Source organism: Miscanthus floridulus, chromosome 13 (genome assembly GCF_019320115.1).
Source record: "Miscanthus floridulus cultivar M001 chromosome 13, ASM1932011v1, whole genome shotgun sequence".
Classification (NCBI taxonomy): domain Eukaryota; kingdom Viridiplantae; phylum Streptophyta; class Magnoliopsida; order Poales; family Poaceae; genus Miscanthus; species Miscanthus floridulus.
The window spans coordinates 14,986,426-15,130,604 of NC_089592.1; the positions used below are offsets into that span (position 1 = coordinate 14,986,426).

At 45.2% G+C, this 144,179-nt stretch overlaps 5 protein-coding genes and 3 pseudogenes across 11 annotated transcripts; 3 read left to right on the forward strand and 5 right to left on the reverse strand.

Annotated features, from left to right (window-relative positions):
• Nucleotides 1–46,462: 46,462 nt before the first annotated feature.
• On the reverse strand, nucleotides 46,463–47,230 carry LOC136499082 (uncharacterized). The gene has a single exon (XM_066494780.1). It carries the CDS (start codon nucleotides 47,228–47,230, stop codon nucleotides 46,463–46,465), a length of 768 nt encoding a protein of 255 aa, XP_066350877.1.
• Nucleotides 47,231–48,237: 1,007 nt separating this feature from the next.
• On the reverse strand, nucleotides 48,238–49,437 carry LOC136502151 (uncharacterized; annotated as a pseudogene).
• A 2,751-nt stretch (nucleotides 49,438–52,188) lies between these two features.
• LOC136502153 (RNA-binding protein BRN2-like) lies at nucleotides 52,189–56,350 on the reverse strand. 4 transcript variants are annotated; one of them, XM_066497626.1, is made up of 10 exons: nucleotides 55,894–56,350; nucleotides 55,655–55,784; nucleotides 55,403–55,514; nucleotides 54,963–55,038; nucleotides 54,766–54,817; nucleotides 54,506–54,631; nucleotides 54,332–54,414; nucleotides 53,571–53,753; nucleotides 52,719–52,845; nucleotides 52,189–52,640 (listed from the first exon to the last, which is right to left on the reverse strand). In XM_066497626.1, the coding sequence occupies exons 6-10, from the start codon at nucleotides 54,609–54,611 to the stop codon at nucleotides 52,510–52,512; spliced, it is 630 nt and encodes a 209-aa protein (XP_066353723.1). In that variant the 5' UTR covers nucleotides 54,612–54,631; nucleotides 54,766–54,817; nucleotides 54,963–55,038; nucleotides 55,403–55,514; nucleotides 55,655–55,784; nucleotides 55,894–56,350; the 3' UTR covers nucleotides 52,189–52,509. The 4 variants fall into 4 exon arrangements, 3 of the variants coding, with proteins under 3 accessions (XP_066353723.1, XP_066353722.1, XP_066353721.1); XM_066497625.1 differs by having other exon boundaries at nucleotides 55,403–55,784; XM_066497624.1 differs by lacking the exons at nucleotides 54,963–55,038; nucleotides 55,403–55,514; nucleotides 55,655–55,784; nucleotides 55,894–56,350 and having other exon boundaries at nucleotides 54,766–54,945.
• A 21,539-nt stretch (nucleotides 56,351–77,889) lies between these two features.
• On the forward strand, nucleotides 77,890–81,539 carry LOC136502152 (uncharacterized; annotated as a pseudogene).
• A 684-nt stretch (nucleotides 81,540–82,223) lies between these two features.
• Nucleotides 82,224–87,197, reverse strand: LOC136502156 (monocopper oxidase-like protein SKU5; annotated as a pseudogene).
• A 2,154-nt stretch (nucleotides 87,198–89,351) lies between these two features.
• Nucleotides 89,352–100,672, reverse strand: LOC136502150 (uncharacterized). The gene is made up of 13 exons (XM_066497623.1): nucleotides 100,549–100,672; nucleotides 100,297–100,405; nucleotides 100,126–100,204; nucleotides 99,947–100,022; nucleotides 99,756–99,839; nucleotides 99,550–99,654; nucleotides 92,281–92,361; nucleotides 92,133–92,197; nucleotides 91,710–91,779; nucleotides 91,557–91,634; nucleotides 90,645–90,742; nucleotides 90,418–90,553; nucleotides 89,352–89,718 (listed from the first exon to the last, which is right to left on the reverse strand). The coding sequence occupies exons 1-13, from the start codon at nucleotides 100,603–100,605 to the stop codon at nucleotides 89,572–89,574; spliced, it is 1,185 nt and encodes a 394-aa protein (XP_066353720.1). The 5' UTR covers nucleotides 100,606–100,672; the 3' UTR covers nucleotides 89,352–89,571.
• Nucleotides 100,673–105,287: 4,615 nt separating this feature from the next.
• On the forward strand, nucleotides 105,288–111,445 carry LOC136502149 (DNA topoisomerase 1 beta-like). Of its 3 annotated transcripts, none has more exons than XM_066497619.1 (16): nucleotides 105,288–105,587; nucleotides 106,111–107,408; nucleotides 107,656–107,850; nucleotides 107,944–108,024; nucleotides 108,359–108,418; nucleotides 108,507–108,601; nucleotides 108,684–108,840; nucleotides 108,926–109,051; nucleotides 109,475–109,555; nucleotides 109,639–109,729; nucleotides 109,817–109,950; nucleotides 110,279–110,347; nucleotides 110,433–110,522; nucleotides 110,616–110,719; nucleotides 110,810–110,978; nucleotides 111,072–111,445. In XM_066497619.1, exons 2-16 carry the CDS (start codon nucleotides 106,170–106,172, stop codon nucleotides 111,138–111,140), a joined length of 2,760 nt encoding a protein of 919 aa, XP_066353716.1. In that variant the 5' UTR covers nucleotides 105,288–105,587; nucleotides 106,111–106,169; the 3' UTR covers nucleotides 111,141–111,445. The 3 variants fall into 3 exon arrangements, with proteins under 3 accessions (XP_066353716.1, XP_066353718.1, XP_066353719.1); XM_066497621.1 differs by having other exon boundaries at nucleotides 105,288–105,583; XM_066497622.1 differs by having other exon boundaries at nucleotides 105,291–105,427.
• Nucleotides 111,446–131,777: 20,332 nt separating this feature from the next.
• Nucleotides 131,778–136,137, forward strand: LOC136502155 (sm-like protein LSM2). 2 transcript variants are annotated; one of them, XM_066497627.1, is made up of 4 exons: nucleotides 131,778–131,910; nucleotides 132,001–132,064; nucleotides 132,181–132,339; nucleotides 135,737–136,137. In XM_066497627.1, the coding sequence occupies exons 2-4, from the start codon at nucleotides 132,062–132,064 to the stop codon at nucleotides 135,854–135,856; spliced, it is 282 nt and encodes a 93-aa protein (XP_066353724.1). In that variant the 5' UTR covers nucleotides 131,778–131,910; nucleotides 132,001–132,061; the 3' UTR covers nucleotides 135,857–136,137. The 2 variants fall into 2 exon arrangements, with proteins under 2 accessions (XP_066353724.1, XP_066353725.1); XM_066497628.1 differs by having other exon boundaries at nucleotides 131,856–131,910; nucleotides 131,981–132,064.
• Nucleotides 136,138–144,179: the final 8,042 nt, after the last annotated feature.

Genomic DNA, 144,179 nt, shown 5'->3' on the forward strand with positions numbered 1-144,179 from the left:
CATCCGATGTGTGACACTTCCTAAACTTTAATCCCTAGATAACACCATCTCAATCGCGAACTATCAATGCCCAGCCATCATGCAAGGCCTTGTGGACATAGCGGCCCCAGGCAGAGGACCCACGCCGGTGTGACGGGCTCAGGGGCGCGACCCGATGTCCTCAACTCTCTCATCCTGGCTTCACTGTCTCTCCATCTCCGTGATCAAGCAAGCTGCAAGCCAGATGGATAGTGGAGGTCTGGAGGCCAGCGCCCAGGTGTAGGTCACAAGGGGTAAATTCTAATTCCTAAAGACCTGAACTCGTGGAAGGTAATTATCTAATTTACTAATTATCTTATATTTATCGATACAAATATTTCTTTATGTTAATGAATAATTACTCGTTGCTATAAGTAGACGCAGAACTGTTGTATTGCGCAAAACGGTCGATGGTGCATACACTCACATCCGATAAAAAAACAAATTACTACTCTCTCTTTTTGCGAGGATCACAAATTACTACTCAACAAGTGAAAACAAGTCTTTTTTATTTCAATTCTGTTAAATAATTTAAAGAACACTAAGAGAATGATATTGTGTTCAAATAAAAATTATGCAATCACAAAATAAATAGGTATGATTTTTTATTTACCGCATTGCTATGTATGCATATATCATTTTATTTTTTTATGGCTAGTAGGGCCTCTTTTAGAGTTTGGAACATGGCCTCGATTTTTGATGGCACGACCCTGTCTGTCTCCAAGATCAATTTGGACCGCACAAAGCAATTGTTGAATAAACTTCCAAGCCGCAGTTCGTCCAAGTGACTCCGCATGTTATACTTCCCGTTGCAACACACGGACATATTTGCTAGTTGATTAAAAGAGGATTAAAATATAAAAATTCTCCGCAATTCTGCAGCAATTCTTCTACCTCTACGTGATGTTTGCTTTCCTTCGATCTGCAGCGTGGTCGCTCTATTGCGTAATTTTCATCTACGTACACGGTGTACTAATCTGCTGGCTCTGGCTGTTCTTGCATTCTTCTTAGTCTCTTCTTGCATCTCGACATCACCTTTCTTCCAACAATACACACGAGTAGTAGTCGATGCATCCGTGGGAAACAACAAGGGGGGACGACTAGAGTCCAACCGGGTGGCGTCTCTGTTCCGCGGCCTGGCCCAGCTAGCGCGACGCGCACCACGGAAGCTTCTCGCACGCGACCGCCTGCTCACGTCGCCCCGTGTCAAGCCCAGCTCGTGCGGGCGACACATTCTGAGGACTTACCGCGCGCCGTGCTCATGTTGCCGTGGATTCCTAGGTGAACATGGTATAGATAATCCTCGCCCGAATTCAAAATTTAAGGATACGAACAAGTGTTTTTAATATCCGCGTGGATATGGATAATCTGAATCCGATTATACGTGGATACCGTGTAAGATATGTGATCGATAAAATCCGGCGAATATGGATTATCTGATAATTCAACGCGGATTATCCGGTGCTTATAATATGATATCCTAATATTTTAAGGAGCCCAAGCGGAAAGTGTACACAGATCAGCCCATCCCATGACATAAGTATTATTATATTGTAGCCCTACAAGCAAACCTCGTCAACTATATATACTAATTTAAGTATCTTTAGATAGCCGATTGTAATTATAGACTCGAGGGGGCCAGCTCCTAATCGGCTAAAGAAAATGGACGAGGATGCAGAGAAAGATCAATTTTGGAGTTATCAAGATCAAGAAGAAGATGGAGCCGATGCAGCTTTCAGTGATTGCGATTGGTTGTCATCGACTCAAGGAAAGAAGACCATCGGATCGAAATACCTTCAGGACTCTTATCCGCCCGGGGTATAAATATAAACCTCCGGCCATTGTAATAGGGATCTCTCAATCAATCAATACCGATCACTTTTTTAAGCTTCACGCCAATCCTTAGGAGTAGGAGTACTGTAGATCTCGGCGAGTTCTTCAACAAGCAGGGTTGCATCGATCCGATCGACCTCCGGCTTGTCTGTAAGTACCATCATGGCTTATACTTCTGTTTGTAAGGCTGCATCGGTTCGGCCGACCTCTTACGAGCTCTAGTATAAGTTAGTTATCGATCCTTATCTGGTTCAAGTACGGCTGCATCGGTTAAGTTCTACCTCCACTGCTCGAATTATATTAAGGTCAAGTTATCGGCTCTACCCAAGGGTGGCATCCTTCGGGTAGAATCATTAAGTTACCGATCTTGCTGATGTTCTTGTTGTCATTAGTTTCAGCAATATCAACCTGCCCGATCGAGATCGATCTAGATCGGCCTCACATCATTTTAGTCCGTCGTTTATTTCGTCACATTGCGATGGTTCTTACTTTAAACGACGGATTATGTTTTATCGGCCGTTCTACTTCGATCTTGATCGTGCATAGTACGCGGCTAACGCATGTCCGATCTTAAGAAGGTTTACTAGCTAGTTGAATCCGGTCTATAGTTTGCTATTATGGTTGTAACGATCCGATCGATCCCCACTGTTAGCACTTTAAATCGGAGTATGCTAATTGGTAGATTTGCTTTCGACCAGACATGACTTTGGCTGTTTACTATGCATGCTTCGGCTAAATTGCCGATTGCATGTACTTTAACGCTTATAGTGTGTCTTCATGGTTATGTTAAATGTGAATAGATCTGTTTATTTTAAAGGTTTGATCTGTTATATTTATCATGGTTGCCATCGATCTGGTCGAACCCCACTGTTAAAGATAACAGGTTAGATTTGATGAGTTTATAGATATGTCCATATTAAACAGTCGATTGTTCACATGCTGTAATCCATTTTCTACTCGAATCGGGTATTTTAGCTGATTCGCCTATGCTTTCACAAGATATGGCACGCTTTCATGAATCTGTTGACGTATAGTCGGTTTTATGGATTTTCTGGCTTTAGATTATTGTCATCATCATAGCTGCATCGATCTGGTCGAACCTCACTGTTGATGATAATGACTTAGATTTAGACAGTTCGTATATCCCTTTATATTCAACAGTCGATTGTTTACATGGTATATCCCTCTTTACCGAATTCATTGGCTTTACACCATATATTTGATAAAATCTGATTTAGCCAGTGATGTATCTTTGACGCATACATGTTAATAGCTTAAGGGAAATGACGGTTAAAACTAGGTGCATTGTATTCATTACTATAAATCAATCATGACCCGCGAACGTTACAGTCCATAACAGTTGATTTATTCTCGTATCGGCTATTTAGTCGATTTTCCTGTTTAGCTGCTCCTGAAGCGGCACACTTGGAACTGTCTGGGTAAAACTGGCATGTTCCGCCTTAAATTACTGATAAACTTTCTCTTCTTGTCAATTGCAGGTCAAATTGACTACCACGCCTTTGGGAATTCGCATGATCGGCTGGTCCTGCGTTGAAGCCAGGTAGATCTCCAGATCATTCTGGCTTGCTGCGTGTCCACCCAGCGTGGCTACCACATTTTCACGCGGACACGCATTCTGGCACGCTCGGTGGGACTTTGCAGGATCGACTGGTCCTACGTTGAAGTCAGGCATATCTCCAGATCGTTCCAGCTTGCTGCATGTCCACCCGGTGCGGCTACCACGTTTTTGTGTCGACACGCGTTCTGGCACGCTCGATGGGACCACAATTGTTAGATTGAAAGCTGGATGAATTCATTGGCTACCTGGAAGTCAAATTACAACAAGACAAAATAAGAGCCGATGCATTGAATATGTCACAGCCAACCTACTAGTACTGGTGTTCACGATGGTCGTCGACAAATAGCTTATCCCGACGTAATATTAGATCAAATCAAAGGGAAGCACATACACGTATGCAAGGTGATGACCTGGTGTGAAGTATATACTTATGAATATGTGTTCGGAATCTAGCCGTGTCTGTACAGACCACGTTTGGGAGTCTAGTGCCGGATTTACGACTTCAAGTCTGGCAACTGCACATTGATATCAAAAGAGGCATTCAATTCAATATAGAATCGGCTGATGTTGACCCTCCAACCATCAGCGTCAGCCATCAGATGTTTATTTATTGAATTCGGCGATCAATCCCACCCAGAGAGATGACGCAAAGCAAAGTCCCAAAGGAGCCGGATTATAGGCAAGATCGTTTGCTGGAAGCGCACATTGGAAAGATATGCCAATACGTGCACTTACCCTTTTAGAAAACTAAGACAGTGACACGCTACTCCATCGGCTACTTCATGATCGGTACCGGCCAATAGCCAATGCAGTCGCAATCGACTGATACGACCACAGTCCCCTGATTAGAAATTAGAAGGATTAATTAATTCAGTTTATTGTTTGAGCTGAGCCTTTAGATCTATTCTGAGAACATCATCCATATTGTCAAGATTTGCCACCATACGAAGCTTGTAAGCCAATCTTGCTATACGTGTCATCTGCATAGGGCTGGTTGTGGCATGAGTCAACACATTGACACTCCAAGTAATAAGCTCAAGAAGATCAAAAGCTGCTGCTCCTGTACTCCACCGCTCAAAGAAATATTTGGTTGAGCGCACACAGAGATATTCACTTGGCTTGGTCAGACTACTAGTTTAAAGAAGACTTATACCGTACATTGATTTGGATCGGAGAAGATGGAAAGGGATTATATTGGTCATATATATCAAATCAGATATGGAGTGCTCAGCCACTTGTTGGAGAAACTCCTAGATGGATTTTTTCATTGGGCAAGCAGTATAAAAAGTGATATTTATGGAAGCTTGTCGATGGAGATCGGCTATCTGAAAGTCGAATCAGCTTGGGTCCAAAGCCTTGCTCGCTAAGCCAATGCCGCCTCAAAGAGACGATTTCCATGTTGCAATTAGATTAGATATAAAAAAGAAGCCTGACAGCCGATGACAATTGTTGACTCAGTTGGAACAGGCGACGAGTATGTGAAGATAGCCGATCAAGTTGATCAAGTTGATCAGCTCGCTCGGAGAAGACTCGTCGGAAGGAGTCCACGTGCGGCCCCATCCCGACGAAAGCCTCGCAGACGGTGACGAAGCCGACGACATACGGTACCTCCAGTGCACCACCTCCTTCGGCGGAACTAACCCCTTCTTAGCGAAGGCCTCCAGCACAGACTCCCTCATGACGGATGACCTCCAGCCCGACATTTCGCTCCAGGTTCGTGAATGGATCTGTGAGTTTTCTCCTCTCCCTCGCTCTCCCCTTTTTTTCTCTCCTAGGAACCACCGCGGCACTCGGACGCTCTTGGCAAGAAGGAAGAAAGAGAAGAGACGGCAGATGAGGAATACGCGAAGGAACGGGGCGAAAGCCCTCTCCCTTCTCCTACTTAAAGAAAAGGGCACAACAGTTGGGAAAAGCGCGCCGATCGAGGAAAGGCAAAATGACGGGGGCAAAACCCCCTCTCCCTTCCCCCATTCAATGTGGATGGGATACGATAGGACGCACCCTGACCAATGGGACGCACCCTGCCCGACGGAACGGTGCCTGGTTAGACGGGCCGTGGCCTGGGTATGGCCCACCACTACCGCACACCGGGCGTGAGAACCATAGCGCCACCACGCGCAGGCGGCTCTCCACCTTCCCAGACGGGATTTGGAAAAACCCAAACAACAGGATCTCCGTCAGGAGAGACCAACAGGCTTCCTGAGTCTAATCGGACAGCTCAGGCGAATGCTGAGAGACAAGTAAGGAGCAAAGGGACGCCCCATGTTGGCCATGCCGACTCCGTCACAAACGACGAGCACGGATCCTGGTCGGACATTTTCGATTGGAGCTCTTCAAACCCCGTCACTCGAGTCATCAAGGTAACATTACCAAACCCCACTATTTCTTTATATAATCATTCATACATCCATATACGCATTCATTCCATACGCCCGCGCCCCCGGATGATTCCTTTTCCTGCCCTGCGTCGGAATTACTGTGTTCTAGATAGAAGGAAGAAAAATAAATAGTAAAGGTAAAGGAAATAGGAACAAAAATAAATGTTTTCCCCGTAAAAAAGCAACAAAAACAAATGTGTAGAATGTGTTGAGCACAAGACCTATATGACCTAATAAAGTCATTCTCCACCACCACGTCAGATAAATATTTTGTCTAGGTTATAAAATTTATTTTATTAAATCGTATCAAACTATTAAGTCAAAGGAAAAAGCATTCTACCCTCACAAGAATAATGTTGTAGAGCAAAATATACCATAGAAAATCTCAATATGAAAAAATATTTATTACAGAAAACAAAATAGAAGTAAAGAAGTAAAAGAAAAAACAAAATAGAGAAAAATATTTATTACAAAAAACATATTATATAGAACATGTGACGAGTACCGTGTGAAATACTGAAAGATAATCGAAGAACATCATATTTATTGTAACAGAACATTAAAGAATACATAATAGAACACCGCCGATGCATTACGCAAATATCACATGTATATCATGGTGTATAAGAAATAAAAGAAAAAATAAATAATTGATGAGAATAAAATAAATAAGATGAAAATAAAAAATGAATAATAAAAGTTATGAAATATATAGAAATAAACAAATAAGTTAAATAGAAAATAAGTTAATAAACCTTTGAGCAAAACATAAGTGGAAACAAAAGGTGAAAAAAGAAAAGAATCCATGCAATAAAGGGAAATAAAAGAGAACATCATATGGATACTACTTGAACAATCTAAATGTACCATAGATGTTGCGAGTACTATGTGAATACTTGAAGATAGTCATGAAACACCCCACTTATACTACATGAACATCTCGGAACACATCAAAGAACATCACAAGGATAACATGTGAACATTATAACAAGGCATAGGAGAACATGAAAATAATAAAACAAAAAAAAACATGTAATATAGGAAAATTAAAAAGGACATTACATAGAAGGCAATTGAAAAACTTAAAATATACCACAGAACATCTCACGAGTACTATGTAAATACCTAAAGATAATAATAGAACTTTTCATTTATACTATTGAACATCCAAAAAGGCAAAGAGCAATTACTGTGAGAAAGAAACAAAAGATAAAGTTTCAATGCCCTGGCATGGAATTGATACTAATATAGTACAACTACACTGTACTGTGTTAATTTATATGTATCAACAGAATAAAATTTCTTTGGAGTTGCAATAATTATATCGCTAATAGCTCAATTCATGCAATTTAAGCAACAAGGAAAATGTGGAGCCGGACGCCTCCATAACCATAATAACAAGGTTAACCTTGTATAGTAAGAACTGAACCTTTAGATCTAAATATAGAAATAAATAAATAAGCTACTAATGTTTTCAGTCTGGTTTCAGGTGATCTTTAGTGTTCCATTATATCCTATCTAATGGATGATACAGCAAAAGCAGTTACACTTTCAAAACCGTTTTTGTCAGCCTTTGTCCTTTATACTTGAAAAAAATCCAAATCTTGACGATCAGTGGGTTCCATTCTTGAAAAACATGATGAGCAATCATCCATATCTTCTTTCTTGATGATTTTTTTTCAAAATGTGAGTAAAGATTTGAAAAAAAATGGCTTTAAGACCTCAAGACCAAACATTCCAAGAACTTCTCATTGGAGCTTTATTTCAGAGCAAGGGGTAACCTTCCAGATATTGTCTTCCATCTTTACAAATATTTCAGAGCTGACGTTGCACCAGTGTGTTATTGATGCTCCAGATATGGTTAGCTTTCCATCTTTAGACAAACTGAGCCTAAAATATTGTGTTTTTCATGAAAAAGCCAGAATGATCTGCAGTGCATTATTTCAGGATGTCCAAATTGTACAGAAGTTGAACTAGTGAAGAATACTCTTCTAGAAACAACAGCTTACTAGCGAGTTGATGTCAGTTAGTTGTTCTTGCAATATCTGTCCATTAAACTTGAGGAGAGCTATACTACCATAGGGAACTTTTTAGTTATAACACAGAGTAAACATTTAGGGCCTCAGGCCAAATCAATAGGAAATGCTTGTAAAATTCTATTATTTAAATAATAGGAAGGAGAAGCATGAGGGTATTAAAAAGACACTGGACTAGTGTTGTTGGTGTAGCACACCAATGTAAGAGGGGAGAGAGCGAGAAAGAGAGAGTCAAATGAATCAAGGGCCAAGTGAGTCCCCTCCAACTCCCAACTCCCACCTCCCTCCTCTCCCCCTTTTTATACGGGAGGTGGGAAGGGAGGTTTTCATTGTTTCTCCTAGTGGGGCTTGTATTTACACAAGAACCATAGGGGTTACAATTGGGCCCTAACCATTATCTTACAAGCCCATTGGGCCCTATAAACACTAATGGGTCCCTAACATATAATACACCCCTAACAGTAGTTCCTCAGCCAGGGGCAAAGCCACGTTGAGTTTGGGTGGTGCATCGGCACCACGCAAGAAAAAATATTTAATATTAAGTAGCTTATTTTGACCATATAAATAAGTTGAAAGAAGACATATTTGTACACTGCTGTTAACGTTGTGCACCACCATGAAAGCCCTAGTTTGGTTTTGGTTAATTGATGAAACCTAAGTACTAACCTTTGTCATGAGTGTCATATGAGCAAGGTTGGTACATACCAAGTGATGGAGCATGGTGATGAAGTCCATGGAGCATGGTGATGAAGTCCATGGAGATGGAGATGGACATGTGTTGATAATGATCAAGCTCAACTTGGAAAAGAAGAAAGAGAAAAACAAAAACCAAGATGATCAAGGCAAAGGTATAAGATAAGTTTTTATTTTGCACTCAAGACACCATAGAGGGTGTGAGTGACTTAGGATCTATAGCCATACTATAAAGAGGGAAAATGTTTGGCTAAGCAGTTATCGAGTGCCACTAGGTGACATGACTTTTGCATATGCATTTAGGAACCTAGTGTGCTAACCTTGACTCTTGTAAAATGCTTTGAAAAATGCTAGCACACGTGCACACAAGTTCTACACTTTGTGGTTAGCAAGTTTGGAAGTAAGGGCGAAGTGGTTGCGGACTTAGAAAAAAGCAAAGGAGAAGCTGCTCAGTGAACGGCCGCTGGCCGCGCCCTGACCGAACGCTGGCTGGCCTAGTCCAGTCAATTTTAAACTTGGCGTGAAGCTGGCCAAAGGTGCAGTGTTGCGATCGGACGTTGGCCTAGCTTGACCGGCGTGTCCGGTCACAATTTGAGAAGTGGCGGTTTCGCGCAATCGGACGCACAGGGTGCGCGTCAGGTGAAGGATGAAGTATGCTGACGTCAGCTCGGCAGGCGCGCGCATAGTAGCGAAGCATTGACCGAACGCACGGGCGCGTCAGGTCATCTCTGACCTGACACGTCTGGTCAGCTTTAAGTGGCTCGGGAACCTCTCTAAAAATGATTTGACGTTATGTGATTCTAGTCTGGTCATTCGAGCAGCGAGTCTGATCGTCACTTAACTGCGTGAGCGCTCTAGAGTTAGCCATCGGAGATCATCGAGCGACGTTTAAAGAAGGTGACATGTGGCGGCAATTTGTCGACCGGACACAGGAGGCGTGCGTCCAGTCACTCCTGACCGGCGCGTCCGATCGCCTAGTGGAGTGCTGAAGTGAGAGCCTAACGGCTTTATTCATTTGGGGACGTCTATAAATAGTGTTTGGCCAGCTCCAAGGCATTTCTCTTGACCATTTGACATCTTTGACATCCTTATGAGCTGAGCATGCTCTCTTCCACTCATCTCTCTTGCTTGATTGCTAATTCAAAGTGAGACTGAGTGATTCCAAGTGCATTTGCTTGAGTGATTGCATCTAGTGGCACTTGGGGATCGTTGTGGCTGTGGATTTCTTATTTCTCTTGGTGGTTGTCGCCACCTAGATGGCTAGGAGCAGCGGAGGTGCTTCGACATGTGTTGGTGATTGTTCATGGCCGGCTCCGGTGATTGTGAGGGGTCTTGTACCTTCCCCGGCGGAGAGCCGAAAGGTAACTCTAGTAGATTGCTCGTGTCATTGAGTTACCTCACTTGTGGATAGGTTCTTGCGGTGTCCAATTGTGTGGATGAGGTTCGTGCAACACCTCTTAGCCGCCGAACCACCAAGTGTTGGTCGACACAACGGGGACTAGCGTGTCGGCAAGCACGTGAACCTCGGGAGAAAAATTGGTTGTCTCTTGCCCTTTGGTATTCTCCCTATGATTGAATTGGTATTCATCTTGTGATTGGTTCACTCCTCTATGCGGCTGTAAGGTCGAGATGGCGGACTAGAGGGGGGTGAATAGTCCTTTCTAAAATTTAATCGCGTCGGCTAACCAAAACAAGTGTGGAATTAAAACTATCGGTCTAGCCAAGACTACACCCATCTATCTATGTTCTCTAGCACCTTGCAAAAATACTAAATAAGCAACTAAGGTGCTAAGCTAGCTAGAGCTCACCTATCCAATTCTAGGAGCAAGTTCACACAAACCTATGCCACTAGTACTTCAAGCAACGAGGGAGCTCCTACACATGCTAGTAAGCAAAAGCACAAAGCCACCTAAGCTCACTAGCAATGCTCAATAACAAGGCTACTCAAGCCAAATGATAGAGCTCAAATTTCTCAGCTACACAAACTAAGCAATGTGACTAACAATGTTACTCAAACCGAATTAGTCACGCAAGGGAGCTACTTCTATGCTACACAAGCAAGAGGTAACTAGCAAGCTACACAAGCTAACTAATTACAAGAGCAACTACACAAGCACAATGTAAATAAAGTAAATACAAGCTTGTGTAACAAGGATGCAAACCAACAGGAATACAAGGATGACACGATGATTTTTATCCCGAGGTTCACGTGCTTGCCAACACGCTAGTCCCCGTTGAGACAAGCTCCAAGGTTGCCACCGTTCCTCTTGCTAGTGGTGACCCACAAGTCACACTCTCCCATGTGGAGTGCTTCCCACAAGCTCTAGCACTTGACCTGGCTGGACCACTTGTCACCATTCGCGTCTTGCTCTACTAGAGTTGCTCTTCACGGCTATCACGGGGCGAGCACAATGCCCCTCACAAAGCTCTTCTCCAGAGCACCGCACAAGCTTCTTGCGGGCTTCGACGGAGACCACCACCAAGCCATCTAGGAGGTGGCAACCTCCAAGAGTAACAAGCACCACCGGATTGCAAGACGACCACCTAGTGCCACTCAATGCAACCTCACGATGCAATCGCACTAGAATTGCTTACTCACTTGATCGGATGAACACTATCAAGCTCAGGTGAGTTAGAGGGCTCCCAAGCACCACCACATACGCCACCAAGGCTCTAGTGTGCTCTCCCACCGGCCAAAGGCCGGTCAACACTTCTATTTATAGCCCCACGGACTAAAATAGCCGTTACCCCTTCACTAGGCATTTTTCGGGATGACCGGACGCGCCAGGCCCTACGTTCGATCACTCCTGGCCGTCCACATGGCGCCCACTTTCAACGTTGCACATTGATCTCCAACAGTCAGCTACCATGCGCTAATGGTCAAGTGATGACCGGACGCACCTCTACGCCAAGACCGAACGTGCCACTGCCTGAGTCCGGTCGTTTGTAGAGAGCTCCCTGAGCCTCTATTTTGCAACCGAACACGTTCGTTCCTACACGACCGGACGTAGACCAGCCAGAGTCCAGTCATTTCCAGAGAGCTCCCCGAGCCTCTGTTTTGCAACCAGACATGTCAGGTTGGTCGCGATCGGACGTAGCACCTGAGTCCGATCCTTCATCGCCTGCCACGTGTCACTGCTGCTCCTCGCACCAAGACGTCAGCGTATGTCACGACCGATCGGACGTAGCCTCAGCGCATCAGGTCACCTCTTCGCGTAGTGTCCGGTCACATGACCGAGACCGCGCACTCAACTACTGCCACTGACCAGACGTGTCGGTCCTACCGAGGCCAGCGTCTGGTCACTCATAGTGACACCTTCTCGCCTCCGTTTCTTCACCGAGTTGGTCCTCATCAACTCCAACTTCTCCTTTGCAAATGTGCCAACACCACCAAGTGTACACCACCATGTGTATGTGTGTTAGTATTTTCACAATCATTTTTCAAAGGAGTTAGCCACTCAACTTGCCACGCCACTCGATCCTAGCAACGATGCAAAGTTAGATCACTTGAGTGGCACTAGATGACTGATATGCAAACAAGTTTGCCCCTCTTGATTGTACGGCCATCTATCCTAAACCCGGTCATCAACTTCTCTACACACCTATGACCGGTGAAATGAAATGCCCTAGGTTATACCTTTGCCTTGCGCATTCCATTCTATCTTCTCCAATGTCGATGCAACATATGCACCAACATGATCAACAATTATATGATCCACTTCATATCATCACGTGATCATATTGGTTCATCGATCTTGACTTCACTTGCTCTTCACCGTTGCCTTGGCTCATCAGCGCCAAGTCATCACTCAACTTGCCCTTCACACTTGCAACCGGTCCGTCGAACCAAGTCATGTCTTGATCTTCTCCACCTTGATCACATGACTCAATGTCATGTCTCATGTGCAATGAGCTCCTTCATCATCACATGTGTGAGCTTTGCAACATCTTCGAGCCATTTCCACCTTCATGGCATATGTTGCTCACACACATGTACCTATGGACTAATCACCTGTGTATCTCACATAAACACAATTAGTCCACCTAGGGTTGTCACTCAATTACCAAAACCACACAAGGACCTTTCAGCAGCGGTATAATCACCCTACTCACTCATTTACATTCCCGCAAACTAGTTGTAGCAAGCTCTTTAGTGTAGCTAGAATTGAGAGCTTGCTTTCTAGTTTAAGTTCATCTAGTGGAGATCTTTAGTGTAGCATATTTGAGAGCTCTTAGTGAGTAGCAACATAGCCTCTTGTGTGCCTAGTGATCATAGCAACTAGAATTGTTGGATAGGTGGCTTGCAACTGAAAGCATCTAGGCCCCTAGTTTGGTTTCGATGATTAATGACGACACAAGATTACTGTGACTAATGTGTGTTTTGCAGAGGCAACTTGAGTTAGGTCATGGTAATGGTGATTGATTGGACAATTATAGTTTTTATGCCCCTGTCGATGGAAATTGTTTAGGTTTTCAAAGGATGGACGACAAGGTTAAGGACAGGCTAGTTCTAAGTGTCGTTTGATGTTGGAGAGACACTTAGAGTAGTTTAGGACTTTGTTTTTCCTTTGGCCGTACTATTAAGGGGGTATGAACTAGTAGCTTGACCTAGGTGAATCTAATGGTTTAGGTGTAGTGCACACTTGTCAAACTCAGCACTAGGTAGCTAAAGGATAGCCCATAGATCAGTTGAAGTCGATGCCATTCACAAAGTTGGTAGAATTTGAGGTGAATGGAGACTTGGATGATGACTAGACGCTGGACTGGACGCACAGGTGCCGCGTTCGGTCAGCGTTAGCTCGCGCAGCTAGGGCTTGCTCATCGACCGGACGCTGGCTCCTAGTTAGGATCGGACTCATAGGTGTGCGCAAATATAGAGCAAGCAGCACTCACGAAGGATCGAACACTGTGACCTGACACACTAGAGGCCGCGTTCGGTCAACAACAGTAAGCATCCAGAGAAGGAAATTGCTGACCGGACGCATTAGATGAGTGGTGATCGGATGCTGGTCAGAGTCCTGTCTCTGATAACTGTGCTAGCATCATGTAGCCATTGGCTACTGACTGGACGCGTCCGGTCACTTTGACCTGAGCGTCCGATCACCTCGAAATGTGCTGAGTTGGACCCCAACGGGTATGTTTTGAAGTGGGGAGTATAAATACTTCCCCCGCTCATCGAACTTAGCTCCCTTGCCCATTTGTTCAGTGGAGAAACACCTTTGGAGTGCAAGGGAGAGCAAGAGTCTAGTGGGGTGATTGAGATTTGATAATCCAAGATTAAGGACCTCATTAGTGCATAGAGAGTAGCAAGTGTGCATCCACCTTTCTCATTAGGCTTGTCTTGGTCAAGTGAGAGTTTGTGCTTGTTACTCTTGGTGATCGCCATCACCTAGATGGCTCGGTGGTGATTGGAAGCTTGGTGATCATCCGGCAGAGCTTGTGGATGACCCAAGTTATGTTGTGAGCGGTTGTGGGCGATTCACCACGATGGAGTGTTGAAGAATCAGCCCGTAGAGAGCACTTGATCCGAGCTACACCCATGCGCGGGTGCTCCAACGAGGACTAGTGGGGAGTGGCGACTTTCTGATACCTCAAAAAAATATGGCCGCATTCCTCTCCTTCTCTTTACTTTGAGCAATTCAATTCATGTCTTTACAATCTTAGAATTACCAAGCTAGAGTAGGATTGAAACCTAGTGTGTAAAAACTTTTGTACGGTAGAACAATAGAAACACTTCTAGGCACAAGAGGGTGAAATGGGCTAAGTGTAGGGCTTAATTATTGCAAGAAATTTAGAATAAGCCCAATTCACCCCCCTCTTGGGCATCTTGATCCTTTCAGCAACCCTTGTAGAGCTAGAACAAGTTTGTATTTCGCTATTTGTCATACTAATCAAATTGCTCTAGTGATCTTGTAGATTTTAAACAACCTATTCACCCCCTATAAGGTCGAGATGGTGGACTAGAGGGGGGGTGAATAGTCCTTTCTAAAATGTCATGTCTCATTTGCAATGAGCTCCTTCATGGCATATGTCTTGATCTCCTTCATCATCACATGTGTGAGTTTTGCAACATCTCTAAGCCATTTTCACCTTCATGGCATATGTTGCTCACACACATGTACCTGTGGACTAATCACCTGTGTATCTCACATAAACACAATTAGTACACCTAGGTTGTCACTCAATTACCAAAACCACACAAGGACCTTTCAATCTCCCCCTTTTTGGTAATTGATGACAACTCTACAAAGATATGGAAATTAAGCTCTTTTGGATTCATGTTGCTTGCCCAAGCAATTTTACCATGTGAAAATGATTTTGGACAAGTACCACAAACCCGAAATGGTAGTATTAGCTCCCCCTACATATGTGCTAGAGTGTTTGTTTTGAAGCTCGCACATATGCATAGATTGAAATTGTGGGAGAGTAATTACTACTAAATGATGCTAAGGTGTATAGAGTAAACCTTTGAAGCATGATACCAATCGGAGTTGCATCTTTAAGTTCATCCTTAGCACCATGGTTAGCTAGATATCACTTGGAAATAAAATCACTAGATACCTCGTGAGATCAACATTAAAACCAAGGTACTAGCATTACTTGAAAAGCATACCAAGTGTCTAGCTATCATCCTATGCATGCTAGTTTTCATTTCATCAATCAAATTCTACAACTAGCATACTTCACACAAGCATGCATATTGAATTTAACAACTTATGCAATCCAAGCAAGCACATGAATATGCACATATCAAATGCAATCAATCAAAGTTCATGAGCTTGGTCCCCCTATTTGTGTACTTCTCTTGTCCAAGAATTTTGATCCATCTCTTTTCTTCAATGTTGCTCCCTCTTTGTCCATGTCCATGTCCAACCTCTACTTCTTTGTTTCAATTTCTCCCAAAGCTTTCATATCTACAATCTCAATCTTAAAGCTTTCATATCTTTGTACAATCTCTCCCCCTTTGTCATCAATTTCCATAAAAGGTGTGCTTCTCATTGATGCAAAGGTATGCATTTGGGGTAGATGGTTAAGGCTTGAATCTTGTGTTTTTTATGGACATCACTTGATTGTTGGAATGACACCACTTGAAGATACCACTTTTAACTTGTACCACCTGTATCTTGTGTAGGGCTTCTTGAGAAACCACACATAGGATCTTTGATCTTGATATCAATTTGTGTGACACCTCCCCCTATGTGATAGCATGGGTCATCCATTTGATACAATTGAGCTCTTGTGGGTGAGGGATGCATTCTTCATTTGATGATCACTTAAAGTTGAGGATCACTTATGGAACCATCGTCTTGCATGATTGATGCCATGTGTAGATGTGATACCACTTGAAAGAATCTTCTAGTATGGAACCACTTGTTGGATTTATCAATAAAAACCATTTCTTGAACATTTGCTATCTTCATGAGTACCACTTATAGGATATCACTTGTGAGTTGATCTAGACATCACTTGTAGATTCTTGATGAAATACTTGAGTCTAGATACAATTTGTAACAAACAAACTAGATATCTATTTGCATTGTTGTCTTGTGCTTGTACTCTTATCACTATCATGAGCTTCTATGGTTGACTTAAACTAAATTGATTTTCTTAAGTTTCCAAGTCCGGTTTGAACCAATGACAAGCTTCTTCACACCTCTTGCAAGGATTATCTTGCCAATGTTGTACTTGTCACTTGTTAGCAATCCAAATTAAGTCAAGTAATTGGTTTTACTAGCTCATGAACAAATTCATATACTAACCACTAGATCAATTTATCATTCAAGCAATAGTGGTAGGCTATGAATTTAAACATTTCATTTGTTATGCATGATCCTATGAAGCATGTACTATATGCACTAACCACATACTAGTAAGGGATAAAATGATCATGCACATTACAATGATATCTTTGCTATGTTGGAGTAGAGGATAGTCACATAGATTCCAATTCATTACTCCAATAGCAATGTGAAGTCCAATTATAAGCTTGGTGAAGACTAATAGACACCATTTTGAATTTCACTCTTCACCCATATGAAATGAATACCACTTATGATCAAGTGCACTTTCTTGTTGTGGGTGGCTTGCTTCTTCTTTTCATCTTTACTTGCGTGAGAGCATCAATTTGAGAATACTACTTGAAATATCATGACTAGCTCTCTTTTGGGTGTTGCTTGCTTTTCTTGATCAACCCTTTTGATTGCTTCAACTAAGCATCTCAAATGTTCTTGAATCACCACTTCCATGTTAGCCTTCTAAGTACCACACTTGGTTCACCTACACATAGGCGGCAAGCCCCTACACTAGGGAAAAGTGACCTCTCTCCAAGAACCATTCTTGACACTCACTTGAAATAACTTGATTGATTGATCCAAGTGATGGACTTAACTTGATGAGTAACCTTGATTCCTTTTTTAAGTCCTTTTCTTTCTAATTGTTTAAGTCCTTTTCTTTCTACCAAATGATCTCCAATCATCACTTGAATTTAAACTTCATCTTCAACTCGAGTTTGATCTTGATTTTCATCTTGAGTAGCAAAAGTGTGCAAAGTACACTCCACAATCAAATAGCCTTGTACTCATATCTTGTCATGCTTTTAGATCATCTCAAAACCAACTTAGGTACCTCAATTACTCTTAAACATGTTTTCAATTTGAGGACCTTTCAATCAAAGTGACTCTAGATCAATCCAACATTTGTCACTTTTCTGGCAGATTCTTTACCCTTCAAAGAAATAAGCATATCTCCCAAATTACAAATCTAAATACCACGAAATTTGGTGGAGATGTGCTTCACTTAGTTATCTAACAGATGTAAAAGTTTAAACTTCATTTGACTTCTAGATTTCAATTATTCCACCACTGCTACATGCTGAAAACTACTGCACTATAGCTGACAAGTTTCACTCCAAAACTGAGGCATCTCTTATCCAATTCTCATGAAATTTCTACAGCATCTCATAACATAAGTCTAGAGCATGTACACCAATTTTCATGCCAATCCAATAAGTTTTGATCACTAAAACATGGCTAAGATCACAGCTAGCTCAGATTTTCAATATAGGACAGATTTCAATCACTTGAGCTATACTTCATCAAATTTGAATCGAACTTGAAACTAACTTGTTTGAATACTTTCACAAGACATAAATCCATTCAATCCACTTACTAAATGTCATCTTATGAACTTATCCAACACAAATCAATCCAAACTTGACTACTAATCAATTATCCATTCAATCATTTCATATCAAGCAACATTGCATATTTATCCAATTCAATCAACGCATATGCACCCAAATGAAATGATCAACAAGAGATATACCTTGGTTAGCTCATGATCATCCAACTTGCAAGCTTCAACTCAATTATTTGCAAGTCATCAAATATATCCAATGAATCACCAACAACTTGAATTATAGCACTTGTATGTTGATAGCACTTGGACTTCACTCAATTTTCTCTTGGCATTGGGTTTGGATGTGCACTAAGCTTCATAACTTGATTCAATATATGATGAACAATGTGAGATAAATTGAATCAAGTCTCCAATGCCGATGGTACCTACAAACAATCATCCACTTTTTGATGGTACCCAAACAAGTTTGGGTCATCTCAAGTTAGGAGCAATATACTTAGGCAACGCCTTAGTATGAATAGCGGGATGTTTTGCAATAGCAACCATAGAGGTACCATTACCATCCTTTCTAAGCACATTATTATCAACAATTGAAATAGGCTTAGAAATGTCACCTAGGGGACATGAATGTGCCATGTGTCCCCTTTCCCGGCATGAGTAGCACTTTCTCTTTGCTTGATCCTTCTCTTCTTTGCTCATGTGGTGCTTCTCATTGCCTTGCCTCTCATGGATTGCTTGAGCCTTCTTCTCAATCTTGGAAGGACACTTAGAGGCAAAGTGTTCAATACTTCCACACTTGAAGCACTTGATGTGAGCATAATCTATCTTCTCATCTTCATTCTTGCGCATTATCTTGGCATCTTGAGTTTGCATTGGATGCCTTGCCTTTCCACCTCTTCTTGTTTTCTTCTTCTTCATCATCAAGTCACCACCATCTTCATGATTGATCTTGGTTTGCTCTTGGGGTGTCTTCTCTTGCTCAACTTGTGACTTTGGTTGAGGCTCTTCTAGTTGCTTCACCAATTGCTTGGTTGGGCACATAGAGGTGAGTTGACCCCATGTACGGCACTTGAAGCACTTAACATGCCTTAGCCTCTCTTCTTCTTTCTTTAACTTGAGTTTTTCTTCATTGGGGCAACCATTTGCAAGATGTCCCACTTCATGGCACTTGAAGCACATGAAATGAGAGAGCTTCTCTTGTTCTTGCTTCTTCATCTCTCTTTCATATCTTCTCTTGCCCCATCTTTTGCCATTGATCTTGCTCTTGTTGAAGCCAATGCCACTTATGTCATTGCGGCTTTCTTGATGATTGACTTTGCTAGTCTTGAAGCCGACGCCACTCTTGTCACCAAAGTTTCTTTGAGTCTTCAACATATGCTCAAAGGTGACTTGAGAGTTGTAGCACATTTCTAACTTGTTGCTCAATTTCTTCACTTGTTCATTTAGCTCATTGTTCTCCTTCAAAAGGTTAGTCTCACAAGACATAGAAGTAGAACAAGCATCTATATGTGAAGAGCATGGCATATCTAATAAATCATCACAAGAGGTGGATACATGCTTCTTGCCTACATCACAAGGGTTAGCAACAATATGTGATTGATCAATTGACCCATGTGATGAGCTCTCATTATTTTTAAGTTTCTTTGTAAACAATTTAATGAGAGAGGCATGTTGTTCTAATAATTCATCATGAGATGCAAGAAGTGTATCATGATTCAATTTTAGCTCATCATGTGAAGATTTAAAAGCATCAAGTAATTTCTTATGTTCTTCACAAGAGTTCTTTAGAAATGAGTTTTCATTTTCCAATTTCAATGTTTTAGCTTTCTCATTTTCTAGAGACATGGTCATGCTAGCAAGTCTACTAACAAGCTCATCATATGAATCAACATGATCAACCACATTATCATTTGATACCTTGGTGTCACCTTGTGACATGAGACAATGTGGTGTAGTTTGAGAGCTTGTAGTAGCATCATCATCATAGCTTGAGCATGAACCAACATCACCATCAAGTGTGCATGGGATAGCATCATCATTTGCAATACTTGTGGCATTCTCATCACCCTTGTCAAGTGATCTTGCGGTGTGATCATCATCATCATCACTTGACCATGAGGTGGATCAATCTTCCACAATTACCGAATTGTGGCTATGCTCAACACACTCATGCGCCTCCTTCTTGGGCTCATCCTCCTTCTTGAATTTGCCATCATCCCACATGGAGGAATCACCATAGGTGTGCTTGATTGACTCCCATATCTCGTGCGCGGTTCCCACATAGTTTATCCTTTTCATTAAATCAAAGCTCAAAGCATCTGTTAGATAAGAACAAGCATGTGCATCAAGTTCATAGAGAACTCTTTGAGCTTTGGTGAGATTTCTATGGTCCAAGACATGAGTGAGACCACTAGTGACAATCCACCAAAACTTAGGTCCCTTTGCAAGAAAATGATCAAGCATGTGATTTTTCCAAAGTGCAAAGTTTGTGCCATAAAAAATGTGTGTCTCACAAACATCTAGCCCACTAGACGCCATCCTCTTGGGTCGGTGAAGACCACAAATGAGAGACCCGGCTCCGATACCACTTGTAAGGTCGAGATGGCGGACTAGAGGGGGGTGAATAGTCCTTTCTAAAATTAATCACGTCGGCTGACAGAAACAAGTGTGGAATTAAAACTATCGGTCTACCCAAGACTACACCCCTCTATTTATGTTCTCTAGCACCTTCCAAAGATACTAATTAAGCAACAATGGTGCCAGGCTAGCTAGAGCTCACCTAACCAATTCTAAAAGCAAGGTCACACAAACCTATGCCACTAGTACTTTAAGCTACAAGGGAGCTCCTACACATGCTAGTAAGCAAAAGCACAAAGCCAACTAAGCTCACTAGCAATGCTCAATAGCAAGGCAACCAAAGCCAAATTAGAGAGCGCAAATACTTAGCTACACAAACTAAGCAATGTGACTAAGCATCAAGTTCGTAGAGAACTCTTTGAGCTTTGGTGAGATTTCTATGGTCCAAGACATGAGTGAGACCACTAGTGACAATCCACCAAAACTTAGGTCCCTTTGCACGAAAATGATCAAGCATGTGATTTTTCCAAAGTGCAAAGTTTGTGCCATCAAAAATGTGTGTCTCACAAACATCTAGCCCACTAGACGCCATCCTCTCGGGTCGGTGAAGACCACAAATGAGAGACCCGGCTCTGATACCACTTGTAAGGTCGAGATGGCGGACTAGAGGGGGATGAATAGTCCTTTCTAAAATTAATCATGTAGGCTGACCGAAACAAGTGCGGAATTAAAACTATCGGTCTACCCAAGACTACACCCCTCTATTTATGTTCTCTAGAACCTTCCAAAGATACTAATTAAGCAACAAAGGTGTCAGGCTAGCTAGAGCTCACCTAACCAATTCTAGAAGCAAGGTCACACAAACCTATGCCACTAGTACTTTAAGCTACAAGGGAGCTCCTACACATGCTAGTAAGCAAAAGCACAAAGCCAACTAAGCTCACTAGCAATGCTCAATAGCAAGGCAACCAAAGCCAAATTAGAGAGCGCAAATACTTAGCTACACAAACTAAGCAATGTGACTAAGCATCAAGTTCATAGAGAACTCTTTGAGCTTTGGTGAGATTTCTATGGTCCAAGACATGAGTGAGACCACTAGTGACAATCCACCAAAACTTAGGTCCCTTTGCACGAAAATGATCAAGCATGTGATTTTTCCAAAGTGCAAAGTTTGTGCCATAAAAATGTGTGTCTCACAAACATCTAGCCCACTAGACGCCATCCTCTCGGGTCGATGAAGACCACAAATGAGAGACCCGGCTCCAATACCACTTGTAAGGTCGAGATGGCGGACTAGAGGGGGGTGAATAGTCCTTTCTAAAATTAATCATGTCAACTGACCGAAACAAGTGCGGAATTAAAACTATCGGTCTACCCAAGACTACACCCCTCTATTTATGTTCTCTAGCACCTTCCAAAGATACTAATTAAGCAACAAAGGTGCCAGGCTAGCTAGAGCTCACCTAACCAATTCTAGAAGCAAGGTCACACAAACCTATGCCACTAGTACTTTAAGCTACAAGGGAGCTCCTACACATGCTAGTAAGCAAAAGCACAAAGCTAACTAAGCTCACTAGCAATGCTCAATAGCAAGGCAACCAAAGCCAAATTAGAGAGCGCAAATACTTAGCTACACAAACTAAGCAATGTGACTAAGCATCAAGTTCATAGAGAACTCTTTGAGCTTTGGTGAGATTTCTATGGTCCAAGACATGAGTGAGACCACTAGTGACAATCCACCAAAACTTAGGTCCCTTTGCACGAAAATGATCAAGCATGTGATTTTTCCAAAGTGCAAAGTTTGTGCCATCAAAAATGTGTGTCTCACAAACATCTAGCCCACTAGACGCCATCCTCTCGGGTTAGTGAAGACCACAAATGAGAGACCCGGCTTTGATACCACTTGTAAGGTCGAGATGGCAGACTAGAGGGGGGTGAATAGTCCTTTCTAAAATTAATCACGTCGGCTGACTGAAACAAGTGCGGAATTAAAACTATCGGTCTACCCAAGACTACACCCCTCTATTTATGTTCTCTAGCACCTTCCAAAGATACTAATTAAGCAACAAAGGTGCCAGGCTAGCTAGAGCTCACCTAACCAATTCTAGAAGCAAGGTCACACAAACCTATGCCACTAGTACTTTAAGCTACAAGGGAGCTCCTACACATGCTAGTAAGCAAAAGCACAAAGCCATCTAAGCTCACTAGCAATGCTCAATAGCAAGGCAACCAAAGCCAAATTAGAGAGCGCAAATACTTAGCTACACAAACTAAGCAATGTGACTAACAAGGTTACACAAACCAAATTAGCCACGCAAGGGAGCTATTTCTATGCTATAAAAGCAAGAAGGTAACTAGTGAGCTACACAAGCTAACTAATTACAAGAGAAACTACACAAGCACAATGTATATAAAAGTAATCACAAGCTTGTGTAAAGGGATTCCAAACCAACGGGAAGAACAAGGTTAACACGGTGATTTTCTCCCGAGGTTCACGTGCTTGCCAACACGCTAGTCCCCATTGTGTCGACCGCTCACTTGGTGGTTCGGTGGCTAATTTGCATCACTCGCCAAGCCCGCATGTCGGGCACCACAAGAACCTTCCCCAAAAGTGAGGGTAGCTCAATGAGATGCTCAACTAGAGTTGCTCTTCGTGGCTCCCGTCGGGCGAGCACAATGCCCCTCACAAAGCTCTTCTCCGGAGCACCGCACAAGCTTCTTGTGGGCTTCGACGGAGACCACCACCAAGCCATCTAGGAGGTGGCAACCTCCAAGAGTAACAAGCACCACCGGCTTGCAACTCAATCACCTAGTGCCAATCGATGCAACCTCACGATGCAATCACACTAGAATCGCTCTCTCACACAATCGAATGATCACTATCAAGCATATGTGAGATGGAGGGCTCCCAAGCACTCTCAAGCATGGACACAAAGTCCCCCGAGGTGCTCAACTCAGGCCATGGCCGAGACACCCTTCTATTTATAGCATGTCGACAAAAGATGCTCGGCAGTCCACCGAGGGGTATCCATGATGGTAGATTTGTCATAGAGGTGAGTGAGATCAGGAGCGAGATGGTAATACAAGCACCAAGATACAAGATTTAGACAGGTTCGGCCATCAGTATGACGTAATACCTACAACCTATGTTCTGATGTATTGCATTGAGATGTATGGATCGTTGTGTCCACTAGGGGACCCCTGCCTCTCCTAATATACTCTGGAGGGGTAGGGTTACAAGGAAAGTAGTCTATTTGGTACTATACAATATCTTGCGGTGCACACCGAGCAGCGTCGTGCAGGCCTTGATCTTGTGGGCTGGGCCACCTCTGATGGTGCGGCCCGTGTCTTGTCTTGTGGATACCGGGGGCCATACCCCCATAGCTAGTCCCCGAGCCTAATAGTAGGTGACGTAGTCATGTGTTGCTAGGGTCCGAAAGTAGAAGACCAGCCGAGCAGGCAGCCAGTCCCCGGGCATTGCCTTGAGATGAGAACAAGCACATTCACCGCAAGGTGAAGTGTGCCCACTTAGTCCCTGAGCCTGCTGGAAGATGAAGAATGAATCTTGCAGCAGTGTCAAAGAAAAAGAAGTTTGAAAGCCTACCGATGTCGTCTGACATGCGCGTATCAAGACCCCAGACGTGCTACCCAAGATCAGCACCCTAATTCGAACAGCATGGAGCAGCTTGATAGCACACCGACGAGACGTAGCAAGATCCGACCACCAAGGGAGCACCGAGGAGTCCCCGGCGTCGCTGGCGATATCCGAGCACCAAGGGGCAAGGAGTCCCTGACGCCGCTAGCGATATCCGACCACCGAGGAGCGAGGAGTCCCCGATGTCGCTGGTGATGTCCGAGCACCGAGGAGCGAGGAGTCCCCGGCATCGCTGGCGATGACCGAGCACCGAGGAGCGAGGAGTCCCCGGTGTCGCTGGCGATGTCCGAGCACCGAGGAGCGAGGAGTCCCCGGTGTCGCTGGCGATGACCGAGCACCGAGGAGCGAGGAGTCCCCAGCGTTGCTGGCGATGACCGAGCACCGAGGAGCGAGGAGTCCCCGGCGTCGCTGGCGAGGTCCGAGCACCGAGGAGTCTTTAGCGCAGCTGGCGACGTCCGAGCACCGAGGAGTTCCCGGCGTAGCTGGCGATGTTCGAGCACCGAGGAGTGAGGAGTCCCCGACGTCACTGGCAATGACCGAGCTCCGAGGAGCGAGGAGTGCCCGACGTCGCTGGCGATGACCGAGCATCGAGGAGTGAGGAGTCCCCGGCGTCGCTGGCGATGACCGAGCACCAAGGAGCGAGGAGTCCCCGGAGTCGCTGGCGATGACCGAGCACCGAGGAGCGAGGAGTCCCTGGCATCGCTGGCAATGTCCCAGCACCGAGGAGCGAGGAGTCCCCAGCGTCGCTGGCGATGTCCGAGCACCGAGGAGCGAGGAGTCCCCGGCGTCGCTGGCGATGTCCGAGCACCGAGGAGCGAGGAGTCCCCGGCATCGATGGCGATGTTCGAGTACCGAGGAGTTCATGGCAAAGCTGGCGAGGTCCGAGCAACAGTGTAGCTGGCGACATCCGTGCGGTGAAGTGTGCCCACTTAGTCCTCGACGACAAAGAAACCGAGCGCCGAGGAGTCTTCGACGTAGCTGGCGACGTCCGAGCAGCGAGGAGTTCCCAGCGTAGCAGGCGACGTCCGAGCACTGAGGAGTCCCCGACATAGCTGCCGATGTCCGAGCACCGAGGAGTTCCCGGCGAATCTAGCGAGGTCCGAGCACTGGTGTAGCTAGCGACGTCCGTGCAGTGAAGTGTGCCCACTTAGTCCTCGAGCATGAAGAAATCGAGCGTCGAGGAGTACCCGACGTCGCTGGCAATGTCCGAGCACCGAGGAGTCCCCGGCATAGCTGGCGATGTCCGAGCACCGAGGAGTTCCTGGTGAAGCTAGCGAGGTCCGAGCACCGGTGTAGCTAGCGACATCCGTGCGGTGAAGTGTGCCCACTTAGTCCTCGAGCACAAAGAAACCGAGCGTCGAGGAGTACCCAGCATAGCTGATGATGAAGCACGAGCGACGAACAGTCTGGTCAACTGGTCGGCGGCGAAGTGAGCATTGAGCAGAAGCGATCGGCGAACAGTTCGATCAACTGGTCGGCAACAAAGTCCATGAACCAAGCGGTCCGACCAATTTATCGGTGGAGAAGTCCGAGCACCAGGTGATCCGATCACCTAGACGATGATCCTACAATACAAATATGTAGAACGGGTAGTACATGATGTAAAAATATATGAACTACAGAGAAAAAAATAGCATATGTAGCTCGGCGATCAGTTGAAGCGAAGATGTATTTATATTTAATATAAACCGCTCGACTAGTTAGTGTGTAGCTGAGTCTCCAGCATTAGCTAGCCCGTTAACCATAACGCGGAGCGCAGAGCCCGTGCATGTGTAGGAGGAACAGGCGTGACCAAGGAGCCGCTGCCGACCACCCATAACGCAGAGCATGGAGCCCGTAACACATGTAGGGAGGAGCCAGAGACTGGGCCGTCTCTGGAGGCGTCCGAGCATCAACATGACTGTTCGGGGGTTCAGAAAAACATTTAGAGAGCAAACATGGAGAAAATAGCTCGGAGAAACATCATGGCGATATACGGAGATTGGAGAATATTTAGGAAAATATTAAAGCATGACTTAGCTTTAGACAGAACGTCTGGTTGGCGACGTATGTCGTTATCTAGTTGGCGTTGACGGCGAGCACCTGGCGGGCGGTGAGTTGTTGGTGACGGCGACCTCGGAGGTGGTTCTGAGATCGGATCTGCTGTCACGGGGCTGGTGTAGCCAGCGATGAATCATCGTCGTGGACTAGCATGGATCTCCATGAGATTGATGACGAGAACGCGTTGTTGATTTAAGGTCCATCTGGCTCACCAAGGGATCAAGCGCACACCCCTACCTGGTGTGCCAACTATCGACAAAAGATGCTCGGCCGTCCACCGAGAGGTATCCCACGATGGTAGATTTGTCGTAGAGGTGAGCGAGATCCGGAGCAAGATGGTAATACAAGCACCAAGACACGATATTTAGACAGGTTCGGCTGTCAGTATGACGTAATACCTACATCCCATGTTCTGATGTATTGCATTAAGATGTATGGATCATTGTGTCCACTAGGGGACCCCTGCCTCTCCTAATATACTCTGGAGGGGCAGGGTTACAAGGAAAGTTGTCTATTTGGTACTATACAATATCTTGCGGTGCACGCCGAGCAGCGCCGTGCACGCCTTGATCTTGTGGGCTGGGCCACCTTTGATGGTGCGGCCCGTGTCTTGTCTTGTGGATACCGGAGGCCATACCCCCACATAGCCCCATAGGCTAAACTAGTTGTTACCCCTTCACTGGGCAAAACTCAGGGTGACAGGATGCGTCGGTCGAAATGACCGGACGCAGGACCTTAGCGTCCGGTCAACGGATGCTCGCCACGTGTTGCCTTCGTTCAACCTCAGTCACTTGATCTCAATGGTCAAGTGATGACTAGAGGCGTCCGGTCATTTCCAGTAAGGTTCCAGTCGCAACCGGACGCGTCCGGTCGGTCACGATCGGACGTAGCATCAGCGTCCGGTCCTTCTCCAACTTCTCTGTGTCGCCTACGTCACCGTACGTTAGCCTAACCGGATGCACCGTGCCAGCGTCCGATCACTTTTAGTGCCAGCGTCCGGTTGAAGACTGACGCCTACGCGCTCTCTGCTGCCACTGATCGGACACAAGACCCTAGCGTCCGATCACCACATGACTAGCGTTCGGTCCACTCTGTGAGACCCTGTATTTTCTGTATAGGGCGCCGGTGGTACCGTCAGACTGTTACAAACCCTTGCCTCTGTTCCTTCACCGAGTTGATCCACATCAACTCCAACTTCATCTCCTTTATAAATGTGCCAACACCACCATGTGTATGTGTGTTAGCATTTTCACAATCATTTTCCAAAGGATTAGCCACTCAACTTGTCATTTTCACAATACCTTTGCCTTGCGCATTCCATTCCATCTCCTCCAATGTCGATGCAACACATGCACCAACACAATCAACAATGATATGAGCCACTTCATATCATCACGTGATCATATTGGTTCATCGATCTTGACTTCACTTGCTTTTCACCGTTGCCTTCGTCCATCGGCGCCAAGTCTTGCTTAAGCTTCACCGCCACGCGGTCCATCGCTCCAAAGCCTCCAACTTGCCCTTCACGCTTGCAACCGGTCCATCAAGCCAAGTCTTGTCTTGATCTTCTCCACCTTGATCACATGACTCAATGTCATGTCTCATTTGCAATGAGCTCCTTCATCATCACATGTGTGAGCTTTGCAACATCTCTAAGCCATTTTCACCTTCATGGCATATGTTGCTCACACACATGTACCTATGGACTAATCACCTGTGTATCTCACATAAAAACAATTAGTACACCTAGGTTGTCACTCAATTACCAAAACCACATAAGGACCTTACAATCTCCCCCTTTTTGGTAATTGATGACAACTCTACAAAGATATGGAAATTAAGCTCTTTTGAATTCATGTTGCTTGCCCAAGCAATTTTACCATGTGAAAATGATTTTGGACAAGTACCACAAACCCAAAATGGTAGTATTAGCTTCCCCTACATATGTGCTAGAGTGTTTGTTTTGAAGCTCGCACATATGCATAGATTGAAATTGTGGGAGAGTAATTACTACTAAATGATGCTAAGGTGTATAGAGTAAACCTTTGAAGCGTGATACCAATCGGAGTTGCATCTTTAAGTTCATCCTTAGCACCATGGTTAGCTAGATATCACTTGGAAATAAAATCACTAGATACCTCATGAGATCAACATTAAAACCAAGGTACTAGCATTACTTGAAAAGCATACCAAGTGTCTAGCTATCATCCTATGCATGCTAGTTTTCATTTCATCAATCAAATTCTACAACTAGCAGACTTCACACAAGCACGCATATTGAATTTAAGAACTTATGCAATGCAAGCAAGCACATGAATATGCACATATCAAATGCAATCAATCAAAGTTCATGAGCTTGGTCCCCCTATTTGTGTGCTTCTCTTGTCCAAGAATTTTGATCCATCTCTTTTCTTCAATGTTGCTCCCTCTTTGTCCATGTCCATGTCCAACCTCTACTTCTTTGTTTCAATTTCTCCCAAAGCTTTCATATCTACAATCTCAATCTTAAAGCTTTCATATCTTTGTACAATCTCTCCCCCTTTGTCATCAATTTCCATAAAAGGTGTGCTTCTCATTGATGCAAAGGTATGCATTTGGGGTAGATGGTTAAGGCTTGAATCTTGTGTTTTTTATGGACATCACTTGATTGTTGGAATGACACCACTTGACATCACTTGGTTAAGGTTTGAACCAATGACAAGCTTCTTCACACCTCTTGCAAGGGTTATCTTGCCAATATTGTACTTGTCACTTGTTAGCAATCCAAATTAAGTCAATTAATTGGTTTTACTAGCTCATGAACAAATTCATATACTAACCACTAGATCAATTTATCATTCAAGCAATAGTGGTAGGCTATGAATTTAAACATTTCATTTGTTATGCATGATCCTATGAAGCATGTACTATATGCACTAACCGCATACTACTAAGGGATGAAATGATCATGCACATTACAATGATACCTTTGCTTTGTTAGAGTAGAGGATAGTCACTTAGATTCTAATTCATTACTCCAATAGCAATGTGAAGTCCAATTATAAGCTTGGTGAAGACCAATAGACACCATTTTGAATTTCACTCTTCACCCATATGAAATGAATACCACTTATGATCAAGTGCACTTTCTTGTTGTGGTTGGCTTGCTTCTTCTTTTCATCTTTACTTGCGTGAGAGCATCAATTTGAGAATACTACTTGAAATATCATGACTAGCTCTCTTTTGGGTGTTGCTTGCTTTTCTTGATCAACCCTTTTGATTGCTTCAACTAAGCATCTCAAATGTTCCTGGGATCATCACTTTCATGTTAGCCTTCCAAGTACCATAGATAATGGTTTGTGTGTGAGTGTATGTGATTATCACCCAATCGATTACTTAATGGATCTGGCTGATGGTTCTTTTGCTTAGCTACCTGTAATGTAATAATACAACTGCAATGCAAAGTGTGGATCTGCTTTCTTCCTCACTGTTTGGCTTGCCTGATCACGAATCGCTGCTATGATCTGCCACGGTCTATGTATTCATGCTGCTTTAGTGCTGCTTTTTGTTTGGGCCATACATACCATACTTTTCTTTTGGTCATCAATAGTAGTATTGGAATCTGGAAAATTCATGGGCTTGCTGTAGTAGACTTATAATGTTGCCTACTTATGTTGATTGCCACTCTTTCAATTTCATGTAATGGGATTGTCCAAAACATTTTCTTACATGTGAGGTCACTTGCTCACCTATGAAGATAGCGATTTCGACGAGTGCTGGACAAGCTCATGAGGAAGGTTGTGGCGCTGCCAGCAGCATCCACGCGTCCCCGTACATAGACAACCTCCGTGACATGGTGGTCCGTATCTGGCTAGACATTGTTGCGGCCTTCGGCGGAGTGAGCGTGTAGTTCCAAAAAATTTATGTCCCTGGTGCAACGCACGGCCATATCTCCTACAGCTAAAAAGAATAAAACATGAATATTTTTTGGTGCGACATTCCAACGTGGGTCAATCGTCCTGCCTGCTGCGATCCCGCGAGGGGAAGTCGCGCTGCCGGGTGGGCCCTTATCTCCACGCGTTGATCGTGGATCCTCCGAGAAGGAAACAACACCGCGGGGCACCACGTTGATCGCGGCGCCTGCTCCCTTCCTCGTGCGATCCGTGGCCCTGCTCCCTTCAGCGGGGGCTCTCGGTCTCTTCCTCCTTCAGATCTCGCGCCCTCTCCATCCCATGCCCACTCCCCCTCCTCGGATCTAACCACTCCGCCCCTCCTCCTGTCTCCGCGGCCGGAGCTGAGATCCACGGCCATGGCGGGCGCCGCGGGCGGGTTCGTCACGCGGGCCTTCGAGGCCATGCTCAAGGAGTGCGCCGCCAACCGCGGCAAGTTCACCGTGCTGCAGCAATCCATCCAGTCATACCTCGGTGCGTGCGTGTGGCTCCTTTCCTCCCTCTCCTCCCGCGCATTGGGATCTCGTGGTGGCTGATGATGGAGCTGTGGTGGTCTCTGCGTGGGGCTCATGTCGTTGTAGAAAGCATCAAGGGGGCTAAGGCAGAGGGCGCGGTCATCACGGAGGCGCTCGCACAGGGAGCTTGCCGCGCGACCACCTGCAACTGCAGGTAACGATCGAGTCCTCATTTTCTCATGTTGTCAAACTATCTATTAAATTCACAATCAATGAGATGAATGCTGAGCTGATAAATTATTTTGAGTTCCCTGTATATATAATTCCTTTTTTTCCTCCCATGTTCTCCAGCAATGAAGTCATTAAAATATGCATGATTATAATATAATATAAAGCTATTCCTCACCCAAATACTGAAACCAACATGATTTCAATTATTGAAGCTTTGGCAGCAGGTTTCTATGATGCAATTGGGTTGTAGGAACATTGCAAGATCACACTCAAGACTGATTTAAACACATACAATATTTGGAAGTTCAGATTGTCCTCTTTAAAATAAGGAAATGTTCTGTTTTTGTTCCCTGTGACATAATGATTATGTTAAAACCTCTGAACTCTCCTTATTACAGGTGATGCCTTGCATCATATCCCAATCTGCAAATAAATTTCATAGTCAAACTTCGAGGCAGCATTGCACTATAGGGTTTCAGTATTGGCTTCCTTGCTGATATAGCCTATTTTGTTCTTGCAATTTCCAATAACAGATTTTTAAATATTAGCATAGACTATTTGGGACCCAACAGTGATATCTTTTCCTATTGTCAGTGATGCAATGCAGGTCTTGCCTACAACACTCTGACACTTCCAATTAACCTAGCGTTTTAAGTCATTGTCAATCTCACATATGCAAAAGGTTGGTGCGTTCATGAAGGCAAGTGAACCCTAACTAAATCCAGTAAACTTTCCATATTTCAATTACATTTTCTGAATATTTGTATCCCAGGAACGTATATTGGCCAGTGTATCATTTCGAGCATGCAATCTTGTTGACACCGTTTTTTGCACGTGTCAAAATGATCAGAGTGGGCTAATCGGCAGGAGGAAAATTACTGTATACGCTGACAGCCGATGAAAATCAGCTTGTAAAGATGGTTGCCGATGAATGGTGGTGATCGATGGAAAGGTTGATTTAGACTTGGGCGTTGCCGATAAAGTTGGAGATGTTATTGTCGATGCCGATGAAGGAAGGCTTGAAAATTACTGCCGATGAAACAGGAAGTATGCCGATGGAAAGGAGGTCGGTGAGAATTCCATCGTAATTGAAGCGAACAGGAAAATAGATAGGAGTTGATTTCCTTTTCTATATTTAGAGTATGATTCATGTAAGAGTCACGTGTTTCCTTAGATATGGACTTGGTGTCCTAGTCGTATTTGGTTATGTCTCTTTAGATCAGGGTATAAATATAGATTGAGGGGCACTGTAATAAACAATCAATCAATATCAAAACCAATTTTTACTCCTATTTGCATCTACTTACTTTTCGGCGACTTCGTCAATTTGCATATTTTTCCTTTTTACGAGTTCTCATTGATTCGGCCAGTTGCATCGCTTCAGTGCGACTTTCGGCGATTCTCGAGTTCCGCGTGAGTACCTCTTGGCCGTGACTTCCGGGCGTATCGCTGTTGTCAGGACCAAAGTGCTCGTATCTTCATCCTTGTCGATTAACAGGTCAAATCAAGTGGCACGCTTTGGATATCGATTTGGGTATTAGCCCTTTGTGTTTGCAGATCCACTTTTGCATCAACACATCTTTTGGCACGCTCGGTGGGACCAATCAATCCGATCAATATGTTCAATTCCAAGATCGATTCAGGGAACATTATCGCGGTATCAGAAGAAGATCTTAAGGAAGAGCAGAGGCAGGCTATGGAAAAGGCTGTAGAAGAATACAGGCAGCTTTGTCTGAAATCGTTTAGCCTGAACAAGAGTGGACAAGTCATCCAGAAGCAAGATTTGCCGTTGCCTCGGCAGGTTACCTTTGACTCCAATCCTGGTAAACTTCAAGAGATGGTTAATTCTGCAGTAAATCATGCTTTGATTAATCATTCCAATGTGCTGTCCAATACTGTTCATAATGCTGTGGTTCGAACTCTCAAAGGAGGACAAGCGTCACCGCATTACGTTGGGCCTGCCTATCACCAACCAAAGCCGGCATCTGTCAATACTCCATCAGCTCCCTCGGCCGTTGTGGGTACAGAAGTTACTTCTCCTCCAGTATCGGCAGGCTTACCTAATATTCAATCTACACCGATACGATCAGATCCGGTACTACCAAGAGGACGAGTTCAGCTTAGTACAGATCTATCGGCATCAGCTATGTCAGGCCCTGTGTCTCAGAATAGCCAGATTCCTGCTAATTGGTGGGGATATGGTATGCCTCCAGAGTCATCTGCTTTCAATCCTGGGTTACCTCAAGTGTTTGATGCAGTAGGAAAAGCTCCTATACCATCGGCTGTTTCGCCGATGGCTCAAGTGCCTCAATATGCCACAGCAACTACTGTGCAACCAACTCCAGGAGGTTTCCAAATGCCTTTGGTTCAAACACCCAATTCAAGTCCATCGGCAAGCTTACTGCCGATGCAGCAGAAAGCCCCTGCTATGAGTCAAACTGGGGTTCAGTTCATGCCTCAAGCTGGTTATAATTATCTAACAATGTCAGCAAATTACCAGCCATCGGTAAGTTTTGTACCGATGAGTTCTAATAATGGTTGGTCAGGACAGTTACCTGTTCAACATACAGTTCAGCAAAATCAGCAGGTTGCAGGGATTCAACAATGTCATATGCAAGCTGGTTTCTAGAATCAAGCATCGGCAGCTCAGCCGATGAATCCTTTCCAGCAGGTTAATGGACCACAAGTAACGGCAAATATGCTGATTGCTGGAGATCGTGGGCCACAAAGATATGTGGAGGGATATCAGCAGGTACCTCCTGTAGAAATTCAGCCAGTTCGTCAGTAGGAGGCTGATGCTTTTTGGGCCGATAAGATAGCAGAAATTATGAAGGATCAGTTTGGGATAAAGCCCAAGGTCAATACTTATTTTTATCGGACTCCATACCCTCCTGCATATGATTTAATTCCTCTCCCAAATCGGTACAAGGTACCAGATTTCACTAAATTCTCTAGGCAAGATGATACATCAACAATGGAACACGTCAATCGCTTCATTATTCAATGTGGAGAGGCAGCTAGCAGAGATGAATTAAGAGTTCGATTATTTTCATCATCTTTGTCTGGATCGGCATTTACATGGTTCATTTCATTACCACCAAATTCTATTATTACTTGGGCTGATCTAGAAAAACAATTTCATAAGTATTTCTTTGCTGGAATCCATGAAAAGAAGCTTACCAATTTAGTAAAATTGAGACAGCGTAATGATGAATCGGTAGAAAGCTTTGTGCAAAGGCTACGAGATGTAAAAAATAAGTGCTACAGCCTGGTGCTGGATGATCGGCAGCTTGCCGATCTGGCTTTCCAAGGGTTATTGCCACATCTTAAAGACAGATATGCTTCTCAGGAGTTTGAAAGCCTCAGTCATCTTGTGCAAAGGATCTCTGATCAAAATACTAGGGTTTTTGAACCTAAAAAGAATTGGAGTAAAAAAGTATCATTTGTTGAAGAAGTAGGAGATTCTGATTCTGATGAAGAACCAGTTATCGGCTTAGCTGAGTGGGTTAAGAATAAAAAGCCGATATCTTGTCCCTTTGGTCAGAAAGAGCCAGAAAAGTTTACCTTTGATATCACCAAGGCCGACAAGATATTTGATCTTCTGCTTCAAGAAGGCCAAATTAAGCTGTCACCTAATCATGTGATCCCATCGGCAGAAGAGTTGAAGAAGATCTTGTACTGCAAATGGCACAATGCAACTTCACACAGTACAAATGAGTGCAAGGTGTTCAGGCAACAGTTACAATCGGCTATTGAATCTAGGAGAATTAAGTTTGGTACTTCCAAGGCCCAGAAGCCGATGAAAATTGATCAACACCCTTTTCCAGCAAATATGTTGGAGGCCAAAGGGAAGACCAAGGTATTGACGTCAGAGGCTGCTGAGAAAAACGCATCAGTGGATCCCCAACATCGGATAACTACCGATGATGCAAAAAGTAAGGGTTTGCTGGGAGAAAGCAGTAGTTCCAAAAACCCTCCTCGACCTGGCATTGTGATTACCCATCGAAGGCAGCAGGAGGGTTGGCGTCAGCGTAAGGAGCGATATCGACAACAGCAAGAAGAAAGACATCGGGAAGAACGGTATCGGCATAAAGATCATTGGAGGTGCCCGTTTTTCATCCATTGCTGGGAAGAAGGTATTAAATTGCCAACTGTTGAAAATTGCCCTGAGTGCAATGGTTATTATGGGGTCAATCGGTCAAAAAGGAGGTTTCAACCTGGCAATAAGGGTTTATTTATCAATGAGCCGATCAGAGGCAGAGCATCAGTGCATGATCGGCTGGGGGGCAGACTTAGTGTACATGAGAGGCTTGGTAAACGCGCTGGATATTTTCCAAGGAATCAAGAGGAGCTTGAGGAGATGGCAAACGCAAGAGTTCCCGATGAAGAAATATTCTACAGGGACCCTAATATACGTCGTGTAGAATCAACTGGGACCTGTTATCAGCCGGTTTGGAAAACCAAGTTTCCTCGATGGTGCCCGGAGGGTCTGACAAAGACATAGAAAAGGAGGATGCAACGTGAGCATCAGGAGGATTTATACCGAGAGGAAAATTCCTCCAATGAGAGGTCTGGTCATCAGCAGTGGCAGGTAAAACACAAAAATAAGGGTCCATCGGCAGATGTTAATATGGTATTCATGTTGCCGATGGAGTTTTTGGCACTATCTGATAATGAGGAAGAAGTTGTTCTCTCTGATCAAGTAGCTCAGTTGACACTAGATCCAATGATGGCTGTTTTTGAGAAACCTACCGATGACGAGAGACAGCATCTTAAGGCTTTGTTTGTGAAAGGCAGAGTTGATGGGCAGCCTGTATCTAAGATACTTATCGACGGAGGGGTTGCGATTAATATTATGCCTTATGTGATGTATCGGAAACTTGGTAAGGGAGATCAAGACTTGACCAAAACCGATATGATGCTGAAGGATTTTGAAGGCAATGTGTCACCGGCTAAAGGGGCAGTATGCGTTGAATTGACCATCGGCAGCAAAACCTTGCCGACGACGTTCTTTGTTATTAATGGCAAGGGTGCATATAATCTGCTTCTAGGGAGGGATTGGATTCATGCTAATTGTTGTATTCCTTCTACAATGCATCAATGCCTCGTATAGTGGATTGGGGATAAGATTGAGGTTGTCCCTGGTGATTCTTCTTATATCATCGCATCGGCAGAATCAGATACTTATGAGCGAACTAAATGCATATCAGGAGAAGTTTGGGAAAAAAAGTTCCTTAGAGTTGCTGATTATGAAATTCCACCGATCCAAGCAGTCGGTTCTGAAGAAGAGTTTTAATGGATAGGTTTGCCGACGATGGAAAATTAGGTCAAGGGTTCACATCGGCAGATGATTTAGTAGAAGTAGATATTGGTGATGGCGATAGGCCAAGACCTACTTTTATTAGTGCTAAATTAGATTCCAAGTATAAGCAGCAAATAACTGATTTGTTAAAAGAGTATAAAGATTGTTTTGCTTGGGATTATACTGAGATACCTGGATTAGACCGATCGATAGTTGAACATCGGTTACCTATCAAATCTGGATTTCGGCCACATCAGCAGCCAGCGCGCCGATGCAACCCTAATATACTTCCTGACATTAAGGCCGAAATAACTAAATTAATTGAGGCAAAGTTTATTCGGCAGTGTCGATATGCAGAGTGGATCTCTAATGTGGTTCCTGTTTATAAGAAAAATGGAAAACTTCGTGTTTGTATTGATTTCAGGAATCTTAACAAAGCCACACCGATGGATGGCTATCCAATGCCGATTGCTGATTTGTTGATTGATGCTGCAGCCGGACATCAAATTATCAGCTTCATGGATGGTAATGCAGGTTACAATCAAATATTCATGGCTGAAGAAGATATTCCCAAGACTGCTTTCAGATGTCCAGGTCATGTAGGGTTGTTTGAGTGGATAGTCATGACGTTTGGTTTGAAAAATGCCGGCGCTACTTATCAAAGAGCTATGAACTTCATTTTTCATGAATACATCGGCACATTAGTGGAGATCTACATTGATGATGTAGTGATTAAGTCTGGAGATATCACAAAACATCTAGCCGATCTGCGAAAGATACTAGAGTGCACAAGGAAGCATGGATTGAAGATGAATCCTAATAAATGTGCATTTGGTGTATCGGCAGGTCAATTCTTGGGTTTTATGGTGCATCAGCGGGGCATCGAAATCAGTAGGAAGTCTATTGATGCAATTAACAAGGTGGTTGCTCCTGCCAATAAAACTGCATTGCAATCTTTGATCGGTAAGATTAATTTCATTAGAAGATTCATATCTAATCTGTCGGGTAAGATCAAGGCTTTCAGTCCATTACTTAAATTGAAAGCCGATCAGGAATTTGTATGGGGAGCTGAGCAGCAGTTAGCCCTAGATGAAATTAAGAAATATTTAACAAATCCTCCAGTGCTAGTTCCACCTCAACATGGGAAACCTTTCAGGTTGTATTTGTCAACTAATGATACCGTTATCGGTTCAGCTCTTATTCAAGAATTTGAAGGGAAAGAACGTGTTATTTATTATTTGAGCAGAAGATTAGTGGATGCTGAGACAAGGTATTCGGCCATCGAGAAATTATGTCTGTGTTTATACTTTTCTTGTGTCAAATTAAGACATTATTTGTTATCTGCCGAATGTACGGTCATATGCAAAGACGACGTAGTCAAGTATATGCTGTCGATGCCGATATTAAGTGGTAGAATCGGCAAGTGGATTTTAGCATTATCAGAATTTGAACTACGTTACGAATCGACTAAGGCAGTTAAGGGGCAAGTTATGGCTGATTTTGTCACTCAGCATTGTAATACAGTGGACTCTCTGGAGGTTGCTCCTTGGACACTTTTCTTCGATGGGTCCACATGTGGTGAAGGAGCAGGTATCGGCATTGTGTTGATTTCACCTCAAGGAAGGAAGTATGAGTTTTCATTGCCGATTGTTGCTACATCGACAAACAATCAGGCTGAATACCAAGCCTTGATAAAAGGGTTAGAATTGCTGAAGGAGATACGTGCCGATGCTGTTGAAATCTTTGGTGATTCTATGCTAGTTATAAATCAGTTGGCTGGGATTTATGAATGCCGAAGTGAAGTTTTAATTTCGTATTATGAAAGATGTTTGCAATTGTTGAAAGGGTTTAGAGATTTTCGTCTTGAACATATTTCTCGACTGCATAATGAGGAGGCTAATCGACTAGCTCAGCATGCTTCAGGGTATTAGCCTATTCAGGAAGTGCTAACATCGGCGGTCGATACCAATGACTGGAGAAAGGAGATTGTCGATTATTTAAAGGATCCATATAAAAAGGTTGAAAGACGTATAAGGTTCCAAGCTACCAAGTATGTGCTCCTCGATGATGAATTATATTATCGAACTATAGATGGAGTTTTACTCAGATGTGTTAGCAGTGATGAATCGAAAAGCTTGATGGGTGAAATTCATGAAGGAGTATGTGGAGCGCATCAATCGGCTTTCAAGATGAAGTGGATGATCAGAAGGAATGGATACTATTGGCCGACTATTCTTGAAGATTGTTTTAAGTATTTTAAAGGATGTCAGGGGTGTCAAAAGTTTGGTAATATTCAAAGAGCGCCTGCATCGGCTATGAACCCTATAATTAAACCTTGGCCGTTCCGGGGATGGGCTATCGATCTCATCGGTCAGATTTATCCGCCATCGAGCAAAGGACATAAATTTATTCTGGTTGCTACCGATTATTTCACAAAATGGGTTGAGGCAATTCCTTTAAAAAAGGTGACATCGGCTAATATGATCGATTTTGTGAAAGAGCATATTGTTTACCGATTTGGTATTCCTCAAACTATCACTACCGATCAGGGTACTATGTTTACATCGGGAGAATTTGATGAGTTTATTGTAGGTATGGGAATTAAAGTTTTAAATTCTTCTCCATATTATGCTCAAGCTAATGGTCAGGCTGAGGCTTCTAACAAAGGGATCATCAAACTCATTAAGCGCAAAATTAAAGAAAATCCTAAGAGGTGGCATACAGTATTAAATGAAGCCTTGTGGTCATATCGGATGTCATGTCATGGTGCAACCAAAGTAACGCCTTATTAGTTAGTATATGGACACGACGCAGTATTACCTTGGGAAATTAAAATTGGCTCTAGGCGAATACGTTCTCAAAATCAGCTGACAGCCGATGATTATGATACTCTTATGAAGGATGAGTTGGAAGATGTGGCGGGTCATCGGTTAAGGGCTTTAGTTAGCATCGAAGAAAATAAGAAAAGAGTAGCCAGATGGTATGACAAGAAGGTGAAGGTAAAGGAGTTTGCCGATGGAGATCTGGTCTGGAAATTGATTTTACCGATTGGGACTAAAAGTTCAAGGTTTGGAAAGTGGTCTCCTAATTGGGAAGGTCCATATCGGATAAATCAGTCTGTTCCTGGTAACGCATATATTCTAGAAACCCTCGAAAGGGTTGTGTTTCCCAGAGCATTAAATGGAAAATATTTAAAGAAATATTACCCTAGTATCTGGATGGATGCATAAAAGTATAAGTGCCGATAACAGTCCTATCAGCTAGAATTATACAAGGATGTCAATGTCTCATAAAGTGCCGATGCAATAGACAAGATTTACAAGTTTAACAAGGATTGGATAGCCAATATCACACGCAGGCGAATCTGGTCGGCCTCCTTCATTTCTTTGATGTCTTCATCGGCAGCACCCTCCACAGGCTTGAGTTTTTTCTTCATGGCCAAGGCTTTGCGAGCCTGGATGTCTCTTTCTTGCTGAAGGGCCTTGATGGCATTGGGTAGCTGGCTTTCTTCTTGTTGGGCATGAGTTAAGGCTGCCTCGACTTCTTTCAATTTAGCCAATAGAGCCATCCTCTTTGCCGATAAATCTAAGATTTTTTGCTTAAGTTCAGCGCCCGAAGTCTGCAAGTTGTCGATGCCCTTGTGCTTCTCATCGGCAATCTGTTTCAGTTGTAGCATCTCTTCTTTGAGTTGAGCCTGAGCTGCTCTATCGGCAATGCGTTGAGCAGCCCGTTGATATTGCAGTTGGCGGCTTTCTAAATGGGCTGCTGGGAAGAGTACTTCTTCAACATCGGCAGGGACCTGGCCACGGATTGTTTTGAAAATTGCCTTTGCGGGGTCTGAGTCATCTACCAATTGGGCGGTATCCTGCTGTAACTAGTTCAGGAGAGCTTCCAACTTGGACTTAATTTCTGTCGATATTGTTCCCAGTGCAAGGGAAGAACTTGTTTCCTCTCCATCATCATTAGAAACGTCAATGGCAAAGGAAAATAGGCTGTTTGGGGAGTCTTGTTCCTGAGAAAAAGAAAAGGAGGTCAGTTAAGGATAAGTATGAATATTATAAATCGACTAGGTCAATCGGCTTGCCTGTTTCAAGGCAATTTCCTGTACTTGGCTGGAGGAAGCAGCCTGGAGTATGCCGTGTGGAGGATCGGCTGAGCTTGCCAATGGGATATCCTCTGTGGCCTCATTGGTGGTTGGCCCTTGGGGTATGATGACCGATGGTGTGTCCTGTACAGGAGGATTAACTGCTTGCTCAGTTGCATCGACTAATTCTGGCCGGCTTGCAGACATTGGGGCAGATGTGGGGATCGGCATGGACTTCTGTCGTTTTGGCTGTGCCTCGGCATCTGTTAAGGCTTTGCGCTTTGCTTGGGCCTCAGCAACGGTTGGCTGGGGGGCATCGGCACTTGTTGGTTGTGGAGCTTGAACATCTAGTACGCTTGCCGATGTACCCATTTGTGGCTACAAAACAAGTGTAAGGTATGATATTTAACAGATAAAATGTAAAATCAAAGGAATACCTCTGAAGGTTTGTCAGAGGTAGTGGTGCTTGATGTCGGAGGAATTGCCGATGACGATCCAGTAGCGGCTCTTACACCCTGATGATTAATGTTAATACAGTTTGTGATCGGCATGAGTAGAAATAAACAGGGTTCTTACCTTGAATGCCTTGATCAGGGTTGTAGCGGCAGCCAATGGAGTGGCCCTAGCTGTAGCCAATTTGGACTTGGAGGTGATGGTCTTGGCACGGGTCTTCTGGTGAGTCAAAGCAGCTAAGGTGGGGGCGTTGTAGCCGATCGGTGATATCGGGGAAACAGGCCGAAGATCGAAGGGTTTCCCACTTTTGCTCATAGATGGTGCTAGGTTGTTAACCTGTCACGAGAAAGTTAGTTACCGATATATGAAAGGAAAAAGCAGAAGGGAGTTGAAAGAAACTTACTGTGTCATCGGGAATGGTGTATTCAGGGTCGATCATGTGCCGATATATGTGAGCAGATGTTGCAAACAGTTGTTCCCTCCACTCTCGCCACCATTGCTTATATGATTCGGTGATGAAAGATGCTGGCGTCCAGATGGATATATCGACATCTGTAGTATCGGCATCGGGAGAGAGTCGCACTACCCTGCTCCAATCTGTTCCGCAGGTGATTGTTTCTCTGGGTTTGATCACATTGGCAAAACAAAGTTTGATTGGCAGTTGCCCAAAAGCCAATTGACGGGATACTGCCGATGGGTTGTAAAATTCATACGTGATATTGGTGTTTTTCCCGCTATCGAATGTGTTTACTGGGATTGCCCTGGGAGTAATGATCGCCATCATGAGTTCATTATCCTGATTCAGAGTGTCATCGGCAAAGTTGAAAAGAAGGGGGAATCTGTTTTCTTCGTCAATATAAGGTACCCAGGCCCTATGATCACGAGAAAGACCATTGTAGAAGCTTTGGAAGAATCTGCCGATCTGGTCTTCATTGGCCTTTGTTCCAGGGAGGACAATTATGGCTTCACCAAAATTGAGGGGTGAGCGTGTTGCCGATTCCTCATCCCCAAGCACGTGGTCTTCAGCAATTTCTCGTGGGAATTGTTGGGCAAAGAAGTCCCATTGCAAACGTTTGTGCATATGGGCATTCAGCCACATGTTGATAAACCACCACGGGCCTCCTAAGTTGCCGATGGGGTCGCCAAGCAAAAGTTTCTGAGACACTTGATGAAGAAGATGATAAGTGGAGCTCAGAAGGTATCGGCCAAGAGGGAACCTTACACCATTGGCCAAGAGTTCAGCCGCGGGGAGGAAGGCGTTGGTTGGTCCTACTGATCGACCACAGAAGATAAATTTTTCTAACCACATATTCAAGAATGTGGCATGTTCCCTCTGGTTAACTGTCCCGGTCTTCTGGCATTCTTGAATGTATCCCGTCCAACCGCCGATGTTGCGGGTATTCACCCTATATTCAGATTTTCTGCCATAGATGGAGCCTTCATCGGCAGTTGAAATATCCAAGCCAGTGAGCATATAGACATCGGCAAGTGTGGGAGTAGCTGGGCCATGTCCAAACATAAAAGTGTTTGTTGTGTCTGACCAGAAGTAAGCAGCTGCAATCATCATTGACTCGTTCTTTTGCATATCGGCAATGGATAGCCTAATGCATTGGTCTAGCTTCCGTTCTGCCCAGTGTACTTGCATCGACCTGTTGACCCTCAAGTACCAATCTTTCCACCCTTTGGTGGTTTTGGGCCAAGATCGGAATGTATCTTTCCATAAATTCAGAGAGAAATTTTGGGCTCTAAAAGGGATTCTGTTAACCTCTGCATTAATCAGATCAGTTGGATCTGGGTTGCCCATTGGTCCTAGGCATTGGACATGCGGCTAATCGGTTGGAATAACTAATTTGTTGCGAAGTTCCTAAGTTTAGAGGGTCCGAAGAACAAAGAAAAAGAGAAAAAATTACCAACTGTATGAACTCGCAAAGACCAGAGGAATCGAGGTAAAAGGTAACGGAAGTGGAACGAACCGCAGGGACGTCGAAGTTGATTGCCATTATCTTGAGGTAGATGGGGGCACGAGCCGGAGACTCGAGGTTGACGCTGGAGAAAAGGTCTTGTTGGTTGAGGTCGCGCAGTTGTTCGTCGGAGTCGCCGCCGGAAAGAGAGAATGCCAAAGATTGGAATCTGAGGGTAGAAGACAAGCGTTCCGGAGAAATCTATTTATAAGCCGCTCGGAGTAGGGGTATTTTGGACTTATCTCTATGCCGCGTGCATGTGGGTCGAGGTGGTTTAGGTGGATATGGTAACTGTTCGCACGATAATCAAGGGATTGTACAGATGATTTGATGGCAAGTAATCATGACTTGGAAGAGATCTCGGTACAGGATATTTTAATTCTGAAAATAGCAGCATTATTATGTTAGGATCTTGCCGATGGATTATTGTTTCGGTATCTTAACCATAATCAGGGCAAGAGTGGTTGGAAATTGTGCGATATTTACTGAGGTGCGTGAATCAGGACTAGATTTGATTAGGTTTGATAACAGATCAAGTTTTGGCTTGGAGGATGAGTTACGGTAATTGGGCGAAGGCAAACGTTATCTGGAGTAAATTTCGGAGCATTAATGGTTTTATACTCCGAAATTGGGGGGCATGTGTTGACACCGTTTTTTGCACGTGTCAAAATGATCAGAGTGGGCTAATCGGCAGGAGGAAAATTACTATATACGCTGACAGCCGATGAAAATCAGCTTGTAAAGATGGTTGCCGATGAATGGTGGTGATCGATGGAAAGGTTGATTTAGACTTGGGCGTTGCCGATAAAGTTGGAGATGTTATTGTCGATGCCGATGAAGGAAGGCTTGAAAATTACTGCCGATGAAACAGGAAGTATGCCGATGGAAAGGAGGTCGGTGAGAATTCCATCGTAATTGAGGCGAACAGGGAAATAGATAGGAGTTGATTTCCTTTTCTATATTTAGAGTATGATTCATGTAAGAGTCACGTGTTTCCTTAGATATGGACTTGGTGTCCTAGTCGTATTTGGTTATGTCTCTTTAGATCAGGGTATAAATATAGATTGAGGGGCACTGTAATAAACAATCAATCAATATCAAAACCAATTTTTACTCCTATTTGCATCTACTTACTTTTCGGCGACTTCGTCAATTTGCATATTTTTCCTTTTTACGAGTTCTCATTGATTCGGCGAGTTGCATCGCTTCAGTGCGACTTTCGGTGATTCTCGAGTTCCGCGTGAGTACCTCTTGGCCGTGACTTCCGGGCGTATCGCTGTTGTCAGGACCAAAGTGCTCGTATCTTCATCCTTGTCGATTAACAGGTCAAATCGACTGGCACGCTTTGGATATCGATTCGGGTATTAGCCCTTTGTGTTTGCAGATCCACTTTTGCATCAACAAATCTATTCCCTTGAGGTAACCACTCTCGTAACATGGGAAATTGATATAAAAATAAATTAATCAGTGTTCAATGGTGTTAAGGGCAAACTAATAGTTCAGGGTGTCCGATAATATTCTTTTTTTTGTTTTGCAATACTATTTTGTACCATGGTTGGAACCCTACTCTAGATCAATGTCTTTGATATTGTTGTCTCCTAGATCCACATAGGTGACTTTTGGAAGTTGATGAATATCCTTCAACTCTCGTTGTTTTCTCTACTGTTGTCAAAAATATCGATATTGGTGATTACATTATCATTTCAGTGCTCACATTGAGATGCTTAACATGTTTTATGTTTGCATTTTATTATATTGTTAGCAAGCCCCATTTTGACATGTTTAATGATTGTAGTATATGTGAAGGAAATCGAACAAAAAGCTTCTGGTCAGCATGGTGTGACAATGCAAGAAGACCCCAATCAGACACCAAACACTAATTAAGCATGGTGCTGATGAAGATTTAAATATGTCAGCACTGTTTATTGCTCCAATTTATTTATTGGTGAAGATGTAAATATGAATTGGCACCACGCTACAAACCTTGTCATTCTAGATAGTAAATTGCTTCTTGGTGGATTATTTATTGGTGAGCGCTAGGGGTACATTTTAGATCGGATTCTTTGTCATTCGATAGTTTAGCTTAAGCGTGGTGCCAATTCTCAATTAAGTTGTCGTAAAATGCAGGGTTCAGTTGACATGTACACGACAGCATATTTGGTACTGGAGGACACCATCCCCCACACTTGACAAGGCCATCATGGAAGGGTCTGTGCACTTTGATGGCTATCTCATGAGCCGAGGAGCATGTGTGGACTGGTACCTGAGCAAATTTTTCACTATACCCTATCTGTTTCTATCATGGTTGCACAAGCATCACAATACACATCATATAAATGATGGTCAGTATACTTGTTTTGTCTACAGCTGATCTGAATTTGTCTGTCTTCAGTATGTGTCTGCAAAGTTTCTGTTTCATGTTCGTTTTTCTTCTTACCGGGGAAGGGGAAGATACAATGTTTGCTTCCTTATGATTGTTGCTCAAATTTCTCTACTGTAAACACTACCCAGTAGAGGGTGATCCATAGTTTTCGGCGCCTGGTCACAGATGATGCACTCATCAGACCTCTGCAACCCATGACAATGTCTCCTAGCAGCAGTCCAACAACGTCCATGCATCACCAGCTAAAAGAAAATTTGGACTCATGGGAGGACATCGCTTTTCCATATTTGCTTAGCCCCAGCCGGTTTTGATGAACCATAGAACATTACGACATAGGCTGAGGTTGTAGAATACTGCTGGTTGCTGGACAAGCACCAGGAGATCAAGAAACTGGTAATGTCACACACACATGCCTGTTGTGGAATTGCTTCCGCTGCTCCCTAGCCACTGTCGCAAACAGCGCTATAGGAATTTCTGAGTTTGGAGTTTTTGATATTTTGTATATTTGTCCCAACAGGCTTCACTTGAGCAAATCAGGACGCTGTAGGAATTTCTGAGTTTGGAGGTTTTGATATTTTGTATATTTGTCCCAACAGACTTCACTTGAGCAAATCAAGATAGAAGGCATATGTGTTACTGAGTTCGGGATATCAGATATCACAAATGCACCGGCTTAGAGCAACATAAGAGTCGTGATGTCTGGTTTGAATTTTTTTTGGGGAGAGAATGTGGTCCAACAGTATTGCTATCTCGAATTCCAGAATGTCATTTTTTTGTCATGATAAAATAGACGTACAACCTTCAATCGTTTTGACTTTATTTTTTTCCTTGCAACGCACGAGCATTAATTTTTGTATTAAAAACACATGGATCACACAATAAGATAACGATATTGTAAAATTAAATAACGTTAAAGTGATATTTAATCCAAAAAGTGAACTTAAAGTGAAATTTAATTAAAAAAACGAAGTTCGTGAAATTAACACAGTCACGGACAGTGTGGCATCACAGGCTCACAAACTTTACTGTATAAACATTTTCGCGATGTGGCTAAGATAATGTGTTTTATATCGGCAGGAAGAAATCTCCGATATCTATTTCTTTCGTGCATCAATAAATACATTCCGCCGCATCTCTATACCATCATGTACTATGAAATTAAATATCCGTGAGATTTCTTTCTACCGATGTAACACATTATCTTAGCCGCATCAGGAAAAGGTTAGAGTTTTTGAGCCTGCGATGCGACGGTGTGCTCTCCGTAACTATGTTAATTTTATAAACTTTGCTTTTGATTAAATGTTCACAGTATTGTTATTTTATCGTACGATCCGTATGTTTTTAGTATAAAGTTTAACTATCCCATAGCAACGCACGAGCACGCTACCTAGTATTAGTATAAAGAAAACAAAAACATCAAAGCACATACGACACCTGAAGTTGACTTTCCTTCGTTACTAGCACAGAGCTCAAGAAAGTCCTAGATACAAACACTTATTTATTACTGTAATTAAACACCGAGGAGTAGTTGACTTTCCTACATGAGTACGGTAGACTACTAGACTGATTGTAATATGGATCCAACGATCATTGGATCCGATTCCTTGTTAATACTAAGTAATTAACTGATACTATTCGTATATTCTTCCGTCCTCCCGAAATTTTTTGATTTTCCAATTCATGCCCATCTCTTGCATTCCAGTGACACGGCTTGAATTCAGACGCCGCTACACACGGCGGCCGTGTTTCTTCCTTGGCCGTCACCTTCATCCTCGCTGCCGCCGTCGCCGTCGTCATCCTTGTCCTCCCACTCCTTGTTGACGTCGAGGAAGTAGAGCGCGGCGACCATGGCAACGCAGGAGGCGCACATGGGGATGGGCCCGAAGAGCCAGAGGAAGACGGGGCACGAGAAGTAGTAGGCGCGGACGCCGAGCGACCAGAAGTAGAATCCCCGGTTGAGCGTGCCGGTGACGTATCCGACGGCGCGCGCGGGGCGGCGGTGTGCGGCGAGCGGCACGTTGACGAGGAGCCCCGTGTGGCTGTAGTACCGGATGGACTGCACGTTGAGGAGGAACGCGACGAGGAAGCAGACGAGCACCGCGAAGAACTTGGTGGCCAGCGCGGCCTCGCCGCTGCCGGCTCCCACCGCGAGGCCGGAGGCGGAGAAGAGGCGGCCCCCGCCTGAGGCCCCGCTGGCCATGAGCCCTGCGACGAGCGAGCTGAGCGTGATGGCGACGGAGGCCAGCACGGTGGAGGCCATGATGGTGTTGCGCAGCGTCTGCACCGCCAGCACCGCGTGCTTCCCCGACGGGTCCTCCATGATGTGGCGCACCCAGATGCAGCGGTTGATGGCGTTGATGCCGATCACGGTGGTCTCCGGGCGGCGCCGGATGCGGAGGAGCAGCCAGATGTGGTAGCCCACCATCAACGCCAGGCCCAGCGGCACCAGCACATAGTCCAGCTGCGGCGACGAGCCACTCTTCATGGTCGAGGTAAAGGTAGTAGTACCTCCGGCCGGAGCCGGACCGATGCTGTGTATGGCAGGGTGAGATTGATAGCTCTTAGTATAGCAGAGTAGAACTCCGTAGTGCCGTACTCCCTCCGGTTCTCTAAAGCATTGACTACAAATAACTTTTTTTGGGTTGAGTTTGAAAATATGAAAGTGATGCAAGTAGATTCATCTCAAAATGTAGTTTCATAAAAGTATATATTGACTATATTTTATAAATATTTTATAGCAAAAAGTAGCGGTCAAAGTCGTTTCTTAAAGACCGTGTCGATGTCAAAACGACTTGCTTTAGAGAACCGGAGGGAGTACGTACTACCAGTAGTATATAAATTCAGTGAGCAAAGTTATTTAGAGCAAGGCCAATAAGCTTGGCTATTAGCCAAGTCCACGTAATCTAGAGACAACACAGGAGACAAGTAATACAACAGCTTAGCTGTACAAAAATACTCATGTATTTAAGTCACTGAAGTACACCTGGACCTGGTGATCAATACTAAACACATCTCTGTAGCTACTTGTGTTGCTGGCACATTCAGGTCTATGGACATGTTCACAAATAAATCAAACAAGGTGTCGACTGAAGCAAATAAGCAATAATATTGTTCACTGGTAAAATATAACGGCTCTTACAACCAAGTTCATAGCATTAGATAGACTAAGGACACACACAAACTTCAAAGCTTAAGGAATAAAACATGGTCTCCAGTGCAACTAAAACTTGATCCACAAACGAAGGCTACTACCATGGGCATCTATTACACTAATGACTCGGAAATAAATCTAGCTCCACAGTTTATCAATTTATTTAGCCATATCTCTTGATGACCAGCAGCCGTCGATGATACTTAGGTCTTTAGGAAGAACCCCCAACAGGAACCTGTAAGAAATTGACAAGTATATTAATGAACGGTATGACAAACAATAATAAACCTAATGAACTGTTATATCTTACATGTAAAAGAAAGAGGATATTGCAGGCACAATTAATTATTTCTCCTATTGGCAAACTTTTGCCAAATATGCTCAATTAAGTCTTTTTTTAGTTGGATAGGTCCCGGGTTCGAGTCGCGGTCTCCTCGCATTGCACAGGCGGGGGTAAGGCTTGCCACTGACACCCTTTCCCAGACCCCGCACAGAGCGGGAGCTCTCTGTACTGGATACGCCCTTTTTTTATGTGTTGGTTGATGATGGATATCTGCTCTTCTACGTAAAATTTCTCTGAAATTTGGGCCACCACCCTTTTGTACTTCTGGAGGTAGAGCAATCGATGATCCACCTTGCTCATTCAAGTCAATAGGAAATTTCACCATCTCTTTCTCATCTTCGTCTATCATATTGTGGAGTATGACACAAGCTTTCATTATTCTCCCAATATTCTTCCTTTTCCACAGCCGTGATGGACGGCGCACGATATTAAAACGTGACTGCAAAACTCCAAAAGCACGCTCAATATCTTTCCTGCACCCTTCTTGGTTCAATGCATACAGCTTGTGTTTCTCCATCTGAGGTGCTTTTATTGACTTCACAAAGGCTGCCCATTCTAGGTATATTCCATCAGCAAGGTAGTAGCATGTGTTATATTGCCTCCCATTAACAAAAAACTGAACTTGAGGTGCTTGACCTTTCAATGCTTCAATGAACAACGGGGACTGATTCAACACATTAATGTCATTATTAGAACCAGGCACACCAAAGAAAGCATGCCATATTCTGAGATCCTGTGAAGCAACTGCTTCCAGGATGATCGTTGGGACTCCGTAGTCGCCGTGGGTAAATTGCCCCTTCCAAGCTGTAGGACAATTTTCCCACCTCCAATGCATGCAATCGATGCTTCCTAACATGCCTAGAAAGCCACGAGACTCATTGACCTGAAGTAGACGCTGCACATCTTCAACTGTGGGAGCACGCATATACTCCCCTGAGGACACCTCAATCACACCTTGTGCAAACCTGTCTAAGCACTCCAATGCAGTGCTCTTCCCAATCTTCAGGTACTCATCAAGGGCATCAGCAGGCGTGCCATATGCAAGCATGCGAATTGCCAATGTGCACTTCTGCAGAGGCGAGAGCCCTTGGCGATTTGCACAATCTACTCTTAGAGTGAAATAGGGAGACCATTAGCTCAGGGCATTGACGATGCGCAGGAAGAGATGCTTTCTCATCCTAAATCTAGTACGGAACATTGTTTCAGGGTAGAGGGGATTTTTAGCAAAGTAATCAGCTACAAGACGTTGGTGAGCACCTTCATGGTCCCTTTGGATACACTTCCTTGGACCACTTTGGCGATGAGAAGGTCCTGAGTTGAAGGTGTCTATCAGACATTCCACTTGTATCTTTCATACTGAGTGCTCTGTACGTCTCCAGCATAGCCGACTTAGCATTTTCTTTGGCTGCAAGGTGGTTAAGTCTAGCCGATTCAAGCTTTCTAGCCTAAAACGTGTTTCTGGGTCTCCAACATCTTTTCTCGACTTTCATTTGTGCCCCGAAGTTTTGTAAGCTGCTGCAGGACATCATCCATCTGCGAAGGACATTTCTTGGCCTCTTTCTTTGCCTTCTTGTTGCCTATTGGACGATCTTCAGATTGTGCCAAAGAGGTCATGAGCTCTCTTACACTCCCCTCAGTATCCAAATTCCTTTTATTTGACTGCTCCCCCTCCTCTAGTTGCACTTGCCACTTTGGTTCATCACGTAGAATCTTCCAACAATGCTTGAACGTAAATGGACCATCTTTGTATTCCTCATAGATAGCTTCGGCCTTCTCTAGTATCTGGTCATCAGAATGACCGCTAGGCCAAATTGATATAGCCTCTTTCCAAGAGCTGCAAAACCAAGTGACTTTTTTCTTAATTTTCTGAAAGTGGTCCTTCAATTGCTTTGATGTTCTTCTTCTATTTTTAGGGGTGGTACTATTATACTCATCAGTTACATCTCCCCAATACCGATCAGTCTTCTTGCAATTGCCATTGATTGGATCATTTGAATTGTTCAACCATGCAACCACCTACAGTTCAAGCAATTTTAGTGTTGTTAGCCATGCATGACGTACATGAAAATACAAAATAAATATATAATAATGCAACTCACCAAGCGAACTTCCTCCGGCTTCGTCCATTGTAGACATCTGTCAATCCTAGCACCATTTCCATCATCCTCATCATTGTCTAAGTTGATCAAGGGCTGGAGTCGCAGATGAGACTCAGAAACTGACATTCCTGGACTCCTTTTCCCTCTACTTCCAGGAACTAAATGAGGTGGGATCGCTTGGGGAAGAGTCGGACTCCATGGATTATTGAAAAAACTGAGGAAACCACCAGGTGGGCGATTATCCACACCCCTGCAGCTACATAAATAAATCCATATGACCACTTTGGCGATGAGAAGGATAAATATTGCTACATACTAACAAGCTCTAGAATCTAAAGACTAGTAACAAGAGGATCTCCCAACTTTCCACTAATATATTTGATATAAAAGAAGATGCTAAGATGTAAGCTGCAGGAGGTACTTGCCATTCGTTTGGATCAGAGAGATGTCATCTTTCTGAACTGGTTGGGAAGACGACGCAGCGGCGCCACCACCATAGCTAGGCGAAGGCCACCACGGCATAGCTTGCTGGGGCACCGGTGGCCCGCACCACCAAGGGCCGGGAGCTGCAGACCCCGGCGTGGTCTTCATGGAAGCTGGTGGCGCAGGGAAACACCCAGGCGTGGAGGACCCTGGTGGTGTCGGAGGCAACCCGTGGACGGACGGAGAAGAACTTGGAAAGCGCTGAGGCGACGGCGCCATCTCTCTCTTCGACCGGCGAGACATCAGATTTGTTCTAGGTAGGGTTGTAACGGATGGAAAACCTTGGAACAGAGAGCAGGAGAACATAAATCATCACCAAAAGAAGACGATTTGGCTTCGGGAATATAGGATTTGGCGCGTGAAATCACCGATTTGGCGTGCTCTGGCGTGGGGAAAAATTTCCGTGGGAGGGAGGAAGGAGGCGAGGCGCAACGGATGGGGGGCATTTACATATTTACCATTATTACGGATGACATCTATGCCACTGACACATGAGTTACTGACATGGTACTTTTTATACCACTCCCAACATAATGATGGTAAATATATAAATAATCCACCGGATCGAGGATGCAAGAGAGGGACCCGCGAACAGCCTGTTCGTTTGGCTGTGGCTTGTCGTAAACGATCGTAAATTTCCAGCCGGAACAGTATTTTTCTCTCACATAAACCCGCCAGCAGTACTTCTTCACGAACCAAACGATACGAACCAGCCAACCGAACAGGCTGAGCTGGGCGCTAAATCGGCTTCACCTCTTGGGCGCTAAGGCCCCGTTTGGCCAGGCTCCGGCGGCTCCGGCTCCCGCCTGTCGGCTGCTGGACGGCCGACACCCGGTTACTGTTCACCGGAGCCGTTTTTCTCTCTTCTCATTTCCTCTCTCACTGACGCAACCAGAGTCGGAGAAGCTCGTTTTTCTGGCTCCGCGGCTCCGGCTCCTATAGGCACCTGTCGGCTGCTGGGTGGCCAACACCCGGCTACAGTGCAAGAGCCGGAGCCCGCGGGAGCCCGGACCCCTTGGTTTCCCGTGCTGGAGCTCTGCGCGAGATGTGACGCCAAGTTGATTCTCTCTCCTCTTTTCGCTTTCCTCCACGTAGAATTTTGCTGAACTGTCTTGGCTATTGTACCTGTTCTTACTGTGCTGACAGTGGAGCGACTGTCCACAAGCTAGATGTTTATACAGACGAGGAACATCCACAAGCTAGATCAATGGCTAATCTTCTTGGCTTACGATCAAGCAAAGCTACGACAAAAGATCCATCTATATTTATATGTACTAGCCATTGCTGCCCGCGCTTCGCTGCTGGTGATGTACTTGGTATAGAAAAAATCTTTAAAAAATGGCTCATATGTCTAATATGTTTTATTATCGTGTTGCTACGAAAGGTTGGTCTATTTGGTACATTAAATGAAAAGAAAATGTAACATGGCTTTTTTCATTACAATGTTGTAACAACATAGAGGTTGGCTGTCATTACATGGTGCCTATTCTAGCTAGCAAATCAATGACATGTTAGTGGAAAGAAGTCTTTAATGGAGTTGGGCTCAGGCAACCACCACACTTAGATTCAAAGCACAACATTAGCTAGAATTATATTATAGGTGGAAAGAGCAAAAACTACATCACACGTACGTCTTTCTCTGAGAACCATGATCACGTGGTATGGGCATAACAGCTGCTGGCCTTTTGTCAATAAGGTTTACTGTGCTTGTTGTTTTCTCTCTTGAGTTGTACTTTGAGTTTTTTACCGCCTAATTGGTACCCGTTCATCCTATTGATTGCTGCCTGTGCAGAAGCAGGAGAATCGTAGCTCACAAAACCTGCATCCAGGTTATATGCGTCGGTTAGCAAAGTTAGCAGGCTGTGCGCCGAAAGATAGAGAGGGTGGGAGATTTTACCAAAGCATTTGCTGACGCCCGTTGCTTTATCTACAAACTCTACCAAAACTCTGAAAGGCACTGGAAAGCTCTTGGTCACCATAGTCTTGTGGGATATGATAAATAAATAGATTGGCTCCACGAGGACCTGTAACATGATAATTAGATAATTAGGTTATATAGGTTTTAAAACACAATACGGTATCGGTTATAGAATTGGTAGATAGACAGATTAATTGATTGTATAATGGGTTATGGTACTTATGGATTTTGATAGCACAGCTATTATAATAAGGGCTACCAATCATTTTTGTCCTACGTACTGATGTACATTTTTGTGAAACAAAGGATCGTGCACATCATGCTATAAAATGTACATTTTTGCTAGGGAACTTAACGTTGAGACTTGAGAGACAAAAAGTACATGCTAATGACCACATGAACTCTCTAGCGAATAGTCTTTCTCCCTTTGCATAGAATAGAGCATCGAATGTGGCTAACCTTCAACCTGCGCACCAGCATTGCTGCTGGGACTAGAAGAAACGGCGGAATTGGCATTCGAATTTGGAACTTTAATCGAAATTGAATTGTGAGAATTGCCAAAAGGACGATTGTTCATGGGACCACCAGGATATGATCTAGGATACTGCATACCAGGAATTCAAATACTGCAGATGATATGTTATGAGTGAGAAGAACAGAAGTTAATAAATCATATGTTCTGAACAAGGATTGGTGGAGAGAATTTGTGAAGGAAAAAAACCTTGAAAGCAGAATACCATTAGAAGAGTGCTGCCCTTGGTATAACTACTGAGCATTTTCTATGATATGGCTGTAAAATGTAAAGAAGGCTAGAAGAACAGCAGAAGCCACCTGATAGCCAAATCCACTGTATTGAGGCATATATCCCATCTGTAAAGCTCCAAATACTGAAGACTGCTGCATTGGACTTGCATTGGGCATATTAGATAGCTGTAATTGAGCTTTGTGTGCTTTCTGAGCCTGCCTTTCCTTTTCTGTATCGGCCCATTTGACAACCAACGGCACACTAGAACCCTACAAAATATATTAGAGCTTGTTGGAATATGAACAAAAAAACATGGTTTCCTAAAGAAATCCAGAAAATTCATATAGTGTCAAATGGGCTATCTGAAAATGCAAAAAAGAGCTTTACTTCACAAGTTATGTCCAAATTGAATAATAACAATATAATAATTAAACAGCCACAAAATTCAGGCTTTGCCGCGTCCCCAGATATTCATGGCACCATATGGAAGTTAGATTTAAGTCAGGTAGGATTCTCGCCCAAAAAATGTCAGGTAGGATTTTCTAGGAAAATTCAGGACAACTTAAAGAAATTAAGGGTGTGTGGATAGATTTGCATACTTAGACAATCAAACTAAATGAAATAATTGCAGAAGTGGCTGAAAACTGGGTGGCTACAAAAGTCCTGAATGGCATCATTTTGAACATATATATTTGACTAGAGCAAACGTAAATTGTTACTTCAGACTGTTGGACAGTAAATAAAATAAATAATTCAGTCTAAGCTATGAGCCTATATGCTATAAGATCTCAGTAATCAAAAAATATATAAAAAAATGATTTGATATCCGAACTCATTTTTGACAGACCTCTATTTTGTGTTTCCCGTTTAGAGCTTCAATAGCTTCCAATGCTTGATCCTTTGCTTGATATTTAATGAAGGCACAGCCAGCTGCAAAGAGCAAAGTTAACTGACAATATACATTTGAGGCAATGCTTATCATTCTATGCATAAGGAAAGCAACTTCTATGCAGGAAATTACCTTTGCTTGTTTGTTGTGAACCTCTCAAAATTTGCAAATCCTTGACATTCCCATATTTGGAAAACAAATCAGTCAACTCAGTGGCCGTTACATTTTTCGGAAGCATTCCAATAAAAAGCTTATGTTCTGGATGTCATGACAAGTAGAAAAATGAGTGAACTGTTTGGATATCAGTAAAAAACAGGCAACAATGTCTTAAGCAAATATCCCCATACGAAATCGCTGGCAAAGAGAAAGTTCTACTTAAACAGTAACCATACCCAGCCTCTCCAACTCTCCATCAGCATATTTTACTTGCAAAGGACTCGATGCCTGAGTTAAAGAGAAACAGAGAAGAGTGTAATCAGAGACTGGCAAAGCAGAGACAATTCTACAAGATCTGTATTTGATGAGTGTCATAGAAAAGTGTCACCCATATCACCATATCCCTGTTTTATCATAATTCAGCTAGAATTACCTCCAGTTAGCTCTCTGAGAACCATGATGTCAACACCTTCAGCTACCTCTTTCTTCAGAGTGGATGCGTCTACCAACTACGAAGATCATGAGGTCAAAGAGAAAAAAAGTAGCTATAACAAGGACAGTCAAGTAACATTAGCTAGAAATACAGTTGTTTCAATTAAAACTTGCATCACAGTGCAGTTTCATAATTGCAACCATGAACAATTAAACAAATGGCCTCAGAATATCCATAGTGGTTTCATGCTTGCATGACCTTATTTCTTCTCTGTACAATTAAGAAGTAACTATATGTTACCATTCGTTGAACGCATTCAGAGTCAATCAGATGGAATTCAACTCAAACTGACAAGGTAACTATCTAACCTAGCTGTGAGTCCCAGAGCATAGTAGTGCTTACAGAATCTGTACTGAAACTAAGAGCTGACGTGCTCATACCTGTGGCAACACTACAGCTGTTCGCAGATTGGCAAAAACCGCGAGTCCCGCATGGAGCTGCAGCAGCCTGGTCTCAGGCTTGAGGTGCTTCTCATTGTTATCCTACTTATAGCTACAACCACGAAATGTCATCTAAGTACTCATAGCGTAGAGGTGGGAGAGCAATTCCAACTGAAGCGATGCAATTCGCTGCAGTGCCAATACTGTGGCCTCTGTGTCTGCTCCTGAAATGACAATAACAAATCCGCTCACCCTCCAATTGCGCCAAGGAGGACGGCGTTCGAACCCTTGGCCGCGTCGAGCGTCTCGTCGGTGAGCGGCACGCCGGTGGCGTCCAGCGCCGAGCCACCCACCAGCTTCTCCTGGAACCGGAGCTCAACGCCTGCGCAGACGGAAGGAAGCAAACAAGGGGGTCATGATTCTGGTAGGTGCTAGCGCCTCGGAGTTTCAGGGAGCTAAGGCAAGCATTGGAGGGTGACAAGAGGGCTTACCTTCGAGGGCACTGGCGAGGGAGAGCACGGCCTTGGCGACGGCGACCACCTCCGGGCCGATGCCGTTCCCAGGGAGGAGCGTGATGTTGTAGCTCCTAGCCGCCGCGGAGCACCGGAAGCTCGCCTCCGCCTCCGCGTGGGAGCCCGCCACTGCTGAGGCCATGACGCCACGCCGCCGCGCGCTCGGCCCGCGCCGCTGCGCGCTCCCCCCACGCCGCCGCGCCACCTCGGCGTGGGGCCCGCCCTAGGTGAAGACGCACGCCGGCAGCGTGAGCGAGGCCTCGCCCGTGCTGGGAGCCTCCTGTGCCGGTGGCCGCTGTGCCGGACCCGCCTGCCCGCGCCAGAGCTCCTACGCCGCTGCTGAGAGTGAGGGAGTAGAGGAGCAAGCAGCTGCTGCAGCCTGCCATTTACACGCGAGAGAGAAAGAGGATAAGTGTGAAGTTTGTCGTACGCATGCTCCCGGGAATGTGTGCCGAGAATTCATTGAATGGACAGTGCCGACCACCCGTGCTTTCCTAGGCCCAGCATGCGTACTTGCATGCGCTAATTAGACACCGACCATGTCTGTCGAGAATCCATCGTCCCCTGTTACGCGTCACCGTTCATTTACGTGTCGGGTACGATCACCAGGGAAGCGATATTTCATTGAATGCGTCCACTTATTTCATCTATTTACAGCTGAATGCACGGAAGAAGACCGTTTGTGACGCGCTTCATCTGAGCCGTGGAATCTCTATCTAACGCACCAAATAAAATGAACGTACGTGAGAAAAGGCTGATAGTCAATTCTTGTATGTAATGGGAAAAGGGCATTGCATGTTCTGGACGTGGCGTCCTATTTTCAAATTTACTGATAGTAAATTTCTGCATGTAAATACCTATTGTTCATTTGTCTGTCCACTTGCTCCATTCAATGTCAGTGGCTGGTGGACGGTGGACGGTGGGGGTAGAAATTAGTGACATGACCGCTTACAGCCTAGTAGATGGCTTCAGTACACAAATCGACAAGTGATGCATGCATGCAAAGCGAGGACGGCCCCAGCAGCATGCATGTACGCGTTAGGCACCAGCCATGCATGTCACCTGCTACTGCCTCACCTGGCCGGTTGAGACGCGTTTCATATGAGCCATGGAATTTCGATCTAACGCACTAAATAAAAAGAACGTACGTGGACACCCTAGAAAGCCGCCGATTCGGAGTGCCTTCATATCTTTAATATCTATATCTCCTATATTAAATGGAGAAAAATTCTCCGTTTAAATTTTGTTCGTCAATCTTTGAATATAGGAGAACGACATGGCTAGCGTCCAAACGCCCGGACGCTTGCACAGCCTGCCCCCGTCCGCAAATTCACCCCGCCCTCCCGCCGCGCGTCCGGACAACACCTCACACGTGCAGTCCGCCTAGATTCCACCTGGCCGTTTCCCCGCCCCATCGTGCCCCGACTGCCGGCCTCCAGCACGTCATGTGCCACGTCCGCCTGCCCCCAGCTCACCGCGCCCCATTCCTGGCGTCCGTGTCGTGCCACCATCACTCCCCGCCCCTATTCTCCGAACAACATGAAACACGTACAACATGAAACACTTGATGCAACATACTTCTAAAATATATGAAACATCTATAACATACACTTGCAACATATGTGTGAAAACATATGCAACATCCAGATAAAAAATACTTGCAACCTGCAACATGAAAACACTTGCTGCAATATAAGGCTGAAATAGATGAAACATTTGGAACATACTATTGCAACATATGTGAAACATATGAAACATCCAGATCAAAACGCTCGCAACATATCTCTGGAACAGATAAAATATTTTGAACAAGTGCTTGCAACACGCCTCTGAAACACTTGCAACATATGCAACATCCTCAGTCTACTTGTCGGTGCAGAAAATGATCAACACATAAATATTTGTAGTTTTGTTGTACGTTGTGATCGGAGGTGGCCTAGCACTCAATGACACAAGGTTTATACTGGTTCAGGCAACGTGCTCTACGTCTAGTTTGAGTCGGTCGGTGACTTTATTCCTGAGCCCAAGTGCTCGAAGTTTGCTGTGGGGTTACAAACGAAAGGGAGAAAGATGGGGGTACAAGAGGTCCGGTCGGACTCCAGTCTGAAGGGCCGAGAGTGATGGAAGCTCCGCTATATGCTAAGTGTTTGAGCGTGTGCTCAAGGTTTGAACCTAGTGGTTCTCCTGTTGTGTGTGTTGTTCGAGTTGTTGTGGATAGATTTTTTTCCTTGGGAGAGAGCGCATCCTCTTTTATAGATGAAGGGGAAGGCCTTACAAGAGAGAGAGTGTGTCCGTATGCTAAGTCTTGTTGCCCACGCCGTCGGGTACAAGATGATTGTAGGCGCCCGTAACACTGGTAATGTCAGATGCATGTGGGCGGTTGTGTCGTCTTCTTCTGGTATGGCAGACGTCAGTGCCTGCCATACTGTTCGTGCCCAGAGTCATGTAGGGTTTTTACCATGTTCTGCCGATATGGTAAATGTCGGCGCCCACAATACTGTTGATGCCTACAGGCACGTGGGGGAGCCTTACCGTGTTTGTCTGGTATAGGAGTTGATGGCGCCCACAACACTGTACGGAAAATGTCGGCGCCCACAACACTGCTTGGGTTCTGACATGCCAGGAAGGTTGTAGGGTACTATCCTGCGGGTGTACAGGGTACGGTCCTCGGTATTACGGTTGACTTGAGTGTCATGCCTTATCATCTCCATCTGTTTCCTGGTCCTCACCGAGCAGGCGTCCCCGGTCGGTTGCTCCCAGTCGGCTTTGATTGCGCCAGTCGGAGAAGAGCTGTAAGTAGGGGTTCGGCGCATCCCCTGGTCTAAGACGTGGGTCGCAGTCGGAAGTGGTGTTTGACCAGGCCTTCCAGTCGGAGAGGCCGTCCGAAGGTGGGCCGGAGTCGGAAGCGAGCACTGTTCCTCCCAGTGAGGCCTTCCGGACAGAGAGGCGGGCCGGCGTCAGAAGCGGGCGATGTTCCTCCTCGGTCAGGCCTTTCCGTCGAAGATTGGATTGCCCTTCTGGTCTGTCGTTTTGGTTTTTGGGTCGGCCCATGAGTTGCGCGTCGTTCGTAATGTTGTCTGCTGGGCCAAGCCTTTGTTAGAAAGTTGGTCCATGAGGGACCCCGGGTTTATGAACCCGACATGAGCCCCCAAGCCCCTGGGCGATTCGGGTAGAATCGCCTATGGGATTTTTGTCTTAACGGCGGGTGCCGAATCGCCTATGGGATTTTTGTCTTAACGGCGGGTGCGCGCGTGCGCACCTGCGGGTGTAGCCCCCGAGCCCCCGGGTGATTCGGGTAGAATCATCCGGGGGTTTCCGTGTTGCCAGTGGGGGAAGTTTGTGTTTTGTCAGCGGGTGCGCGCAAGCGCACCCGTAGGTGTAGCCCCTGAGCCCCCGGGCGATTCGGGCGGAATCGCCTGGGGGGTTTTGTTAGCGGGCGTGAGTGTGTGCTCTATAGTGGGCGTAGTTTTCTTCTAACCCGTCATTTTCTGGGAGCGTGGTCCCAGGTGTTTGGGCGCGACGAGGGATCGAGGGAGTTGGAGCCGTGGATCCAGGCGTCGGGCGCGATGAGGGTTTGGGTGAGTCAGAGTCGTGGATCCAGATGCATGACGAGGGATCGGGCAAATTGGAGTCGCGGATCCAGGCGTCGGTCACGCCGAGGGATCGGGCGAGTCGAAGTCGCAGCTGAGGCGTTTGGGTGTCTTGAGCCCCTAAGCCCCGTTTGGGCTTTGGTAGGGGTCGGTTGAGTTTTTGTGTGTTACCCCGTCCACAGTTTCTCGCAACCGGAGGGGCTGAGCAAACATCGCTTGCCTCGATGGCTCAGGCACGAGTGATGCGCTCGGTGAGCTCGCTAACGGGTATGTTCGAGTGAAGTCTGGGTCCATCGTTCGTGACGGGGTCGGCATAGCCCTCATGTGGCACTCCACTGCTCTTTAACCTGTAACCCGGCAGATGCCAAGGTCGTTCCGGAGACCGACCCGAGTGGCCCGCTGGTGATGGCGGGGAAACGGGCGGCTATGACCCGCCTCCGCGTCAGCAGAGACAAATTTAGTTTTGGTTAAATTTAATTGGGACAAAAGGAAAAGAATAGGTATTGCAAGTCCGTACTTCTATAATTCTTATATTTGCATAAAAATTATGTTAATTACATCTATGTAGAGAACACCCCTGATTAAGAATTCCAACATGAGTACATGAAAAATAAGATTACATCATATGGCTTCGTATTACAAACTACAAAAATAGAAAACAAAGTCTTCAGTCTTGTAGTCTCGGATGGATGCATGAGTATGTTTTGCCTTTGGCGATGGTCATTTCTTGGATAAATAGTGCACCGTATTGTGTATGCACGTGGTTTACTTTTGAAGACTAAGTTTGACATAGTCTCATTAGGCCATGCAAAACTCTGGATCGACATGTTTGATATATGTGGATGCACTCGACATATGGTGCGATATTTTATATGGACACTTGTCAAGGTTCAGGAAGATATGTTGTTGAGCCAAACCTAGACGCAACGCATGAAGTTGATTTGTTTTATCAAAATTAGCGTACACGCTCATGACATGGTATTTGACCAAGGATACATGTATTATGTTATTTAATTTAATTTGATTTAAATGAATGATCCGGTTAGACGTAACCTTATATGGGTGTAGTCTAACTAAAGTGCAATATTTGATTTACCCATTACGCTTCACACCTGGAAGGCCTATGCTGGGCATGTATGGCATATTGATCTAAACTAATTGGGAATTATGATGAATGTGGCCAAGCCTATATGACTTGGCTAAGCTCCCACTAATGTTCGTAACATTTTGGTTATTTTTACTATGGTGCCGTAGCAGATTGATTAGCATAGGCAATCATCACATGGGACTTGATATGATATGAAGAAATCCATTTAATTTAGTTTATTTAATATGGTCTGGCCGTAATTTAAACGGCCTGATTTTATCTAATGCATGATGGAGAATAGTTGATTCCACGATAGCATGAATGGACTAGCAGGCAATATGTGGTGAACCAACGTGTTTTTATGCATGAATGCACTAGCAGGCAGTATGCGGTGAACCAACGTGTTTTTATGCATGTATAGTATAATTTCTTTTATTTTAATTATATACTTCTATTTACATGCCGATGCCCGCAACATGGTGTTGTGGATGAATACACCTGAGACCCAATGTCACAGTTTATTTATTTGATTGAAATGCACTAATAACCATAACATATTCATTACGTGGAGAAGTGCAATATGGCAAAGTTTTGTTTATTTATTCACGCTACAAAGGGGCCTATATGCAGGACCATTAGCATGTAGCATTAATCTAGCAAATCTATTTATTCTCAAGCATGTTGCCTGATTTAGTCACCAAATTTCAGTAAGGGAGTTGTGAAACGCAAGGGTGCCTACCAGGACGTAACCTGCACAACCCTTTGCTTTATTTGGTAATTTGGTTAAGATGTAAACCGTGGACACTATTTTGGCACAGGATACATGACGGCCGTGCTGTATGCAAGCTTTTGTGTACTTGTACATGACCATTTTTCATGGAGGGTTGCTGATGCATGAACGTAAAATGAGCTGTAGGACAGAAATATAGAGTACGTAGCTAATGTCTTATCTTTGATATAATTTCATTTGCACGTATGATTGTTTCTTTGATTTGATAGAAACTCATGCATGATCTTTCTTCATGGCAGTAGCATGCGAGTTCTTTATTTTCTTTTATGCATGATACGAACGGGCCGGCGTTGCCGTGGCCAAAACACATGTAGATTTGTTTACATATGGAGCCGATTTGCGTACATATCAAATTTACCATGAACCGGGTGGAGCGCGTCCACCAATTTGTGCCATGAACCTTTAACCGGGTTGGAGCCAAGATCGCGTCCAACCGAATTTCACCGAGCCATATTTGTTGGCCCTTCACATCTTTACCGGGGCATATCGCCCCTGCGCAAAGCGCGGTCGTGGCACTGTTGGCCGACTTTTCACCGGGGCTTGCAGCCCATGCGCATAGCGTGACCATTTGGCCCTTATACCTTTACCAAGGCATGATGCACATGTGCGGAGCACCGTCCTCACTGGCCCTATTTGTACCAGAATAGAGGACACAAGGCTCGCCAATGACGCTTGTGGATGAAGCAGCCGGAGATGAGAAGCAGGATGGGAGGGGGTAGGATTAGAGAAGCGCCATGCGGCCTCACCTTCTTCAGGACCTCGGACAAAGCAGCAGCTTTTTATCTCTCCTGCTGCAGCCTGACGGCACTCTGGATCGGAGAGAGCAACGCGGCAGGTATTTTCTTTTCTGATCAGGGAGCGGGTGTATGCGTGTGTGTGGAAGAGCAACGCAACAGCCTAGCGGTGCTTGCTTCTCTGATCAGGGAGCGGGTGTGTATGTGTATGTGTGGGGAGCCTGACGGCACTGTGGATCAGAGAGCGGGTCTCCCAAATGCCTGCGATCACTCTATATTTATAGAGCCGAGGGAACGTCGGTTGCCCAGACTAAATGGCGCTCTTTTCATTTGATTTCCCTTCGCTAATGACACCGGCGCGCTGGAGTTTGAATTGCTGCGCGCGCTGGCGGAGAACGTGTGACCGTGGGTCTCTCCGGACTTGGTCAAAGTAGTTCTCGTCCAACTTGGTCAAGGCCGAAGCACGGAGCATCCTCTGGCTATTTCTTTGATTTTAGTATACTCGAACCTGCTCTACTACTAGCATCAGGCCCGGCCCTGAGGGGGGGCGGGAGGGACGATCGTCCTAGGCCCATAACACCGATGGGCCCCTACCCAAGTATGTATACACTAGTACGTAATCCGTATATACACGTCAGCGCCAGATTATTGACTCTCCGACTCCCCGTGACCACGGCGCGTGCGACGTGAGCCAGCAGTCATGCGATACGCGACCTTCCGCCTTCGGTGCGTGGCGGCGCATGCGGCGTGGGTGCGTGGCGGGCAGGGCCTGGCGGCGTCGGCGCGTGCGGCAGAGCAGCGGCAAATCACAGTCACAGGGCCCTAATCTCACCTCTCACGTGGTCCCTCGTCTCTGATTCCTGTTCGGCAATCGGCAGTTCCAGCAGAGGAGGCACCGAGGCAGGCGCCAGGCCGCAGCAAGCACCGAGGTAGGAATCTGAAATTTAGTTACTAATTGTTTCTCACGTGATCTCTGCTTTATCAAATTATAGTTACTAATTGTTTCTCTCAATTAAAATTGTTGAAGAACTATTTGAGATCTATAATATCACAAGAGAGGTTAAATGGATTGGCAACATTATGCATTAAGAAACGATTGTTGAATAAGATTGATATTGACACCATCATTGATGACTTCGCATCAAAGAACGTTAGAAGAAAATTTTGAGGTAGTTTAATATATATACAAATTATTTTATATGAATATTGCTTTTGCATTCAGCTGCTTATTAGTAACATTTTGTATATGTGTATATATATACTATCAATGGGTACTACTAGTAGTATTATCATGTATAAAGGGGCCCAAAATTTTAGCTTCGTTCTAGGTCAGAGAAAACTCAGGACCGGCCCTGACTAGCATGCCCGGTTCCTGTTGGTTTGAACCCACACATATAGCGTAGGCAAAGATAGCACTTGGCATGGAGACGGAATTTGGGTGTATTTATGGGACATGTGATAATACTTATTTACTCTCGCAGCGCCGTATGAGAGTATTCATGGTCTGGCTTGTTCCGTACGTGCATATACATTTGCATAAGTCATTATGTTTTTCTTTCTTCTTTTGAATAATCACCACGTCACTTATATGATAGATTATGCTGTCAACGCCCTTTAGAATTCAGAACCCTATATAGGTATACACCTTCACTCATCGTGCATATTTGTATGCACTATATTTCATAGCCAACCTCATATATATATATGCATACATTAGTTTCATTTTCTTTCCAGGCGTGAACACGCTCGTGCATATATGTACATGTGTGTCCCCTTTTTCTTTTTGCTCCATCTTCTTTTCCTCTTTAGCGATGTTATATTATTTCTTATTTGCATATATCATATTCATATAAAACTTGATCATCTATACTATTTTATTTAATATGGTATAAATGTTTTCACACATTTTTTGGTATGCCAAAATTGGTGTCAACAGCTGGCCTCCCCTCGATGGAGATTTTGTGGGTTTGGCGGGAGGTTAGAATCGAACGAGAAGGTTGAGATGGCCCTGTCTGCTTCGGTGCAGAATGGGCGAGGGTCACTCGGGGCTCATCTGTGTTTTCTCCCCTGGCTCTGTTTGATGCGAGGCGGCCTCGAGCCCTTTGTGGGCCAGCCTTCGAACCCCGGTCGGTCATTGCTCATGTTTGAATGAGGCAACTGCCGCTTCGTGACGCAACACGGAGCGTTGTGATGCATTTAACTGCATATGTGATGCTTTTGGATGTATGGAATGAATGAATGCGTGCATGGATGAATGAATGTTCATATAAAGAAATAGTGGAGGTTGGTAATGTTACCTTGATGACTCGAGTGATGGGGTTTGAGGAGCTCCTATCGGATATGTCCGACCGAAATCCGCACTCGTCGTTCATGACGGAGTCGGCATGGCCCACATGGGGCGTCCCACTGCTCCTTACCTGTCTTTCGGCGTTCACCTGAGCCGTCCGATCGACTCAGGAAGCCTGTTGGTCTCTCCTGGCGGAGATCACGTCATTTGGGCCTTTTCCAAGTCTCGCCTGGGAAGGCGGAGGGCCATCTGCATGTGTTGGCGCCTTGCTTCTTGCGCCTAGCACGTGATAGTGGTGGGCCATACCCAGGCCACGTTATGTCTGACCAGGCGCCGTTTCGTCGGGCAGGGTGCGTCCCATCGGTCAGGGCACGTCCCATCATATCCCATCTGCATTGAATGGGGGAAGGGAGAGGGTTTTTCGCCCTCGTCGTTTCGCCTTTCCCCAATCGCTGCGCCTTACCCAACTGATGTGCCTCTTTCTTTAAGTAGGGGAAGGGAGAGGGCTTCCATTCCGTTCTTTCGCCTATTCCTCATCTGCTGCCTCTTCTTCTTCTTCCTTCTTGCCAAGAGCGTCTGAGCGCGGCGGCGGTCCCTAGGAGAGAAAAGGGGAGAGCGAGGGAGAGGAGAAAAACTCACAAATCCATTCGCGAACTCGGAGCGAAATGTCAAGCTGGAGGTCATCCGTCATGAGGGAGTCGGTGCTGGCTGCCTTCGCCGAGAAGGGATTTCTGCCGCCGAAGGAGGTGGCGCACTGGAGGGCTCCTGGGAGGGAGGATTTCCCACAAACTCGGGCCGGCGAGGTTGTTTCCTTCCTCGCCTTCCATGAGCATGGGTTAGGATACCCCGTGCACTGGTTCCTGCGTGGGCTCCTCAATGAGTGGGGCCTGGAGTTGCAGCACCTCAATCCGATTGGGGTGTTGCACATCGCCGGATTCATCACCGTGTGCGAGGCCTTCCTCAGGATGGAGCCGCATGTGGACCTCTTCTGGCGGTTGTTCTCTGGGCGAGCTTTGTCGGAGGGAAAGCCGCTCATGATCGCGCCAGTGGAGGGCTTCGCGCTGCAGAAGAAACCAAGTGCGTCGGGCTCATACCCCGTGTACACCCCCTGTGATTCCAATCGGGGGTGGCACGGGGAATGGTTCTACATCAGGAACCTAGTGGAGGCATCGTTCCCGCCTTTCACCGGTAGGAGTCTGAAGAGGCAGGAGAAGAAGGTGGAGATCATCGAGGTGGAGCTCCAGAAGCTTGTGCGGCGTGGCCTTGATAGGGTGCGGGTGTTTCACACCCTCTTCCGCTGTCGGGTCGCTCTACTAGTGGAGAGGACACGGCCGATGTGGAAATACAATGGCCCAACGGACCCCGATCGTGCGTCGCCGGAGGAGCTGCCGAATGACGAGGTCTGGAGTCACGTTGACCGGGTGCTGCAGATGAAGCCTAAAGAGACCCTAGATGGAAATCTTGGACCCCTAAATGTCGTGAGGGTGTCCAAACTGGTATGCCCCCTTCCCCTTACTCCGTGTGCTTTTCCCCTCTGCTCTCCTATTATTTTATTTTGAGTCGCCTGTTTCGTAGGGACTTGGAGTTTTCAAGTCCTGGCCGCACCTTTCGAAGGGGCCGGAGGGCGCGGCGCGGCAAGCCACCCAGAAGGAGGCGGTGGTTGAGAGGAAGAGGAAGAAAGCCGAGGACACTCAGTGAAATCATGAGAAGGAGATGGAGATCGCCCAGCGCGTGCGAGCAGAGGAAAATAGGAGCGACGTTGAGTCAGAGCTCGAGTCGGAGGACCCCACAGAGGAGGAGGAAAGCCAGGAGGTCGTTGCAACCTCGGTGGAGCATCGTGATCCTATGGCCGTGTCCACCGGCGATGAGCAGGAGGTAGAGAGGCGCGGCGATGTTCCCATGCCGAGGAAGCGTGCTGCGAGCTCGGACGCCGTCAATGAACAGGAGGCGAAGCGGACGCAGTCACCACGCCCTTCTGAGGCATCGCCGGCCTTGTCCCCCGCTGCTATGGGCGCGGCAGGACTGGTCAGGTGGTCGGAAGAGCGGGCTTGCACCCACGCGTCGTCGGGGCCGGCAACAGCGCACGACCCACAACGGGAGGATGCCCCACCAGTTGCCCCGGTCGACGTGCCCTGAGCCAAAGGTCATGGTGATTCATGGGCTAAGCAGGAGCCGGTTGGGTCGACTCCCCTCGACTAAAGTGAGGGGGCGTGGGTCATGGCCTAGGAGTGGTCCTCGCCCATCGGGCCCATTAACATCGGATCGGGGCTTCAGAGCCCTACCGCTTCTATCCCGGTATGCCTTCTTTGTTTCTTTTCGATCTTGCTGTTGAGTTTTTTGGACTGTGACTAACATGTACTTTTTTGACAGCGGCCGGATGTTGATGGGGCTGAGCATCGCCCCAACTCCTATGCAGGAGGATTGGAGGCCCACCTTGCAGCGTGCTGTGGCGAGCGGCGGGGAGAGCAGGGTGGTGGCGGTGGGTCCTTCCCTTCTGGGGGCGGCGTCCCCCGGGTCAATCGTCAGTACAGTGGCAGTGGTGGCGATGGTGTTGGCGGCGATCCCAGTGGTGACGGTGGAGGTCACATCGGAGGTAACCCTTACAGTGCCTCCTCTACTGGTTGCGGTGGAAGAGGAGAGGGAGACCAGGCTCCCTGCCTCGCTGAGCGAAGGGCCACATGACTCACCCTCCTAGTCGGAGCTAGAGGTGCCAGGGGAGATGCGGTCGAGCCAGAGCCAGAGCGTCTGCCAATGGCCCATGAAATCGAGGTGGTAGAGATCCCCTCTGACGGCGAAGTAGGTGACGAGGTGGAGCCACCGGCGCCGTCGCAGGAGCTGGCGGTGGTTGGACCATCAGCTGGGCCTTCCAGTGGGCGAGAGGCCATCGACCTGGTGTGGCCCTGCCCTGAGGACCCGAGGAAGGTTCGGTTCATCCTTCGGGATGCGCAAGAGTGTCAGCTCTGGGACGTGCTTGGGGGAGAGGATTCGCCATGGAGTCCGATCTCGCCCAACTATCGGTGAAGCTTGAAGAGGCCCAAGAGCGGGTTAAGTCTGTCCAGCGGGTGGTCAAGGTCGACCTACCCTGTGCCACATTAGTGAGTTTCCTACGTTCGTCCTTGACCCCATGATCTTTTGTCGATTGCTTCAGCATGCTTGCTTCTCATTTTTGCAGGGTCTAGAGGAGATGTCGAGCCGCAAGTCCATTTCCTTTGGATGGAGCACGCCCAGATGGCCAAGCTCGAGCACGAGCTGGAGTCCGCCCGCCGAGAGTCCCAAGACTGGGTGGTAGAGGTGAACGAGGCGCGGGCAGCGGAGCTGCTCACGGTGGAACGAGCGACCACCGCCGAGCGAGGGCTTGAGGGGGCGAAGGCCCGCCACGCGGAGACCGAGGTAGCGCTGCAGAAGTCCCTGGTGGACACCGAGGCGGTGCTCCAAACATCCCTGGAGACCCTAGAGACGGAGTGGAATGCCCTGGAGTCGGAGCGAAAGGCCCGGTCGGAGGCCGACCAGGAAGTGCTCACGCTTCAGGGCCGGGTGATGGGAACGGAGGAGGCGAACACCCAGCTGTGCGAGCAGGTGGCTCGGCAAAAGGAGGAACTCTCCATCCTTGAGAACGCCCACCTCGGTACGTACCTTTTCTACTTTTTGGCGTGTTGGTTTCTTCCTTTAGCTTGTTTCTGAGCTTGTCATCCTTCTTCCAGAGCTAGGTGGAAAGGTGGAGTCATTGGAGCGGGACCTGGAGACAGCCAAAGCGACGATTGGGCGGAATGCGGAGGCACTGGCCAAGTCCCTTGAAGAGCGGCATGCTCTTGAGGGGGAACTTGACCAGATACGCAATGTGGCCCAGCTCATCGTCTCGGAGGTCTTTGGGTCAGCGCCAAGTACCAGCGCGCCCGCCATCTGGCTTACGGAGGTTCCAGATGAGGTTCGGTCCCTCATCACCGACGGGTTGTTCTATAGGACATCGGGGGTGTTGACCTTGGTGGTGACGTACGACCCGGACCTGGACTTCGCCACCATCTACAGCGAGTAAGCCGACGGCCAGAGCACAGAGGACATCCAATCGCTCGGGAAGAGCTTGCTGCCGCACACAAAGTTGGAGGCCGAGCAAGTCTCCACGCAGTGGGTGATGAATGCTCACCGTGCGGACATAGCCGTCAGCGTGCATCAGGAGGACACCGCCTAGCCTACGGATGGCGTGGAGCCTGGGTCGGAAGCGGGCATCGCCCCGCCTCCGACTGAGCCGAACGTTGCCCAGTCAGAGGACGAGCAGCCCCTACCCTCGCCGGTCGAGCCGGTAGCCGATGCCACCAAGGAGCCATAGTAGAAGTATTTAGAGTAGAAATACTTTAGCAAATGTAAAAGATAATGTCGTGGGGGAGCCCCCTGTGTAAAGTGTTTTTTGTGATGGAACTACTTCGTTCGGGGAAGCTTGTCCCATTCGTTCCTTATTTTTACCTTAGCGTAACTTTGTTTTTCATTCTTTCTTTTTCGTACCTGCCCATTCGCACCGTAGGCTGCAACCTTAAGAGCTCGGGCGTGGCCCGCGAGGCTCAGCTGCTCGTAACCGTAGGTAGAGACGGGGTGCGATCGGTCGGAATATTTAGAGCAAAGTTACATAACGTAATTAAAGGAACGGACTACCCTTTCGTTCGGGGAAAAATGTATTTATCATATGATAGTAAAAAGAGGGGTGGCATTGCACCCCCGTGGAGCCCCCGAGCGACCCGGGCCGAAAGTGTTCGGGTCGGGGCGCTTTATAGGAGCAAACATTAAGTAAAAAATGGTAAGACTAAATTTTAGGGGAAGAAACGATGTAGTTGTTCGTTGTTCCAAGTGTTGGTGAGAACGTTGCCGTTATCGTCCTTCAGTCAGTAGGCGTCCGGTCAGATCACCCCGGTCACCGTATAGGGACCTTTAGTCATCTGAATCCTTGCCCGCTACGCCCCCTTTCTTGGTCGCTGCCTCTTTGCCCTTTCCTTCCTTCAGCCCGCCAGCCTATCGCAGAAGGCGCTTGAGGAGCTCGCAGTCCTTGTAGAGGTGTTTGACAGGGTAGGCGTGGTTGGTGCACGGGCTCTCCATGAGCTCGTTGAAGTGGTCTGGTAGGCCCTGCTGGGGCTGCTTGCCTGTGTGATCAGCCACGGCGACCAACGCGGAGCTGGCCGGTCGGCGACAATCTTTCTTATTCTTTTTGCCCCTATACGTGGAGGGGCCCTTGTCCTGATCCTCGTGCTTATCCTTGCCTTTGTCTCGGCCTCTGTTGAAGCACTGCGGGAACGGCGCTCTCTAGATGCGTCGGTCAAAGGCCTGTGGTCCCAGGCCATCTGGGCTAGGACTCCGGTCGTCCGGCCGGGGACCGCGCCTGGGGTGCGTTTCACCACTGCTCGTGATGGTCCAGCTGGGGTCTATGTTGCCTGCCCTCACTGCCGCTCAATGGACGTCATCATCATGCCAGGACCGACGCCGGTTGTTGATGACGCTGCGAGCGTCTTGGTTCGGCCCAAGCCACTCGCGTACAGGCGGTCAGTGCGGAGCGGGCGCCAAGTTAGGCTAGGGCGCAGATGCGGCCTCTTGTGCCGTGCTCGGTGGCTATAGCGGTGAGCGAGTAGAGCGATTCGTCTGGTGCGTCCCTACTCCCTTGGTGGGGAGAGAGGCAGCGAGTCAGTGTCATGATGCGGAGCTCTCCGCCTATTGAACGGCGATGGTTTCCACCAGTTCCTGGAGGTTCTGGTGGATCGTCTGTTCCTGGGGGTCGTTCGGCTCGGGAAGGCCGGGCAGAAGCATTGTCGTGGCGGTGATGTTCTGGCCAGCCCGAGCGAACTATGGGGGTCGTTCCCCTCGTTCATGATATCATGCTAGACATGGCGGGCGCGACCTCGGGCGTCGCTCGCCGGGTCACGCGCATGGGGCGCAACGTGTCGCACCGAGCGCGCCAGTGTAGGTGGTGGCTAGTTCTGTCACCGTTGTTGTAGCTCCTCACCATGCTTTTGTGCGAGGGCGAGGGCCCCCGCATGAGGGTCCGCAGGGGTGTGAGTCTACAAGGACTCCGCTACCACCGACGGCTGCCTCGGAGCGGCTGCCATAGCGCACTCCCAGGACGGACAGTGGCTAGGTGTCACGTCGTTGATGCTGGAGCCGTCGCTCTCGACATCATCATCCATGAGGTCGAGGAAATAGGTGGGAGCATAGCACGCCATTCCCACGAATTCAGACGTGAGAGGAGGCGGCGTCAGCATTTTTTGGAGCCCCAGGCGTACGCATCCACGAGGGACGCAAGGTCGTAAGGGAACCAGTTGCATGGTGGTCTCGGTGCGGAAAACGGGGTCCCTCCGGAGAATCGGCGAAAGATAGTAAATACCGAGTAAATAAGAAAGCGTACGTTACTCATAGTGGGGTTTGAGCAGAGCGTTTGCTTGGAATGAAGCGCAGGCACCTCATCGTTGAAGTCGTCGTGTGTCCCGGAGCCAATGGAGGGCGCCCCACCGACGGGCGGTGGAACAAGTGCCTCCTCGCGGAGGTGAAGTACGCCGAGCTGGTCGGCGACGAAGTGTAGGTTTTCGAACAGGAAGGCCTGCGACGGCTCAAAGACGGGTGGAACCCGCATCGCAACAGGTGGGAGTGCGGGTAACTCCAGCGAGCCGAAGCGAGTCGTATCGCTTGAGCCCACCATGGCGAAGGTGGCAGAAAAGTGGGCCATCTGATGACCAAAAAGTGTGAACATACAGCGTCTTCCCCACAGACGGCGCCAACTGTCGGTGAAGAAAATGACCAACACGTAAATATTTGTAGTTTTACTGTACATTGTGATTGGAGGTGGCCTAGCACTCAATAACACAGGGTTTATACTAGTTCAAGCAATGTACCCTACGTCCAGTTTGAGTCGATCGGTGACTTTATTCCTGAGCCCAGGTGCTCGAAGTTTGTTGTGGGGTTACAAACGGAAGGGAGAAAGATGGGGGTACAAGAGGTCCGATCGGACTCCAGTCTGAAGGGCCGAGAGTGACAGGAGCTCCGCTATGTGCTAAGTGTTTTAGCGTGTGCTCGAGGTTTGAACCTAGTGGTTCTCTTGTTGTGTGTGTTGTTCGAGTTGTTGTGGATAGATTTTTTCCTTAGGAGAGAGCGCATCCCCTTTTATAGATGAAGGGGATGGCCTTACAAGAGAGAGAGAGAGAGAGTGTGTACGTATGCTAAGTCTTGTTGCCCACATGATTGTAGGCGCCCATAACACTGTTAATGTCAGATGCATGTGGGCGGTTGTGTCGTCTTCTTCTGGTATGGTAGACGTTGGTGTCTGCCATACTGTTGGTGCCCAGAGGCATGTAGGGGTTTTACCATGTTCGGTCGGTATGGTAAATGCTGGCGCCCACAATACTGTTGATGCCTAAAGGCACGTGGGGGTGCCTTACCGTGTTTGTCTGGTATAGGAGTTGATGACGCCCACAACACTGTAGGGAAAATGTCGGCGCCCACAATACTGCTTGGGTTCTAACATGCCAGGAAGGTTGCAGGGTACTGTCCTGCAGGTGTACAGGGTACGGTCCTCGATATTGTGGTTGACTTGAGTGCCCTGCCTTATCTTCTCCATCTATTTCCTGGTCCTCACCGAGCGGGCGTCCCCGGTCGGTTGGTCCCAGTCGGCTTTGATTGCGCCAGTCGGAGAAGAGCTGTAAGCAGGGGTTTGACGCATCCCCCGGTCGGAGACGCGGGTCGAAGTCGGAAGTGGTGTTTGGCTAGGCCTTCCGGTCGAAGAGGTCGTCCGGAGGTGGGCCAGAGTCAGAAGCAAGCGTTGTTCCTCCCAGTGAGGCCTTCCGGTCGGAGAGGTGGGCCAGAGTCAGAAGCGGGCGTCGTTCCTCCTCGGGCAGGACTTCTGGTCGGAGATTGGATTGCCCTTCTAGTCTGTCGTTTAGGTTTTTGGGTCGGCCCATGAGTTGCACGTCGTTCGCAACGTTGTCTGCTGGGCCGAGCCTTTGTTGGGAAGCCGGTCCATGAGGGACCCCGGGTTTATGAATCCAACACTACTTTTGCAACATCCACGTGAAAATTACAACATACCTCTGATGTCTAAAACACTTGAAATATACATTTGCAACATACGGGAGGGAAGGCCTAGGCCGGTCGATTCCGGACGTCGGGGTGGGAGCCAGAGCCGAGCGGCAGTGCATGAGCACCACTAGCATCCGGTCGCGCTTGTGGATGCCCTTGGCTCGGCCGGGGACGACTCGAGGCGCCTCCGCAGGTGCACCCAGCGACCATCGGTAGGGGCGGTGAGGGCGCGAGGCATCCCAGTGGCATTGGGGGTTGGGAAGAGCCCGGGGAGGCACTCTGCTACCAGCGGATGCGAGATAGAGAGCAAGAGATGGGGAGAGCAGAGGCAGCGCATGCCCAGGATGGGGGCACTGCGAGGGATGGTCGCGGCGGGAGGGCCACGCGACATGCAGGTCGAATCCGCGTGGGCTGGGCATGCGACGGGTGGGGCAAGCGACGGGAGGGAGCAAGTGTCACGGGCGAGGCGGATTATGGCATGCGGCGTCCGGACGGAGGGATGCCTGCATGGAAGCATTATCGATAGGAGAATAGATCAACATCCAATCAAAATATTAAATAAAACTTGAAATAAGCATTGTTTTTAGGGTTGTTTGTGATTTTACTCCTAATTTGGAATAAGTCATTTACATTGTATTTTGACAGAAAAAAGTTAGATTTGATCAAATAACTTATATTGCTTTATCAATGTTAACAAATTTGTCTACAAACTTGGCCAAATTTGAGAAATTTGACTCAGAATAAAACTAAAAACAACTTATAATTTCACTAGAGGAAGTAGTGTTTAGAAAAAGAAATACAATAGAGTATTAAGTTGATTAAAAATATTAAATTATATATTATTATCAATCTATAGCCTGCATTCGATAAAAGTAATAGTACGATATTTAGGGGGGAAATTAGTTTGTATATATATGCTTCTTCATATTATGAGTTTAAACATAAATAAGTATAATTTTAAAATAGATAATCATTATAATAGTAGTAATTATATATTTCCATTCATATAAACTAGATGTTTAACAAAATGTCTTTAATGATTTTGTTCATAATAATATTAAATTAATATTGTACATATATTTTTAAAATGTTGTTTTTGTGTAAAATATTTGATATGTTTTTTATAAGCTAAAAATATTCTTGGGAAGGATAATGTTATTATTAAACCATAAGATATCTAAATTCGGATGTGGATTCGGATTCGGATTCGATCGATCTTGTTTGTATTCGCATTCGAGGATATCAATTTTGTATCCTTATAAGGCCTTGACAACTCTTGCTTGGTATTATATTCTCTGCTTGGTACTATATCCGGTTGCCTCATCAAAATCCATCCTCTTGAAACAACAATGGACAAGATAACTCTAGTAATAGCTGCTTTAACAACAACACCAAATGTATCTTCATACTATACACCATACCTTTCTATCTATAGAAGTTCCCATTAGCTTTACATTTAATCTTGTATATAAACCCACTTGTTGTAATATAGCCTATGACGATATTGCTCCCTTCATAAGGTGGAGCTATACATGCAATGTCTTATCTATTCTTCATCAATGTGTTATATTCTATAATTCTTCCAATTTTTATCACGCAAACCTTCACTAATATCTTTTGGTTATTGCTACTTACTAGTAGTTGATGAAAAGAGCCACATCGAAGATCTTACAAGATTAGACGAGTGTGAATATATATATATATATATATATATATATATATATATATATATATATATATATATATATATATATATATATATATATATATATATATATATGGAAATACTCTCTTCGTCTCTGAATAAATCAATTTTAGAGTTTTCTTAAGTAAAAAATATACTTAACCAAATTTATAGAAAAGAACACAAATATTTATGACACCAAATGAGCATATTATAAAAATATATTTCACTCTACAACCAATAATACTAATTTAGTGTCATGAATCTTGGTGTCTTTTTTCTATAAATTTAATCAAGCTTGATAATATATAAATTAAGATACACTAGTAGAGAACCTAGCTGTAGTCCCGGTTCTCAACCCCTTTAATCCCGGTTTTGGAACCGGGACTATGCAATCGGGACTAAATGTCTTAATTTTTAGTCCCGGTTAAGTTGCAGCTGTGGAGATTCGAACATACGGCCTCCCACTTCAGCTCTTGCACGCGTTACCATCTCACCTACGACCACACATCTAACTTACATAAGATAAGCTTTCCTTTTAAATTCAGTTTGGAGACACCTTTAGTCCGGTTTGAGACATAAACCGGGACTAAAGGTATCTTTAGTCCAGGTTCGTGTCTCAAACCGGGACTAAAAGTCACACTTTTAGTCTGGGTTCATGTCTCAAACCAAGACTAAAGATTCTCGTACTGACGTGCCTCTGACACACCTCGGTAACTGTTACAACCGGGACTAAATGGTAGAATTAGTCCCGGTTTGTATTACAAACCGAGACTAAAGGTCCAGTCCTCCCTTTAGCCACAGTTGCAATTTTTAAACCGGGACTAAATACTTTTTGGCCATGGCATGAAAGGTCGTTTCTCTACTAGTGATAACTCTAGGAATTTATTTATTGAAGAGGGAGGGTGGGAGCTAGTAAAGTAAAAGGTGTCCAAATTAAATGACTGAATCGATCGTATGAATTTGTTGCCAGCACTATATGCAGTTTACTTCGGTGGGGTGATTGGGTCGTGGACCGGTGTGACTCCCACTCATCAAAATGGCAAAATGTTCAAAATTGATGTGGTGCGCCATGCATTTGCGTGACTCGTACGTGGTAGTATTATATTGTTGTTGTGGTTTGCGATCGAGCTTTTGGTGTACGTACGCATGCGGCCGGCATGTAGGTAGAAAGGTGTTTCTCTGCATTGTGCTGTGTTGGTGTGGCTATATAGGTAGCATGCATGTTCAATTCGAGAGGCTGTGTCTAGCTAGCTCATTGCGCCTGCAGGCCAAACCCAATTGAAGTTCGTCGTCGTGGTGTTACTAATGTACGTGGCCCGTGATCCTAGGTCAAACATTCACGTCGCCGCCTTTATTTGCTGATGGAGACGTCGTCATCAAACGTGCATGCTTGCGCTGGAAATATATCTGCTCTCGTGTGGAATAAGGTTCAGCAATCAGCATGCAGCCGAATCGGCAAATTCGTCATCCAACGTAGACCGCTTTAGGTCTTTATCTTTGTCAACCGTACGTGTATATCTTTGTACATACGAGCACAAAAACATATATATGTTTCATCACTAGTTCTACTACCGTGTATAGACAACTACTCTTTTAAATTAAAATCAACACATGTCAGACTCGTGCTTACCCACTCTCCCTCTAAAGAAAATACAATTCTCATTTTTCGCGAGTCAAGCACTTTTAAATTTGACTAATCATATAAAAATTATTAACATTAATAATACTGAATAAATATCATTAAGTTAACATATATTTTTTAGTAAATTTATAAATTTATTTGAGACATAGATGTTGATATTTTTTTCATAAATTAAGTTAAATTAAATACAAAAAATAGACTTGTACTTTATCTAGAATTTTTTTCTTTTTTGAACGGCGGGAGTTGTAAGGAAGGACCTGCCCTATTCGATTTCTATGTACTGCATACACTAGGCAATCTGACCACCAACAGCATGGCTAATAGTTTAACATTGCGACATATACATGTTAGTGTCATATCACTTGCAGCTAATTTAATAGCACACTCAACTAATAGTTAGATATTGACGCATATTGTAGAGCAAGTACAACAATTATTTTATAGCCAACCTGGCCAGCATTTTTGCTGATGTAGACGAGAGAAGTGAGGAGAGAGATGAGAGTTTGGCGCTCATACAAGCAGCAAACAATTTTGACTCGAAGTCATTTATATGGTCCCAAATTAATTTTAATTTCATAGATTTTGAAATTCAAAATTTAGAAGTTTTCAATAATCTAATATGTTGACATGGTGTATACCAAAGTTGTAGTGGCCAACGTGATTTACAACTTTGTAGTTGACACCTTTTTTTATTTGTAGTCATTTAAATCCTTAAATATTTATTTTAAGTTCTTAGCTAGGTTTTGAAATTCAAAACATAATTTTTAAACAATCCTAAATGTTGGCATGGTTTATACCAAAGTTCTATAGTTGACAAGTTTTTAGTTCGAAGTCATTTAGAGTCACAAATATTTATTTTTGAAATATAAGATTTTGATATTCAAATTTTTAAATAATCTCGATGGAGATACCAAAGTTACAGTGATCAAAGTTAAACGAATTTGTAGTGTAGTGGTACGGTGGGGTAAAAGATGATAGTTCACACATGCCTGAAAAGATTAAAATATTTTTGCTTTTTTTTGCCTTTTTGTTTTAAAAAAACATTTACCTCTTAAGACTCCATGGACGTCTTAAGTTGCCTTTTAAGGCATGCAAGGACCAAGCTTAGTTGGGGGCAAACATGTTCATCTTTTTTTACGGCCAGTGAAGGTTTCATGAGCATTAAATAAGCCGACATGGCATAGTATAGATGAAGAGATAGATAATGAAAGTTTTCATAAGACGAAGTGAGTTTCGTAGGATGAAACTTGTCAATACGGTTTGGAACATATAGGAATCTTAGAAACTAGGACATGAAACCCCGACGAAAACTAGCCTAATAGGAAGTTTCTTTAGTAAAGACTTAAGTTTACAATATCTTGAGTGAGTTTTGATATTCATCTCTTAGACCAGTCTTAGTGAGCTTTCATAAGAGTTTCATGGGTATTAAATAAGATAACAACTTAGTAAATATACGCTGACATGATATAATATAAATAAACAGAGATGATTTAAGTTTTATGAGTGAAATGTGAGTTTTATAGGAATAAAGTTAATCTAAATTATTTTCAACAAGTCTTGGAAATTGAGACATGAAATCCTTGTTGCCATAGTCCCTTTGGATTTATGTCACACTCGGCCAAGTATGGAAACACGAAGAGTAACAAGTGACAACACCACAAATATTGAAACGGTGAAAAGTTGTAAAAAAAAGATACAAGTCTTTTTAATCAGACTTACGTAGTACTTTGCGTCATAATTATTTTTGTTTCTCTAAAAAAAAGTTGAGGCTAAAACTCATCGTAATTTCATATACGTACTCCATATGAATTGTAACAGTTGCCATATGGTGCATGTGCTGATATGCATCCCAAATTTCTTATTTACTCCATATGCCAACTGTTACAATTCATCTAGTTTTACCTTAGACCATAACTTAGAAGGAGGAGCCGTGGAAGCTCGCCGTCGCCGGCGGTGAGAGCCCGGCGAGTAACGAGCCAATTGGGTGGGTCCCTTTTCCAATGTGAGCGGGGGCGCCAGGAGTAGGCTAGCAACTGATATCACTGCCAAGTGGGCCCTTCTGGCTGGGGGGCAACCCCGTGCTTCGCGTTATCCGAAAGAAACCAATAGCGCGGGCATGCAGTCACTGACGTGTGGGCCGGGAAACATGTCGCCTCGCCTCGCTTCCGCCCTTCCTCTCCCTCTTCCTCCGCCGGCGGTCGCCGCGCCTTCCCGCACCCTCCGAGCTCTAGTCCTGTCCCCGGGAGCCGCAGCTTCTGTCTCCTCCACCCTGCTCCGCCGCGGCGCGCCGGCATGCCTCGTACGCCGCCTGTGCTCCTCCCACCACTCCTCCGCTGCGGCGGCGGCGACGGCGGTGGAGGAGGCGCGGCGCGGGCGGAAGCAGCTCGGGATGACGCCGCCTCTCTACGACTACCTCCTCGCCAACGTCCGCGAGCACCCCGTATGCCACTCTCAGTCTACCCGTTCTTGTTCCGAGCCAATTTGCCACTGGTTTTGGCTCCGACTGAGTGCCCCGTCCTCGATTTTTTTCCAGATTCTCCGGGAGCTTCGCGAGGAGACCGCGGCTATGAGAGGGAGCCAGATGCAGGTGCGTGGCAATGCATAGCATGATATCGATGAACTGTTGTACCCATTTTGCTGTTCCCGTCGACTTCGTTGCATAGATGAAGTGCTATGTTTCTGCAAGAACGTCACAGTAGTAGTCTGTTCAAGTTTCAAAACTCGGAACGCCAAGCATCTCTGATGTAAAGCCGGTATTGCATTTGCGGTTCTTCAATGTCGCTTGCCATTCTCATTCAGTTCTCCAAATTGTCATGATAAGGCTGGCATTTGGTTGGACTATCGCACTGATGCTTCCACAATGCATTCTGCATACACATGCAATGAACTGAACTCTACTGTATTGTTTTGGTGGTATGCATTTTGTTGTTACTACAGGTATGTTTTTGGAGGTTATTAGGCGAAATACAGATAAGACAGATAATCCTGTTTTCCTGAGCCTACTGTTGGGCTTAGTTGCAGTTTCTTGCTATTCCTTTGAATCGCCTTGGTCAACTTGTAGCATATCAAATATAATTCGCCTTGCAGTCTTTCCCTGAAAATATTATGATGGTTTCCATAGCTACTATACAGTTCAAATTTTGCGTATATTTTTCAAGAAGCAAGCTACATAAAAGTGCCCATTGGCTGTCTAATCTGGTGCCTTTGTCTTTGTAGGTTTCTCCTGCTCAGGCTCAGCTGTTGGCAATGCTTGTGCAAATTCTAGGGGCGCGGCGTTGCATTGAAGTTGGTGTGTTTACTGTATGTTAACTGATTACTTTACCATTTTGGATTTTCCTACCATCCACACCCAGTCAGAAAAACAAAACAATAGCAATCCACTTTTTCTTGGTGGAATTTGAGTGTTTTATAGCAAACTAGCAATTTTAAGGCCTACATCAGCTAAGCTTTGGCTCGAGGAAATGTATAGACTTGCACATATAAAGCTTTCCATAGAACTGTTAATGTTATTAGCTACCATAAGAAATATGGTGTTTGTGTCAGTAAGCATATATGAGTGGGTAACAATGTTCTTTGTGACAAACAGACAATTTGGTATGTCCTGTCTAGTGTTTAGTTTAGCCATGAAGTTTTCCATGGTATACGTTGCAGCATGTTGAAAGTATACTATATTTATAATCAGAGTAAATGGTAGTGCTGTAATGCTGATTCCTGCAGCTTGCATAAGCTTTCCTTCCTTCTTCTTTAACGGACAATAGGTTCATGTGTTGCAATGAAAAACATTCATTGTACACCTTGTGAAAAACAACTTCATATATACAGAAATTCCAAAATATTCCAAATCCCATTGTCTGTGTCTTATGATGCTTTCATCTTTGTATAGGGGTATTCATCATTAGCTGTTGCACTAGCCCTCCCTGAATCTGGTCACTTGGTTGCTTGTGAGAGGGATGAAAGATGCCTAGAAGTTGCCAAGAAGTACTATCAACGTGCTGGTGTTGCACAGAAGGTAATTCATATGCCTGGGATAGAAAGTTAAATCAAATGTGTATGGTTTTTAAGCCAGCTTGAGATTTTTTTTGCATAACAAATTAAAGATGTTTAAAGTAGTCAAATAACCTTTTATGTGCACATTTGAAAATTCTTCCAAGCAAACTACTTTTCTTGCTCATTTATTTTATTTGTGATATCTGTTTCGTTGTCCTTATATATGTTTTACATTATATTGACTATTGAGTTCTGCACAGTAGTGAATGAAATTAGGGGAAAAAATTGGTAAACTGCATATTGCATATTGTTTAGAAATCTAATCTTGATGATATTAAGCAGTAATTTTCTTTCACAACCATCTCTATGCATTTAAATCTGAAAACACTGAGTATCTGGAATTGCCCTACAATTGTAATAATTACTGTTATATGGTAGAATCCATTTATGCTTTTGCGCTCTAAAATTTCTGTACTGATCGATGCATAAAAATTTCATAGATTGATGTGAAACATGCTTTAGCTCTGGATTCTCTAAGATCACTAATTGATTGTGGCGAAGCTTCCAGGTATGCTGATGGTTTGTTATAATCCGTCATCAACTAAATGGCCTCTTAAATTTCTATCTAACCTTTACTTTTCCATCTTTTCTAGCTATGACTTCGCATTTGTTGATGCTGACAAGAGAATGTATGAGGAATATTTTGAGCTTCTACTAAAGCTAGTAAGATCTAACATATGTTTCATCAATTGGATATATATAAAACACATGCTGCTTTTTGTACCTTCCCCATAATGTTTTCCCTTTTTAACTCTTCATGCCACTTATAATGTTTGAAGAAATCATTTTTGAGAACCTTTGTTATCTCATATTGGTTTATAATTCATTTATATAAAATAATAGCATTTATGGACTTATGGTGCTTTATGTGTTGACAGTTCTGTTTTCTTCTGTAGGTAAGAGTTGGTGGTTTAATTGTAACTGGACAATGTCCTTTGGTATGGAAGGGTTGCTGATCCACTGGTCAGTTATAACGTCTTTTAGATTTACACAGTTATGTTATATGGTACACATCATATTTAGCACATCTGGCTTTTTCAGGTTGATGACCCAAAGACAATCAGTATAAGGAACTTCAATAAGAAAGTTTTGGAGGAACAAGCGTGTCGATATCAGCATGGTATTCCTTTTCCCTCTCCTTGTTATATTTTGTTATTTGGTGCATTGCATGTGTTATTACGTGCAAACTTTCGTAGGATCTTTGAAAAGCCGTGCACAATTTTTTGTCCTTCAGAATATTGTGATTTGTAGCAGTACTGCAACATCAGCATGCTACATTTACTGACAATGGCATTATTTTATTTGGGACACTTTCAGGTGCCTATTGGAGATGGGATGACAATTTGCAGGAAGCTAGTAGATACTTGATTTCACAACGTTTTATGTAGATGTCGAAAACTTCTTACCAAGGTCAAGCCTTGAAAGATCAAACTGATATGGGCTAATCAAGTAAAAAGGATTATAGGCGATGAACCTCTTGACATTGACAACATCTACAGACGCAGCTAGTGGCCTGGGCTCTACTAAATACAATGGTAGAAACAGGTGCTGCAATGTCCATTAGATGTCGATTGCTGGACTGGACAGTAACACCAGCTTGTCTATTTTTTCTGAATTGACTTTTTGCTGCTTAGAACGCTGAGTGAGCATGTCCTGCAGATAGTATAACCTGAACTCCTCAAGTACAAAACCAGCGTGTTGCTATGGTGTTCTGTTGATAGACCTATGTTTTGATATGCACCTGTCTTCTGGAGGACAACTCAATGAACTATATGCTGGGAATTGCAGCCAGATGACATGTACTTTTACTGTAGAAGTGTGTTGTGTACCAATCCACAGAATTTCTATCGTTGGTATTCCTGAAGCTTGTTTTGAAATGCTCATGAACGTAATGGACACGTGAATTTTCATGTTTAGGCTAGTGATTGAAAAATCTCGCTAAATTCTTGATTTATGTGAACTGAATGGCTGGTTGCAATTGCTCAAACAAATCTTCGAAATCATTGACCTAGTGTGGTTTACTCTTTTCTCCACAGGTTGACAGGTATTAAGCGTGGTCCATAGAAGATTAATTGTTTTTGTTACTGGTGTTTGAATCACAAGCAAGCTAGAATTGCATGGGTTCACCTATTTACGTCCACCTTTGTGAACATACTAATGAAGGCACAATGTTTCACGTGCAATAAGAATACTGCACCAGTACAAAATTGTTGATATTGTTTTGCTTTTTGTACGTTTGCTGCAATCTGTTTGATGGAGTTTACCTGGATGCAAGTGGTTCAGGTCAAAATTAAGTTCAGATTCAAAGATATCATGTGAGGCAGCAATAATGCAAGGTGACTATGCCTTTATCACATAATGTGAAACTGCCAGTTAAGCAGTCATGAAACTGTTAACCTCAGGACAAACTGCAGCGATACAAATCACAACATGCACTGGGTTCTGTTAAGTTCTCACTTGAGTATCAAGCATCTTGCCTTTTCCACAAACATCATTTCAAGTTGTCCTACACTATCAACCAGCTTGAGAGTCACCGCCAGATCCTATCTCCACAAACTACCCTATGCTGAACTTGTAAGGTAGATGTTTCAATGTTCTATTTCTTCTAGGCAAAAATCTAGCAAAAAACTTTGAATGAATCAACTGAAGATCACAGCTGCGACGACCAGTATCATGGTTGTGAGGAGTTTGTTGCTCCATCCAGCATCGCCTTGCGCCGACGACTTGCTGTTTGACTCATGGACCTGTGGCCTGCAGGTTTTTTGGAGCAGAATGTGAGTTGCAGGTCAAGAACAGTAAAATGTAACACTGCATCTGTAAAATGTAACACTGCATCGGGTGAGAAGAGACATTCAGCTGAGACATACTTTTGCCTCTCCTTCAGTAGACCACAGTACAGGGCATTATCCGGGATGACCATTTCAGTGACGTTGTAGCCCAGTGGATCAGCAACCTTCACATAGACCTCCTGCCCTCTGTACCAGTTATCCAGCTTTTCGGCACGCAGATTCCAGATACCAACATTGTCAAGCGAGACTAGGACCGCAGTCCAGCCCCCGGGGAAGACCTGTTTGTCATTGCAAATATTGAGAAATTTGTGTTCTTCAGAATTACCAATGGCACAGCTAATGTGAGGTACAGAACTTTTGGCACATTATCAGATGTGTCTTGGAAAGGTTGCTTACCTGAGTGGTGCAGCGAGAGATGGCATCCCACTTGTTGTATTCATTCCTCCTGTCTGGTGTCCACTCGCCATAATTCATCCTGAAATTCACAGCAAGGTGGTGTCCTTTTCAGATGTTCACAAGCTGACATGAAACATTGGTTAAAACTGAAGATTGTGATGGTGTAGCATGTACCCAACAACAAAGAATGAGTAGCCATCAAGATGGTAGGTCTGGACATCAGTGTCATTGTTCTGGAAAACGATCTCTAGGAAACCCTTGTAGGACGCGTTCAGCGCAGATGAAGCTATCCTCGCTGGCGCATTGCTGGGCATTGCAGGGAAGTCAGTTGTGTAGACTCCAGTCAGGTTGTGGAGGTCAGCAAGCCTCAGTGGCGTCTCTGGAGGAGAGTATGACACCCTTGTTGATAGTCCTCCGACGCTTTCCATTGATGCTCAAGGGCTGCTCGTTCTTTAGAACAAAGGTCTGAGTGATGTTGATCGATCCATAGTGGAATGATCCCTGTGGGTTTGGACGAGCAGCACCAGCGCTTGTGTTCATTCTGAAACAACAATACCAATGGCTCTTGATGGAGAAAATGTGAATATGCATTATATCAAATACAGTAGAATGAAACAACAATACCAATGGCTCTTGATGTAGAACATATGAATATCATTATATCAAACTACAGTAAAACAAATGACAACTTCAAATACAGGAGAAGAATCAGTTAAGCTAAATAAAGATCAGAGTCCACAGGTAACGCAAGATCAGAAGTGAATTTCCATGCCAAGAACATAATATTGTACTCTTGTGAACATAATACCTGATGGACCTTGCCTGATTCATGGAGTAAGTACTTGTCAGTAGTTATCATTTGGAGCATCAGGGAGGCTGCCAGAAGCCCTGCCCTTGGAGTTTGAGTACTGAAGGAATGGCTACACCAGCTACTTCATGCCATCGAGGATTGCTTACAAACCTCGGGCTTGCCACAATGTAGTAGTCAGTGCTTGCATTCTGATCCATGGTCACCAAGAAAGAAGTAGGACTGTCCCACATGGATGTCTAGGTTGGTGTAGTTCTGCTGATTGGTGTAGGTTCCTTCAGTCTCTACCAGACGCATGTTGTGATTCTGGATCCTGAAGTTGAGGCTAGTTGAGATGCCAACATTGTGGACACGGAAGCGATATGTTTTCCCTGTTACAAATATTCAGAGCATCAGACTTCACGCGACTCATGATAAACATGGTAGTGTTATAGTAATGCAGATAAAGATTGACTTTTTTTGCGATTAGCAGATAAAGATTGACTGATAAGCTGCATTCCAACTTCCATTCATTTGATTTCCACTTCGCATCAGTGACTGATAAAATCCAACCCTTTGTGCTACCAAAGTAACAGAAGTTTGAAATATAACTAACATACAAAACTTCGAGCATTCAGCATGGGTGTATGATTGTATAAGAAATTGCACATAGAGATGCAAATTTGCAAGTAAAAGTTTGATCAAAGCCATACATAACCTGGCTCAACTCCAACAGTTTCATACTGAAGGCCATCCGGAACCAGTGCACTGTCATATCTGTAAGGTGCCCTTCCATTGATAAGAATGGCATCTGGTACCCCTAGTTCCTGATTATCATCTAGCATGTTCCTCAGTTCCTGCATGGGATAGAATACTAAAATTACAAGAAGAAGAATATGCAAAAGATTATTCAAGTACCAAGCTAAATACTGTGCAACAACTCCATTTTCAGTGAAATCCTGTACTGCGATTCTTATTCTGTAAACTTAAAAATGAAATTAGATTTTCATCTCAGATGAACACTAATATTTGGTCTAATATCCTGCTGGTTAAGAAAATCTAAGCTTCTGTTCTATGTACAAAAATATGGTGGAAAAATCAAGAGATCATTGTGCCAAAGATCAAGAAAGTGCAATATTTTCCCTGACTAACTCTGAAACAAATAGATAGACCACCTAGATTGCATTGACAGACACAAAAACAAAGCTCTTACAACATGGGTCTTGGTGTACCAATCCCCAATGAACAGGGTGATATCACCATGAGGCTGATCGAAGGGGAGGGGCACGGTTGCACGGTTGTTGACGGTGATGGGGCCAAACCCGCCGGCAGCTCGCTGGAGGCCGAGCGACGGGAAGTAGAAGAAACTGCCGATCTGGTCCTTGAGCTGGAACTCGTAGGTCCAGTTCCATCCCGGAGGTATGGGGCAGTTGGTGCCCATAACGCCGTCCTGCCACGAGTTCATCCTCATCTGGATCCCGTCCCTGCCATTCCCATGGAAAAGAGAGTTGTGAGCAAACCAGTTCAGTTGCCACTTGCCACAGGAGAAGAAAATTGGCGCCAATGCTAGTTGAGTTTTTTTTTTTTTAAATGGAATTTGCCCTCAGGTATTAAGCATCGGGGCATTTACATTCCTTAAGCGGGGCATTTACATATTTACCACTATTACGGATGACATCTTACACTGTGTCACTGACATATGAGTCACTGACATGGTATTTCTTATACCACTCACATCGCCATGATGGTAAATCTGTAAAAATTCCTTAAGCATTTCAATCATGTTTCCAAGCATGGTGTAACATCTGCAAAGTTATTTGGTAAAAAATGTTATGCAGATTTTATTTGCTACGGTACAGATGTAATTCAATCAAGAACACAGATTATATCTAAAAAAATAACAGAAACCGTTGCATCTTCAGTCACTAATAAAGCAAATAACATTTTGGTACGAACTATCAGGATGTAAATGCAATGATGCCGAGAATCACGCACAGATGCATGCACCTGAACCAATCTGCTGGAAAGAACATGATATGCCTGCCCATATATGTCAATATGCCATGATCAATTAAGCCCATAAATGTCTCAAATGCACAACGCATAATATGGCACGTCATATGCTTAATATAGGAAGGCAAAGAGGAAGCGCAGAAATGGAAGTGCAGCTCAAGATCCACCGAGAATTTCATCACAAACCCATCAAAGATGGAAACCTTACATATGGCTACTGACACAATTTGACTCGTCAAGATTTTTTAAAAATTTGGTATAAAATGAAAATGCATGTGTGAAATATTAAAAAAAATCCAAGAAAATAGGTTTGCTTCACATGAAGTCATCAGAGATCTGCTTGCATCAAAATGAAGTGATCAGAGAGGCATCATCAGCAGTAGTAAGTACCAGGTGATGAGGAGGGGCTCGTCAAGGTTGTTTTGGACGTTCACCCTCACGTTCTGGTTCGTCGTCACGTTCAAGAGAGGACCCGGGAACTGGTTGTTTATCCCAATCACCTGATGAACAAAAAGAAATGCGTGTTCTTAGAATTTTGCGTCTCAAGCCCCAAGCCTCAACCCACATGACGAAACTTCTCTATTTTATTAGAAACAAAAAAAATGACTGAAAAAAACAGAGTACAAGATCTCAATATCTCATATTGATTGTTTGCCAAGAAAAAAAATGAACCTTTGGGCTTTGAAATGGTTCGTTCACAAAAGAGAGATCTTTAGGCAGGCACACACAGGGCAAGAAATATTTCGGCCATGCGCCACCAAAATCAAGTAAAATTTCGCCAAAAAGTCTGAAGAACACATATCACGAGCATAAAGGAGTCCTTGCAACATCGACGGCGGATTTATTTATTTATTTGTTCATGAGGAAGCGCGAGCGCCGAGCGTTACGAAACGTTTATAAGACAACGAAATCGCAAACGAAGCGACGACGACGAAGATCGTTTCGGTGAAACTGCTCGCACGAAGAAGAGAAAATAGAGGATGCGTTTTTAAGACAAGCACTCGTCGATCGAACGAACAAACGTTGCCAAAAATCAAAATATCTAAACAAAAATATATGGCGATTCTTTTTTCTTCCCGTAAGATCAAGATCTTACGAAGCCATGAGGTGTAAAAAGAAAATAGAGAGCGAAGAAAAAACACGTAAAATTTTCCAGACAAATCGAAAACTTCGTTTTTTTTTCCCCCGGTAGAAATCAAGAACTTTCAGACAACTGAGACACAGAACAGAGAGAAACAGAGGTGGTGGCGACAAGTACGCGCCTTCTGCGCGGGGCCGAGGGGCTCCACGGTGAGGTACGCCACCTCCCAGCGCACCTCCGCCTGCGCTGCCGCCGCGGCCACGACAGCCGCGAGCACCACGGCGACCGTCATCGCCGCCGCCATCGCCATGGGATGGTTCTCGCTTCTCCTGGGCTGTGTGGCGTGCGCGCCGCGCTCTACGTACTCCCTCTCGTACGTCCAGCGTACTCTCGTCTGCGCCGAGCCCTGCTTTGCTTGCCAAGGTGGGTTTTGGCCTCTCTCTCGTGGTGTGGGGTTTTTTGTTGGGGGTATAAAAAAGTGGAAAAGAAGGGACGGAGAGCAGAGGAGAGATAAAAAGCAAATGTAGAGAGACACAAAACCAACACATGAATGTATGTCAGCAAAAGGAACTCTCAGAGATGCCATCTCTTTGTTTATGGCTAGAGATATATGATGATGTGTTGTGGTTTGGGTTTTGAAATTAATTATTGTGCAAAAAGATAGGGCAAGAGGTGTGTTTGAACCGTCCATGAAGTATCTGACGGTCAAGATTAGGCGCGTTAAAGTCGGTTACATATGTAGCGTGCGTTTATGGTATAAGACAGGTACATATGTGCGTACGGTTGTTGTACGTGTAGTAGTAACGCCAATATGTCTTGTATGTACTATGTCGTTATAGTTTGATGGTGAACATAGATTTAGAGCAGCTCGAGCAATCTGACCAATCCTTATCACATGAAAAAAAAACTATATAGAGGGTCATGTGTGTGCAAAGGCAGTAACAACAAATTACTTATGATGGTAAGACACCATGTTGTTTTTACACAAATGTCCTTACCTAAGGATGCTCATTTTTCTTTGAGAAGAGAAGGGATTCGCAAAGCCAAACATGAATGAACAGGAAATATCAAAAGTGCATTTTATTTATGGCTAAGGATAATGGTAATAATTACAAAATAAAAAAAATGCATGATATTGTTTGTGGGTTTGAATTAAATGATACAGCAAAAAGATATTTCAAGTCATTTTAGGGCTTTCCTAGTGAGTATTAATGGTCAAAATTAATCATGGTAACTACCATCTCATTAGAAAATCACACTAGCAACAGAGTGTGTATAGTTTCTCATATAGCAATATATGTAATCTGACTAATCCTTATATTACATAAAACACTATATAGTGGGCTCTGAATGTGCAAAGATGGTAATAAATTTGTTACCTCGGCACTATAGAGTGGGTTGTGTATGTGCAAAGACAGTAACAAATTGGTTACGTCGTCGATGTAGCAATAGTAAAAACAACTGGTCGCTTTACACAAATATGCTTAGTTCCTTAGGAATGCTCATTTTCTTTCGGAAGAGAGCGATTTGCAAGGCCAGTTATGAATGAACAGGAAATTTCAAATGTGCCTTTTATTTATTTATTGCTAAGGATAATATAATAGGTAATGAAATAAGAAAATGCATTAGAGTCGTAGCAGGCTTGAATTAAATGATGCGCCAAAAGATATTCCAAGTCGTGCATAGGGCTTTTCGCATGAGTGTCAGTAGCCAAAAGATATAGATATATACAGATATAGAAATAGAGCCATAGATAGATACATACACAGAGAAAAAAAAACTAATAAAACTCGGGGGTTAATCAACTCTTAAGAATTGAGAGGACGTTTACAAGGCTAAAAAAATCGCAAACTCCACACGAAGGAAATTAAACGCTACGAGCAAAGATAGATGGGTGTCGAAATAGAAAGAACTGAGACCGAATTTGAGAAATATTTTTGGCTCCTCCGCCCACTGGTTCATTGCTTGCTCCACCCACTGTATCAGCGTGAACCACCGGCCTGCCCTGCCCTGCCGACCCTGCTCGACAAACTTTGACCGAACGATCGGTTACACCTCCTTCTAATCTGCATATACCACCTACCAATCAATTACTTACACACACATAATAACAATAAAAACAGGCCAAGTAACAAAAGCGTACGGTAAATTCATACATTCAGCATGATGCTTGCTTCACAACAGAGTTTTGATGTTAGGTGGGCAATTGTATCCTGAAAACATGAACTTGGCTAACTAGCACAGAATGGCTTTTGATAGCAGACAGATAATCATGTAACTGCAGCTCAGGTGATGTTGGATGGAGGGTTCTCATGGAAACAACATTGGCACATTGCCACCTGAACCAAGAAGCTGTTTGGTAGCAGTACCAGGACATTTGCAGTTGCAGGGAATATCAGGCGACAGGTTCTCATCAGTTCAGCATATCGTTTGAATCACAAAAAAACACAATACACACTGCAAGTTAACGAAAACATTGGAGAGATTCGTGTATGATCCAAAAGCAGCAAAACGTCTTTTGCACAGCATCGTGAGACTGCCAGGTAAATCACATTGGAGAACTGTGGCGAGCAAGCGAAGTGTTCTTCGAAGCAAGAGGGCAGATGTTGGTCCACACCGTACTGCCCTTGCTGGTTGTTATTGCTCTCTGTTGGAACTGAAAGTTGTGGCACAGCAAGGTGTTGTTAAACATTGGGAGGTGGCCAGATCTTCCCAAAGAGCTCTTCAACACGGCGTGCTTGGTTCACATATCCCTCTAGTCCTGAAGCAAGTAGTTCTTCTGCAGCTGGCCCCATCGCAGCTGATAGGCTCAGCTGGTCCCACTTCACAAGCTGCATACACCATTTATCAGAAATGAACAATCAATCAGCATAAAGATACAAGATAAAAAGTAGACTGATCAGTTTGTTTTTTTTCTTTTCTTTTCTTGGCTTTATTTTATCTTGATTAAGGTTGGCACTTATCAGACTTTTATTTTCATCAAGGCTAACAGAGAATCATTCTCGAAGGGCGGGCCTGGTGCAAGCGGTAGAGTCTTACCGCCTGTGACCGGAAGGTCCCGGGTTCGAGTCGCGGTCTCCTCGCATTGCACAGGCGAGGGTAAGGCTTGTCATTAACACCTTCTCCAGACCCCGCACAGAGCGGGAGCTCTCTGCACTGGGTACGCCCTTTTTTAACAGAGAATCATTCTCGTTTATCAATCCTGGAAACAGAGTTTCCCCTTGCAGAGAGTTCTATATAAGGACCCTACAGATAAGTCCTGGTCCTTCTACAAATCTCTCTGCTACCATATCTCTCTATATTGGTCTAGTGGAAATGCACAGGTCTGGTGAAGACAATATAAATTTACATACAGCATCACACTTGTAATGGTTCCTATTGGGAACAATTATATGGAGTGCTCAAAGGTCCCCTTTAAAAAAAAAATCTAAACAATGCATGATTACTGATCATCATTAAGTTATTTGCCAATTAAGCAGTTCAGAACTTCAGATATGTGAATTTGGAACAAGATCCACGAGTGCACGAACCTCCTCTTCAGTGAAGTTGTACGTCTTGCCAATAGCAGGAGTCAACTTTGGGACATAACCGTACTTCACATCAGGATCGGTGACAGATTCTTCCAGAGACTGCAATATCTTCAGTGGTGCAATGATGTAATCAATCCTACATTTAAGAAACATTAGTTCCCATGTTAGTGCCCATGACTTGTGAATTTGTATCCAATATCCAGCAAAAATAAGTAATACAAAATTACCCCAGAAGGCTAAATATGTCCTGCTTGTTCCGTATGGCAGCGACCATCAACTTTGTTTTGTACCCATGTCTGTGAATATAGGCATATACTTTCTTCGCCTGGATTATAACCCACAAATATATGAAGTTATATAAACTCTAGCTTAGTAGCAGAAATTGTAAGTGTACTGTTGCTCATCTCTAAGAAGTAACCCCCTTATTGATGACTACCTTAATACTAAGTGTCATAGTTTTTTTTTTCGAACTACGCAGGAGAGCTGCGCGTCATTTCATTAAGGTAGAAGAAAACAGTACACGAGTCCAGAAGGACCCAAAACCGAGTACAAAGAACAAACACACACACACCACACCTCACATACTAATCTAGATACTCGCCACAAAGAACAACTAAGTGCCATAGTTATCCACTTATATTAGTCTTGTTAATTACTCATTTATACTGCATTACCATAAGGAAACTAGAATACCAACACATTATCTGCTGAGCGTACCCAGTGCAGAGAGCTCCCGCTCTGTGCGGGGTGTGAGGAAGGATGTCAGTGGCAAGCCTTACCCTCGCCTGTGCAATGCGAGGAGACCGCAACTCGAACCCGGGACCTTCCGGTCACAGGCGGTAAGACTCTACCGCTTGCACCAGGCCCATATTAATCAAATGATGCAATGATAAAAAAATGAAAACGCTAAAAATGACTCAAAAATACTTGCTGACAGTTGAGTACAAGAACTTCAAATCTATTTCTTTGGTTTTTAGCTTAGTAGTCAGGCAGCAAACACAGAACTACTGTAAGTCAGTAAGGTTGCAGGCTTGCAGCTCCTGTTTCCAGGCATTTGATTCTTCAAATGTCTTGTATATAAGGATATTGATATAAACATGCAGAAATAACTAACAAATAAAAAAAGAACTGAAGCTAACCAAAGCAAGCCCAGCATCTTCTCCCTTCTTCAAAGCTTCATCTATCTCTGGGTCACCAGAGTGATTCCTTGCCCAATCCTGGGTAGTTTGTGGTTAGAAAAACATTATTGTTTTAGCACAGGGTCATGGTAAAAGGTGGCTTGATAAATTTACCCGCAATCGGCCCACAAATATCTGTACAACAGATGCACCAGCTTGTGCTGCCGCTGCTGCTTGTGCGAAACTGAGCAAGAATGGTCAACCACAAAACAAAAGATGTATATAAGCTCCAAGTTGTTTTTGTCTTATATAAAATTGTTCTTCATGATTAACAGTAAGCCTGAATAATTATTATCCACCAGATGGACTCAACAGAATCTCCATGTACCAATGTAAAAGCATAATATGGTAATCCAAGCACATTGCCAATAGCTTGTTTTCACGCTCCACTTTAAAGAAGGGGGTACTGCTAAGCACCCAAATATTGCAACATAAAAATGTTGCGAAGTGGGGAAAAAATGTCCATATAGTTCCCTGCTCTAACCATTAAGCTATAGGATAAGGAGCAAATTATATAAAAAATGTTTTGTACATTACCTGTAAACAAATGTTAGATGTGTTTGAACTCCTTCAGATTCAAGCAACCTTGAGGCCTCTATGCCCTGATGATAAACAAGTTGGAAACGAAAATTTATAGAGACAGAAGGTACAACAAGGTAGAACTAGTAGTGCATTGCATACTTACTTGCCATGTAGCAGGAATTTTGAATAACAGGCGGTCAGTTGAGACATCATGTTGGTTGTATAGATTCAACAGTTCATGCACCTAATATACAAAGATACGAGTTTTAAGGAAACTGTGACTGAGAAGCACAGACGTTTTTCAGTAAAAAAGAAGGAGAAGAAGCACAGATATTTTTCTCAAAGGATATATGATAGCCATGCTTAGTCACAAGCATCAGCAACAAGGTCAAGGATAAGAACAATCTTTGAGTGCAATTACTCAGATAGCAAATATCTTAATATGCCCGTATCCTCGTACTGAGGTTTAGGGACAGTTACTTTAAACATTAAGTCGACATTTCTGTTAAATTGTAACATCATGACTGTTATAGATGCTTTTGTGGGGCGTCAGTATAGGCGCCGGCCCAGGGCCAGCCATGGCTAAGGGGCTTGGCTGATTAAGTTAGGAGAGGAAGGGAGGAAATTTTGGAGATCTATCTTGGTTTGTTAGGCAGTGCACCTATTCTATAAAGGGCACTTAGTAATTGTAATCAGATTTATCGAAGAAGGAATAAACCTCCCAAGGTGGGCGGCTTTCCCTTCGACGGTGGCTGCGAGCGATTCTGCCACTGCCGCCAACGAACCTTCCGCTGCACCAATTCCTCGCTATCCCTTGCGTTCCAATTCTCAGTCTAGCCTACTCCTCCACTCTCCCCTGCGATCTCCTCACCGACGCCGTAACAATTTGGTATCGGAGACCTCCACGAGTGCATCGACAACCATGTCCAGCACTCCCTTCGACCCTGCGGCCTTCGAGGTGAAGCTGGATCGCATCTTCGGTCAGCTTACCACCATCACCAACCGCCTCAACTCCCACGACTCCAGACTTGCCCGCGTCAAGATGGGCAAGCCCGATTCAGGTAAGGGCGGGGAGGACGCGCCCGGCGGCGGGGATGTCCATCGCGACAACAGCGGCACCCACCGTGAAGACCGCGAGGACTACGACGACCGCGGCTCTGCTCAGGACCGCGCCTAGGAGGACTTCCGCGCCCGTAAGCTTCGGGACCGCACGCGTTACTCCGACTCGCACGATCGGTTCGATCGTCGCGTTCAGGGTGGCTTCGGTCGCGACTTCTACAGCCGGGACGCCCGCGACTTCGACGAGCGCGGTGGACGCTGGCGTGGCTACGACGATCGCGACACCTGCGACTTCCGCGATGCCCGCGACTTCGACCGCGGCAGTCGCGCCTTTGCCCGCCGCTACCATGACGATGCTGACGGCCACCGTGAACCCCACCAGCCGCCGAAGATCCAATTCCCTTCCTTCAACGGGGAGTCGGACCCGCTCACGTGGCTCAACAAGTGCGACAACTATTTCCGCGGGCATCGCGTGCCCCAGGATGAGAAGGTGTGGATGGCGTCCTTGCATCTGGATGGCACTGCGGCTGAGTGGTACTATCAGATGGAGCACGACTTTGGGATGATCGCTTGGCCGCGCTTCGTCGAATTCGTCAACCACCGCTTCAGGCCGCCCATTCGCACCAACTCTGTCTTTGAGATCAAGGCCCTGGTCCGCACGGGCACTGTGGAAGAGTACTCCCGCCGCTACCTTTCCCTGCTCTCGCGATGCGATGACCTCTCCACGCGAACGACAATTGACCTCTACACCTGCAGCAGGCCATGAGCTTGGCGAGGGCGTATGAGCAGCGCCAGTCGGAGGCGTCTACTGTCAACAGCTCAGCGCCGCCTAAGTCGACCACTCGCCGGGGCTCTGTGTCGTTCGGTACTACGGGCGCCCCTGCTATTTCCAGCGCTGCGGGCGCTACTGCTGTTGTACAAGACGGCAAGACGGAGGCGCCGCGTCATCACTTCCGCCGTCTCTCGCCGGCGGAGACATGAGAAGCGCCAAAACGGGCAGTGCTACTTCTGCCCGGAGCCGTACAGCAAGGACCACAAATGCGCTACAAAGGGCGTCTTCCTCAAGGAGTTGGCTGATGGAGAGGAGGACCCGCTTAGCGACATCAACGACTTGGAGATCTCCCTGCACGCCCTCACTGGCCTTGGGCCTTCTGATTCTATGATGCTGCAGGTGACAATTGGCGGCGTTCCGTTCAAGGCATTGGTGGACACCAGGTCTACCGACACCTTCATTCATTCAGAAGTGGCCCGGCGTTTTGGCATGTCGATCACAACACGCAACGGTCTGTCGGTCTTAGTGGTCAACGGTGACCGTGTGCCCAGCCCTAGGGCCTGCACCGCCGTTGACATCTGCATCCATGACGAACGCTTCACCATCGACTGCTCCGCGCTGGATTTGGGCGCGTTCGACCTCGTCCTTGGCGTCCAGTGGTTGCGGACATTGGGACCCATCATCTGGGACTTCGCCGCCCTTTTGATGGCATTCTGGTCCAATGGACGCGCCCATCACTGGACCGACATGGGTGGCCGGACTGTCGCTGCTCGCGCCGTCGCTGATCCTCGGGCCGTGCTGGAGGAGCTGCTCCAGTCCTTTGAGGACGTCTTCGCCACACCACACGGCCTGCCTCTAGAGCGTTGGCACGATCATCGCATTCATTTACTGCCGGGCTCAGCACCGGTGGCGGTACGGCCCTATCGGTACCCCCAACTGTTGAAGGACGAGATTGAGCGCCAATGTGACGACATGTTGGCTCAAGGGATCGTCCGAGAGTCGACATCGCTTTTTTCCTCCCCGGTGCTCCTGGTCCGCAAGCACGACGATAGTTGGCGGTTTTGTGTCGACTACCGCGCCCTCAACGACACCACCGTCAAAGACAAGTTCCCCATCCCAATCGTCGACGAGCTTTTGGATGAACTGCGGGGTGCTCGGTTCTTCTCCAAGATTGACCTCCGCAGTGGGTATCATCAAGTGCGCATGCATCCGGCTGATATTCTCAAGACGGCGTCCAGGACGCACCAAGGCCACTTTGAGTTTCTTGTCATGCCATTCGGCCTGACGAATGCACCAGCAACCTTTCAAGCCTTGATGAACGGCGTCCTGAAGCCTTTTATTCGGTGCTTTGTACTTGTATTTTTTTTATGATATCCTTATTTATAGTTCATCTTGGTCCGAACACTTACAGCATGTCCGGACAATGCTACAGCAGCTACGGGATCATCGTCTCTTCGCCAAGCGCTCCAAGTGCTTCTTCGGCGAATCATCCATGGCCTACCTCGGCCACATCATCTCAGCCGAGGGCGTCACCATGGACTCCGATAAGGTTGCAGCCGTGGAGGCCTGGCCCCGTCCGCGCACGGCCCGGGCTCTTCGCGGCTTCCTGGGGCTCACGGGCTACTACCGCAAGTTCATCGCCGGCTATGGCGGTGTGATTGCCCCGCTCACGGCTCTCCTCAAGCGTGAGGGCTTCTCCTGGATGGCTGCGGCGGAGGCCGCCTTCGTTGCCCTCAAGGCTGCGCTCGTGACAGCCCCAATCTTGCAGCTTCCCAACTTCTCCAGGCGCTTTATCGTCGATTGAGACGCGTCGGGGGCTGGCTTTGGCGCTGTACTGCACCAAGGCGATGGTGTTGTAGACTTCTTCAGTCGGGCTGTAGCGCCGCATCATGCTAAATTTCTGGCTTATGAACGGGAGCTGATTGGTCTCGTCAAGGCGGTCCGTCACTGGCGGCCTTATTTATGGGGTCGTGCATTTACAGTCCGGATGGATCATTGGAGCCTCATGTTCATCCTCGATCAGCGGCTGACGACGATTCCCCAGCACACTTGGGTCACAAAGTTGTTCGGCTACGACCTCTCCGTCGAGTACAGACCTGGGAAGCTGAACACCGTGGCGGATGCCCTGTCCCGCCGCGATGCCGACTCCAGCGGCTTGGCTGCATGGGCCCTCTCCGGCCCGACGTTTGCCATCTACGACTACGACGACCTCCGTGCTGAGATACAGCGTGACCCGCAGACTTAGGTGCTCCTGGAGCAGGTCTTAGCCGGTACCGCACCGCCTGTCTGGACCTTGGTGGACGGGCTGCTGCTGTTTGAAGGCCGCCCTTTTGTCCCTGATGAGTCGTCTCTGTGGCCTCAGTTGCTGCGTGAGGCTCACGCTGCTGGGCATGAAGGCTCCCAAAAGACCCTCTATCGACTGCGGGCTTCCTTCTACAGTCGCCATGCTCACAGGCTGGTTTGTGATTATATCAAGGGCTGTGCTGTTTGTCTGCGCAACAAGTCTGAACACTTGCACCCAGCTGGCCTCCTTCAGCCCCTGTCCGTTCCTAAGCATGTATGGAGCGACATTGCTATGGATTTCGTGGAAGGCTTTCCGCGTGTGGGTGGAAAGTCTGTCATCCTTACAATGGTGGATCGCTTTTCCAAGATGGCGCACTTCATTGCCTTGAGCCACCCTTATTCGGCCAGCTCCGTCGCTCGTGCATTCTTCGACAACATTGTGCGACTCCACGGGTTCCCATGCTCCATCGTCAGTGACCGGGATACCATCTTCACCAGCAACTTTTGGGAGGAGCTCTTCAAGATGGCTGGTGTGACATTGCTGCGCAGTAGCTTTTCACCTACAGACGGATGGGCAGTCCGAGGTTACCAACCGCATCAAAGTCATGTACCTGCGGTGCTTAGCAGGTGATCGGCCCTGCTCTTGGTTGCAGTGGCTTCCTTGGGCGGAATTCTGCTATAATACGTCCTACCAGTTTGCCCTGTGCACTACGCCATTTGAGGTGGTTTATGGCTGGTCTCCACCATGCCTGGTGTCCTATCTTCCAGGGACGGCTCGGGTGGCTGCTGTTGATCGCCAGCTTCGTGACCGAGACTCATTCTTGCTGGACATCCGTGATCGTTTGGTATTGGCTCAGGATACTATGCGGGAGATCCATGACAAGAAGTGCTGCTTTGTGGAGTTTGCTGTGGGTGAATGGGTCCTGCTTCGTCTTCATCACCGCACAGCTGTTGGCATCACTCCAGCGGCCCCCTCCAAGCTTGGGCCGTGGTTTTTCGGGCCCTATCAGATTATTGAGAGTGTGGGCGCTGTGGCTTATCATTTGCGTCTTCCGCCACAGGCTCATATACATGATGTCTTCCATGTGGCACTGCTCAAGAGGTATATTGGGGATCCTCCTAGCGACATCATCCCTCTACCGCCAACTCTCCATGGGCGTGTGATTCCTACTCCGGCTGAGGTTGTGCGTGCTCGCTTGAACCGTGGTCGCTGGCAGCTCCTTGTCCATTGGGAGGGGCGTCCTGCGGCTGATTCTACATGGGAAGATGTTGATGATTTCAAGGCACGCTATCTGGCATTCCAGCTCGCGAACGAGCTGTTTGTTGGGGAGGAGGGAAGTGTTATAGACAGGGGCGGAGCCAGGAATCCGGCATAGGGGGGGGACAAATAACAAGCAAAACTGAACCAAGTTTGATTCATCGATCTCATAGTTATAACCATACGTCCATACATATCAGGGCAATAATGTTATGCAAAATGCAAATAAGATTACATCTGTATTGATCAAGATCAAAAAATTATGTGCACCTGGGAAGAACAAAAGGGGGGAAACGAAGACACAAGATAGCGTGTCTGGTAGCTGGGTGTCACGGAGATGGGAGACTCGACTCTGGGCGTCGGCAGGAGGCAGCTTCCGGCGGCGACAGCGCGACGCGGCGTTTGGCGTGTCGATGTCCTGCCTCCGGCCTTCCGCTTCCTGCTCCGCTGCTCTTATTATGCTGTTGCCGTGCTGCAGGAGCCGAGAAGCCAAACGATCGGGGACGGGGAGACGAGGAGGCAACTTGGGGAGACGATGGAATACAGCTGTTGGCGTGTTGTTGCTTGTCTCATTAGCTTCCTCCTAATTAGGCTGCTGTCCTGCTGGCTTAACTGGAACTTGGGCTTAAAACTAAGGGGGGCCAGGACCTATAATTGTTCTAATAGTGTCCATGTATTTAACTAACTGATAGGGAATTAGCAGGCTGTTGGGGGAGGCCAGCCCCCCCCCCCCCCCCCCCCCCCTCCCTCCGCCCCTGGTTATAGATGCTTTTGTGGGGCGTCAGTATAGGCGCCGGCCCAGGCCCAGCCATGGCTAAGGGGCTTGGCTGATTAAGTTAGGAGAGGAAGGGAGGAAATTTTGGAGATCTATCTTGGTTTGTTAGGCAGTGCACCTATTCTATAAAGGGCCCTTAGTAATTGTAATCAGATTTATCGAAGAAGGAATAAACCTCCCAAGGTGGGCGGGTTTTCCGTCGACGGTGGCTGCGAGCGATTCTGCCACTACCGCCGGCGAACCTTCCACTGCACCAATTCCTCGCTATCCCTTGTGTTCCAATTCTCAGTCTAGCCTACTCCTCCACTCTCCCCTGCGATCTCCTCACCGACACCGTAACAATGACTAAAGCGTGATCTGTATGATAATGAGAATGTGAATAAAGTTCTGGATCTTAAAAAAAGAATGTGAATAAAAAATGTGTGCAACTGATAAAACTCAGTAATATTGATTGCTACAACGGTAGCACAGAGGTGTTGAATTTTTTTTAAAAGTGAGGTGTCAAACTGTTGATAATATGAGCATGCAAGCAATAAAAGGGATGCAGAGAATTTGAGTCTGATGACTAAAATGTGTTCAAAGATCACTCAAGAGTTAAAAAAATACATATTTGAAGTATCAGAAGAATTGTTATCCCAATATGGTCTCATTAATCTGTCACAAATCACAACTTTATATTGCATTGTGCAATTGTATATCAAGCTAACAGCTAGTTTTTTGTTCCTTGCCAGCTGTAGCCCATCAGAGCCAGACAAGTGCTTGTTCCATGAAAAATTATTGATCAAATTTACTGATATGATAATTTGATCAAAGTAAGGTTATAACTAAGAGGTGTTCAATAGACATATAAATAACTTAGTAATAGTACCAATCCATATGTTCATACTAGTATCATGCAGCTAAATATATCCCCACTTCCCCACTATCTTACATCTATTCAGCCTACATTGGGAGTTATGTCACAAATAAGTGTTCTTTATATCTTGACAGTACTGAACTATCCTCGTGCATATTTGCATATGAAACACTAACATTGGTAACATAAAAGAATATGCTGGAACAAAAGAGTGTTGCTATCACCATTGTTTTTTGTGTACATTGAAGTATTACATTGCAGGTTGAACTGCAGATCCAAGAAAGCTGACATTCGGACATTGCCAGAAAGAACTTCTTAACCGTTTTGTGTTAACAAATTATAATGCTAACAGAAGGTCCATACAATTATTAATAAATGCATCAACTTCCATTGAAGCAACACAAGCAGAAAAAAAATAAAAGATCATACCCTCTGGATGATGCCCTGGGTGTCATAAGCCAACCGAGCATCTATTTCAGTCGAAACGCGTCCAGGGACTTGATGAGCCAGTTCAGCGCCAACATTTGCCAGAGCCTGCAAAAGTTCTTCTCGATTCAGCACCTCAGATGCACAGAAAACCCACATTGCCTAGCTATCACAGTGGTAATAGCGAAATCGAGATGAAACATGCAGACCTTGGTGAGGTAACAGGACATCCTGTCCTCAGGCTTCTCCAATGAGTTGCACTCACCATCTGCCAGCGCAGTATCTATCGCACTCTGCAAAAACAAAAAAACAAATAGCCCCAACACAAACCGTGTCACTCTTGCACTGCAGGATTATAATTGAATAGTAGCTGAACATTCCAATCGCGACAGCTCCTCACCTTGAACTTGGTGTCTGGGAGCCCAGCGATCCCAAGCAGCAGCGACGAGCTCACCGTGGCTGCCGTGGGTGCGAACCTGCGATTGTTCGACAGCACAATGTGCCAGCCTCGGTCAACCCACCCACCCACCAAATCCAATGGGGCAACAAGACAGAAAAACAAGGCAAGAAGACTGTTACCTCTCGAAATCATCGAACACGACGGTGTCCGGCACGATCTCGCTGAAGCCGGCCACCGCGTCGAGCTCAGTGACGACCTCTGCGCCCAAACAGAGCGAAATCGGGAGTCAGGAAGGCTACACGTCACGAGAAGCCGCAGGACAGGACATGATTGGGGGCCAAGAGCAGTACCGCTGACCGGGGACGTTGGTGCGTTGCCAGCGGCGGCCCGCGCGGCCACAGGCGGCCTCCGGAGGCTGAAAGTCGCAGGCTTAGCCGACCGCGAAGTCAACCTGACCACCTGAAGCAACGACCAGGAACAGGTGAAACCGGGGAGCGCGAGATGGCCAGGAGGCGACGGCGGCGGCGAGCGGCCGGACTGCGCGAATGGGAGCTTGCTGGAGAGGATCAGAGGAGGGGAGACGGGTAGAGAGGGTGTAGTACCTGACGGGAGGCCGGGACGAGGGAGGAGGAGGTGGGCGTGGAGATTGAGAGCGCCATGGGAGTTGGGATCGGAGCCGGTGGACTCTGGAAGTGAAGAGGAGATGGGGAGTGGAAGAAGAGAAGAATTAGCGATGCTAGGAGCCTAGGATACGGAGATAACTAGAACTAATTAATTTGCTGTGTAATGACTAGTTTGCCCTAGATGTTAATTACGTAATAGGATTTCCACCATGTTACGTTCTAATAATGTTCAAAACTTGGGTAGATGTGAATTATCTATGTACTGAGACTGGAAAATGAAAGTTTAGAATGCAGTAATTTCATAAAAACCATACGTTGCGTTCTGCGGGTATGAAAACCAGTCGGATTTCACTGTTCTCGGATGAAAAACACTATTCACGTTCTCACAGATTCATTCAGGTTCCTCCAAATTTCTCCAAGCGAACAAGCCCTAGTAGAGTCGGTGTAATTTCATTTAAAATATAAATATGGGAAAAATATGTGTCCGCGATGGTTCATAAAATGTCTCTTCCGTGCACTTCCACTAAGAGTCATAATTAAAATCTGCATGACATGCTTCTCATAGGTCATTGGTCATGTTCGCTTGTCTTAGGAGCCGTACTGTTTTAGTGAAGGAATAATATTTTTCTCTCACAACAAATTAGTAAACAATATTTTCAGTCATGGCTTTTTAGCGAAGCGAACATGGCCATTATCTTAAATATGAGACAACAAGTAGTTAAGCAATAAATCCCTGCATATAATTAGCATGTTCACTTATTGGTTTCGGCCAGGGCTTATCAGTCAGACAACAGTGTTTTCCTCTCACATCAAATCAGCACCAACCGAGCTTATCAGCCTAAAAACCAACTAATGAACAGGCCGAATAGAACAAGTTGACAACACGTTACTTTTGGTGTGGAACTCTGAACCAAGGAATGTTTCAGTGATGCAGGTTCCTTGTTTATTGTTCTACCTCAGTTCCTAGTTCAATTCTTATTAATCAAGGTCATACCAGTTTGGTTCACTCATGTAGTCATGTCAATGCAATGGCTAAGGTAGTGTTTAGTTTCCAAAATTTTGCAAAATTTTTCAAGATTTCCCGTTACATCGAATCTTTGGACGCATGCATGAAGCATTAAATATAAATAAAAAATAAAATTAATTACACAGTTTAGACGAAATTCACGAGACGAATCTTTTAAGCCTAATTAGACTATAATTAAACACTAATTATCAAATAACAACGAAAATACTACAATACCATTTCGTCAAAAAATTCGCCAACTAAACTCTCCCTGAAGCCAGTGGGTTTTGTCGATCCATGCGCCGAGGCTTCGATAACACCGAGGGGACGTTGAGAGTGACATGTGCATAGTGCACGGAAATATTTAAAAATGATTTGGATAATCCATGACTTGCTCTTGGATTGGGTCCAGTTTAGTTCTAGAAAATTTTGTAAAATTTTTCAAGATTTTCCATCCTATCGAATCTTTAGACACATGTGTGAAGTATTAAATATAGATAAAAAATAAAACTAATTACACAGTTTAGCCGAAATTTATGAGACGAATCTTTTAAGCCTAATTAGTCCATAATTGGACACTAATTGCCAAATAACAACGAAAAGTGCTACAGTAGTATTTGTCAAAAAAAATCGCCATCTAAACACAGCCTTAGGTAATGGGCATCATCAGTGGCTTTTGTTCCATTCTTACTTTGGGATACACGATAATTTTTGGGACGATTTGACTTTATATGCGACTGAGCCCAATTTGGTACACACGTATGTGAGTAAACAACACTTAATACTCGGTCCAATCCAAGGTGCAGATGTATATATGGTTTTGAAGACTACTCCATCCTTTTACATGTCATATTAGTTTTGTTTTAAATCAAATATTTCTATCTTTAACTATCATTTTTTTAGAAAAAAATGTATAGGCTAACAACATAAGATTTATGTCTCTAAATTTATTGTGAGAAATACTTTTCTTAATATATGGTTCACATGTTGTTAAACTAAAAAGATTTTAAAATTCATAGTCAAAATTAAAAATATTTAACTTAAAACAAGCCTACTTGAAAAAAATGGAAAGAGTACAGATGAATTATGCTATCCAACGTTTTTGCCCCAGCTGATGAAGCCTTCCTCACTTTGCTTTTACTTTAGGAGTTATTATTATTCATCAGTGAAGGAAGGAATAACTTGCGTTCACAACCTTCTCACTTTGGTTGGGAATGTAGAATAAACTAATTTTCTCAAACATCTATATCTATATCTATATCTATTATAAAGCTAGTATAAAGCTAATCCCCACTATATGTCTATCTCAACATACAAGTCATCTACTCCATCCCTCACTAACTATGCACATCATCTTTCCCTAATAGCTATGTAATCCCACTAATTTTACAACTTTTAATTGCAGCTATGCACATACATCATCTCCGCTCAATTTTATTCTAAATCCTTCGCAATCGCCGTAAGTATATATTGGGTTTGTGTCCTTGCCATAGAAGTCCAAATTATATATTGACTTTGTTTGAAATTATATTTTATTTTAACTTTATTCAAAGTTAAAAACTCTTGTCGAGTCTATAGAAAAACTTACCAACATCCACCGCATCACATTAGGTTAATTGAATTCTTCTAAGAAATATGTTTTAGATGTTGTATCTTTTTTTTTTTTTTGAAGAGAGATGGTGTATCTTTTTGAACGTGTAGATGTTAACATATTTTTATATAAAAAAAGACTTGACCACAAGACAAAACCAAAATTAAGTTGTGCTGTATAATTAGAAATGGACGGAGTAGGACACAATTAGAACCGTATCTGTCTTATCGAAGTAACAACAAATGTACAATATATACATGATATACCTGACCTAAATTGTTTGATGACAATTTTCTACTTAGGGCCTATTTGGATCATTGGACTAAATTTTTAGTAAAAAAAATAGACCGATTAAAAAGTGAAGTAATTTTTAGCCTACCTAACTAAGTGTTAGTCGCTCTCAATAGTCCATATTCAATTATCCAAACACCATTAAACTAAATTTTAGCCACCTTAATTTTAGCTGGACTTACAACTAGTGCAGCTAATCAAACAGGCTATCCTATAACGCTCATGAATCGAAAGGTAAAGACTAAAGAGATTGTCGTGCCAAAGAAAGGCGTGTGCCCGATCAAGCGACCACGGATTTAAAACCCACTGTAGCAGCCGATATATGCAACACGGACGGCGTCGCACTTTGGATTTTTTTTTAATCTTTTTTATTCAATATTTTAATAATAATCGCTCCTTTTTTTTTTTTGCATATTTGGCCCTTTTGGTTTCGCGCCACGTGTATTGGCGCGGCAACATCCGCCACGTTAGACGGCGTTTCCGACGTGAAAAACGCTATCACGCCACTCCCGTTGGTGTGACAATATTGTTCTGTCGTGCCATCGGGAGTGGCGTGACAAGACAAAACCTTTAAAAAATCATAACTCTTTGATACGACGTTGGATGAAGATGAAATTTATATGGAAATTGTAGTTCTCGATGAGGTCTACAACTTTGTAGTTTTTAGTTTTTTTATTTAAGGACGTTAAGATGCTCAAAAAATTAATATAAAATTTTAGGAACATAATAACCGCGTACAAGTGCTCGTTGCATTAGAAAAATAATATCGTTTTTGTATGGTATCAAATGAAGATTCTTTTTACATGAAAGCTATAGATCTTGTAGTTTTGAGTTTTTACATTTGAGATCGTTAAAATGCACAAAAAAATATAAAATTTAAGCAGCATAATAATCGTGTACTAGCGCTTATCGCATTAGAAAAATAATATTGTTATTGTATGGTGTCAAATAAAGATATATTTTATATTAAAGTTGTAGCCCTTAGTGAGATCTACAAGTTTATATTTTTGAGTTTTCACATTTGAGATCGTTAACGTACTCTAAAAACTAATATAAAGTTTTAGCAGCATATTATGCTCCTGAAATTTTATATTAATTTTTTGAGCATCTTAACGTACTCAAATGAAAAAACTCAAAACTATAAAGTTATAGATCTCATCGAGAGCTACAATTTTCATATAAATTTCATCTTCATCCAACGTCGTATAAAGAGTTATATTTTTAAAGGTTTTGTTTTGTTACGCCACTCTCGGTGGCGTGATAGAACAACCTAGTCACGCTAGTGGAAGTGGCGTGACAGCGTTTTCCACATCGAAAACGTCGTCTAACGTGGCGGATGTTGCCGCGCCGATGCATATGGCGCGACAGCGTTAAGTGTCAAATCCGCAAAAAAATTTTAGAACAATTATTATTAAAATATTGAATATAAAAAAATAAAAACTCTCCTCGCACTTTCAGATTTCGGAAAACGTATTTTCCTGTTATGGAGAAACGTAATCCACAACCCTTTCCACGCAAACCAACCCGTCCTTAAATCCAAAAAAACAGCCCACTGTGCACTGACATGCGGGCCCGTACCGGGCGAGGCGCCCGGGGCCCCGGTCCGCCAAACAGATCACGAGCCGCGCGCCAGGACGCCACGCACGCACGCCACCTCCGTGTCCCTGCGTGCGGGGCCTACGCTACCAGATTACCAGTATATCCCTCCCACCGCTTCCGTCTCTCTGCCGGTGGGCCCGTCAGTCTCCCTCTCTCTCTCCCTCCGCGGTAGTGCTGCGGCCTGCGGGTCGGAACAAAGCCGCAGCGGAAAAAACCCCACCCCCACCCCGAGAGGGCAGGGCACGGAGGGAGAAAGGAAGGGAAAAAACACGAGGCGGCAAGACGAGGACGCGACGCGAGGCCGAGGCCGAGGCGGGGGATAGAAATACGAGAGCGAGCGGGGGGCAGCAGCAGCGAGGGAGGGACGAGAGGTGAGATAGATAAGCAAGCGGCGCGCCCTAACCCTAGCCCGCCCCCGTCCCGCCCGCCGCCTCGCTCGCCGGAGGAGCGCGCCTGCCGCCGCGGGGATCCGTACGCGCGCGGGGCCGGGCTGGGCCTGACCTGACTGCCGCGCCACCTTCGCGCCGGTCGGTGCGTCCCTCGAAACTCTCGCTCCCTCTCTCCGTTCGTTTCCTGACTCCCCCCGCGGGTGGTCGCGCGCGGGGTCTGGGTGGGGATTGGTCGGTGGTGGGGACGACGACGACGGGGTCGCGCGCGGCCGCTGGATCGGCCGCGGGTTCCGCCCTTCTGATGGGGTGGGGTCGCGTCGTCATTGGGGGAGGCGATCTGGAGGGGGACCTGCGAGGGAGCGTTGGTTGCGCTGCTCCCGTGTGTTGGTCGACTTAATCTGGCGTCAGCCATTATGCGAAGGATGTTTTCCCAATCCAGAATTGGCTGGGTGCAACTCGATTGTGCTACCGCCTCTCCTGATTCATAAGACGGTAGTCCATAGGAACATTGGGATTGGGGATTGGGGTGGTGTAGGGGCCTCCAATGAATAGATGGTTCGATTCGGGGATAGGCTTCTCAGCTCGATTATCTGAATTTCCTATACTGCTCTTCCATGTCTGTTGATTTGCTTACACGAACATGTGTCTGTGCTCTTCTCTTGCAGGCGTGGCTGATTTGGTCCTTCTGATCCGGTGGTGACAGGCTCGCCACCGCGACGGAGCGATGGCGGTTGTCAACCCTAGCAACAACCCTGCTATGTTCGAGGACGACGACGAGGCTCCAATTTCGTTCAAGAGGACAAGCAACTCTCTGAAGACTGCCAGGCCCACCCCCTCCAAGCAGGAGGGGTCTGCCAGGCCCACCCCCTCCAAGCAGGAGGGGTCATCAGGAGGCGCAGGGGCGCCTGTTAGGAGCCCCAAACCTGTGGCTCTCAACCCACAGAAGAACGGCGTGACCGGGGCTTCGAGGCCAGTGCATATGAAGCCACCGTCGTCCAGTCCAAACCATTGGCCTTCGGGGTCTGGCCAGCCAAACAGTTCGGCACAACATAGTTCAAAGGGTAATAATAGCATTGACAAGAGTAAACTGAAAAGACCTCTTGTGAAAGATGAGAGGTCTGACGATTCGGATGATGAGGTGCCGATTGGGTTAAGGAGAAAAGCTGAGGAGAAGAAGTTGAAGAGAGTTGATACTGGGGTTCAGAAGGTGGATGACTCGGATGACGATGATAAGCCGTTGAGTTTCAAGATCAACTCGTCCAAAGTGTCTTCCAACAGCGCGAGTAAGCCTGTTCCGCAGAGGACTGCACCAAAGGTTGAGCAGCCTGACGAAGATTCAGATGATGATAAGCCATTGGCAAGCAGGTTGCCCAATAATGCCGGTCCAAAAAGTGGAGGTAATGTCTCTGAAGATTCAGAGGATGAGAAGCCATTGGCTGCCAGATTTTCAAAAGTTGCTGGCAGTGGAAACCTAAAAACAGCTTCTTCCAGCAAAGGGTTAAACAGTGATGCAAATGGCCAACGAAATTTGGGTAAAAGGCCTCTAGACAATAGTAATCAAACAAGTTCAGCTATTAAGAAGGCAAAGCCTTCAAATGTTTCAGCTTCTGCAAGCGTTAAAAGAGAAATCAAGACAGATGACAATGACAACACACCTCTTGCACAAAGGCTGAAAATGGGAGAGTCTTCAAAAGGCAAGCCATCTACAAAGAGTATCGTCAAGAAGAGTCCTGCTTCTGCGAAGAAGGACATCAAGAAACTGAAAGGGAAAGGGAAATTAAAGAAGAACATGAAAAAATTTCAGTTCTCAAAGACAATGAAGGTCCCTCCTGGATCTGGTGGAGGAAAGAAATGGACTACCTTGGAGCACAATGGCGTTATTTTCCCTCCTCCATACAAGCCTCATGGTGTCAAAATGCTTTACAATGGGCAACCTGTTGATCTGACACCAGAACAAGAGGAGGTGATATATTAATCTTCTTTGTTACTTTGTTTCCAAATTTTTATATGTAGCAACAAGGATGACATAGTCATAAAATGATAAAATCGTTCCGAAATCCAAACAGTGCTTCATATAAATTCCTTCTATGTTAATTCGTCGCATTACAGGTTCCAACAATGTTTGCTGTGATGAAAACCACAGAATATGCGAGCAAAAGAACATTTGTTGATAACTTTTTCACAGACTGGAGAAAAATTCTGTGTTGCAGGTTGCAACAATGTTTGCTGTTATGAAAGACACAGACTATGCGGGCAAGCCAACATTCATTGATAACTTTTTCACTGACTGGAGAAAAATTCTTGGTAAAAACCATATTATTAAGAAGTTCGAGCTTTGTGATTTCACACCAATATATGAATGGCACCTCAGAGAGAAGGAGAAGAAGAAGCAGATGACAACAGAGGCAAGTGTTTTTTTTTTTGTTGAAACAAAGCTGCATGTATGACTTACTCTGCAGAATGCCCTCTCATTGTGATTAAATTGCTATTATTTTCAGGAGAAAAAAGTATTGAAGGAAGAGAAATTGAAACAAGAGGAGAAGTACATGTGGGCTGTTGTAAATGGTGTTAAAGAAAAGGTAAATTTTTATACACTGACAGTTTTATAATATGTGAGCTGATAATGTGTGCCTTAATCTATAGATAGTTCTCTTGGTCCCTTTTCTGCTGTTGTACTAGATCGATAACTTTTACAAGGTGGGACTTTTTTTTTTTTGCCATGTTAAGATTCTTGCACCAGATGCGAATAATGGTGTGATGATGTATGATAAACAGTTTCCTCAGTAATAAATAACTGTTTGTATGACATCATTGTTGCACTTGCATATAAGCTACTGTTTCTGTGCTCTACTATTTCAAAATCATTTTGCCAACATTTCTACTTGATTAAATTGTTTATTTGTTCCATTCCAGGTTGGAAACTTCAGAGTAGAACCGCCTGGCTTGTTCAGGGGACGTGGAGAACATCCAAAGGTACAGATTTAATGTCTTGTAAAATACACGTGCCTTTCTTTGTCAAGTGAGTGCCAAGTTTTTAGGCTTTTTTTTTACATTGTTTCAGATGGGAAAACTAAAGCGACGCATTCTACCAAGCGATATCACGATAAATATTGGAAAAGGAGCTCCAGTCCCTGAGTGCCCGATACCTGGAGAAAGGTACCATTTTCCCTGATCTGTTGTGTATAAACTGTGTTTGCAAATAGCATGCAAGCAGGTTTATTGTTCATGTGTCCTGCAGTTGGAAAGAAGTCAAACATGACAATACTGTTACATGGTTGGCTTTTTGGAATGATCCAATTAGCCAAAAGGATTTCAAGTATGTTTTCCTGGCAGCAAGCAGCTCACTGAAAGGGCAAAGTGACAAAGAGAAGTATGAGAAGTCCAGAAAGTTGAAGGTGGGGGCAGTTCAGTTTGTATATATGGAGGTTTTGAGTCTGCACGTACCGACGTACATATAATTTTCTTGCGTGCCATTGGCAGGGTCACATACAAAGAATTCGTGAGAATTATACAAAAGATTTCAAAAACAAAGATGTGACGAGGAGGCAAATTGCTGTGGCAACATACCTCATAGATAAACTAGCCCTTAGGGCAGGCAATGAAAAGGTACATTCAACTGGAACATGTGTTCGGTGGTTATGACTGATGTTCCAGTTTATTCTTGTGTTATTATCTATCTGTGATGTGTCTGGTGGCAATTTGATTTCCTACATTTTGAGTTTGCACATAGGTTCTTTTATTTATGCAAGCCTGGACATGTATGCTTGCTTTTATATGACATCTCATTGGCATCAGCAACACTAGAATTATTAAAAAAACACTTTTGCACCAAGAACACTATAGGAAGGGGTAGCTGAGGCACTGGCCACCACAATTTTACATGCTGAGCTACTTTCTGAAGAAAATGTTTTCTGATAGCATATAGTCATCAACTAAATTTTTTACGTTACTTGTTTTTTTGGCTTTGAGCTTCTTTGGAATATGTGCCAACATGACTTATTCTTAGTTAATATTTTAAATCATTTTCAGGATGATGATGAAGCTGATACTGTTGGTTGCTGTACGCTGAAGGTTGATAATGTTACGTGTATGCCCCCAAATAAGATTCAGGTATTGATTTTCAACGTTATTCACCATATTCACTCAATATGACTAGTTAATTCTGAGTATATGACTTTTAATCAACTTTGCAGTTTGACTTTCTGGGTAAAGATTCAATAAGATACTTTAACACCGTAGAGGTCGAAGAGCTTGTGTACAAGGCAATTGAGGGTTTCCGTGCTGGTATCTCTCACATAATTCTCATTTTTTTCTCCTTTTGTTTTAAATCTCTTCTATCTCTTCCCTAATCATTCACTTTTGGTCTTATAGGAAAGAAGCCGGGAGAAGATCTCTTTGACAATATTGATACAACTAGGCTAAATGCTCATTTGAAGGATCTAATGCCTGGGCTTACTGCAAAAGTGTTCCGTACATATAATGCTTCCATCACATTGGACGGAATTGTAAGTTGAAAAGAATCTTGTCTTACTGGGTTTCAGTTGTCCATTCTTTCAAACTTCTTAGGTTTGCACGGATGCATAGAGCTGTTGATGTAAACGTATTGTTTTCTTCTGGTATTTTAGTGTTTATAAATGTTACTTGTACCTACAGCTCAACTTAATGCAAACAAGTAGTTGGTCAATGTTACACAGTTTGTCATATCTTCAGTTTTTTTGCACCTCTGATTTTTAACTTTCTGATAACATGTAAGCATGTTATTATGCTTTGTTCATGTGACTACCATCCTGGTAGAATGGTCTAAGTGTATATGTACCTGTGCCGATATTACAGTTGCATGAAGAAACAGAAGATGGAACTCTTCTAGAAAAAATCGCTGTCTATCAACGAGCAAACAAAGAGGTACTATCTTTTACTATGGGGGGAAAACTAACTACTTGTATCATCATTCGTCCTGACTTTGGGCTGCCCTTTCTTGTATACTCAGGTTGCCATAATCTGTAACCATCAGCGTAGTGTCTCAAAATCACATGAATCCCAGATGATTAAACTGAATGAAAAGATTGATGAATTGAAGGTTTGGTTTCTACTGCAAGTTATCAGCTCAAGTTTCTGCCAATAACTTTGTGATTTCTTGAACTGTCTGACACACTTGCCTTTTCTTCTCCAGTTCCAAATGGAGGAGCTGAAAGCAGACTTGAGCAAAGCAAAGAAAGGGAAGCCTCTAGGATACGATAAAGAGGGGAAGCAAAAGAGGAACTTGGCTCCTGAAGCGTAACACCTCAATTACACATTTTGTTGTATTTTGTATATATATTAAAACAAAGAGCAAGGTGTAGGCAACCTCACAAAACCCACTTGCAGGATTGGAAAGAAGATCGCAATGGTTGAAGGCAGGATAGAGAAGATGGAGATGGATAAGAAGATAAAAGAGGATCTGAAGACTGTTGCACTTGGAACTTCAAAGATCAACTACCTTGATCCTAGAATTACCGTGGCATGGTGCAAACGCCATGAAGTCCCTATTGAGAAGGTATGTAGTTTCTGGTTCTAGACAACATTTGTTTTGCTCCAATTTCCCTGTTGCAATGGCCTGCTGTTACTGAACCTGCTGTTGTGCTGGCAGATTTTCAACAAATCTCTTATCGCGAAATTTGGATGGGCAATGGACGTCGACCCGGACTTCAGATTCTAGGAGAGCATTGGCTGCCATGTGCCAATCAGTTTGATCCAGTTTCCAGCCCTTGTCCCCGGACACTAATTGCAGCTAGGAAAGGAAAGAGCTCGGTGTTGTTTTTTTCAAAGTCCCCCCTGCTCCTGGAACGAAGGAAGCACCCGGCATTCTCTTTGTAGGCCTTTTTTTTCCGGTTCTTAGTGTACTTGCCACCGTTCGATTGCGTTAAGTTCTGCATGCATTTTGCTGAGGAATCTGAGTTTGAGAACGGTTGGACATTCAATTCATACCGAGTTAATCTCAAATATAGATGACTTGTTGAGTGATGATCCCGTGGTCGAGAAGTGAACTCCTTGCCTTGTCAGTTGTGAATTTGAGAGAAGTGCTGAGGTGTGAAATTGATCGAAGTTGAGTATATGATGATATGTCAGCTGTGTTCTTGTTGTCTTCACGTCTCCAGCTTAGTAGCATGCCCTCTCTGCTTGTAGTTATAGCAGAAGTTTGGGCGGATCCTCCTCTGGGGACAGGAGGAGGTGGCGATGACCGAAACAGAGCAAAGCTAATCGCTCAGGGATTAGAGGGTATAGACACGGAGAAAATTAACATCCTCAAAATTAGGTTAGGTATAGAATAAAGCTGGCCGAGGCCGGTCACGTGATTTTCAACCATCGGATCAAAAATCCGTCTCCTTCTCTCCTTCCCACGAATAACCACACTGCACGCCCTATTCATTTAGGCTTGTTTGCCTTATAAGTTATACTTTTTTAGTCAACGAATAGTACTTTTCTTTCACACTAAATCAGCTAATGGTACTTTCAGTTATGACTTATCAGTCAAACAAATAGGGCGCTGGACTCCGATGCCACACGCGACGCGAGCCCTTGTCCTGTCCTCCCCGTTGCGGCCACCTCTGGGCTCAGCCTCAGGCGGCGACTCAGCCTTATCTTCACATGTCGATCAGGGGCCAAGCTGTGTTATTGTTAGCGCTAGGGAGATAACTCGAACTATGTTGATAGTTTAGAAAGATTAAATAGACTTCATAAAAAAATTCTTAAAATATTTTTTTTCTAGAAAACTTACACGGTTAAATATCCTAAAGTATGAATAGAAAATTTGTTTCTACTCGAAAAATAATCTGAAACCAGTTTCAATTTTGAAATGCAACGAGGGTCCTCAAACTTTTTTTTTTCTGCATTCTCATCTAGGTCCATGAACTCTCAAAGTAATCATCTAACCCTTCAACTTTCCAAGTGATTCATTTTTTAAGTTCACTCTAGGTCCAGTCATGCGCATTAATTTACACTTCAAATGAACCAATCGAAAAATTGAAGGACCTAAATAAACGTTTTAAGACTTCATGGACCCTAATGAGAATATAGGGAAATTTTATGGATCCACGTTAGGGAAATTTTATGGATCCACGTTAGGGAAATTTTATGGATCCACGTTGTCTTTTACTCTTTTATTTTAAAATAATGCTTAATCTTATGGTACCTAATTTGAAATACGATCTCTCTTTTATTTTATTTGCTATTAGATGCTCTTATTAACTGTTATAATTGGTCGACGCGATGACCTAGACTACATAGAAGTTTAGGTGACTTTGATGACAACACAAGTGTCATGTAGCCACCTCATACTTGATCATGAACACATGTGACAATTTGGCACTAGTAGAAGGATATGGCTGCAACCTTTTCTGGTTTGGGCAAGAAACTAACAATCTAGCTACGTGATTGGTGCTGACTCGGACACCACCTGCCAGCTAGACACCACCATATCGCAAAGAAAAGTCCTTTATTGCACATATTGTTTCTTGTTTATTGCACATATTGTTTCTTGTATGGATGGAGTTGATTTAATTTTATCAGCTGTTTGTCTTTCTAGAGTTAGGCAGATTTAGTATTCAATTGCCTCTTATTATTTTTGTTTATTTTTATTTATTTATAAAAAATATAGGGGTGAAAAAAGTGAAAAAGGTCACATACAGAACTTGAGCGGTGGGTGGAGGAAACGGGAAAAAACGGAAAATAAACATGCATGTGGACAAGAGCGTTCTAAACAAACGTTGGTTAATATAGAAAAACAGATACGGTTTTCCGGCTTATGACCGAGTCCGAGTCACTTTTGTATTAAAATTGGACGAAAAATTATTTGTGGCAAGAAATTTTACCTTTTTAGTATTAGGTAATATAATAGAGGTATAGATTAGTATCATTAAATAGACTGTTGAAATATTTTCCTAATATATCTATTTAGAGATAAAAAAAAAGTTGCTTATACTTTCTACAAATTTAGTCAAACTTAAAAAAAGTTTGACCGGCACGAATACCGTGGCGACACTTAATTTGAGACGGAGGGAATACGTGAGATGGAGGTTGATGCTAAGGTTTTGTGTGTGATAAGGCATGGATCATGATATTCTGACCCTTGATCAGGGAGGATTGTTCATTGTTTTTCTTTAGGGGTTCTTTATTATGAAGTGAGCCTTGGTATAGACATGAGCAAAATAGGCCTGGCCCGAGCATGCTGAGCTTGACTGGGTCAGCTTAGTATGAAGCAAGTACACACACACACACAAAATTGGCCGGAGCTCGAACTATTCCTTTTAATTGTTTTTCGACTAAAAGAGAACATATGGACCTCTTAGACCCGGCCTGAAAATAGTGACCCAAATCCGTCTGTTTTTTTTGTCTGTTGGATGTTATTGGACATAAAAAATTTGGCCCAAAATATCATGGGCTTTTTTAGCCCAGCCCACAAAATGCTCATATATCCCTCCTTTGCCACAAAGAAGGAAAGATCTCATAGGGATTTGTAGCGCAAATCAAGGATCAAACAAAATAACTTGGGTACCTCTCAAAACTATAGTGTTAAACCGTTTTATAGTGCCTTTTTCATTAAACAATTTTTGAATGCTATAAGGTTAGCTAATTATTCACATTCGAGTTCTCTTCAACCCAAACATGCTGTCAAGGCTAAGGCATGAGAAGATGCTGGCACAACAACAAATGGACCGAAGCAATTAATGGGCCATCACATCCCACAAAAACCAGCCTATTCTGGCATCCATATTCCTAAATCCTAAGGGAGAATTATCTATTTGGCACTAAAACAAACCAGTGTTTCATATTTAACACTCAAAAATTTAAACTTTCTTATCTGGCATCAAGTTGAATTTTCCTTTCGTAAATAGCACTGTCGTCCATTTAGGATAGTAACGGTGTCAAGTGACTGGCAAAAAGACATGAATACCCTTGTCGGCCGCCACTGTCACCCTGCCTCTGTCGCGCTCGACTCGGCCGCCACTGTCGTAGTTCCTCTCTCGAACGACTCGGCTGCCGTGGTCGCAGCTGCGTCCATGCCCACCGGCCGACCCGCTCCGCGTAGCCACGCCCTATGCGTCCGACGCAGTCGTCCCCTCACACTCGCCTTCCATGTGCGCCCGCATGGGCTGCCACCGGTGGCGGCACCCTACCTTAGCATGTGCGCCCGCCGCACACGCCGCCGGCCTACGGGCTCACCGCAGCTGCTGGCCGGAGCTCTGCTGCTGCTCGGTGGCGCTTCACGCGAGCTCGGAGCGAGCGAGAGAGAGAGAGCAGAGAAGACCAAGAAGAAGTTGCTCGCCTGCGTGCTGCTGCTCCGCCACCGGACGAGAAGGCAGCCGCGCCATGGCCGCCGAGCGCGCACGAGCAGGCCGCCACGCTACTGCCAGGCAAGCGCGCGAGCGAGCCTCTGCCGGGCTCGTGCGCAGGGGCCAGGACGGCCTTGCCGACAACCGGAGCTGGCACAGGTGGTGGCTATGTCTAGGCAACACACGGAGGCTGAGCGAATCGACGACACTCCACATGAGCCGGTCGAAATCGAAGAAGAATTGACGGCGCTACACAGGAGCTGGCCGAAATCGAAGAAGATGGTGGCGTCCATGGAGTTCTCGCCCAGCGCCGGTGACGCAGCCCATGATTCGGGAGGTGGTGAGGTACCTGGACGGCGGTGAAGCTGGCCATAGCTGCTCATCATTCGCCGCTGTGGCCACAGCTCCGGCGATGGAGTTCTGGCGCGCTCGCTCCGCCTACACTGTAGGCCTCAAGCTATGGCCATGGTGCCCGTGGAGATGTCCACGCCAGAGTATCACAAAGGCGCAGCCGCGCAGGCAAGGCCCCAACATGGGTACGTGGCTCGTCGAGCAGAGGCCAAGGGCGGCCTCCCGTGGGGTGGCCTGCTCACGCTCTGGCCATGGAGCCAGGGCAGTCTCGCACAGTGGCACAACAGAGCCGAGGAAGAAGGGCGCAAGATGAGGACGACGGGCCTGCAAGGCCATGCCTCTACCCTGCCTTGCACCGGCTGCGCCATAGCCTAGTAGTAGATCGAGATGGAGGGAGAGGGAGAGGGGAGGGGGGCCGCCCGTGCCGTGCTGAGCCACCGCGGCGCGCCACCTCGCCAGAGGACAACCAATGCGGTGGGCCTGCATGGTGCGCCGGCACACCGGGAGAGGGGAGAGAGAGGCGGCGCGATGGCGGCGTGCCATGCCGAGCTAGGCTCGCCCGGCGTCGGGGCCCATGGCCACGCGCAGCGCATGGAGGCCGCCGCATTCGGGGCCCGCGCACAGCGCCGCTGAAAGCTCTAGTTTGGTTTTGGTGAATTGATGAAACCCTAAGTGCTAACTTAGTTCATCAAGTGATCATGAGATAGGTAGCACACTTCAAGTAGAGAAGCAAATGAAGATCATAACATGACAATGGTGATAGCATGGAGATGATCAAGGGCTTAAACTTGAAGAGAAGAAAGAGAAAAACAAAAAGCTCAAGGCAAAGGTATAAACCATAGGAGCTATTTTGTTTTGGTGATCAAGACACTTAGAGAGTGTGATCACATTTAGGTTTGATAGCCGTACTATTAAGAGGGGTGAAACTCGTATCGGAATGCGGTTATCAAAGTGCCACTAGATGCTCTAACTCATTGCATATGCATTTAGGATCTAGTGGAGTGCTAACACCCTTGAAAATATTTGTGAAAATATGCTAACACACGTGCACAAGGTGCTTGTAGGGTTGAGATGGGTTTGGGCGGGATTTGACGCTTTTGGAAAAATGAAATATCTATTTTCTATTGCGCCGGATGCAAAATTCTTGGTGGTTGGCACATTGGAGCAAGGGTGAAGAAGTTAGAGTTGAAATGGAGTTGGTCGAAATGATGCTGGCGTCGGTCTACTGACCGGACGCTGGGTCACTCAACGACCGGACGCTGAAAGGCTGCGTCCGGTCGAGCTGTCAGACGGCACAGTAGGCTAGGGTTGAGCACCGGACGCTGGCTGCGTCCGGTCAAGGTGGACCGGACGCGTCCGGTCGGAAAAAACATGCCTCGGGGAGCTTACTGGAAACGACCGGACGCTGGGGCTTCAGCGTCCGGTCAGTTTTACCGGAGCGTCCGGTCAGCTTCGTAGCCGTTGGAATCTGACGAACAGCATTTGAAGGGGATGACACGTGGCGTCCATCGGACGACCGGACGCTGAGGGCCAGCGTCCGGTCAGTTTGACCGGAGCGTCCGGTCAGAGCGCGTTTTGCCCAGTGAAGGGGTATAACGGCTCTATTTGTTGGGGGCTCTATTTATAGCCCCATGGCCGGCTCAAGGGATAACTCTTGCACATTTTCATTGACATAGCAACCTTGTGAGCCTAGCCAAAGGACTCCCACTCATCTACATCATTGATTCATCATCATAGTGAGATTGGGAGTGATCCAAGTGCATTGCTTAAGTGATTGCATCTAGAGGCACTTAGTGATCGTGTTTCGCTGCGGATTTCGCTTGTTACTCTTGGTGGTTGCCGCCACCTAGACGGCTTGGAGCAGCGAGGATCGTCGAGCGGAGGAGGTGATTGTCTCCGGCTCCGATCATGGTGATTGTGAGGGGTTCTTGACCTTGTCCCCGGCGGAGAGCCAAAAGGTACTTTAGTGAATTGCTCGTGGCTTGTTGATCCTCATCTTGTGTTGGTTGTGCGGCACCCTATTGAGGGTTTGGCGTGTGAAGCCAATTAGCGCGTGAACCTCCAAGTGAGTGAATCGCCACAACGAGGACTAGCTTGCCGGCAAGCAAGTGAACCTCGGTAAAAAATCATTGTCTTCATCATTGATTCCGAGGTGATTGGTCTTCATTGTTATTCATCTTTGTGATTGATTGGTTCTTCATCTACATGGCGGTATAACTATCCTAACCACTCTCTTTACTTTACCGCAAACTAGTTGACAAGCTCTTTAGTGTAGCTAGTTGTGAGAGCTTGCTTGCTTGGTTGGTGTGGCTCTTTAGTTAGTCTTTGAGAGCACACTAACATAGGATAGTGTCTTTGCTATTGTGTGAATAGACACTATCTAAAATAGAATTGTGGTAGGTGGCTTGCGTTTTAAGTAGGCTAGTGCAACACTCGCTTCGCCTCATAATTGTCTAACCATTTGGTTAAGTGTTGTTGTAGAAATTTTTATTAGGCTATTCACCCCCCCTCTAGCCATTAGGACCTTTCAGCCGCCACCTCGGGAGAGAGAGGGTGAGGGAGAGAGGAAGGGGAGGCGATGGGAGCAACTGCGATGGCAGCGGCGGCGGCGGCTGCATGGGCTGCGTGGAGGGAGGTAGAGGCATAGTGGCGCGGGAGTCTTCTGTGTATCTAACAGATGTGAAAGCATCTAGGCCCCTAGTTGGATTTCGGTGATTAATGTCAATACAAGATTACTATGACTAACGTGTGTTTTGCAGAGGCAATTAAGTTAGGTCATGGTAATGGAGATCGATTGGGCAATCGAGGTTGTCATGCCCCTACGATGGAAATCGTTTCGGTTTTCAAAGGATGGACGACAAGGTTAAGGATAACTAGTTCTAAGTGTCGATTGGAGTTGGAGAGACACTTAGAGTAGTTTAGGACTTTGTTTTTCCTTTGGCCGTACTATGAAGGGGGGTATGAACGGGTAGCTTGACCTAGTTGAGTCTAGTGAGTTAGGTGTGGTGCACACTTGTTTAAACTAGCTCTAGGTAGCTCCTATGAATGCCTAAGATCCTTTGGAGCAAACTTCATTCACATATGTTCGAAAGTTGGAAGTGAATGGAGGGTCAAACACTGACCGGACGCTGGCTCCGGTGCGACCGGACGCTGGCCGCAGGGTCCGGTCAGTTCATTTGACCGTGAAGAACAAGTCTGGAGTGACCGGACGCTGGAAGGTCGTGTGACCGGACGCTGAGGGCTAGCGTCCGGTCGACTCCAGTAAGGGTCCAGACTTGGGAAAGAGTGACCGGACGCGTCCGGTCAGTGGTGACCGGACCCTGAGTATCTAGCGTCCGGTCGTTTACAGTAAGCATCCAAGAGCGACCGGACGCGTTCGGTCGGTACTGACCGGACCCTGACAGCGTCCGGTCATCATTTGAAAACTGTTCGCGGGTTGAACTGACCGGAGCGTCCGGTCAAAACGATCGGAGCGTCCGGTCATCCCGCAGAAGCTCATAACGGTTCATTTTTCAGGCTGCCTTATAAATAGAGGCTCCACTCGTGAGTGGAGTAACTTTTGCTCATTCCAACAGCTGAGAAACACGTTTGTGAGTGCCAAGAAGAGCAAGGTCCTAGTGAGGTGTTTGTGATTTGAGAATCCAAGAGAGTAGCCTCACTAGCAAATCAAGAGTAGCAAAGTGTGCATCCATCTTCTCATTAGGCTTCGCGTGGTCAAGTGAGAGTTCGTGCTTGTTACTCTTGGTGATCGCCATCACCTAGACGGCTTGGTGGTGATCGGGAGTTTGGTGTTCACCCGGCGGAGCTTGTGGGTGACCCAACTCAAGTTGTGAGCGGCTTTGGGTGATTCGCCGCGACGGAGTGTCGAAGAATCAACCCATAGAGAGCACTTGATCCTTGCGCGGATCAAGGGGGAGCTACACCCTTGCGCGGGTGCTCCAACGAGGACTAGTGGGGAGTGGCGACTCTCCGATACCTCGGCAAAACATCGCCGCGTTCCTTTCTCTCTCTATTTACTTTGAGCACTTACTTTGAGCATTTACTTGAGCAATTCAATACTTGTTTTACATCCATAGAATTGCTTGCTAGAGTAAGTTTGGAACTTAGGTTGCGAGGTTGTTGTGCATTAGTTTGATATAAACACTTTTCTAGGCACAAGGGGTTAATTGGGCTATCCGTAGGATTTGATTATTGCAAGAGAATTTAGAATTAGCCCAATTCACCCCCCCTCTTGGGCATCTTGATCCTTTCAATTGGTATCAGAGCCTCGTGCTCACGTTTTTAAGCTTAATCGCTTAGAGCAAGATGTCTCACGGGGATGGACCTCCTCCTATCTTTGAGGGAGATGATTTTCCATATTGGAAAATCCGCATGGAGGCATACTTAGAAGCTCTAGATGTTGGAATTCTAAGAGCCGCCTCTCAAGGGTTCCCAGCACCTAGGAATGCCGCACAACTTCAAGGTGATGAAGTGAATTATGAAAAATGGAATGCAAAGGCTCGCAACACCATCTTTCGAGGCCTTTGCAAAGATGTGTTCAATCGTGTAAGGAACCACAAAGACGCCCATGCACTATGGTCGGACGTTTGTGCGCTCCATGAGGGAACCAAGAGTGAGCGTGAGGAACGCTATCATCTTGTGATTAAAAAGCTAAATTCTTTTGAGATGTTTCCCAAAGAAAGTGCTAATGAGATGTATTCTCGATTAAATGTTCTTGTAGAGGAAGTCAATGGGCTTGGACTCACTCAAATGTCACCATCCGACGTTGTGAGAAAAATCTTGAGTGTCCTCCCCATTGACAAATATGGGCACATTGTGACCGTGCTACATCAAGGTGATCTTTCCGCCGCTACACCGACACAAATCTTGGGAAAGATCAATGCTCATGAGATGTACATGCACATCACACCACAAGATGGCTCATCCTCTACAAAGAAGAAAGAGAAGGACTTAGCATTCAAAGCTAGCCAAGACAAGGGCAAAGCAAGACTTGAGTATGAGAGCTCAAGTGATGAAGATGATGAAGAAAGCCTTGCCCTCATGGTGAAGAAGACCACCAAGATGCTAAAAAGGCTAAATAAGAGTGGCATCAAGTTTGATGGCAAGAAGAAGAAGTTCTTCACTAGCTCAAGAAGAAAGCCAATCTCCGAGATGGATTGCTACAATTGTGGCGAACTTGGCCACCTAGCTCATCAATGCACGAAGCCCAAGAAAGACAAGTTCAAGAACAAGGGCAAGAAAGATGATTCAAGCGATGAAGATGAAAAGAAGAAGAACAAGCCATACAAGAAGAGAGATGGCAAAAAGAGGGAGTTCTACAAGAAGAAGAAGAGTGGCAAGGCCTATATTGTCGGTGATTGGCTCACGGACATTGATTCATCAAGTGGATCATCCGATGATGATAGTGACGATGAAAAGGTGGCCGCCATTGCTATTGATCTTGCATCTTCACCGCCATCATCGCTATCATCCTCTACACACCTATGCCTTATGGCCAAAGGTGAACACAAGGTAACTAAGAGTGATGATAGTAGTGATGATGAACATGCTAGTGATGATGATAGTGATAGTGATGATGATGACTCACCTACATATGATGATCTTGTCAAAATACTAAGAAAATATACTAAGATCATTAGAAAGAGTAGAGCTACAAATGAAAAACTTGATGCTAAAAATGATTCACTCTTAGCTAAGTGTGATACATTAGAAAAGGCTAATGATGAGCTCAAAGAAACAAATGATTCTATATCATCCAAACTCAAGGAGCTAAAATCTTCTAAGAAAGAGCTTAAAGATAAAAATGATAAACTTGAGTGGGTGCACAATGAGCTTATCACTAGTCACAACAAGCTAAAAGATGAATATACAACTCTAAAGATCGATTATGATACCCTTATTATTGCACAAGAATTCTTACCAAATGAGCCACATGATGCTACTAACCATGTTGTTAAGATTGATATAGCTACCTCATGTGATGATTTAATTGATGAAAGCATTGAGCATGGATCTAGTAGCAAGGCAAGCAAGTGGTTGAGTGCAATGACTATGATGAGTATGTCAAGCTCAAGAGTGACAATGAGAAGCTCATGAAAGATCTTGAAGAGATGAAAAGTCACAACACCATTGTGCTAGAAACTCTTGATCATGACAAAGAGGTGATCCTTGAGAATGAGAAGCTAAAAGAAGAAAACAAGAAACTCAAGGAGGAGAAGAACAATGATATTCTCAAGGAAGAGAACAAGAAGCTCAAGATGGAGAAAGAGCATCTCAAGGTGGGATTGAGCAAGTTTGCTAGAGGCAAGCATCTCCAAAGTGAGCTACTCATGAATACCGTCATGAAGATGGATAGAAGTGGCATTGGATATATGGCAAGTGTAGAGAAGAAGAAGGCTCAAGCTCAACACCAACAATCAAAGCCAAAGCCAAAGCCAAAGAGATGTTTTGAGTGTGGACAAGAAGGCCACTTTGCTCATGAGTGTCAAACTCCACCACCACAACCCTTGCCCAAGCATGCTAGACCCTTTGCTTTCAATGCTCACTACATGCTTAGAAAAGATTCGAGTGGAAAGATGAAAGTCATGTTCTTAGGTCCCCCCAACAAGAGTAGGCCTAAGAAAATTTGGGTGGCTAAGTCACTTGTTGAGAAGGTGAAGGGCCCTCAACAAGCTTGGATCCCTAAAGCTTGAATCTCTTGTGTGTAGGTGAACTACAAGACCGGTGGAAGTCATTGGGTTATTGATAGTGGTTGCACTCAACATATGACCGGTGATCCTCGTATGTTCACCTCACTAGATGAAGAGGTAGATGGACAAGAGAAAATAACATTTGGAGATAATTCAAAGGGCAAGGTCAAAGGATTAGGCAAAGTGGCAATCTCAAATGATCATTCCATCTCCAATGTGCTCTATGTTGCTTCATTGAGCTTCAACTTGCTATCCGTTGGGCAATTGTGTGATCTTGGCTTTCAATGCTTATTCACCGAGAAGGAGGTTGTTGTATCCAAAGTAGATGACAATCAAGTGATATTCAATGGATTTAGATACAACAACTTATATCTAGTTGACTTCACCTCCGAAGATGCAAACTTGAAGACTTGCCTATTCACCAAAACAACACTTGGGTGGCTATGGCATAGAAGACTCGCTCATGTTGGGATGAGCTCACTCAAGAAGCTTATGAAGAATGATTTGGTGAGAGGGTTGAAGGATGTGAAGTTTGAGAAGGACAAGCTTTGTAGTGCATGTCAAGCCAGGCAAGCAAGTTGCAAACACTCATCCAACCAAAGCTTTCATGTCAACCACAAGAGTGCTAGAACTCCTACACATGGATTTATTTGGACCAATAACATACAAGAGTTTGGGAGGAAATCTCTATTGCCTTGTGATTGTGGATGACTATTCAAGATATACATGGGTGTTTTTCCTTCATGACAAATCCGAAGTTGCATCTTGTTTCAAGAAGTTTGCCAAGAGAGCTCAAAATGAATTTGAAGTGAAGCTCAAGAAGATAAGAAGTGACAATGGCAAAGAGTTTGACAACACAAACATAGAAGCTTATTGTGATGAAGTTGGAATCAAACATGAAGTCTCCGCAACCTATACTCCTCAACAAAATGGTGTAGTTGAGAGGAAGAACCGGACTTTGATCACTCTTGCAAGGACAATGCTAGATGAGTACAACACCCCCGAAGCTCTATGGGCGGAAGCAATCAACACCGCATGTTATGCATCCAACCGCCTATTTCTTCAAAAGTTCCTTGTCAAGACACCGTATGAGTTGCTCAATGGGAAGAAGCCGGACGTCTCCTTCTTTAGGGTGTTTGGTTGCAAGTGCTACATCTACAAGAAGCGGCAACACCTAGGGAAGTTTCAAAGGCGTTGTGATATAGGTTTTCTTGTTGGTTACTCATTGAAGTCCAAAGCATATAGAGTATTTAATCATGCCACCGGCTTGGTTGAAGAAACATATGATATGGAATTTGATGAATCTAACGGCTCCCAAGGAGCACATGAGAATCTTGATGATGTAGGTGATGAACCATTGAGGAAGGCTATGAAGAATATTCCAGTGGGAGACATCAAGCCAAAAGATGATGAAGATGATGTACAAGTCATTAACCAACCTTCTTCATCAAATGTACCATAAGATGGCTGAAAAAGTTGGGAGAGTAGAAAATGAAGATACTCATATCTCCCATGAGCAAATGGTGGTACAAGCACAAGATGTTGATGCTCCACAACCTCCTCCTCAAGTGGTCAATAGAAGAAATACACCTCTCCTACAAGATCATCCACAAGATCTCATCATAGGGAGTCCATCAAAGGGTGTAATGACTCGATCTCAAAAACTTACTTCATTTATCGCTCATCACTCTTTTGTCTCTTGCTATGAGCCTACCAAGGTAGAAGAAGCTCTTAAAGATCCGGATTGGATCAATGCCATGCATGAAGAGTTGAACAACTTCACTCGCAATGAAGTTTGGAATCTTGAAGAGCGACCAAAAGGTGCAAGAGTCATTGGAACAAAGTGGGTGTTCCGTAACAAGCAAGATGATCAAGGTGTTGTTGTGAGGAACAAGGCAAGACTAGTTGCAAAGGGATTCTCTCAAGTTGAAGGTTTAGATTTTGGAGAAACCTTTGCACCGGTTGCAAGATTAGAAGCCATCCGTATCCTTCTTGCATATGCATCACATCATGAAATGAAACTATATCAAATGGATGTGAAAAGTGCATTCTTAAATGGCTTTATTAATGAACTAGTCTATGTTGATCAACCTCCCGGGTTTGAAGACCCTAGATATCCTAATCATGTTTATAGGTTGTCCTAAGGCACTATATGGGCTTAAGCAAGCCCCAAGAGCTTGGTATGAATGCCTTCGGGATTTCCTTATTGAGAAGGGCTTCATCATTGGGAAGGTCGACACCACACTATTCACCAAGAAGCTTGATGGGCATATCTTCATTTGTCAAGTATATATTGATGATATCATCTTTGGATCATCAAATGAAGACTCATGCAAAGAATTTGGTGAATTGATGTCTAAGGAGTTCGAGATGTCAATGATTGGTGAGCTTACATTCTTTCTTGGTTTTCAAGTCAAGCAAATGAAAGAAGGCATCTTCATCTCTCAAGAGAAATACACAAAAGATCTTCTCAAGAGATTCAAGATGGATGAATGTAAGCCAATCAAGACCCCAATGCCTACCAATGGACATCTCGACCTAGATGAGGGAGGTAACTCGGTTGATCAAACTCTCTACCATTCTATGATTGGTAGCTTGTTATATTTAACCGCATCTAGGCCCGACATCATGTTTAGTGTATGTATGTGTGCTAGGTTTCAAGCTAGTCCTAAGGAAACACATTTAATTGCCGTAAAAAGAATCCTTAGGTATCTTAAGCACACGCCAAGCATTGCCTTTGGTATCCCAAAGAAGCTTCATTTGAATTAATTAGCTATTCCGATTCGGATTACGCCGGATGCAAAGTTGATAGAAAGAGCACATCCGGAGGGTGCCATTTGCTTGGTAGATCACTTGTGTCTTGGTCCTCCAAGAAACAAAATAGTGTGGCTTTGTCCACCGCCGAAGCGGAATACATTGCCGCGGGTGCTTGTTGTGCACAAACATTATACATGAAACAAACTTTACTAGACTATGGAGTAGTTCTAGAGAAAAGTACCTTTTTGTGCGACAATGAAAGTGCGGTAAAACTTGCAAATAATCCGGTTCAACACTCTCGCACCAAGCATATAGATATCCGCCATCACTTTCTAAGAGATCATGTAGCTAAAAATGATATATCACTAGAAGGTGTAAGATCCGAAGATCAATTAGCGGATATCTTCACTAAACCGCTAGATGAGGCTTACATTTTGTAGATTGCAGGAATGAGCTCAATGTACTTAATTTTAGTAACTTCACTAAAAATTGAGCTTGTGTTGTCCCTTGCATTCATTGTAATATACAACACTGTTTAATTTGTGGCAATGCATATAGGGCTTGTCTAACATGGTTAAGATAACCGCCGAAAAGCGTGTGAAGAAGCTTAACCTTGGATCAAACTTGACAAGCAACTAGATTTACTTACAAGTACTACATATGCATGAATGTTGTTTTGTCGTTTTGTTCCATTTGCCCTCTTGTTGCCTATTTTCTTAAAAAGAATTATAGCCTAAGGCAAAATATTTTAAAAAATATGAGGGTTTGAGAGAGGTCACTCACATCAGTCCCAATTGGTGTTTATTTAGATCTTATTCAAGTTGGGACTTGATTGGGAACAGACAGCGCGAAGGAAGGTTGAAGGTTTGCTGGAAAAGGTGCACCGGACGCTGCTGTCCAGCGTTCGGTCAGTTCACAGGAGGTGAACTGCTACTGAAGGAGTGACCGGACGCTGTGTTTGTGTGTCCGGTTAGGAAGGGTTCAGCGTCCGGTCGATCGAAGGATGATCAAGTTGTACTGACTGGACCCTGCCTGCGTCCGGTCATGGACCACCGGACGCGTCCGGTCCCGATTCCAGAGGATTTGGACCTCTCTGGAATCGACCGGACGCTAGGTGGTAGCGTCCGGTCGCTACCACCGGAGCGTCCGGTCAGTGGATCTCGCGCGTCTTAAGGACTCTTTTCCCCGTTTCCTTTTCTGTCATGATTTGGGGGATTACTTAACCTACCCGCGTCCTCTGTCACCCGCCGTGACCTAGCCCAAGCCGCCGCCGCAGCCTAGCCGTGCGCCACCTACGCCCGTCACCTCACACCCACGCCACCGTGCCCTCGCCTCGCCATGCCACCGCGCTCATCCCCCGCTCGCTAGCCGCGCTCCAGTCGAGCCCGCAGCCGAGCTACGAGCCCTGTCCTCGCGCACCTCCACTGGCCCGTCGCAGCCACGCGCTGCCGTCCCGCGCGCCACCGCACCTGCTCAGCACCACGCCGTGCTCCAGCCTCCTCGCGCCCCAGCTCACCGCTCCACCGTCGCCAAGGCTGTCAGTCTTCACGCCGAAGTGCCCTAGCCCTACCATCCCCTTGATTGGTAAGGCAAGCTTTATTTTTCAATCTTGATCTTCAATGGTGACCTAGATCGATTTGTAGTCTCTGATTCTCCATTACATTCAGGACATTTACCCTAACCCTAGCCCGGTTCCGAGGATCCCCCGCGTGACATCTTATCTATTCTCGGTTCGCGGATCGTCAGGTAGAAAGCCATACGATTCAAATTCGCATCTACATTGCTTTCTCTATTAGGGTTTCGCATCTATTAGACATATGGTATTTATTTGTATATCCATCTATTCTATCGTGCAGCGAGTCGGTTCCGTTGTGTTTCGTCTGGCAGTTGGCAGTCAACTCGGAGCTAAGCTCGTGAGTAAGGATCGAGGCCAAGCCTCGAAAGCGGCAGTTTGATAGTTGATCTTCATCAGCGATAGTTCACCATCTTGTCAGTTCAGATGGCTCGCACCAAGAATGTTGGTGGTGGCCCAGGTGATGATGATCGAAGGCCCCCGCCTCGCCAGCCAGCCGGATCTAAAGGCAAGTCAACCAAGCAGGTAACATCCAAGAAGCAGAAGTACCCCGACGCAGAGACAGCGAGAGCAGCAGCTGTTGCAGAGGCCGCAGAGCGTGCCGAGAGAGGTGGTACCCGCAGCGGAGTTGTCATTGCAGATCAGCCAGTTTCACCCGCAGTCAGAGCTGCGATCGAGGATGTTGAGCGTCGTCACGGTAGTCCAGCTGGGACTGCCACGCTTGCAGGATGACAGGTTGCCATTGAGGAGGGTCCGTCAGCACAGCAGCAGCCCCCACCAGCAGAGCCTCAGCCAGCTCAGGAGACTTAGGAGGGTCAGGAGACCGAGCCAGCACCTCAGCTACGCCGCTCGAGTCGTACCAGTGCTGTAGTTCCACCGAGGCCAGTTACACAGCGTAGGGGTTCACGCCCTCTGCCCAGACCATAGGGTCCGCCTCTAGTGGTTCACCTTGACTTGAGGGCCGCTACAGCCAGGCAGGTTCAGCAGCTGTGGTTTGTTGAGTTTGAGGTTTGGTTTCCTTCGAGGAGGGATGAGAGAGTAGCTGAGGGGTTCTACACGCCACTGCAGGAGGATTTCTACAATGCATATCTTAACAGTGGGGCAGTGTTCAGATCATAGAGGATCTGTCAGATAGAGTCCATTGTGGCAGCAGCCGGAGAGAGCATTCAGCAATACTTGTCATATTTGCCAGGACTGACAGATTTGATTGGACGGACGGGCATATATGTACCTTCTTGGGTCCGTTAGTTTTATGCCTCGCTCTACATCGATCCTCATCACAGATTCATTCACTTTGCTTTCAAAGGCAAAGACTATAGATTGACTAGTGGCAGAGCCAGGGAGATACTGAGACTACAGGAGCAGCCTGTAAAGATGCATGAGGTTTGCTATGGACACTAGGAGCCTCCCAGGTGTCCTCATGGAGGGCAGGTGCCCCCTACAGATTTAGTGTGGCATTGCTTCAAGGAGCCATTTGGAGAGGGGTCGAGCAGGAACCCCAGTGACTTGACTCCTACAGCGAGGATACTAGAGGCCATCATCAGGAGGACACTGCTTCCCAGGTTGGGATACAGGGAGGGCCTGACTCGCTTACAGCTCTGGCTTCTCAATGCCATCATGCAGATGATAGTATTTGACATCTAGGACCTCCTTCTTTCAGAGATGGAGGATACTATAGCTGAGGGGTTCAAGGGTCGCAGGCAGCTTCCCTATGCTCACTGGATCACGTTCCTCATCCGTAGAGTTGTGCTTGATAAGCCCCCTGGCATGATGGATGAGTATACAGGTGCCACTACAGAGTTCCTAGCCTACAACCTGTCACAGAGGATCAGACACACCACTCCTCAGGCACCCAGACAGCCTAGCCATCATCCCGACGTGCCAGAGTCTGCAGCTCAGCAGGATGAGATCATCAGAGGGATTGCAGCCACTGAGGAGGAGGAGCTAGAGGCACAGCAAGAGGTGAGTGAGTATAGTGACAGCTCCGACGACGACTACCAGCCTATACCTCAGATGCCTCCACGTAGACATGATGCAGAGGCCGGTAGCTCCAGTTCTGCACCACCCGCTCCGCAGATAGACCCCGCTCTCATAGCTATTCTTGAGCGGATGCAGCAGGATCAGACACGACAGGCACAAGAGACAGCTACCAACTTCACACAGTTTCAGGCTCGTCAGGACGAGTTTCAGTGGCAGCAGCAGCTCCTTCAGCACCAGCAGTTACTTATGCAGCAATAGCTCATGGGATTCATGTAGCATGTAGTGACAGCCATTGGGATCCCACTGCCACAGACTTCGCCCTAGCTTGCACAGCCTCCTACCACTTCGACGACTCCAGCAGTACAGCCCATCGAGCTCTAGAGTCAGGGACAACCTCTAGCTCAGTTTACTTCACCTCCTATACAGGTGTCTCAGTGGTTAGCCTCACCTGGTGTAGCCCCACAGTTCACTCCTTATCACACGGGTTTCTCACCAGAGCAGTCTTCCTCGCTATTCGTACCTGACACGTCAGTCTCCAGGAGTCTTGGAGCATCTTTCAGCGAGTTGACCGACATGCCTACTCCGCCTCACATGCATACTGCCGGTCCATCTGCAGCAGCTCCAGCTATCATGACTACTCAGAGGCTCCCCTCGTCTGTCGCCTCGTTAGATCCTACGACAGACATACTTGCAGCTTCACAGGCAGCACCAACCCCAGCTCAGACCCAGACCGCTTCAGCGACACTTCCTGCTTCAGAGGGTCAGTCAGTTCAGAGCTCAGGGTCCGATGATGATGGCACCCAGTTCCATCTTGCTCCACGTACTTCAGCGCCCGACTCGTCCGCTGCAGCCCTGCTGACCGACCCTTAGGTTTTGGTGTTTGATGCCAAAGGGGGAGAGGGTTTGAGTATGTAGACTTAGGGGGAGCGAGTTTTAGGGGGAGCTAGTTATCTAGTATTAGCTTATTATATACATTTGGAGTTTTATTTGTGTGATACACTATTACTTATGCATTCGTGTGTTTACTTTCATGCATACTATTATATATATGTGATAGTGCTATCTACGTGATTGTGATATTTGACATGTGCGATTTCTACTTTGCATTATCTATATGTCATATCACTTATGTAATGCTCATTTGCCTTTTGCTTCCGCGTTTATACTTCGAAGCAAATGAGCTTTGTTACTTGTACTCATGCTTAATTCATATCCTTTGAGTACATTGTGTTGGCTTGGGCCATATAAGCTTGACTAACTCTTTTCTTCTTATTGACAAAAGCTTATATTAACCAAGCCCGTCAAAAACCTCACTCCACAACATACTCGAGGTAGTATTGTCATCAATCACCAAAAAGGGGGAGATTGAAAGCATCTAGGCCTCTAGTTGGATTTCGGTGATTAATGTCAATACAAGATTACTATGACTAACGTGTGTTTTGCAGAGGCAATTAAGTTAGGTCATGGTAATGGAGATCGATTGGGCAATCGAGGTTGTCATGCCCCTACGATGGAAATCGTTTCGATTTTCAAAGCATGGACGACAAGGTTAAGGATAACTAGTTCTAAGTGTCGATTAGAGTTGGAGAGACACTTAGAGTAGTTTAGGACTTTGTTTTTCCTTTGGCCGTACTATGAAGGGGGGTATGAACGGGTAGCTTGACCTAGTTGAGTTTAATGAGTTAGGTGTGGTGCACACTTGTTTAAACTAGCTCTAGGTAGCTCCTATGAATGCCTAAGATCATTTGGAGCAAACTTCATTCACATATGTTCAAAAGTTGGAAGTGAATGGAGGGTCAAACACTGACCGGATGCTGGCGCTGGTGCGACTGGACGCTGGCCGCAGGGTCCGGTCAGTTCATTTGACCGTGAAGAACAAGTCTGGAGTGACCGGACGCTGGAAGGTCGTGTGGCCGGACGCTGAGGGCTAGCGTCCGGTCGACTCCAGTAAGGGTCCAGACTTGGGAAAGAGTGACCGGACGCGTCCGGTCAGTGGTGATCGGACCCTGAGTATCTAGCGTCCGGTCGTTTACAGTAAGCATCCAAGAGCGACCGGACACGTCCGGTCGGTACTGACCGGACCCTGACAGCGTCCGGTCATCATTTGAAAACTGTTCGCGGGTTGAACTGACCGGAGCGTCCGGTCAAAACGATCGGAGCGTCCGGTCATCCCGCAGAAGCTCATAACGGTTCGTTTTTCAGGCTGCCTTATAAATAGAGGCTCCACTCATGAGTGGAGTAACTTTTGCTCATTCCAACAGCTAAGAAACACGTTTGTGAGTGCCAAGAAGAGCAAGGTCCTAGTGAGGTGTTTGTGATTTGAGAATCCAAGAGAGTAGCCTCACTAGCAAATCAAAAGTAGCAAAGTGTGCATCCATCTTCTCATTAGGCTTCGCGTGGTCAAGTGAGAGTTCGTGCTTGTTACTCTTGGTGATCGCCATCACCTAGACGGCTTGGTGGTGATCGGGAGTATGGTGTTCACCCGGCGGAGCTTGTGGGTGACCCAACTCAAGTTATGAGCGGCTTTGGGTGATTCGCCGCGACGGAGTGTCGAAGAATCAACCCGTAGAGAGCACTTGATCCTTGCGCGGATCAAGGGGGAGCTACACCCTTGCGCGGGTGCTCCAACGAGGACTAGTGGGGAGTGGCGACTCTCCGATACCTCGGTAAAACATCGCCGCGTTCCTTTCTCTCTCTATTTACTTTGAGCACTTACTTTGAGCATTTACCTTGAGCAATTCAATACTTGTTTTACATCCATAGAATTGCTTGCTAGAGTAAGTTTGGAACTTAGGTTACGAGGTTGTTGTGCATTAGTTTGATATAAACACTTTTCTAGGCACAAGGGGTTAATTGGGCTATCCGTAGGATTTGATTATTTCAAGAGAATTTAGAATTAGCCCAATTTACCCCCCTCTTGGGCATCTTGATCCTTTCAAGATGGTACATCGGACATTAGAAAAAAACTGACACGATCAAACCAGTCAACTAACAGATTGATCAATGAAAATGGACGGTAGTGCCATTTACGAAAGAAAATTTCAAATTGATACCAGATAAGAAAGTTTAAATTTTCGAGTGCCAAATACAAAACACTGGTTTGTTTCAGTGCCAAATAGATAATTCTCCCAAGTTCTAACCACTGCAGAAAAAAAACAAGCATGGCTTGAAATGACCCCAGCCGCCAAAGAAAGCGAATGGAAATACCAAAATTAGAGTAGAAAAAAGAGGCCACAAATTTTTATTTTATTATTTCAGAATTAAACTAGCTGATTTTTGAACGAAATCAGTTTTGATTCGCCCCGTTAAACCCTATTAAAAGCCGGACCTCAGAAAACATATAAAACTGTAATAAATAAGAGCCTACTAATTTCGAAGAAAGCCTAGAAGAAAGTTCATCTGGCACATTATATATACACCCCTAAATAGAATCACGACGAGTAACGTTTTGAAATTCCTGTTTTTTTTAATAATAATAATATACTCGAAACTCTAACATTACTGAATTGATGACTTGTAAAAGGATTAGGGGAAATGCACTTGTCTCTTGGGCCGTTTCCAGGATCCCATCTACTCTCAGCGGGGCACGGGCCCGGTGGGCTGGCCTGTTGAGCTGCAGGAGGCGGGCCTCGCCTACTTCTTCGTCCCGTTTACTTTCCGCGGCCCCCAAGTCACGTGACTTTTCGCATCCCCACCTAGTGCTTCCTCTCCCCTCGGCCTTCTTTCCTGGCGGCGACGGCTGGTCGAACGCGGCCGCCCTTGGCTAGGTTTCCGTCGGGCCCTTCGCCGGCGACGAGCATCCACCAGGTTTCCTCTTGTTGGAGACAGCCTTATTGCGCCCACTAGCTTTTGCCCCCGTCCTGAATTTGGGTGCTAGTTTTGTTCCACTGTGTGCAGATTTTCAGGGGCCGGCCGACTGAGCTGAGCCTGCTGCAGTAGCGAGAGTAGTCAAGGCACTATGGTAATTTTCCCCCTCCTGTTTGTTTCCTCTTTGGGTGCTTCCCCGATCTGTTGTTGTTGTTGTTAGGGTGGGGGTGGAGTTCGATTGACGCGCCTCCCTTCTTCTTGTGCCTGCAGTTGTTCTTCTCCTACTTCAAGGAGCTCGTGGGGAAGGAGGTGACAGTGGAGCTCAAGAATGACCTGGCGATCCGCGGGACGCTCCACTCGGTTGACCAGTACCTCAACATCAAGCTGGAGAACACCCGCGTTGTTGACCAGGACAAGTATCCCCACATGGTGTGTCTGCTGCTGTTGTGTCTAATTGTTATTATGCCAGCCTGGAATCCATGCCCTTCAGTTTAGTCCTACCGGTTAGAGTTTGTAGGCTACTAGATTGTTGCTGCTTCCTTGGTTTAACGTTCACCCTTGTAGTTTCATATCAACTTGGTGTGTACTGGGAACTGCAGGGAAAGACCACAGTAGTAGCAGTTACTCCCATTTTCCAGCATCTCTGCTAGTGTGATGGAAGGTTCCTATGTTGTACAAATAAAGGCTAGAAGGGATGTCTTACTGGCATTCTTGCGGTAGACCTTACACTAATTGCATAACTGTGCACTTGATTTGTAGCGGACTTACCCTTAAAATTGACTTTCAGAACTTAGTGTTTGGGTAATTTGATGGTGCCCATGTCCACACATACAGAACAGCAACACAAATTTCTTGTTGCAACCTTACTCTAAGGTAGTGTTTGGTTCCAATGACAAGGTGGGATGGGATGGGGCGGTCCTAGTTTTCGTGGTGTTTGGTTGGGAGACAAGAGGGGATGGAGTCATCCCACTAGCTAATATGCCAGCCACATATATGCGGGGCAACCCTGTCCCTGGAAAAAGGCGGACGAGCTCGTCCTTGCTCATGCCGTGACTCGGCTCATCCTCGTGTGACTGGGGCCTGGGCGGGGGTCGGGCGGGCGGCACGGTCAAGCAAGGGCCGAATGGGGCACGGACAGGTTGAGGCACAACCGAGCAGGGGTTGTATGGTGCGTGGGCGGCCATGGCACGGACGGGCGGGGGCGCAACCAAGCAGTGGCCGTATGGAGCGGTGGCGGCCATGGTGCCAACGAGCGAGAGCCGGCAGAAGCGGCATGGTTGGGTGGCAGGCGGTGCGGATGGGCGGGGCCAGGGTAGTTGGCCAGATGGGGTGTGGAGCAAGGCCTGACAGGGCACTGACGGCCATGACACGGATGGGCGGAGTGGAGCGGCCGAGCGGGTGTTGGCTGGGCACCACCGAACGGGTGGCGCGGGGCCTGGACCCGCTGTGGTGGGTGGTGGGGAGGAAGAAGATTAGTAAGGAAACTGATAGTTAGGGCCCGCATAACAGTGGCAGATGGACAAATATCTGTCCATGTAATCCCTTCTTATCCCATCCCTCTGAACCTAACGCAGCCTAATTGCATAGATGTGCTGTTAACTGGTAGAAGATTCACCCTAATACTGACTGCCAGAACACAGTGCTTGGGTAATTCGATGGTGTTCATTGTCCATGAATACAGAACAAAACCACGGATTTATCCTTGAAGAATTCATATATACTTCACTTTTGCATTGTGTACTAGACCTTCACATTCTCATATGTTGATTGTGTCTTAGTGAGTCCCTCTAGCATGCGCCTGATGTGCTTTCTGATCAATATTGTATTGTACTGTAAATTTATGAAACACTGTTAGTTTGTGAATGAAAGTTCGATCTGTTCCTAAATCATGGCCCAGAAGTTGCATAAGTTAAATAAATATAATCAATCCAGTCACTGTCTGCCTGCCTCCACTCCTATGTATGAATGAACTCAATTCCGTAGAAGGATGCTTAGATAGATGCAAGGTTGTGGGGGCGCGCCAGCTGTGTCAGTTGCTGATCTAGTTCTGGCTGTCTAAACTTCTGAATTCATTGTCTATTTCTAAAGGATGTTCACCTAATTCTGAATGTATTGATCATTGATCAATGAACCCTTCATGAATAAACTCTCAAATTTGCTAATATGTTCTTGGAAGTGTTACTGATGTTTGTACATGAAATTTTAAAACCTTTTTAATTCCCTGGCAAGATATAGATAGACAAGTCACCAGTGCAAGATATAGGCTTCCTTTCTATTGTTCTTGATAATGGAAGTAATCTGATGGTCTCAACTAAATAAGAAAAGAAAGGTGAAAAGATTGATACTAGGAAGTTGACACATCTGGATTTTCCTTCTCACGTGACTTATGGGTCGATCTAATCAATCTGTACTGATCTAGCATTTCTGTGGCAGCCTTGCACTACGGTTAGTTACTTTAGTCGTGCTCTTCACTCTGTAGCATTCTGACCTTGAAAATTTGTGTTGGAACTCAGTGCATGGGTAATGGATGGTGTCCACAGTCCACACAAACAGAATAGAACCATAGGTGTAGCAAATGAAAGAAATGGAACATTCATGTCCACTGGACTTGTGCATGAACTCACACATCAAATTGAGTAACTTGAAGAAGTCTAATGAGCCCCTCTAGCATGGCACTGATGTGCTTGGTTTGTCATTACTGCTGTACTTCGAATTCATTAGATCTTTTCAGGCTATGCCTATATATGTGCATGTTATATTTGGAATGCTCACTTCCTGTAGTTGCATGAGTGAAATGAATAAGAGAGATCCAGTGGTTCTGCTCCTTCACATCATGATGTTTCAGGTCTTCTTAGTGCTTGCACCGCACTTGATGACCTTTTATCAGGCAGTTAATTCCAGCACAAGCTGCTAATGGAACTACATTTTGTTACTCCCCTGATCCCAAATGTAGGTTGTTTTAGATTTGTCCTAAGTCAAAACACTTTTTTAAACCTTGACCACCAATGGCTAAAAATCTTAATAGATTTTCAACATAAGGTTCAGGCTACTAGTTTCACCATGAAAATTAATTTCATAATATGTATTTATCTCGATTTGAAATATTATATTTCCTTTGAATTTTCTTGTCAGAGTTTCACTTTGTAAACCTATGTCCTAAGTGATTTGCATTTGAAATATTATGAGAACCATGCTGATGTGGGTTACTGCTCAATCGGTTGTGGTTTTCTAAACAAACACTGTGAATGAAGTTGATATATGTGCTGGATTCTCCTTTTGACGCGCTACTTATGGGTGTGTTTTTTGGGACCTTACTTTTTTTAAATGAATTTTGGGACCTTATTAGTTATTAATTAGTGCTGCTGGCAGGTAGGGTGCTGGTATCTAGTTTTAGTTAGCCTTTTGTTTTGGGCTGCTGTGGTTGATTGGATTGTATTTCTGCAGGTGGGTGGGTGTTGGGAACAATACTGTTTTCTCATAAATACATACTATGAAGTGCAGTATATTGCTGAAGTGTGGTTTTCATACGTACAAGATGCTTGAAGTATTCTCAAAGCAAAGCAATCCTTAGATATTCCTATCCTGTACCCTATGTCCCTATTTTGTGGGTAGCACATCTATCTGAGTATATCCCTTTTTTTTATTGTGGTCTGCTTGGTGAATGCACTATAATGCTTAGGCTCTTTTACAACAGTGCCGCAACCTTTTCTGAGTAGGCTGTTGGAAGCATCACATCCATTGCATTTCTTTTGAATGCTCTAGGAAGTGATAGTGAATTATTGGTGCTGAACATGCTGTTAACAGTCGAATCACTCTCCTTTTGCAGCTGTCAGTGCGGAACTGCTTCATCCGGGGCTCGGTGGTGCGGTACGTGCTGCTCCCGCAGGACGGCGTGGACATCGACATCCTCCACGACGCCACAAGGAGGGAGGCGCGCGGAGGCTGATCCTGATCGGCACCACCCCACCGCCGGCCCTCACCTGCTGGCTGCTGCTTCGGTCGCGGGGAGGAGATTTGCCTTGCCCTGATCTGATTGTACGAAGCATGCATGTATGGTGGTTGGTGGGTGTGTTAGACAGATGCTGATCTCTGAGTTGCCGAACACCGCCCCACTTAATCCACCAGTCTTGCCGTGACAGACATTCCAGGTTGGGTGATGACCTGCTATTATATATGCCATGGCCCCTGCATGTTCCTTGTGGCTTGTGGGTTGCTGTCTGTCAGTAATGCTGTTTGACCAAGAGGGCCCCCACTGATTAGCTGTGATGTTCCGCCCTGTCTCTGTCTTTTCATGTTTTCCTTGAGACACGCTATTTATCATCAACGGCAGGCATTGTCGTGCAAAAAGCGTTGTTAATGACCGGTCGGAAGATCAGTGATGCTGAATCATTAGCACAGGGATTAGGGGGTGAGTGTGCCCTGAAGTTAAAGCGACGCCACACTCATAACGGATGCAGCGGTTGTTGAAACGTACGGTACCCAAGGTTAAGTGGGATTAGCGGTTGGTCTGTGCTTGTTCATCACCAAGCTCTGCTTTTGTGAAGAGAAGAACACGTTGGATCTGCTGCCTTGTTCGTCACCAAGCCAGCGAATAACTAGTTGGTCACACCTTAGACGAGGTAGGTCCATTAGCAAAGTTAAATTTCGGATCACCAGCACTAATAATTGTCATATGAAATTAGCACTGCGATTAACTATTAGCCAAGAAGCTGCTAACAATCACTAGTTCCCACTAGCTATCAGGTTTGGAGCTGCTGACAGGTAGTCAAAACTCAAAAGGACGATTTTGCCTCGGGCCAACTCTACCCATGCAATCAAGAGATAAAGGGCAGCATGGGTAATTTCAACATCAAATAAACTTTCCATCCACCTAACCGTGACCCAGTTCGGCTTGCTGAAACTTAGCTGAAAAACACTGTTATGACTGAATTGTTGTGAGAGAAAAATACTATTCCGGCTAAAAAAACAAGCTAAATAGTGCGGATTATAAGATAAGCCGGACGGGGCCAGTACTATCAACATATTAGTAGGATGATCTTAGCTAGGTTGATCTAAATAGGCCCATCCTGGTAATTACTGTAGCTCCCACCTATTAGCAACCTAGGAGTAGGAGTATTAGTACTAGCTAATTGATTGATATTATTGGAACATATATATCCTGAATATTGGAACGGAGTGCTATAGCGTGGCTACCGTATACGGAGCACTCCACAGGTGAGGGTGCGAGGATTCCGCAGGCGGCGGGGGGACAAGACCAGACCGGGCCTTGCGGCAGAAACTACTGGAAAAGCTCTAGCTGCTAGCACAAGAGACGCTGTTTTTTTGGTTTTTTGTATACGGAGCACGCCCGGTTTGCGCTGCATAACATCGCACTTCCTGTTTTTTTTTTTCTCTCTCTCATGAAGCACTGCATAGCTAGGCTGTGCTTATTTTTCTCTCCTAAACTTTAACCCCTGTCACATCGGATGTTTGACACATGCATGCAATATTAAATATAGACTAATTACGAAACTAAATACACAGATTGAGACTAATTTGCGAGCCGAATTTTTTAATCCTAATTAGTCCATGACAATATGGTGCTACAGTAAAAATGTGCTAATGACGGCTTAATTATGCTTAATAAACTCGTCTCACGGATTATTGAGAACTTGTGTAATTTATTTTATTATTACTATCCAAACACTCAATGTGACACACCCATGTGATACCCCTGAACTTTAGTCTCTGAATTTAAACACCTCCTAACTGGTCCCCTAACCAACAGCGGTGGCTTGCCCCCTAATCTAATCCAGGTAATTAATCTTAGCTTGCATCAGGATCGCTCCTATACGTGCACCTAGTCTAGAGATGATATGCTTAGGGTGTGTTTGGTTGGTACACGGGGCTTGCATTATATATTTTGGCTAAGATAAGAGGAGCGGTGGCTTGCATTATATATGAGTGGATACAAAAAAAAAAAAACTGAGATCCTTTTTGGTCCATGCATGAGCGAATGCAACCTGTCTAATCTGTGAGACGACATGTGGGCATGTCACCCTAATCCTGTATCCATTTAGCCCGGCCCGGAGGTGAAGCCCAATTTGGTTGTATGCCGCCAGCCTGTGTCCACTCATGCAATTGCATCCACTCATGTATGCGTGCAGCCAATTAAACACACTTCTCGCTCAGCTTTATACAGCTCCACACATGCAGCGGCGGAGGGTGGATCAAAAACAAGCAGGGGCTGATTGCAAAAGCTATTGTTGTATTAGCTAACTGCAGAAACTACAACTGTTTTATAGGTTATCAAAACTAGGATTATGCACTACCAAAAGTAATCCTGTCACAAAGGAAGGGGAGGCCCAGTTTCACATCCACGAGCCTCCGCCCTTGCGAGTAGAATAAACCAACCAAACACACCCTTAACTGCTGATGCATACTATGCCTAAAACTTATTAAGATATGTTTGGATATCACCAACTAAACTTTAGTCACCTAAACTTTCAGTCTCGACATCCAAACTTGTGAACTCCTAACCCAACTAAGCATTAGTCTATTAGTTGGCAAAAGTGAACTAAAATAAACTAAAAGGTGGCCATGAGTCTATGTTCAAGGAACCTTATTGATTTTAGTTCACTTTTAGTCTATGTATCAAACACACTATACCAAAAATAGTCTATCTCAGTTTTAGTACAACTAAATTTTAGGTACTGTTTAGTTCCTTTGGGATTCTAAGAATCCGGATAAAATAAATTTCAGAATCCTAAAATCCTATCGGCTAGGATTCTATGGGATTCTAACACACGTCCAAAGAAACAAGAAATAAAAGAGATTATTTTTATTCAGATAATCCCATCAAACGGGACCTAGTCTATCTATAAACTTTCAGTATGTTCGTTTGGCTGTGGCTTATCGTAAACGATCGTAAATTTCCAGCCGAAACAGTATTTTTCTCTCACACAAACCAGCCAGCAGTTCTTCTTCACGAACTAGCAACGATACGAACCAGCCAACGAAACAGGTTGTTTAGCCTTAGCAAGCCTGCCATCCGTACTACCCCTACCACTAGGGGTACCCTGCGAGCTGAGAGGAATCGACAACTCCAGAGGGAATTTTTCATATAATAGGATTACAGGAGTAGGATGAAAAATCACTTGTTTTCGATTTTGGAGTAATTCCACAAGAATCTGGACATTTCAGTGTGAGGCCATCTTCTCTGTAGCTCCTGTTGGTTGGTTTAACCTCACACGTTCTCTTAACTGTCCAGGTATTCTAGTTTTAGCCATTTACTTTTCATTAGTGCCATGTTTTTTTTCTAGGTACGATTTCTTTTATTTATTTCCTACCGTTCATTGACCGACAACAGTGTCTTATACTCTCACCCTTCATCATGATGATCGGTACTGCACACCTCGAGATACACGCTAGTTAAGTGCCTTGGAAAAACTGAGCGCATGTCGGACTCTCTCTCCCACTCCCACTCCCACTCCCACTCCCACCGTGAAGTCGCTACGAGACGTATGCAGGTCAAATTTTCTTAACTTTAATTAGGTTTATAGAAAATACGTATAATATTTATATTTTTAAATAAATTTATTATAAAAGTATATTCAATGACATATTTAATGATACTAATTATATATTATAAATATTAATATTCTTTTATACATAATTAGTTAAAGTTTAAAAAGCTGACTTCTCATGAAGCAAGAACCACTTCCGGACGGCTCAGTTTAGTTTCAAAATTTTTGGCAAAATGGGTACTGTAGCGTTTGTTGTTATTTGGTAATTAGTGTCCAATCATAGTCTAATTAGGCTTAAAAGATTCGTCTCGTGGATTTCGTCTAAACTGTGTAATTAGTTTTATTTTTTATTTATATTTAATACTTCATGCATACGTCAAAGATTCGAGGCATTTTGGGATAGAACTAAACAAGCCCTATGTACTCGTACCTTTTTGCCAAGCCTTGTCCCAAGTGCACGAAAGATTTGATAAAGGCCTTGTCCCAAGTGCACGAAAGATTTGATAAAGATACGAGGAGGTACATGAGCCCGGATGGAGGGGATGATACTTTACAGGAAAAATTGAGCTGTATTTGAAGCATTTCCGTGTGTGCAACAAACAAATACAAACACTCCTACGAGGAGGAAATGGAATGATGGCGTCGTCCGTCGTACGGCGGCGCCTTTTATCACGCGGCTCCAAGCGCCGTGGTGCTGCGTGCTGACGGTGCCGGAGGGAACATCGTGCGGCGATCCAAGGTCACATGATATGCTTCCAACACACACCCACGCATTGTCCCCCGGGCAGCAGCGGTTTTAGGAGCTGTTTGCAGCTAATTTTTTTTATCAACCGAGTTAAAACCAGTGGAGGAGCCAGAAGTTTTTCGCCGAACGTTGCACAAAAGTATTTACCTAACAAATTATAATATTTTTCTTTCATATATGTGATTTTTTTCATTTGAAGTTTGCCGAGGAGCCCGGCCGGCTGGCCGCCCGGGGTGGCCGGACGGTGGTTCCGTCAATGGTTAAAACAGAATAACTTCGCAAGTAGAATTTCTAAAAATCTGATATCACAAGTGATGAACAGATGGAGCTGAAAATACCAGCTAGTAGAGCCAAAGCTTAAAAAAAAACTAATCACCAATGAAGCAAAAGCAAAAACACGCGTTCATCACCTCACATCGAACGAGTTTGAACGAAGAAAAGACAATCATGGGCAGCAGTGGAAAAAGGACCACTGAGCGTGTGAACGAAGACCTTCATGTATAGTACTCTACTAATTCCAAAACGGAGAGCAAAACACCGTGATTGCTGATTTTGGCTGTTTTCCAAATGTCGTTTCAAAGAGGAGACACATGCTCCACATCTCTGTGCATGCTTCGGCGACCGTGTCGTCCCATGAATTTCACTTCCAAAACCATGCTCCCTCTGTCCAAAAAAATTTCAATTAATTAAAGTTAAACTGTTATAAGTCTGATCAAATTTATAGAAAAATATATCTGTATTTATGGTAGCAAATTAGCACGTAAACATTTTTCTTGTACATCGATAAATGTCTCTGTGAATTCGATCAAACTTGTGATAATTCAACCTTTGACTCAATCTGTAACATCTTTTCTTTTCGAACAAAGTGTGTACATCATAATTTATTGCCCCATAGGAATGGAGGAATTTCATAGAAATCCAGCTGAGATTTTATATCTTTTCTTTTGGAATGGTACAGCATATATTTAATCATTCAATGTGAGATCCGTGGTCCGGATTTACTTCTCTCCTCCCAATCTTATCATCTTTTTTCTTTCCGAAGCCGTCTTCTCTGACATTCTGATTCCACCACCATAGCCACCTCTAGCCCCATCCTCTCAACGCGTGCAAGAGCCGCCGCCGCCATCGAATGCCAGGAGGCCATCACCTTCCACACGTGTGCGAGAGCTGCCACCACCATCGCCGACTGTTGAGATCGACAGTGTGAACCGGCACGGGAGCCACTGCCCTTGCTCGAGCACCAATGGAGCTCTGATTCATACGCCTCGCTTCTTCGACTTGCCACCTCACTGTCCCATCTACTGCTCGTCGAAGTTGACGGAGATTGTCGGAAGTCATCAAAGGTAAAGGAGAAGTGCAACGTGAATCTCTATTCTAAATTGTGAGATGAGAAATTTAAGAGATTTTTTAGAAAAAAAATCTCTCTACAGATAAATAGTAATTCCCTTATTCTTTTTGTGTTCTTGACACGTGGGCCAAGCCCTACTAACTCCACGTTCACCAAATTCAATGGCTGGTTTACCCGTACCATCCTCCAATTAATTATGTAAACTTGTGATTGGATCCAACATCAAATAAAATAATAATAAATGTATCGCTCTCTTACAATGCGGTGGGTCAAGACAAAAACTAATCTCCCTAAGCGCATCAATCGGATCGTAGTTTACATACTGTATTCCATGCATTCACAAATAGTGAATAGTTTTGAAATATACTCCGTTCCACGATAGAAAGTTGTTATGGGATACGTGCAGGTCAAACTTTCTCAATTTTAACTATGTTTGTAGAAAATGCGTGCAACATTTATATCTCCAAATAAGTTTATTGTGAAAGTATATTCAATGATCTATTTAATGATACTAATTATGTATTATAAATATTAATATTATTTTATATATAATTGGTCAAAGTTAAAAAGCTTTTATCGGAAAGCGAGAACGACTTCTATTTTGGGACAGAGGGAGCATGCTAAGTTTGTATTACTCCCTATGTTATTTTTACATGTTCTATTAATTTTGTCCAAGTCAAATATTTCCTCGCCCTACTCCGGCTCCTCCTCGTCTGATCCCGCCGTCTCCCCACTCGATCCCGTCTCTTCCCCACCCGATCCCAGCTTCTCCTCGCCTGACACCTCCTCCTCATCGGTCGCAGCCTTCACACTCGGTGTCGCCACCTCCATACTCGACTCTGGCTACTTCCCAACTGATTTCGATTTTCCTTGCCTGACCCCAGCTCCTCCCCGCCCGATCCTGCCACCATCCTGCTCAACCTTAGTTTGCCTGACCCTAGCTTGTCCCTACTCGATCCTGCCGCCACCTTGCTCGACCACGGCTCGTTTCCGCCCAACCCGACTCCTTCACATGCGCCGCCGCTGCCTCTACACCCGACCTAGGCTCCTCCCCTCCTCCCTGACCGCCGTCGCCTCCTTCTCGGCTGACGGCGACACCCAACCCTACATGATGGTATTCCTATGTCATCGTGGAATTTTGGTTCTCTATGTCATTGGGATTCCTATGAAAATTGATTCCTATCATTCTAAATTTTTTTATACTATGTCCTTTCGAAATAGTTTGCAATGGATTATGAAGGCACCTACACACATATGATGTCGGACGACACTAATGTTGATTTGATTACATTATCTACTCTAACAAAGTCAACCACACTATTAAATACTGATGAAATTCCCGCCTAGAGTGGCATAAGTAAGCAAAACACAGTTCTGGTGAAACCCAAATATAGAACATCCAGATATGTACTGGTTTCAAGAGTTTCTGGTTATTTTCTAAAAATATTGAAGTTGCATTTTTCTTTTTTTTTATGAAAAATTATAATTTACCTATTCCAAGTGTACCGGATCATTTCCAGCGTACGATACTAACTGCTCCGTCACGAACAGCATCATCAACACCGACTAGGGGCATCTGTAAACAGTGATCCACATTGTCAGTGAGAGCGAGCTTCACAAAGCTTGGTGCTGGTAGGAGATAGTGAATAAAAGAATGGGCCTAGGAAAGAGGCTTGCTGGTCAGGCGGGGCACACCAGACACGCACACGTGCCACCACTAGTGGACCTGACATTTTGATTTGACCAATTAAAAGCGTAAAGATATCTTCTAAGCAAAACTATCAAAGACTTCATTTTCTAAGAACACCCAACAGAGACTAGTTAGAAAGTGAGTTGTGTTTGTTACTTTATTGCGTTCTTTTATTTATTTTTATAATAAAGACCTTCAAAAATTGATCTTTGGCTTCAAAGGAAGTACAACTACATAGATATTTACATATGGATGGAAAAAAGTCTAGTTTTGATATAACACAGTTTTTGACAAGCTCCATTGGGTATCCTCATCTATGCGCCGAATGTTAGGGAGGGTGTCCCTGACGCCTCCGACTAAACTGTTAGACGGAGGTAACAAGGTCCCCTCTCATAAAACCATGGGAATAGGGGTGGAAACCTAGCTTGGCCTAAGACTCAGAGTGGAAAATTTTGTGGCGTCCAGAAGAAGCTATGAGTACGTCCAAGTTAAAGCCGAGAGATGAAGGTGGACAATTAGCCGGTTCGTTTCGTCGTAAATGATAGTTGATTATTTACTACTGACTGGTTTGGTGTGAGAGAAAAATACTGTTCCAACTTATAATCCACGATCGTATACGAGCAAACGAACATGCTGAATATCCAAAACAGGCTACAACACCCTCCTTGTCAGGCACGGAACTGAACTGTGCAGCGTGCATATACGAACGCTAACACCATCTCACCTAACTGGTACAGGGACGGTGCCACACCCATCTATCTCTTGTGACGGAAGACGTTATCACCATCCCTTCGAATATGACCGAGCATTTGAGGTTAATTGCCATACGACTGATGGAGGGGAATTGCCCCCAACAATGGCGTCCATCGAGGAGAACGACGCCCAGAAGAATAGTAGGACTAGTGACACATGAGGCAACTACTCGGACAAGTCCGAACCAAGGGGCATGTGGAGCCCCCATCCCCTTGACTATATAAAGGG

Coding starts and splice junctions, on each gene's coding strand:
- LOC136502153 (XM_066497624.1), bottom strand. CDS start 54,904: ATGACACTCATCAAATACAGATCTTGTAGAATTGTCTCTGCTTTGCCA. Junction 53,754..54,331: donor ACGGGAAACACAAAATAGAG/GTCTGTCAAAAA, acceptor TATATTTTGTAG/GGTTCTAGTGTGCCGTTGGT. Junction 52,641..52,718: donor GGGCGTCAGCAAATGCTTTG/GTAAAATCTCCC, acceptor ACCTGGATGCAG/GTTTTGTGAGCTACGATTCT.
- LOC136502149 (XM_066497619.1), top strand. CDS start 106,170: ATGGCGGTTGTCAACCCTAGCAACAACCCTGCTATGTTCGAGGACGAC. Junction 107,409..107,655: donor TGACACCAGAACAAGAGGAG/GTGATATATTAA, acceptor TCTGTGTTGCAG/GTTGCAACAATGTTTGCTGT. Junction 109,556..109,638: donor TGCCCCCAAATAAGATTCAG/GTATTGATTTTC, acceptor TCAACTTTGCAG/TTTGACTTTCTGGGTAAAGA.
- LOC136502150 (XM_066497623.1), bottom strand. CDS start 100,605: ATGGCGCTCTCAATCTCCACGCCCACCTCCTCCTCCCTCGTCCCGGCC. Junction 91,780..92,132: donor CATCTAACATTTGTTTACAG/GTAATGTACAAA, acceptor ATTCTTGCTCAG/TTTCGCACAAGCAGCAGCGG. Junction 90,554..90,644: donor GACATATTTAGCCTTCTGGG/GTAATTTTGTAT, acceptor TCTTAAATGTAG/GATTGATTACATCATTGCAC.
- LOC136499082 (XM_066494780.1), bottom strand. CDS start 47,230: ATGAAGAGTGGCTCGTCGCCGCAGCTGGACTATGTGCTGGTGCCGCTG.
- LOC136502155 (XM_066497627.1), top strand. Junction 132,340..135,736: donor AGGACAAGTATCCCCACATG/GTGTGTCTGCTG, acceptor CTCCTTTTGCAG/CTGTCAGTGCGGAACTGCTT.